General features: G+C 36.9%; 3 protein-coding genes across 5 annotated transcripts; 2 read left to right on the top strand and 1 right to left on the bottom strand.

The window, feature by feature from the left end:
* Positions 1-13,332: 13,332 nt before the first annotated feature.
* Positions 13,333-27,147, top strand: duoxa1.S (dual oxidase maturation factor 1 S homeolog). Of its 3 annotated transcripts, XM_018255524.2 has the most exons (8): positions 13,348-13,418; positions 14,551-14,800; positions 18,667-18,832; positions 19,933-19,990; positions 22,663-22,797; positions 23,442-23,655; positions 24,611-24,819; positions 26,597-27,147. In XM_018255524.2, exons 3-8 carry the CDS (start codon positions 18,692-18,694, stop codon positions 26,758-26,760), a joined length of 921 nt encoding a protein of 306 aa, XP_018111013.1. In that variant the 5' UTR covers positions 13,348-13,418; positions 14,551-14,800; positions 18,667-18,691; the 3' UTR covers positions 26,761-27,147. The 3 variants fall into 3 exon arrangements, with proteins under 3 accessions (XP_041444266.1, XP_018111013.1, XP_041444267.1); XM_041588332.1 differs by lacking the exon at positions 14,551-14,800 and having other exon boundaries at positions 13,333-13,418; XM_041588333.1 differs by lacking the exon at positions 22,663-22,797.
* Positions 27,148-41,553: 14,406 nt separating this feature from the next.
* Positions 41,554-57,791, bottom strand: LOC108712327 (dual oxidase maturation factor 1). Its single transcript, XM_018254563.2, has 7 exons — positions 57,685-57,791; positions 54,534-54,703; positions 51,824-51,881; positions 51,422-51,556; positions 49,281-49,494; positions 43,229-43,443; positions 41,554-42,216 (listed from the first exon to the last, which is right to left on the bottom strand). Exons 2-7 carry the CDS (start codon positions 54,678-54,680, stop codon positions 42,062-42,064), a joined length of 924 nt encoding a protein of 307 aa, XP_018110052.1. The 5' UTR covers positions 54,681-54,703; positions 57,685-57,791; the 3' UTR covers positions 41,554-42,061.
* Positions 57,792-57,935: 144 nt separating this feature from the next.
* On the top strand, positions 57,936-120,357 carry duox2.S (dual oxidase 2 S homeolog). The gene is made up of 34 exons (XM_041588334.1): positions 57,936-58,031; positions 68,635-68,700; positions 69,334-69,417; positions 71,760-71,924; positions 72,714-72,901; positions 74,319-74,520; positions 82,377-82,543; positions 91,194-91,254; positions 91,919-92,015; positions 92,624-92,714; positions 93,329-93,431; positions 95,106-95,272; positions 96,242-96,405; positions 96,744-96,859; positions 98,743-98,880; positions 99,272-99,388; positions 100,301-100,503; positions 102,494-102,679; positions 103,307-103,523; positions 103,843-103,936; positions 104,251-104,423; positions 105,580-105,622; positions 107,999-108,082; positions 108,372-108,556; positions 109,157-109,387; positions 112,768-112,867; positions 113,413-113,462; positions 114,909-115,036; positions 115,847-116,000; positions 116,407-116,636; positions 117,366-117,524; positions 117,864-118,019; positions 118,630-118,758; positions 120,176-120,357. Exons 2-34 carry the CDS (start codon positions 68,652-68,654, stop codon positions 120,296-120,298), a joined length of 4,554 nt encoding a protein of 1,517 aa, XP_041444268.1. The 5' UTR covers positions 57,936-58,031; positions 68,635-68,651; the 3' UTR covers positions 120,299-120,357.
* The last annotated feature ends 1,539 nt before the right edge of the window (positions 120,358-121,896 follow it).

Genomic DNA, 121,896 nt, shown 5'->3' on the forward strand with positions numbered 1-121,896 from the left:
CGACATTTACTATTATAGCAAGGCTTGATGTGGGCACACATGCATTGGCAGCAAATAGCTGCTCACAGGAAAAGTCACGTGTGAAATGCCTGTTCATTTAATAGGAAGTTTAGCTCCATGCTCTCTATACATTAGTGTAATACTCTGACTTTGGAGCTGAAGAAAATGTAAATTGGAAGGCTGTCCGGTACCCAGGTGAGCCAGCCTTGTCAGTGGCCAAATTACTCCTGTGAACACAACTGAAGCTTTGTAAGAAAAGTACATCAATTAAACATGCTTCAAATGTCCTTTGATGTATAATCATATTTATATAATTTAATTAAAATGCTGCTAATTCTTCACTAAGCTTATTAGTCTGCTCCACTTATGCACAGAATTAGCTCCTCACATATTACAGATATGAAACCTGTTATCCAGAATGCTCTGGACCCAGGGGCACTGCTTCAATGAGGCGAGTTGAGAAACCTGCCTCACGCGGCAGTGCCCCACTAGTTACCAGGGGTGCCAAAAATGCCGTTCCTGGTAACTGTAAGAGCCAAATTTCCGTATTCTTCGTGGACCCCCCCTCGACCCCATCCGGAGCAAAACGTTTTTTTTATGATTTTTCTGTTACTAGAAAAACTATTTTGCTACTAAAGCAAGTTGCTGTGTTTTTACCCACAATGAAATATTCTTTCCCAAAATTCCAGCATGTTTTATTCAAACTTTTGGCCAAGATACTGAAGGTTCAAAGACTTGTTGCTTGAAATTGAGGTAATATGAGCCAGCAGTGCTGAAAACATGAATGCAGAATATACAAATATGCCCTTCAATTGCATGTGATTCATCTGGCACAATATAGGTACAACACAAACCAATCCCTGCACTTACTACTTGCTGTACTATGTACCACAAGTAGACTCAAATGGTGCTAGTATAGATTAACTCAAGTAGGCACAAAGTGCAAGACTAACTTGCATCTTGCTTCTGTTTGAGCACCCCGCATGTCCTTGATGCACAAGCTAGTGGTGTTTCAAAAGATGTCCACTTATCGCCTCAGTATACACCATTGACAAACATAGGTATGACTGTGAACAGAGTGGAGTACAACTCTTTGTCCCCCATTCTAGGAAAGCAAAGTTGGACAAAGCGCAAATAAAAAGTTCTTTGAATTCATATTTTGATTTCCTGCTCAGGATATAGAAAGTAAAGTGGCTAGTTTAGTTCCATCAGAGAGAATTTCCACTTTGGCCTGAAACCATTGTCCGCTAGTCTTTTAAGTACTAGTTTGCAGTATGACTCTATTATTCTATTGAGAATGATTTTTGTTGTTTTTTCTTTTACTTTTGTGTATAAAGCAGTAATTTCCTTCTCTTCCTTTCTGGTCACTTTGGTCACTTTTGTCCCATCTCAGAAGCAGCTCCACCTCAGTCTCCTGCAACATTGCTCTATACATAATGCAGGACTTACACTGACTGTTATAAACTGCTAATGTAGTTTTTTTTCTCCAATAACCTCTCTTACAATATTATTTTTATCATACATAATTTTTGTTAACATTAGCATGTCTTACTGTTTAGGATAGTTAAATATGTTCCAAATGATAATCTGGCTCCACCTGGTGGAATATTAGGCTGTTAAATCCTCGCTGCTAAGTAATAAAAATTGTGCATCATTAATATGGGCTGAAGTTAACAGTGGTTTGCTAGTGGCATAAATAACAGATCTGCAGCAAGCACAGATAAAGTGGAATCAGGGGTGGAGTGGCCTGGCAAAGGGGCAGAGAAAGTCCTATTGAGCCAAACCCCTTAAAGGGAAATCTCTATTATAAAAATCTAAAAAAAAAAAATCTAGTGGATTTGTAATAATTCATATCATATTCATACAAATTGTTTAGAAGTGCCATTCCTCTATAACAATTTTCCATACTGCAAACAGTAGTCACTGTGAATGTTTTAGTTACAGGATGGGAAAAAATGTTAGGTTGAGGAACTTACAAATAAAACTTGATATGTATGGGCAACTGTATCAGAAAAAAACTATTTTGGGATAAAGGTAATAAGTGCAAATGCCAGTAGACCTTATTGGTATGTAATTTAAAGTGCATGTGCAGGGGCACAATGACACTTCTCAGCAGGCTCGCTGGGTATGCTACTCTCCTCTAGGGGTAGGGTTGCCTCCTTGCTGGTAATTCACTAGTCTAGCTGGTAATCAGTGGTATTACACATTTACAGGTAATGTAAAAGAGGTAAGAGGTAAACAAGTTAGGGACCACCATACGGGATTTACCTTGACGTGGTATGGTGGCTGATCATAACTTTGTAACTAAAAACCTCTGTTTTTGTAAATACATGCACTTGCATATATAGTGAATTACTTATGAGAAGGAATGTGCATTGAATAATTGGCCAAATTGTTAGCACTTCCATTGTATTTAAACACATTTTAACTTAGCCTTGGAGTACACCCACAACCCCCCTTTTTGTATTCATTAACAATAAATGCCAATGATGAAAATAGGCCTCTCCTCGGGATAGAAGACTAATATTTTATCATCATATACCCAAGGGATTTAATTCCATCCCTTGCAGCGGCCTCTTTAATAATTCCCAACATACCCTAATTACCTATTTATTATTCATAAAGGTCAATTATAGATCTCTGTTATCCAAACTGGAAATGGTATAGATAGTTCCAAGGCCATGTGAAGGCATGCATACTGCTGTGTATTGTTTGCTATTTATTATATCTGTGAAATGCTCGGTGCAGGTTTGTTCAGGCACAGCAGGCAAAAAAACTAAATTATACCTAATTAGTCAATTGCCTGCAGCAATGGAAAATTGTTGGGTTAGGAAAAAGAGAGTCATTTTAAATTTATAAGGTTAAAGCACAACAGTAAAATATTAAACATAAAATGTATTAAAAAGCTAAAACAAAAAACATTTAATTTTATAAAAACAAATGTGTTATATGGTATCAGGATCAACCAATATAGTTAACGCTCTACTGGGGAGATGTAAGAAAGAGAATTCTGGTGTGCCTTCTACAAAAGTGTTTCTTTCTTTCTCTTAATACATTTAATTATTGACACAGGAGCACGCATGATCCACCACCAGTATCCAGGTGGCCTGCCTAGGAGTGTGTGGACTAAATTTGTATTTGTCAGTAAATTAGTCGTTGCAGAATATCATAGAAGGTGGGTTATTGTTGGGTCAACTACAGGATCGTATTGGGAGCATCAGTAAAAGTGAGTATTTGCAGTGCCAGAGGCAAAAGGATATAATAAATTAGACTTGTAAGGCATTGGATATTTAAGATGACACAACCAAAGGGCAGAGACAAAACCAAACAGCAGGGATAGAAATAATATCAGAATATTTTTCCTTGTTAACAGAGGCAGTCCAGGTGCAAAAAGCTGATGAAAATATTTTTTGAAGAAAACAGTTTCCAAGGCAGCTTTGAGACATAGATGCAACATTAACAAGTCTATATAGGCTTATAGAGGGATTTGTCTGAAGGCCTACGGGCAAGAGTTTTTGACTGTGCTAGGAAGGGCCTGAAAAACGCAGTATTAATAGAGATAGCAAAGGGATCAGTAGGTGAGAGTTTTAAAAAATGCAGGAAGTGAGGTCAGGTTACTTTAAAATATGAGGTTGAATAAGCGGAAGAGGAATAAGTCTAAAATGAGGAACATTGTCCTACTTGCCCTCCCTTTCGGTTAACAAGGAGGAGGGTGGTTGAAACTTTGGTTATGTTGTCACAGTTTGCGGTGGATGCTTGCCAGGGGTGGGAGGCTAGGCCCCAGTGTTTTGGAACATGGTTGTCAAAAGGTGATTGGTAATCTCCTAGGACAAGGGTCCCAGGAGCGTGGTATACTCAGTTGGCCTGCTCTCACTTGCCCACCTGACTGTGGCAGGCATGACAGGTAGCCAGTGTTGGTTTGTTAATTGGCAAGTAGGGTTGAGTGAATTTTTCCTGTTTCGCTATGGAAATGATGTCCATAGACTTCAATGGAGCATTTTTGCTGTTGCTTTAATGGAAGTGACCTAACACTGCTAGTTCAGGTGGTTTTCAAAATGTTTTAATGCACTTTTTCAGGTCAAGAACTGTCTGTATTTTCTGTGCCAGGATGTTACTGCTTGTGTCACTGCCCCTGCTGATGAGAACACAGACAGAAGATGGCCCCTCTGATCTCCACTGCACAACTCTTCGAATTCATAGCAGGTGAGCAGAAAGGAGACTTCTAAAATAAATTAATACTGAGAGCAGGGAGCTTGGAGCAGGGGCAGTGAAGCGAGCAGTGACGAGGGGTGGAGGGTTTAGATCTCATTTAAACTGGTCTAATAATCCTATAAATATATTCATATATAAAAAAACACACATATATCCCACTTTATTCATTTTCTGAGGTCATTCTAGTGTTGATTTGGGATTCTGACCCAAGGAAAAAAAACCTTCCAGTTTCCTGTCCATCAAGCAAGACAGTTACTAAATCACAGGCAATGTATTGTGCAGGGATACATTTATGAAAAATAACTACATTCAGGGATGAAGAAAGTTTAGCGAAGATGTTTTAAATTGAGCTGTTTCTCTTTAAAGTATACTGATATAGTCTAAACTTTTTTTAAATACTTCAAATAATTTACTGCCTAACTCTTCTATTACTTACGGTTGTTTCTGCATTATAACAACATATTCATCTGTGAATAATGCATGAAAAATATGTCAAGTAAAGCAAAACAATGAATAATGCGTCTCAAGGCAATTACATTTCTGGAGCATTTTCAGGCTCCCATGCAACTCACATATCAAGGCAACAATGAAGATGGCACTTTTAAAGCAATTGCAGTAAAATAGTTTTTTTTTTTACTTTTGAATTACTGGGCAGCACATTTCTGAAACACCTAAAAATGTTACTGGAGAATTTTAAATTATACAACAAAGAGAAAACAATACTTTAATTACAACTGGTTTTAAAAGGATGACTTTTAATATCGTGTTCCCTTGTTGTAGAGGCATATTGATGGGTAGTGATTGCAAGAGCATTATTCTATTTCCAGTATTTATCATTACAGATAACCTCTTTTCAAAACTTTTTTATTAGATAACAATACAGCATTTACTTTCATCATATCTGATTTTTATACATGTTTACTTTCAGAAAATGAATATTCTCCTATGCAGAGGAGATCGCTGTCATCACATTCAAGTATCCCGGGAGCCAAGAAAAAACTTCAATTTGAATCACTCGTCATAGTTACACAGCATGATTCAAAACATTTCGACATTAGATATTGTATGTCAATAGAGATTGAACAAATAAACTTAACCAAACGTTTCCGTGTTTATTATAATGTTGTTACATAACTCCTAGGTCAGTGTTTGTAGCTACCTTAAGTTCCATCATATAGGTTTCAACTCTACCCAACCTTTCCAATTAAAACATACTCTTAGTTATACAGATATATATTATAAAGTCCCTGTTAGACATTTTTATTGTAGTCTGGCATATGTAATCCAGGGGGTCCAGATTTTGGTATAAATATTATATTTGTCTACAGATATACTCAATAGTCTCTCGTTTATCATGATCCAGTTCATTTTAAGACGGAACATAACTATAGGTATTGTACATTTTTTCCAGGAGGCAGCAATAGTCTTTTTTCGCTGCTATAAAGATAAATTGTATCAGTTTGCGATGATATTTAAGTAATGCTGTATTAAGTAATGCTATCATAGTGTCTTTTCGAAGTTTGTTTCCCATAATTGAGTCAATTAACATAAATATTTCGGACCAGAATCTGAACGCCTGTCTACATTGCCACCAAATATGTATAATAGACCCTTCCATAGCACAATTTCTTGGGGACCATATACCACCCAGATATAACCATATATAAAGTTTCCTGCGCCAAGATATTTATTGAGGTCTTGGCCATATTTGTCCAAGTTTGTTGCCATGTACCGTATATACTCGTGTATAAGCCGACCCGCGTATAAGCCGAGGTACCTAATTTTACCTATGAAAACCAGAAAAACTTATTGACTCGCGTATAAGCCTAGACACAACTCAGAAAAGTCTCAGAAATATCAAACAGTCGGTTTAATGTTAAAAATCAAGCCATGATGTGGGGAAGAGCGAGAGTTGTAGTTGAGGAGGAGCCACAGGTTGCAGACATGAGGCATGGCCTCCCCATACAAATACATTGTTCCTACAGCTGTGTCTGTTCAAGTTGTCAACCACTACTAATTATTACATACAGCTTATGGTTCACATAGCAACTAAAGCAAGAGAATGCAGATATGTCATATGGCAACCATTTTGGATTCATTAGCACATTTCTATGGCAGGCACAACATTGTTATTCTTTGTTTATTTCTTCATTAAACTGCTGTATTCAGGCACAGCAAAGAAATAGCTCTTTCTGCTGTTCATCAGCTAGCAGCTCTGCTGCAGTCATGATTAATTAATGAGCTACACATACAGTAAATGAGAAGAGAAACATCTTCAACTAAGATTTCCTGACGAACATGAAATATTAGAGAACCAACAAGATACTGCTTTTCAAATTACCGGTATACAACATGGTGAGGGAAACGACGGCGACCCGACTGTTCTATTCTCCCTCCTCCCGCTGGTGCGCACTGCAGCCTGGGAAAGACTGGCACCTCCTCACTGCAGCCGCTACCTGAGCCTAGTGCGTATTCACTTCCTGCTCCTCCTCCCCTCCCACTTATTGTTATACCTCCCACAGACCGCGACGCCTCCTAGCGCTGTTCTCTCCTCGCTGCTCTTCCGGCTACTTCAAGCTGACCTGTGTATAAGCCGAGGTAGGATTTTCAAGCACATTTTCGGTGCTGAAAATCTCGGCTTATACGCGAGTATATACGGTAGTTTCATCTACTATATTGCCCAATTCTCTTTCCCATTGTTTGGTATAAGTCGGAGGGGAGGAAATAGAAGAATTCAAAATTTCTTTATATTGTATAGATATTATTCCTCCACTATAAGGAAATTTGATGCACATTTTCTCCCAGGCGGAAGAGGTTAGAATATAAGTACAACCTTTAATCACTTCAGTAAGAAAGAACTGAATATATCTGAAACTTTCCACTTTTGGGGGATTATTTTGTTCAACTATATTAGACCATTTCTTGTAGACCAAGGAATTGAGTTACATATATCATATTATGTGACTGCCACCAATAAAAATCTTTATTCTGTAGCCCTGGTTTAAAAGTAGGGTTACCAATCACAGGCATAGCTGGACAATGAGATGACTTTAAAGGCATTTTTGGTATGACTTGATCCCAAATGGCTAATGCCATTTTTAATACTGGAGTGGAAGTAGTGGGTCTCTCTTGTTTAGGAATCCATGGTAACACTGCAGGATTTAATGGCTTTAGTCGTGCTACTTCAATTTGAGTCCATAGTGGGAGGTTAGGTCTATAAAAGTGAATTATCTGCATAATTTGTGCGGCTTGGTAGTAGAAAAGTATGGTAGGGACACTCAGTCCACCCTTATTTCTGGGTAGCAGTAACGTTTTCTGAGATAGACGTGATTTTTTCTCACTCCAAATTAATTTCATAATTTTTTTTTGTATTTTATTTAAGTGAGATATTGCGATTTCTATTGGTTAAACTCGAAAATAATACAATATATTAGGTAATAGAACCATCTTTTACGCATTTATTTTACCAAACCACGATATATGCCATTACAGATAACCTCTAGATGAACTTCCTGGAGAGAAATAAAAATTGTCTCAAACTGTTGCCTATATGTGAGATGGCTCTGAACCCAGTAAATAAACTCCAATTCAATTCTTTCTGGAAGTGGTGCTCACAAATATTAAAAACAGAAACACTTGTTAAACATTGATTGGTAGTTTTTGAAAAACAGCACATTGTAGACATTTTACATTTCACATCACATACAGCCTCTCGGACTAAATAACCATGAAATAGCAGCTGTTTATAGTATATAAGTACAATATTATGACAGATACCATAGAGAGCACCCTCATGCTAGCAAAGAATTGAAGGATTATATTTGGGCACTGAGCAAGACTTAGGGGCAGATGTATGAAGGGTCGAATATCGAGGGTTAATTAACCCTCGATATTCGACTAGGAACTAAAATCGTTCGACTTCGAATGTCGAAGTCGAACGATTTAGCACAAATCCTGCGATCGAACGATCGAAGGATTATTCGTTCGATCGAAGGATTAAATCCTTCGAATCGAACGATTCGAAGGATTTTAATACAACAATCGAAGGAATATCCTTCGATCAAAAAATCTCAGGCAAGCCTATGGGGACCTTCCCCATAGGCTAACATTGACTTCGGTAGCTTTTAGCTGCCGAAGTTTTTCTTAAAGAGACAGTACTTCGACTATCGAATGGTCGAATAGTCGAACGATTCGAAGTCGAAGTAGTAGTCGAAGGTCGAAGTAGCCTATTCGATGGTCGAAGTAGCCCAAAAAACACTTCGAAATTCGAAGTTTTTTTAATTCGAATCCTTTACTCGAGCTTTGTAAATGTGCCCCTTAGCATCTTGTCTTGTAAATCAGTCCCTTTGTCTCTAATTCTTTGTAGAAATAATTGCATTTGCAAGAAAGTATGTACTGTATATAGTTGCAGGAAGAGTGGAGGATAACAAGCACTGTAGGACACAATGTGACAGTACTGTAAGATGATTACAGTTAAGATTAGTTGTTCTTGATTTAGATGTAAGCTAAAGTTTCTTAGGGTTGGGCAATAATAAAGAAATCCTACGCTTCTACTACTATTCCTTGCCACTTTAACAGACAGCCCTAGGTAGTAGACATTCTTTCAGTAGACATGGATGAGATTAATATGGAAAGGAAAGCGCCACAAAGGTGGCTTTCACCCAATTTCTATGACCATGTGAAAGTTGGCCCTACACATAATATATACTTATATTGTATCTTTCTGGTGAAGCCAGGCAACTGCTTTTTTAGATTAAACATTACCTTGCAAGCTGGTAGGACCATTTACAGATGATGATCTCCAATCATAATGATAGAGCTATCAAGGAACGTGTTGGTATTTGTGCCTCTGAAAATGCTCCAGTAGCTCCTCATCTTCTTTTCTGCTGATTCACTGCACATGCTCTGTGCTGCTGTCACTTACTGAGCTTAGGGACCCACTCACAATATACAGTACACATAGAATAGAAATGTCACAATATAAGGCTGATTATTAATTAATACAGATAATTACAATTGTTTTCATCCATTAGAGTCTATGGGCATAGTTTTATAAGCAAAATTTGGCAAAAGCTTTCGCTCATCACTACTCCTCACTCTGCCTATAAAGATTATTTCAGTGAGTGAACCACATGATACATTATGATGTTGTTATATTCCCACATATTTTAGGAACTCGTTCCACGATATTAAATTTTTCCCAGCATTTCTTTGTAATATGCTATCATAGTAACGGCAGTTGCTTCTTCTTGTCTGATTTCTTTTCCACCTTGTATGAAACAAAAAGACCATTTAGATATTTGTATGGTTATGTGTATCAGTATTTTCTTATTCATTTTCACTATATGTGGCATCTCTAACAGACATATAATACAAGAATAATGATCTCACAGGCAGCAAAGCACCTGAAAATACCTTTATAACTGAATGGTCTCATCACGGGGCACTAATAGCAATTTCTTAACATCTTGAGGCAAAATACACTTTCAACAATATGACTCCTCACTGTGCGCACCAAGACATTTCAGTGTGCACAACACGACAAACTTTCATACAACTTTCCTGTCTGAAGTGGTTATATTTAGGGATGTAGCGAACTGTTCGCCGGCGAACTAGTTCGCGCGAACTTCGACTGTTCGCGTCCGCCGAATGTTCGCGAACGTCGCGCGACGTTCGCCAATATGTGTTCGCGTTCGATTCGAACAAAAATCGTTTGACCATTCGACCATTCGATTCCTTCGACCGCTAAAATCGAAGGATTTTCGTTCGAATCGAACGATCAAAGCCATTCGATTGAATGAAATCATTCGATCGAATGGTTTCGATCGTTCGATTCGAACGAAAATCCTTCGATCGAACGATTAAAATCCTTCGATCGTTCGAATCGAACGATTTTGCGGATGTTCGAAGTTCGCGAACTGTTCGCGAACTGTTCGCATTTTTGCCGGTGTTCGCGAACGGCGTTCGCGAACACATAAACGGCAGTTCGCTACATCCCTAGTTATATTCCCACATATGTTAAGAACAGCTCCTACCACATGATAATATTGTATTCTTCCCAGCATTTCTTTGCGACTGCAGGCCTGTCCTGTCTGCTTTGTACCTGTCAGGAACTATCTGAAACCAAACTCTGAACTATATACTTACAAGTTCCTGCATTACCTCACTGAGCCACTGGAGACCTTTGGGATTGGATTCTACGCAAATGATTATAGACACTCCGGTTTCCTAATGTGTTTGCTCAACTCCTCCTTTTTCATCAGGTGTGTGTAGTTTGCCAATGAAGGGGCTTTATAACCTTGTTGCAAACCATGCCCAAGGGCTTGATCATTAAGTGCCACAGCCTGTTTCTACAGACCTGATATTACCTTGCCTGGTTCCCTATTCCTGCCTTTGTTCCTGATTCCTGCCTTGTTCCCATCCGGTTCCCTGTTCCTTCTTAGTGCCTGTGTTCTCCGCTCCAGTTCCCATTACCTGCTCTCTGTTGGATCTGGTAATTGCCCTCAGCTTGTTTACTGGACTACCCTCCGCCATCAGCCTGCCTCCAACCTCGGCCTGCCATACGGACTTATTGTCTTCAGCCTGCCCCCGACCTTGGCCTGTTTCTTGGACTTGCCTTTATTGTTGCCTGCCCTTAACCACTGGCCTGGTGTACGAACTTGTATTAATTTATCTTTTGTTCATTGTTATATTGCCATAATTTTCATTATTAAAATATTCATCTGCATAACATGTTTCCGGCCTATCAAAACCTCAAATACCCACCGTACATGTGTTATACAGCACCAAGGCTCCTACCTGCCAGCCACTCACCTGTGGTCATTCCTGACTGTACCCCTCTTCAAAGGAAAGTTCAAGACAATTGCTATAATTTATTATTCTTAGGGTATTACCCTTTACTGTTTACTGTCCATTGTTCTTTTTACTGAAACCATAAATTGCACTTCTCATATAAGGGACATCCCTACATTTTCTCCCAGCCCACAAATAAAGACGATTACCATTATTTTGGATCAACAGAGATATAACTCCATCACAAAGAAACATTTAGGTGTAAATGGCCCTTTAAACTTTTATCTGTGTGCTAGATTAAACGTCTCACAATGTTTTCTTTTGAAAGACTTCAAGTAGAAAATTATCTACGGCACACAGGCTGCTGCAAACTACAACCCCTTGCAAGTTTATTGCGGAAGTGAGCAACGTTTCGGGGTCACGCCGATTTATCAAGCCTACGGTAATTAGTGAGTTAAAGCATATATAGCCATACAATCACAATGATTGGTGCAGTAATAAAGTCATATATTTACAATACTTGGTGCATTTTAACATTGTTATTCATAATAAAGATACAATATACACAAAAAGTAAAAAATAGTAAAAAAGTTCCGAAAAAATTAAAGTCCTTTAGTGAAATGATACCAAACTAACCAAAGTCCATAAATTCACTTACAATAGAGGATAGGCAAAAAATGAGCGCACAAAATACAAAAAGTGTAAAAAGGTATAAAAATAGAATTATTTGCGGTCAGTAAATCTTACCCTACCAGATGATGGGAAAGGGCGTACAATACCTATCCCTGTCATAAATTGAGGAATATTATCTGCAAAGAAAAAAAGACATAACAAATTTACTTAAAAACATGTCAAGTTGTACTCCTCGTTTAAACCCTTAGGCTGCCTGGACTGTAGGAGCCAAATCCAATAACATTCTCGTTGGTGCAATAGCTTTTTAATATCATGCCCATGCCTGGTAACCACCCGCTCTAATATCTGCCAGCGCAGTTGCGCCACCTGGTGGCCATGGGCAAAAAAGTTTCTTACTAACAACATTTCTTTCCTCTCTTTTCTATCCTTTATCTCACCTTCCCTCATACCTTCAGCAGGTCTAGAACAAGTAGCAGGTTTATAATTTCTTATTATCGATTTATGTTCATTCGAACAAACTTTAATAGGTCTCGTGGTTTGGCCTACATAGGCCATCCCACATGGGCATTTTATGCAATATATCACTGTTTTAACTGACACCACTGAATTTCTCACCAGATTAGACAAAGAAGAAATACCTACTGAACCTTTCTTCCTGTGTTCATTAGATGTGAAGGATCTCTTCACATCTATACCGCATGATGAGGGGATTTCCAAGGGAATATTACCTACCCATATCGTTAACTTTTTATGTACATTGCTGGAGTGTGTGCTCACCAAGAATTACTTCCACTTTAAAAGTGAATTTTTCCCCTCTCCTGATATCTACTGTATTAAATTATATATTGAAAATTTAAGGCCAGGATAAATCTGATAAAATGATATACATCATGACCTCCTATTATTTTTGAGTTTCTCGGTTCTGACAAAAAACCTTGAAAATATAAATATTTATGGTTTTAGAAACATTTGAATATACTTGAGAATAATTTTTATAACCTCAAATAACTGTAACTTTAAAAAAAATACAATACAGAATAAATACAGAAAAGTCACAAGAAAAAACTCAGGAAGTGAAAGTTGGCAAGTTTCTATAGAAGTCAATGGTGAATTGTCTCTATGCAACTTTATTTATTTATTTCCCTGTTTATTAAAACATTCTAGATTTTAAGCATTATTGAACATGAAGGGAACAAAGTGATTTTCACTTCTGTATGAGTTTTTGTCTGTGATAAATGAAGTCATAATTATTCTGTTGGAGTTCTTTCTTAAACAAGCTAGTACTGAGTATGTACTAGAATATGTGTTTGGGGAAAAAGTCATGCATATGTTGTGTTTTCTCCCTCATCCAATGAAAATTGAGATATCGGCCTCATATGTAGGTATCTTGCCATAAATCCAAGGCTTAAATGATTTTTGCCATCTTATCTGTATGTATATTAGAGCCTTTTTATAATCGGCTTTGAAAAATGAAATGTTCTGAAAGCTTGCTGTGATTATCATCTTAGTTAGTAACTCCTTAACACCATTAATGTTATGTTTCATATCAAAAGGTTTACCCTGAAAGATAAAAGAAAGTTAGATATATTTCAGCCTACTTTTGCAGCAGTTCCTTTACGGAACACACATCCTTCCCATAACTATCACAATATACTAAACTCCTCCCCAAGCAGAAACAAGCCAAGTCACAGATTAAACTGGAATTAATAAGAAATTCTCTGGCTGAACAAACAGGAGAATGAAGAGTGATATGGAAGATTCAAAAATTAAACAGAATACAGGTATGTGAACAAAGACATGAGATTGATAAGGTGCAGGAAAGAAAGCAGCTACTGTTTAAAAGAATGAGAGTGGAAGATGGCAGAGAAAAGATATAATACATTTAAATTGTCTAAAAAAGCAGGAAGATCAAATGCATTGTCACCTCAATCTGTAAGATCTCAGATCTTTTCCCATGGTCTTCTCACATTTTCCAGTGACATATCATTCTGTAAATTACAAATCTTTGCCTACTGTCTAGTACTCCTCTGCAGAATATGATATCAGCTCTTCTACGAATGTCACCTGATGTTTGTAACCCACAGAGCTAGCGTTTCTCACACTGTTACTTTCCCCTGTATAAAATAGTGTAAAATGATCTTCTAACATCAACTCCTCCACATTTTTGCACATACTACTCAACTGAGTACTGTGTACTTTTCAAGCCCTCCTTTGATTTGATTTTCTAAATCCTTTTTGCAAACCTGTGCAAAGAACAGATCATTTTCATTACTTATCCCTATGTATTTAGTACTATCATATTCTGCAGTGCTGTATAGGGTATGTCAGTGATGTCATTCCCTGCCCTAGTGAGGATTGCAATATGATTTCCATACATCATGTATACATTCATGAACAGATGCACAATCATGCATATACACAGAATAATTCAGAATTATTCTGATATATCATGCATATATCAGAATAAAACCACTTATCATTGTTTTTTGCGTTTGGGGGAAACCAGAATGCTAGGAGGAAACTCAAACAAGAAGGATATATAGATAGTACCATGGTAAGACTCAAAGCCAAGTCCCCTGGGCTGAAATGGCTTGACGTTATCAACACGTACAATACCAATTTCAAACTCAAATGTATAATGTTACTTTTAATGATGAATCAGTTTTGTATTGAATCTCTTATTAACACTCTTAAGAAAGAATTCATTCATAAATCTCACCTGCTCATTATTTAGTTCTATTTTAATTATGCATTTATTACTGTTTAGTTGCAAAACCCCATTCGTTTTGTTAAACATTAAACCTTTCATTTATTATTTGCCAAAAAAGCTGTGAAAAGGAAGATGCCAAGTTACTCACGTTTTGCAAGTGGTGTTAATCTTAAAAAAATTGACTCTGTTTCTTGTCCCTGCAGCTTTCTGCATCGTGTGAAACCGAAGATATTTCTTCTAAATGTAAGGCCAGCCAGTTGGTTTTGTAAGAGAGAGGCAGGGCTGATGCATTACTCACTTCAGTACACAGCTCCAGACATGTAGACTGCACAAAAAGTTTCATTGTTTAGAGTTCACAAATTTTCAGTAACAAGAACAGGAAAAGGCTCATTCAGTATTACGGTCACAACTAGTCTGCAACTATACGGGGGCTTTGCCGAGAGACAAAACAAGGTAAGGGACATTCTTTAGAGTAATAATTTCAATTTTAAAGATCAGCCATGGTTTTTATTAACCGTATTAAATTCCAGATTTCTGTCTCCAGTTAAAGGTAATTGCCATGACATTGTTTTCATTTTCATTGTTTTAGACAGGTATAGATCCTTGTACAGAAACTGCCTCTATACAATTTATCAGTTCTATCAGTTCTGTGTTAATGCCATGTGCAAATGCTGCATGTATTCCACACGAGGCAAATTAATATTTAATGGGAAAAAAATTAAAAGCACACTCATAAGTAAAGTATTTATATAAGTATAAGTTGGTACCCTTTGATGCTAAAGCTAAATGTTTTAGCAAATAGAACATCTCTGGCTTATTACAAGTGAAAAATAAAGAAATGCCTAAGATCCACTGAAACTAAAGAGTACACGGACTGACCAATTTCTACTTTCCAACGTTGTATTCAAAGGCTTTTCTATAGTACAGGGGTGATTAAATATATTTGATGCAACAAACGAGTAGGGCTTTAGATTAGGGTTCTGAAAGGCAACATTCAGAAATTAATGACACCAGCAAAAAAAGGACAAATAAGATTTTTACTTATTTCTAAAATGGAAACAGGTCACACAAAAAAGAATTCGATATTAGATATTCCTGTGTGTAAGTTTCCATGGCTGCTCTGGACACTTTTATTGACCGATATTTTTATATTATATATTTTTCTACTGCTGAACTGGGTGGGGTGAAGGATAATTGTCTCTCTGAAACTCTCAGGTTGAACTCAGGCTACACTAGATACATCCTGGAGTCACAGGTGCATCAAACTCAAAAAAAGTGCACCAACATATTTATTCTCGTTTGCCTGAAAGTTTAAGGAACTGTGGTTTCTAATTTTATTTTTTTATGTTAGTCCATCAGCTTCTGTCATGTAATATTGCTAATGGAAGTTCTACTGTGGTGCATTCATCTAGAAAATGCTCCATCGATTTTATGCTTGTTGTCGTTCGTGACTTTATTTCCATCAAGCTTTAGATCTAAATTATATCCAATTTTCAAAATATTTTGTTTTAAAGGGGTTGTTTGACTTCAAAAACTTTTTTTAGTTGGTTTCAGATAGTTCACCAGAAATAAAGACTTTTTGCAATTACTTTCTATTTTCTATTTGTGATTGTTTTTCTAAAATTGAAGTGTTTCTTTTTTCACCGTCTAAAGCAGCTCTGGGAGGGGGGGGGTCGCCGACTCTTGTAGCAAATTGTAACAGTTCAGAATCTGCACCTGGATCACTGAACTTCCAGACTGAAACACCAGAGACAGGAACATTAAACTTCAGTTTTGGAAAACAATAACAAATGAATAAAAGGAAAGCACCTAAAAAAGTCTGTTCACCAGAAATAATCTGAAAACAACTCAACTGAAAAGTGTTTGGAAGGTTTACAACCCCTTTAAGCATGACACTTGTTTTGAAACCAGTATCATATTTGATGTTGTGAAATATTGGCTTATATTGATGGATTTCGCTTTGCCAAAAAATTTTCAAAATGGGAAAAATTATATGGTATTTTTGATGGGCAACAAATTGCGGAACACAGTTCCTTTCTCTGGTAATGTTAAAGAAACTGATCAAGTAAGAACAGCATATAATACATTTTACTGTGTGAAGTATGAATATAGACACTACCGGGTGAAATTTAATATAAGTAATAGGTTCTATCAGGGCTGGACTGGGAGTAAAAAGCAGCCCTTGCAATAAAAATCAAAGCAGTCACCAAATAAATTTGTGACATTGCTGGACAGGCCTCCTCCCCTTCAAGTTAAAAAATCACTGGAGGCCAGCCCCACCAAGTTAAAAAACCATTGGTGGCCAGGGTGTTGGGGTGGGTAGTGAGAACGTGTGTCCAGCTGACCAGGAAGCCAGAGTGCCTGAGAGTAGCAGGGAGAGACAGAAGAGGAGATCAACCTGGATTACAACTAGAGTATGTACCTAAGGGTAGAACTCCATGGGTGATTTTACCTGCGATACCTTCCGTTCCGAGGTGATGAGACAAATCGCAGCCATCACGTGGGATGTACCGAATCTAATGTAAGTAATACAAATTGTAATACAATTGCTGGTTGCATCCGACACAACACGACTGTCGGGTGCTAATGCTGCATGTTGCATCTCTATCTGACAGTCGTCATGTCACGTCGGATGCAATCAGCTTCTACATGCGACATTTGCATTACTTACATTAGATTCAACGCATCCTCATAGTCTCATTGCGTCGGAATGGAAGGTATCGCGGGTAAAATCACCTGTGGAGTTCTACCCTGAAGTTCATGGATCTCTTGTGAGTAGTTACAAGCAAGGATATAAAGCCTGCATGTATTTATTTACTGCACCATTATTGGTTTCTTTTGTCAAGGTAACCGCATTGAGACCATACGTGGGCATTTCCAGACACAAATTACTGTTTGGTATAAAAGTGTGTGAACTCTCAACTACATTCTTATGTGGACTTTTACTACATCATTGCTACAGAGACACTAGGGGGAGTTACTACCTGGCTGTGTACTCACTTCTTTTACCACCTGTCTATAGTTAGCAGCATACATCTGAGATGTGTAGTTGTACAGTGAAAAAAGCGCCACTTTTCTTTTTTTCTATCTAACTCTCCAAGGATTATATAAATGCACTTTGGCAGATTTTCACTGTTTTGCTAATTTTCTGTGAAGCAAAACGGGTCAAATTTGCCCACATTCGCCCACATTACTGCCCACATGTGAAGAGTCAGCATGTGATGTTTTATTAGACAATGTTATATTGTTAGTAACTAAATGGTACAGCTGCATATATGTAAAACTATTTAAAAGGAACGTTTATGATTTTGTTTTGTTTTTAAGCATTGGCCCAATTTGGACACAAGTTGAATATTTGTATATTTAGTCTTTTTCTGACTTTTCTGTAGCAGTGAATGGGTTCTTTGTATTTGCTTTACTTCTTTTCTGGATTTTAATTCTTGGATTGTATTATTGATTATTTAACTATGGCATTGCTCTATTTTGCTATTTTCTGAGTGGCTTGCAGCAATTCTTCTGGTTTTCAGGTTTAATGATCACACTTATATAAGAACATTTAGGTCAGGGTGTACTTATGTCTTTTTATTTTAAACACTGGGATTATGGCTGATCCATGCACGTTTCATCATGTTTGTATATGTGTCCACTATAACTGTAACCAATTTTATGATCAACATTTTGGCTTTATGGCTTATTAGTGAAAGCAAAGCCCAAAGCAAATTGTCTTATTCTCTATCCTAAAATAGGTAAATGTGTAATAGTTGCTAAACTTTAAACTTTTTTTTATAGAATGCATGAAAAAATCTTAAAATAAATACATGTACAATATACTACCACTTAGAATTGAGAATTTTTTTTTTCAAAATATTCTAACAATATTTACATTAAAAAATAATCTTCTAAACAAAGAATAGTTAATTACAGAAGCAATCTATTATGATTCATTTACCTACTTTTTCCATCTGCTGTTGTTCCAGTGCACAGCAATCATGAATGTTATCATATAAACAAAAAAGATCATGAAACATGTTGTTGTTGTTGGTTCTTGGTCAGATGTCACCTGTAGGTATTAAGTTTGTTTGAAAAGTAAAGAAGACATGTAGTAAATGGTCTACAGTTTAAAACATATCTAGTAACATATAGCAACCAATCAGAAGGTGGCATTTACTGGTCATCAGTTTAAAAACAATCTGATTGGTTGGTATAAGTTATTTAATGTGGGCTACAGTACCCCTTAATTCCCCTTCACAGCTTCTTTATTTTATTTAAATTGTGTTTTTAATATAACCATAACCAGTTAACCTGTTTTTCATGTTTAGGTGTTTTGAACTGAAGGAAGGCACCATGCAGGCCAACATCTTCCCATTCTATCCTCAGTCCAGGACACCCTTCAAGTTTGACACCAAAATCATTGAAATAATTATAATCTGCATTGTCACAGCCTGTACTTTTATCATAATATTTCCTGGAATCAGAGGAAAATCAGTAAGTCTGGGGTCAGTAAAAAAAACAAAATTAACAAACAAAAGGGTAAATCAATCAGTGATATAGCTGGAGTTAAACTTTGTTTTGATTTTCTAATTAGGGTCTCCACAACAGATTTTGCTTTGCAAACCCTAATTTGCATATTCAGATCTGAAAATGTTTGTTTTATTTTATCTGTGAAGCTAAAAACCATATATAGTTGTCTAGCACTTTAAAGTCAAATGACTTCAAGCAGTGTTTAGTCAAACTGAATCCTGCAAAAAACACTAGGATTTGGCCTATTTGTAATTCAAAGTAGTCTGATCAAAACTAGTTTCTGGTTGTCATTGGTAACTGGCAATTTAACACCACATATTAGTATTTCAGGCTCATAGGGTTGGTTTTATAATACTGCTGTATAAATAAAATCAAAGAACTGACGTTTTCCAGCCAGTCAGTTACTCAAGGCTGCTAGAAGCAAAAGCAAAATATGTCTTTAAATATACTTGCCAGTCTCTCAACAAATTCACAAAATACAATAAAAGTTTAGACCAATAAAACAAATTCACAAAATACAATAAAAGTTTAGACTAATTACTTTTTTTAACAGAACAACACAGAACATAACTGCAAATGCAGTTTATTTACACTAGTGAAGTGATGTCCATTATTCTGAATGGTACTTAGAATGGGAACAATGGAAGTTTGAAAGACTAAATGGTCTATTCGCTAGTGGCAATCTTTGCTCTCTAAATACTTCAGGTATAGTCTATCAAGTGGTTTAAGTTAAAAAGTTCCTTTTATTGATAAATCATTTAATATTTATACTGAGTCTATACTCTCAATTCACATTCTTTAAATACTAAAATATTTAAAAATTGGGGGGGATTCATCTTTGAACATGAATCAGTTACCTCATTTTCGTTTTTTCTTCTGCAACCATATTTTTTATTCTCATGTTTGACCATGATAGACAATAAAATAGATACAGTTACAATGAAAAAGGAGTACCTTGGATATTGCTTGAGGGTGCTTTTTTCATGCAAGTTCCTTGTAGTTCTTCCTATGGAAATTTCCAGTAACTAATGCAATGTCATCTGTTTTAATGTGATGTCTTACAGAGATCAATTTGGCTTTTGAGAACATTATCAAGTCTATTTATTGGCTCTGTAATTTTAGGTAAGTAGGGTTTGGATAAGTTAACTGCTGTAAATTAATGTTTGCTGAACACTACTGAGTGCAAGTCAGATATGGTGCTTTCTGTAATTCAGGACAAGTTCAAGATCCTCCATATTGATTCTCACTATCAAGCCAATAGCTTTAAAGAATAGCCCTATCTTAAAAAATTAAAAAAAAAATGGAAAAATGAAGGGAAGGACAAAGATGGCATGAGTCACTGTATTGACTAATTACAGAATAATATGTAATGCTAGCAAGCATACCCATCAATATGTCACCCATCAAGTTTGACAAGTCAAAGGTATTGGGTGGTTACTATTTTAATACAATTATAAGGATTTTGTACTGTGTGTGCACACGTGAGATTTCGAGGATTAAACATTTTTTGCACACTAGTTTTTCAGTGTGTAACACATGGTAGTGGCCTCCTTAAAATGGTCAGATAATTACAGGATTGTGACAATTCTTGTGGCACAAAGTTGGTTGATGACACTGTATGTAACACAGTGCACCCAGAGAGTATCCAGTGTTATTAAAATGATTAATAGACAAAACCAGGAGAAGATGTAAAACAAACACAGATTTCTTGTCTTAAATGTGAGTGAACACCCAGCCTTTGCAGAGGTTACAAAATTAAATATGACTTTAAAAACTTAATTTCAGGCTTTAAATCAGATATTTTGAGTCAAGTAAAGACCCAAATATTATGCAGTCTACAATTCTCATGGTGGGTCCCAACTGCAGTGAGAGAAAAAGGTACAGAAATAAAGTGCAGAGGAAAAAACACATGCCCAAAATAACTCAATTGTATTTAAACATCAAATATATGTCTGTGATATACTATGCAGAAATAGTGACGCAACCCTCCAGTATCTGTTAGATAGGTGATCCCATAAACTAAACTGTTACAACATGCTGCAAAGCTAATTAATTAACTGCTGCCTAAACGTAATACATTCTACAGTGTACATCAGAGCGAACTAGGATGACCTTCCCTGTAGGGTTATTATATGAGCTCACTTTTAAATTTTTAAAGTGAAAATGCTAATAAAATGCTTCTGCATTATCTGTGGTTCTCCTGTTTGACCAAACATGGATTCCAGATTAGCAAAGTATGTTCTTATATGTATTTCTGAGTTAAAATCTAGATTGCTTCTTTAGTCTGTGTAAGTTTCATTAGTGTACTGTACATCTTGCAAATTGTGTTTCATATTTAGTTTCCATATCACAATCTATATGTTTGAGTTCTTTTCGCAGAGAGAAATGTATCATGTTTTAGGAGAGTTTCCTCAACATTTAATTGCTGCTTGAGTCACCCAGTCAGGGCCAGAACTAGGGGAGGCAGAAGAGGCACCTGCCTAGGGCGCAAGAACAGGGGGGGTGCTTGGCAGGTACCTGTAAAAGAGTCTTTTGTATAACCAGCGCCGATTCAGAGAAAAACACTGTTTGAGGCGGCTCCTACAATGCTGCCCCCCCTCCCGGTTTACCCGTTGGGAGGGGAGGCAGGAACTCTAATGCGGAGAGCGCAATTACGCTCTCTTGCATTAGTAAAGCTGAATTTCTGGTTTAAAAACTGGAAATTCAGCTCTTAAAGGTACCAGGAGAGGCTTTTTGACACCCCTGGAAACCTCTCCATCGTGCCGCCTGAGGCGAGGTTGCGCGCCTCTGTGTATAACTCTAGTTCCTGTTTGCTGCCCTGTGGTGCTCACCCCTCCCCTCCTCTCTTTTAGTCTCCCTTCCCATCCTCCGCCTCTCACGTTCGGCTGCAAAGGCGCAAGTGCACACACGTGGCCGCGCACACGGCTTCGTCTGTGCGCGTGCGATTGGGTGGCTGGCCGGCTGGGTTGCCTAGGGTGCTTGGTCGGCTTGGCCCGGCCCTGTACCCAGTGTCCCATAATTCACAAGTTGTTTTTCTAACGCTTTCCGCCAGAATATTCGCAGCGACTAAGTTTAATAAACAGCGATGCGCTCAGAAGTCATTGCGGTCACTTGCGGTAACTACGTTAACGAACCAGCTTACGTTAGCGGTAATTTTAGCGACAAATTTCGTTATTGCGAATATTTATGCTATAAAATAGTCTTGTTTTATGGCAGTTATTATGGCAATTTTTACTGTGACATTTGTGACATTTATTGCCAGAAATGCATCTTAAAAACTCATAAACTTTATTGACTGATGATTATACCATCCAACAACATTACCAGAGTGATACCAAACATGTCTGCATCATATAAACCCTTCTGCTAATAGAATCATATGAACAAGAAATCATACCAGTCAATCTCTTTGCTACATAGAAATGCACAGTTTAATGTAGCCAATCACAATGAAACCAAAAAAGCGTAGAGGCTGACGAATCCTTGGACTGTGATGCCCGCTACCAATAATAAGCCTCTGAGCTGAAACTGCTGCTGTTGCAACAGAACCCAAAACATCCTGTGAGCAATAGTTAAAGATCTCTCTCCTGTCAGCAAAGAATGATGGGTAAAAAAAAAAAAGTGCTAAGGGATATTTCCTGCCCCTTGAGAATTTTCTGGCGAAAAAATACTTTTACGCCACTACATCGGTGTGCTTATACTGGTTTTATTCACTTATATTGTTAAGAAGTGACAGATATGATGTCTATCTGCTATTTATGATTTCATAAATCACTGATCCTGCTTTATGTTAGCTGTTAATTTCACTAGTGACTGGGAGATGGGAACCATCACTGCTACAACTGTATACAAGTCTTTCAGCCATTCCATGTTAAATGCCAGCATTGGACTCTGGATTGGCCTAAAAGGGGTAAACATCACTCTCATAGGTAAGATTTTAGTATAATGATTTCAGTAACTTTATTTACTAAAGTATAAATATATTTAAGAGCAATTAAATGCATTTTCATAAACTCACATTTCTTCTGTTCTGACTACAAAAAAAACAAGTTTTAATAAATAACCCCTTAAGTATCTCTAAGTTAGGCTTTTACAGAACAATTGTATAGCAGACAGGGCAAACAAAGGCATATAAAAAATACCATTGGCTTTTGGTGTAATATATATGACACGTTTATAAATATGTTTCTTGATAACCTACTGATCTATAAAAGAAATGTTCCCCTTTTCTTACAACTGCATTATAGTATACTCAAAATTGTATAATAATATAGCGCATTCAAATGAAATTAACATGTATGTTCGCATTTTACTAGCACAAAGTTTCACTACAGATTGCTTTAGCATTCCTAAGACTGGTTAAACTTGTTTCTAAGATGCTCTGCCATGTGTTGAAAACAGAAATACAAAAGTACTCCAGGAATGACATTGCTTTTCGATCCCCATAGCAACCTGTTTTATAAATGCAGTAAAGACCACTTTAAATGACTCAACATAGGTCCACATATTTGCTATGAGACATTAAAAACTCACCAGTTTGCCATACAAATGAAAAAGATCAATTTCTTTACAGGAAACCCTGAGTACCAACTTAATGAGACCATAAATTACAATGAGGAATTTGCCTGGGCTTCTGCAAACCAGTTTGACAATAATTATAAAGATGGCTTAGAAAGAGGACTACCATACCCAATTTTATATGTTGCTGAAAAATTCACCTTTAACAGCCCATGTGGACTTTTTTATCAGTACTGCATTTCAACATATTATTCATCAGGACTAATGTGGTACGTTTTGTCAAAGTAGAAGAGCAGACTGCCCAGAATTTTAGTAAAATAAGAATACAATGGAAATTAATGTGTTTTTTACTATATAGTATCTGTGTCTTGTTTTTGGAATTTGATCAATTGCCAGAAGGGATGCACAGAATCCAGGATCCGGTTCAGGATTCGGCCATTTTCAGCAGAATATAGGATGAATCCAAATGCATGGCTAAACCGAATCCAAATCCTTAAAATCTTTTGACTTTTTGTGATACAAACAAGTAAAGAATTTTTTAAGTGTGTGGTTCTCGATAACCCTTCCTAGTCTAATTTGCATATGCAAATTGGAATGAGATTCTGGATTTGGTGCATTCCTAGTTACCAGTATTTATTATTTAGGATTTATTTTAAAAAATACTGATATTATATTTTGCTTCATCCTTTGGAAAAAATCCTCCAAAAATTTGATGCATGTGAAAAAGCTGTTAAATATAGGATCTGTTATTCACAAACCCATTCTCCAGAAAGTTAATAATAAAATAATCCCAATTTTTAAAAATTATTTCCTTTTTATCTGTAATAATAAAACAGTACCTTGTACTTGATCCAAACTAAAATATAATTATTCCTTGTTAAAAGCAAAACAAGCCTATTGTGTTTATTTAATGTTTATAATGCAAAATGCAGATAACTCAAAAACTTGAAATAATTAAATATGAAAACCAATTGCAAATTGTCTCTACATTATACTAAGAGTTAACTCAAAGGCGAATAACCCCTTTATAGTATGAAGATCCAAACTACGGAAATATCCATTAACCGGTCCCATGCATTCTGGATAAAGGTCCCTTACCTGTATTACATATTCTTTGATTCTTTAATACTAGTCAATATATAAAGTCAAATTACCATTTAATTGAAAATAATAAAGAGGTAATTTTAGAGCTAATATATATTTAATTCTTGTTTTCTATCACAGGGTGGCATTCTGTTCATGGATTCTATACAATGTGCTCTTCTCCATGCCAGTTATTCTGTATGGTATCTGCATGCTGTTTGTAACTGCCGTCTGCATGTTAGTTTCCTTGATATCATTTACCAGTGTGAGACCGGTGTGTAAGATTCAGTTTGGAAATTCTATTCTGAAAACTCACTTTGGGGTTTCCTATTGGTTGAGTTTAATAACAGGTAAGTTTTAAACGCATGCGGAAACAAGCTTCATAAGCCAAATTCATAGAGAGAACCATTTTACTCAATTCCACTAACCTCCCCCAATGAAAAAAAACTTCGGATCTTTGGATCCTCTTCCTTCCCTTTGGCAATTCATGAAATTTTTGGCACATGCTCAGTTGGTACAAATACTGGACTGCTCCAACTGTGCATGAGCCAAATATGGCATTCCCTTACAAAAGAAGACCAAAGACCCGGAAGATGCCATCCATGAGCTCTGCTACTCTGCAAGTGAGCATTCTGTCCAAGGACCCTTTCTGGAATGATGCACTATACGGGTAGGAAGTAGGGAGGGGGGACTATCTAGGGTAGTAGATAGGGCTTTTCTTATTGGGAGGGGGGATTTAGTGGCCACACTCACACAAACACCCATCTCATTTGTAACTCAAAATGTATTTTATTATATTTACAATATATAGCACTGTCCTTTATCCAATTAGTATCACTTTCCTTATTCCTGTCAGGTAGATTCTTTTGGCAATAAATACTTATGTACTAGAATATAGGTATTTAGAAATGTCCAACCAGGTCTTGTATTGAAGTTCTACTCACAGCATTGCTATACATCTTCCTGGCAGTTTTTAGTTAAACAGCTATAAATCTGTACATTGCATTCTGACTCTTCTTAAAGGCATCAGCTACTGCCATCTGGTGCCTATCAGTAAACATGAAACAAGATATATGCAGGAAACATTGGGGCAGTGATACACTGCTACATTGTTAATTGAAAGAGAAGATGCCCTTAATACTAATTTATTGCTTCGGTAGACAGAGAGGTCTGATTCAATCAGTGCAGCTTTGTAATAACAAAAAGGAAAGGAAAGAACCCCTCTTCTAACCAATAATCCTATGGTACATTTATAAAAATAAAATTCATCAACTTGCTTAATACATATAATTGAAAGAGATTACACCTTAACTGTATGGTTACGTGATCTTAAAAATATAAATAGTGAATATATCAATTCATTAAAAATTAATAAGTAAGTTACAGAATTATAGTTTTTAATTAAAGTGCTAATTCATTAACTTTATTAAGAAGGGCAGACTAAATCAATTTAATTCTACCAATTCATTAATTACCAATTAATTCGTTTACAATTTATCCACTGCCTAAAGTGCATAGGTGTTAAAAATAAATTAATTGAGGTACTTAGTGCAAGTGTACTAGTCCAACATAGGACTTAGAAAAATATGTGAAGAATAAATATATGAACCAAATTAATTAACGATAAATCAATTACCCAGCAACTCAACCTGATATAGAAGTAGGAAAATTTATATAAAAGAAGGTGGAGTTGTCCCAAAACTTTCTAACTATTGCAATTACTATCCCTGGGACACCACAAAGCAAAGAAAGGCAGGAAAACCAGGACTGTGGTCTCGATTTTTAAATCTGGTCATATCTATTAAAGAACTATCTAGACCTCACAAAAGACAAATCCTGGCCCCCTTGAGAATCCCAGTGCGGGATACAATGGAAAGGGAAGAGTAAAGAGTGGGGTTTGAGTGCCGATTTCCACCACACAACCTCCCCCCTTGACCAATTCTGATAATAAGATAAAAAGGCTTGAAGGTAAGGTTTTAAAAAAAAAGTATTTTGTTAAAAAGCTTTTGAATTGCAGAGTTCACCTGCTACATTGTGTTAATTAATTTAATTCAATGTTATAATAATGTTCAGAATTGAATATATGAAAATGGCTATAAGACAGCACTCTTTCTGTTTTTGTTACAGGACTACTTTGCCTCATCATTAGCGTGGCACTTCTATTTTTATATAAAAAACAGCCAAAGGTTCTCCGGCTTATCTTTGGCTATGGTGAAGAAGAGGACCTCTCAAATAAATCAGAAAATGAAGAGGAACACAATTCAGCCTTAAGCTTAAATGAGATGCTATGAATTGTGTTACCAGTTTTGAGGCTCAATTGCACATTATTTTATGAAGGGCAGACATATGACAGATGGATTTCCTTTAGAAGATGATCTTTCATGTACTTTGCTTTTTTGACCCACTATTTTCAAGTTAAAGCATCCATCAGTTCCTTGAGATAAATAAACTACACTCAGAGTTATAAAGCAAAGCTTTTACTTTGCTCTGGAAAAGAACCCTTTTTGTGTGAAGTACAGAAGAATAGAGAAGCTTAAAGCTACTTGAACGAGATGATTTTTAAGTGATTTTGAAGCTGTAATAAATATAGTTACATGATATACATTATAAAAACAGCCATTATCCAGTTCTCTTTTTTAAATATTGCATGTCTTGTAATAAAGCACTTTAAGCAGCAAGTACTGCATTGTGGCTCTCTCATGGCTTTACTAAGCAATTCCCCTTTGTGAGGACAGGTGTTGATCATATGCCTGCTACATGGGAGCTACTGCCTGTATCCAAAGTAGGGATGTAGCGAACGGCGGAAAAAATGTTCGCGAACATATTCGCGAACTTGCGTCAAAAATGCGAACGGTTCGCGAATGTCGCGAACCCCATAGACTTCAATGGGAAGGCGAATTTTAAAAGCTAGAAAAGACATTTCTGGCCAGAAAAATAATTTTAAAGTTGTTTAAAGGGTGCAACGACCTGGACAGTGCCATGCCAGAGGGGGATCAAGGGCAAAAATGTATCTGAAAAATACATTGTTGACACAGCGCTGCGTTTTGTGCTGTAAAGGGCAGAAATCACACTACGTCACTCAGGTGATGTTTCTGGACACGGAATGTGAAAAAGCTCACACAGCTAGGTGGCACTTGGTTAAAGATTGGGCAAACAATGCCTGCAAGGTCAACGTATACACTACAGCAGTGGATACGGAATATATTATTGCTGCTTGGAAAACGTCACTCAGGTGGTGTTTCTGGAGACAGTATTATTATTGATATTTAGACAGAATGTGAAAAAGCTCACACAGCTAGGTGGCAGTTGTTTGAAGAACACACTGGGCAAACAATGCCTGCAAGGTCAACGTATACACTACAGCAGTGGATACGGAATATATTATTGCTGCTTGGAAAACGTCACTCAGGTGGTGTTTCTGGAGACGGTATTATTATTGATATTTAGACAGAATGTGAACAAGCTCACACAGCTAGGTGGCAGTTGTTTGAAGAACACACTGGGCAAACAATGCCTGCAAGTGCACTACTATTGGTGCACTACTATGAAGAACAGCAAACAGCACTGGACACGTTAAAGAACAGTAAGATAAGTAAAATAAAAAAATATATATATGTATATTAAAAAAAAAAAATTACTCTGGTTGGTGCTGAACTACTAGGAGCAGCACACCAGTCCCACTCCCCAACACAGCTAGACTAATAGCACTGGGCTCTTATAGGTAGCAAAGTAAAAAAACAAAAAAGAAAATAAAAGCAGTCCTTACAAGGACTATTGGGTTACAGGCAGCAGTCAGCAGATGAGAGATCAGCAGCAGGACAGCTGCCCACAGCAGCTACATACAGAGCACTGCAGTAGAAGGTAGATTACTAGCCAGCAAAGCTACCTAACCTAAAATGTCCCTCAAATCCCTGCAGAGTTCTGTCCCTACAATACAGAGCAGTATCAAGTAGATTACTAGCCAGCAAAGTTACTATCAACTGTCCCTCAAATCACTAAACAGCTCTCTCCCTACACTAGCTCTTCCAAGCACACACAGGCAGAATGAAAAAACGCTGCAGGGCTTCAGTTTATATATGGAAGGGGAGTGGTCCAGGGGGTGTGGGGGTGGTCCAGGAGGGAGAGCTTCCTGATTGGCTGCCATGTACCTGCTGGTCTGGGGTGAGAGGTCAAAAATAAGCGCCAGCTAAGGCGAACCCAAATTGGCGAACGTCGCGCGACGTTCGCGAACATTCGGCGGACGCGAACAGTCGATGTTCGCGCGAATTAGTTCGCGGGCGAACAGTCCGCGACATCCCTAATCCAAAGGAGAGGTATAGGGGGCAGGTAGCGTTACCAGGGGAAAGTAAAGAGGTCTCGGACTGTGATTGCGCATCCACCAGGAGTGGAGTGTGGAAGACCACATGGGTTCCCCAGGTCAGGGGTGTTATTGATGTGTAATTGCATTTTATTCTGCACTTTGCCAGTTATATAAAGTTTTATCAGTTTTACTGCAACTGTGTGTGTTCATTGTCCCTAGTAGGGCCACCCGTAGCTGTATTCCTGGATCCCACTAGGTGGAGGCACTGCCATTGAGAGAAATTCTCAATACCCTTTCATTTAGCAAAGGGGATTCAGGGCCTTTGATCTGATATTGGTGGCAAAATAAGGTTATATTTGCATTGCTCCATTTTATTTAACCTGGATCCTTCCTACAAGTGGTATACCAGATTGAAAGCAAACATCTCTGGCTATAGGTTACTACACCTGATGCAAATAGGAAATTTATATTCTACAAGAGGGCTCATTTGAAAATGCGGGCCATTTTATCAATGGAATATCAATCACTCTCAGGAATGACGCTTTGTGCTTCCTAAATTCAAAGAGTTGCACCTGTGTATGCAGTACTGTATACGGGAGTGGTGGCACAGCGGTGAAACGTTGGTCTCCCCTTGCATGTCCCAATCTGATGCGAGGAATGGAGCACAGCATCAGGAGGCGCAGCTAGCCCAGTCCTTATTACAGGTTTGGTACCTTTTATCCAGAATGCTCAGGACCTGAGGTTTTCTGAGTAAAGTATCTGTAATTTGGATTGCCATACCTTAAGTCTACTAAAAAATAATTTAAACATTAAATACAGTAGGATTGATTCCCACCAATTAGGATTAGTTATCTCAGTTGGGATCAAGTACAAGGTATTGTTTTGTTATTACAGAGGAAAAAGTGAATTTGTTTTAAAATTTTGAATCACTTGAATAAAATGGAGTATATGGGAGATAACACAGGCAGGGCTCGATTCAAAGAGTTTGTCACAGGTCTGCGTGATTTGACAAGAATCGCAGAGTCCTGCAGCCATTCTTCAGATTCAACATGCAATGTGCAAAGTGCAAAGTCAATGGCAGATTGCAGCCTTTTCTTTTTCTCTGCACACTGTGTGAGACAATGTAAGTTAAAGAAAAAAAGTGAAAGTTGGACCCACCACTAAATTTTAAATTTTACTTCTAAAACTTGCATTTTGTTGCATTAAAGGTTTGAGGTTAAGCCAGCTAAATGCAAAAGTATTTAAAGGAGAAGTTAAATGAATAGGGGGTGCCAAACACTAGGGCACCCCCCCCCCCAAGGACTGTAATCACTTGCCTAATAATTGGTGCCCCTGTTAGCAGAAAACTGCATTGGCCCCAAGTACGTGCTAGTAAGCGATCCTCTTCCACCATTCTTTTTTTGCATGGGTATGCACGTGCAGTAGAGTTAAAAGCTGGACTTTAACAAAAGGCCAGCTTTTCACTTTACTTTGGATGATCGGCTTCAGGATTATGAAGAAAGGAGAAGGGGGAAAGGAATCGCTTCCTCGCAAGTACCCTGAACCAGACTTCTAACAGGAACACCGGCCCAGGGTATCAGCGAAGTGATTAAAATTTGGCACCCCCCCCCATCAATCAGAATTGTACTTTTTTTCAAATTTGACGCTTGAAAAACAACAAATTAATCAGATTATTGTATGAAACCCAGAGCAGATCATATCTTCCAATTGTAAACAGGACATTTATCATTGACTTCTACATGACCTCGGAAGGTTTGAGATGGAATACTTTTTTATTCAGACTTTTAACAGCATCGGGGTTTAATAAAAAACAAAAAATTCAAGGTTTTTTTCGTCTCCGAAAAAATTGTGTTTTTAAAACTTGGATTTTAATAAACTTCCCCCTAAATGTATCAACAATAAAATGTTACAACATATATCTAACAGGAGAGGGCGCTAAATTACTGAAAACAAAAAGAAATTTTATTTCATATTTAAAAACAGGACAAAACAACATGAATAAACTGCTAAATCCATATAGAACATTATTGCTTTTATATCAGTCAGTGGCCATTTTATTAATATTTTCCTACTACAGGTATGGGACCTGTTATCCAGAATGCTCGGGACCTGGGGTGTTCCGGATAATGGATCTTTCCGTAATTTAGATCTTCATACCTTAACTCTACTAGAAAATCATGTAAACATGAAATAAACCCAATACGCTGGTTCTGCTTCCAATAAGGATTAATTATATATTAGTTTGGATCAAGTACAAGCTACTGTTTTATTATTATAGAGAAAAAGGGAATCCTTTTTAAAAATGTGGATTATTTGATTATAATGGAGTCTATGGGAGATGTTCATTCCGTAATTCGGAACTTTCTGGATAACGGGTTTCCGGATAACGGATCCCATACCTTTATTTACTTTTAAAATATTCTTAAAATATTCTTTTCAAAATGGTGCACTATTTGCTCAGATGCTTCTATTACACTTTTAAGCTATTGCTTTAACCCTTCCTGCAAAACACATTATATCAGTATGATTGATGTGAAACATAGATTGATAAGAAATTGGTTTGCAATGCACAGATTCTCGCAATTTGATTTGAGGTCTCCTCACTACCTTGCCCTATTATCCCATCAGCTAATGTGAGCACGTTTTATTATAACGTAGAGTAGGTCAGTATTAAAGAGGGGAAATTGCAGTGCCTTATCTCTGTAACTTAGCTCTGGTCCCTGCTACTATGTGGGGCATTGAAAACACTGAGGTTAAATATATGTTGCTTACTACAGCAAAGGAATTGCCTGGTGTTGGCAGTCTGTGACTGCTGCCTAAAAGCACACTGATGTTTGTGAGCTAGTATCTATGCTAAAGGAGTGTCATTCATACAACTTAGTGCTCCAGTATAGGTCATAATTTGCTCCAGGTGTTCTGTGTAAGCACTGGGTGTATGTGTGAACATGCACCTAAATAAATATCTGCTATATACATATTCCCGTCCTCGCTTGCTCAGGAAATAACAAGTCACAGCAAGAAGCCCAACCTTAATTAGTAAAACAGAAATTCTAGGGAAGCTGCAATTCTACCTCCTCCCAAATTTTCCTTTCATTAAGAAAGAAAGTAATTACCTTTGTTCAGGCAAGAACATTGGGCCCTGACATCACTGCAACTCATAACTAAACGGACCATCAGGCTGTTAAAAATGTCCAGCATTAAAATGTACAAATCCCTGACATGAAATAACCTTTATATGGAATTCTTGCATTTGTTATAATTAATTCTCCCTATGTTCTGCAATTCGAATGCAGCCAAATAGAGCAGTGTGCTAGAATTCTTTTAAGTGTCAGTCTACTCATATAAACTGGCATAATACTGGCTTTTCTTCCTTTCCCCCATACTATGGCTATAGAAGTATAAGGTAATCAGTAGGGATCATGACCCCAATAATGATAGTATATTACTTCCCATCAGCCCAACCAGCCCACCAGTGGCAACCAGGGCTTTTAAGACACCCTGCTCACCATATTCCTCTTTTTTGTTCTATTATTTTACATATTTCCATTATTTATTATAAATATTCATTTAATCATCTTAGATCTGGTATGTATTATGAAAAACTAGCCAGATAAATTTGATCTTTACAATAAAATGTAATAGAAAGAGCAAAGAGAATGTGCCATTACCCCTAAGGAAGAGAAAAACAGAAAAGCGTCTTGATAATGTGGAAACACAATGCTGTTTTTACTTCATTATACCCTTTTCTTTCAAGTAACTGTGATATAAATCTATATTCTGACTTTACATATATGTCTCTGCTTGCCATATGATGTATGATTCTTGTGTCCTGATGATACTTTATTAAAGAAAGTGTAAAATACAAAACCAGAATAAAACGTGGGCAGCAAAGCCACATGCTTATAACCTCCGACTGGTCATACATTATATGAGTTCACCTCACTGCTCCTGCAAAATAGCATATATTTAATGCCCCGAAGGTGTTATGCCTAATTCCTGATACTGTTTGATCGAACTAGGAATATAATTTCCTGCTCTTATGTTACCTCATCATTATAACTGGCTTTCAGTTTCCTAGAAACACCTGGCTGGCATATTACCATGCTTGTGACAGAGACAACAGAGATAGCAATGTAGTTACCTTTTCCTATAAAAGGCAACAACCCTAGCACAGACTCAGTACTTAGTGTATTATATAATCAGTGAGACAGGTGAATGCTGACTTAATATGTATCTGTGCCCCAGGCTGTAGTTGTATAAAAGTGCCTGGTACTTATTTATTAAGCCTCAAATTTTTCTGGTTGAGTTTTTAAGGGTAAAAATCTGATTTATTATGCTCCAAAGCTGCTAAAAATCTGAAAATACTCCAGCTAAAACCTGTCTAAATCATGTAAAAGTCAATGGCAGATGTCCCTTTTACAATTGGAAGATGTTTTTTGCCTTCATCATGTTTGAGAGTTTTAGGCTGCTGATTTATTTTGAAAACTAAAAAAATTCAAGGTTTTCAGGCAACAATTCAAAAGAATTGCACAATTCAATTTGTCACACGATTTTGTCTTTTTTTGACTTCTCCAGCACTTACAATTTCTGTTTTTTAGATTTTTTTGTAAATTAAGCCACATTGTGGTTGGGAGTTAGTGTGAACATAGTGGTTTTAGAACTTAGACTTTTGTTTTTTTACAGCTTAGTGAACATAGTGGGTAATACATCAGGGGATGTAACGATAGGAGAAATACATTAAAAGGCAATAAAATATGTACTAGTCAATGGTCATCTTTTGATGTATTTGGGATTTGACTGAACTGACACAGTCGAGTTTATAGCATAATACATTAGAGATGTATTATGTAGTTTTATTTTTTAATGTTTCTATAATTATGGCCTGTTCTAGGGATAGTCATAGAAATACAAGTTAAGGTGTATCACAGTGACATCAAGTGGCTAGAAAGCATGTTGCATGAACAGTAATTCTTATACCCTATCTTGTCCAGTAGTATTCATATCACTCCCATTGCTGCTGCTGTTCTAGCTTTCCCTAGTTCCCTACATTTTTGTCAAAAATATCCAGACACCCTTTCTAAAATTGTCTTCAGCTGAAACATTTACTGCCCAATAATTCATTAATCTATTAACAGCAAAACTTAAAGCCAAAGTGTACAACGTGTGTGACATTGACAGTTCTGTGCTTTCTACTTTGTGGCAACAGTTTAGGGGAGGCTCTCCCCTGTTTCAGCTGGATAATACTCCCTGTATAGGATGAATGTACTGAGGTATTAGTGGAAGAACTTGATAAGGGACCTTATCTGCAGGGGCGCTGCACCAGTGAGGCAACTTGAGAAACTCACTTTTCACTTAGATTGTAAACTCTATGGGGCAAGGATCTCCTTCATACTGTTTCACTTATCACATGGCACTTCATTTCTTAATCTCTGTATATTTCTACATATGTACTGTATTTTATCATAAGGGTTCTCCTCCCAGTGTATACTTTTTATATTGTAAGATTGCACAGTGATGATCCTTGTAGTACTTGATAAATAAAATTAGACACATAAGATGCATATAGCAATCAAATTAATTAAGAAGTTATGGGTACATTGATACTGATCCATAGATACTGTTGCGAAAACTACTAAATATTTATTATTAACTGTTCACTACTCTATATTTGTCACCAATACTTATGATCATTATATTTGTTTTTCTGTTTTCTCTGTTTAGTGCAGTCTGGCTCTTGACTAAACAGTGATAACTCTTCAATAGTAGTGAATGAAAATAGTTTTATAGCTTTGCAGTCCTATCCTGTCAGATGTAGAATCATCTCATACACAAAACAGTTTATCTGATCAAGTATCCCAGTGCTTTCCAGGGGAATAACTTATTCGTAAGCTTTGCGCTTTGTGAATTTTATTACATTTTCCCCTGTTTACTAACATTGGAGATAAATATCTGGAGAGATCGCTGGAGATGTTGCCCATAGCAACCAATCAGATCTTTGCTTTTGTTTTCTAACATAAGCTGGCCAGAGACGCAAAGATTTAATCGTACGAATTTTTGATTCGTATGATTTTCGGGCCATGTGTGGAGAGTTCCGACATTTTTCATGCCATGGCGATCGGTCATTCAGACAATCGGACAGGTTAGAATATTTCTGTCAGCTACCGATAATATCTCAGCATGTATTGCCCATCTGATGATATCAGTGAGAGCTTTTGTCGGACCTATCTTTCATATGATTGCTGTAAGGGGAAGAAAATCTCATCTGTTCTTATACTACTTTATTTGATCTGAATGGTTAGTGGCAGGTCGGGGGATGGCACCGAATGATCATTCATTCGATGTGAAGGTAAATCTTTATAGACTGCAGCAGGTGGTTAGTAATTTTGGGCAGCAATTTGTCATGCCCTCTTTTGCCTCCAAACAAAACGACAGTTTCAAAATAAATCGCTGTATACCTCAAAAACATGTCTGAGGGGGGGAAAAAACTGAAAAATAATATTGTGTAGTATTCTTAATTAGTTTGCCACCAAACAAGTGTTTAAAGCCACTTAACTTAGTGCACCCCAAAAATTGCCTTTTATTGTGGTGAATAGTGAGAAATAACACATCAAACGTTGTGCTTATTGTGGATGATGAGAGAGAGTGGGGTATAATTAATACTCACACTATATTCCGCGGTGGTTCTGGTGGTCTATTATACTCACAGACAACAGGTGATTAATGGCATATATCAAGTATGGACATTCCGTCATTAGTCCCAACACTTCCTTTCTCCTTCGTGGGCAAAAGAAAGTGACATGTGTAGAAGCATTTGCTATCTTTTAATAAACAAGTAAAATTGCACTCACAAACGTATAGTATGAATCCACTTTAAAATCCGCATTCAAATCAACAAGGGCAGCTTCGCATCGGTTGTGTGGCTCTCTTGCGCCTCTCCAGCATCTCTTTGGGGCAGATTCTTTGGGGCAGATTTATCGAGGGGTCAAATTGAAAATTTGTATTTTTAAATTCGAATTTCGAGTTTATTTTAGCGTAATTCAACTAGGGAATAGTCCAAATTCGATTTGAATTTTTTTTAAAAAAAAAAAACAATTTCGAATTTGAAATTTATCATGTACTGTCCCTTTAAGAATTCAAATTTGACTATTCGCCATCTAAAACCTGTTGAATTGTGTTTTAGGCTATGGGGGACCTCCTACAATCAACTTGCAGTCGTTGGTGGACTTTTGAAAAAAAAAAAACATTTTTTAATGAAAAAATTCTAATAGAATTTGCAGCTCGATCTTATTTTTTTTTTCCTTAATTTTTAAAAAATTCTATTTTTAATACATTTCAGTAGGCAATTTTTTTCGAATTTCGAGTTTATGGGAATTGATGGGAGTTTTTAGAAACTCCCATAAACTCGAAATTTGACTCTTGATAAATCTTCCCCTTAGAGTCCACTGCGCATGTCTCTGCTCCCCAGCAGCTCACTTCCGCTATGAAGTTTCCTCAATCTGCTGCGTGTCAATGGTACCCCCAGTGGAGCCGGCTCCCTCTTCTCTCCAGCATCTAACCTCCACCAGTGCCAGCTCAAACCCACACACACAAGCACCTCAGCACCAGCAAGGCTACAGCAACAGCAAGGGTTGTTGTGCCTTGCTGGGGCTGAGGTGCTTGTGTGTGTGGGTTTGAAATGTGGTTCAATGTTGATAAATGTAAGGTTATGCAATTTGGCAAAAAAAATATAAATGCAAGTTATACACTAAATGGCAGTTTGTTGGGAGTTTTGTTGAGTGTCATTATGTGGCCACTAAAGCAAAAATGTTCTGCCTTGCAAAAAAAAGGGCATAAGCTGAAAAACATAATTTTGGCTCTTTATAAATCCCTGGTAAGGCCTCACCTGGAGTATGCAGGGGAGTTTTGGGCTCCAGTCCGAAGGATATAAATGAACTGGAGAGAGTGCAGAGACGTGCAACTAAACTGGTTAGAAGGATGGAAGACTTAAATTATGTGTAAAGACTGTCAAGGTTGGGGTTGTTTTCTCTGGAAAAAAGATGCTTGAGAGGGGACATGATTACATGTTACAAGTACATTAGAGGACATTATAGACAAATAGCAGGGGACCTTTTTACCCATAAAGAGGATCACCGTACCAGAGGCCACCCCTTCAGACTAGAGGAAATGGGTATACATAGTTTATGTGAGTGTATGGACTCGACCCAGTGTGAGCGTGTGTATGTATCAGTGCTGGGTTTCATTTGGAGGGGTTGAAATTGGACTTTGGTCTTTTTTAACCTGTAAATATGTATTTATCTGAACAGCAGAGCTCTGTTGACACAGGTGTTATGTTTTGGTAGCCAAGGATGAGTAGAGTATAACAGTGCTTTATTAGCAGTTTCATGCAGCCATTACACAACAGACAGAAATATTATTACTGTAGCTGATGCCTGATGTTATATGAGAAACAAATACAATTTCTGTCCATTTACTGTAAAAGTATATCAAGGTTATAGCAAATCTACAGTCTATATGAGCATCTGCAAAAGGACCCACAATATCAATAGCAAGTTTTTCCCATGCTGAATCAGGAAATGGTACTGGCTGAAGTGGTGGTGTATGTGTGAAAGCTGTTTTGTCTCAATTCTGACAAATAACACAAGAATGAATCACAGTTACCACATCGGCATCCATTTTAACTTTGTGTACAAATTTATTTGCACAACCCAGTGCAGTGTTCATTTGTGGTGACATTTTAGACACTGGCTGTGTGGCAGGCACTGGTGCTGTAGTAATGAGACCATCAACTAATTGTAGTTTTAATGCAGCAAAGAGATCCCTTCCAAGTATAGCAGTACCCTTATTCACAATGTAAAAGTCACCATTTGCAGTATTTGATTCAAATTGTACAGTCACTGGCAAGCAACCAAGCACAGGGATTGGATCCTTTAAGTAACTGACCAGTCTCAGTATTTCAAGAAAATATCCTTTTGCTAGTATAGAAACAGCTGAACCTGTATCAAGCATCAGGTTAATGGAGTGTCCCTTGTCAGCAGAAGCAGTATTGACACTGACAGTGCATATAAACATATAAACTAGCTGCACAGTTTTGCAGTGTAGGTGACTGTGCATTATCAGGCCACAGTGTTGAATTCACAGTCTGTACATTCCCAGCAGTTCCCTGACTGAGGTGTTTTAGCCTCTGCCACTGCCACTGCCACTGCTGTTTCAACGGATTTTTTTAATCAAGGTTGAATTCTCCTTTAATCGGGACTGGGGTTATACACTTTCTCAAGTCAGGGGGTTAGAAGAATTGGATTCACAGAGCTCTAATGACATGGAATTCACAAATACTGTAATAGGAAAATTCCTAGCATGATGCTTGAAGGTTTCATTAGCCTCCCTACCATTCCTAAAGTAACAGTTCGGTGTAAAAATAATAACTAGGTAAATAGATAGACTGTGCAAAATAAAAAATGTTTGCTACCGCTTGTCACTCTCCCCTCCGTCGCTCACCCCTCCCTCCCCTCTATCACTCTCCCCTTTGTTGTGGTATGCGCCGGGGGGGCGGCTGGCCTGGCCCTGCCCTGCCCTCAAGTCTCTGATTGGTTACTGCCTGGTAACCATGTGGAAACCAAGGGAGCTGCAAAGCAGGAAGTAGTGTTCTGGCTCCTGGTGTCGGTGGTCATGTTGAGGCACACACACGTTCTATCATTCTGCACCTCTGGTGGGGTAAAAAATTCAGGGTAATCGTGCCCTTTAATGGTAGAGTTCACCCAGCAGGAATGAGAACATACATATTACAGTATGTGGAATGGTTGCCTCATAGAGCTACTTTAGAAGATTCTGCACATCGAGTCCTACTATAGTTTGGCTACTGAGTGCAGAGGTGTTGGGAACTTCTGAGAACCTTTTTTTTTTTTATTAAATCAAGTTGATCTAATGATTACATTGAAATAATTATCAGAATGTTAATTTATCTCATCACTGTATTAGTATACCTGATAATATAATATAAATTAATTTGCACTTAACAACTTAGACATATATTTTTATTACAGAGACAAGTTTTAGTTACAAATCTTTCATCGAATGCATGGATATCTTGGTTAAACCACACCTATTAAGTAATAGGCCTGCTGTTGCAACAGCACATAGGAAACATAAAGGAGAAGGAAACATATCCCACTTGGGGTTGCCAAATGTTAGGCACCCCTATGTGAATGTATTTACTTACCTGAAACCCCGTGCTGGTGCTCCTATCAGCAGAAAACTGCACCAGCCCAGGGTTATTCCAGTGAGCACCAAAGAACAATCCTCTTCCTACTTCTTCTTTCTTCAAATTTGCCAGGGCAGAAGTATGCACAGTAGAACAAAATAAGCCGGGGCTGGTGCAGTTTTCAGCTGATAGGAGCACTGACCCTGGGTTTCATGTAAGTAAATACATTCACTTAGGTGTGCCTAACTTGTGGCACCCCCAAGTGGGATACAACTTTCCTTCTCCTTTAAAAGATCTAAAGATACTGCTCATAGTGAATTCCTAGGAGTAACACATACCCTACACCCAAGTCTGGACTGGGATTCACAGTAGGTCCTGGCATTCCAAGTACACCAAGTACACAGAGGCCCAAGCAGCCCCCCACCAACCCAATAAATAGTGACTGTCTATGGCAACTTACAGCAGCCCCTCTGGCATTTGCCAGAACCCACAGATTGCCAGTCCGGCCCTGCCTACACCACTGTTTAGAGCACACTTCATTGGAAACTTCATGCATATGGGACTTGTGATGGAACAGTAAGGGGGTTATTTATCAAATTTCACATTTGTGTAATTTTAGGAGTTTTTTTTGAAACACATATAATCTCCCAAATTTTAAAAAAAATCATTATTTATTACAAAAATCTGAATATACAGTACAAAGTACAAATGGATAAAAGAGTGGAATGTATACTAAAACCTTGAAATCATTGTTGACCCTATATTTCTTCTGCATTTACAAGCAAAAAAAAAACTTTGAAAAATTCTATTGAAAGAATGTAACAAAATTCACAAAGAGCAAAACAATTAGCACAAATAAAAAAAAGTCTCATTTCATAATGTAATACTCTTCCTTAAACTGTAAATTATACAGAAAAAGTGCCCCGTATTTACCAATTTTTACCAAAAGCTTATCAGTACAATTAACTCCAAATTATTTACTGTAATTAGCAAACTGATTTTTATCAGTGATTTTACTCTAATCAATCAAATAATAATTTAATTAAATATACAAAATTAATTCCAAGATAATAATGAATTAATTTTACCCAAATAATTAATTGATTAAAAATATATAAACATATATAAAAATATATACTTTACAATATAAATGACACACTGACGGTAGTCAGACCCCTGTTTAACCTACAATAGAAAATATATAGATTGTAAGTGGATCGATCTTACTGATTACTCTTACTTAAACTATTATTGCATTGCGACCTTTAATTGCACCAATTCACCAATTTGCTATTACATTCACAGCGCACAGGCCCAAACTACAAAATTTGCAAACCTTCTTCCACTGTCGCAAGTGGTCACTAAACAGTTTCTGGGTTTGCAAAAGCTATATTAAATCCTGGCAAGAAAAATTGTTTGCATTACAGTCCCCATAAAGCCTCAAAGTAACTCCTTTTTTTACAATTTGCTACAGATGGCTCCCACTGACTTCTACATGACCTCAACAGCTTTTAGAAGAAAATTTAGAGTTTTAAAATCTTTCTTCACTTTAATAAATTGCCCCCTTTTTCATGTCCTTAGCAAATTTTTAAATATTTCGTTATTTTGAGGTTTTGGAAATTTTATTACAGGGAACTATCATGAATTTCATTTTTTGTTATATTTACCACTCACTCACTAAAGGGCACCTATCACAGAATTGGTGCCCCCCAGATAGTACAGGCTAACAGAACACTCAAACTGGGGGAAACAATAGTATTTTTATAATTAGATGTCATGGAGGAAACATATGTTCTGTCATTGGTGCCTTTTATGAGTTTTTGTAATTATAATCAATTATACATTCTTTATATTCATTACCATCTTTCAGGATATTAAGAGCACTGTTTCTAGCGTGGAAGCATTAGGAGGGTGCAAGCTAAAATGATATATTTATTCTGTAGAATGTTTTACCATACACAAGTAAACAGCTCTAAAAGCTCTCTCTGTTTGTTTAGGATAGCAGCTGCCATATTAGTTTTGTGCAACATAACTTCCTGTCTCTTGCTACTCACTCAGCTCTGGGCTCAGATTACAGCAGGGAGAGGAGGAGGTAGGAGGAGGGAGGATGGGGAAAGGGAAAGAGGAGCAAACTGAGCATGATCAAACCCATGCCCTGGAGGTTAAACTGAGAGAAGAAAGCCTGATACAGAAGCCCATGTGTACACGTGCATTTACATAGACCTTTCTGATAAAGCTTACTTAGATTTAACCTTTCCTTCTCCTTCAATCATTGCCACACAATGATACCAGGAGTTGGCTAGTCAGTGCAAAGTATGCAAAGATGTGAAGATACCTGACATCAGAATGGCCTGAATTTAATCCACAACAGAATACATGTACATCAGAGAACAAAATTTAGGGTATCTAGCAATAATATATATGTAATCATATAACTAACTAACTAACTGAAATGTCTTTCATTCCCTATTTCCCTTAGGCCTGAAGTATTATTATCTTATTAAATGAAAAACCAGGTGTGTGGTTGGCCAATGTAAAGGCTTACTTTGGTCAAATCTGGGTATACGAGAATATGAATGTCTAAAACATTTTTTAAAGTTTATTTTATTTTAAGTTAACATTAATTCACATGTAAACAATATGAACCGATTCCTATAAAATACATATACATTTACATTAAAGTTATGTGGTTCTTAACTCATTGTAACTCAGAGGTGTCCAGTCTGCAGCTCACCTGCAGTAACCCAACCTGTAGATGTGAAATGTTGGCAATGCTGCTTTGATTATGAATAATATTGCTGTCCATTCATTAGATCATAGCAGTTCAACCAAAAATATTTATCAGATGGTCACACAAGTTCCTATGTGATCTCTCATATCTGGGTAAAGATCTTTTGAAGCATTACTTATGCTGTGCAAATAAGTTCTGTGAAACATTCCTCTTCATCCTCCTCAGTCAAGTAAAATGCAATATTTAGTGCTGTCAATTTTGTGTTTAGAAATGCTATTGTTTTATGCCAAGCTCATTTTGTCTGAACAATCAGTTAAAAAGCTGACATAAATACCTAGAAAAGTCCACAGTTCATTCAGGAACTCATACATCTGGGTGACGACAATATTCATTAACATAAAGTTCTTGGTAGTATTCTTCTTCATCATCCTCAATAGTGTTAAAAAAAGCCTTCAGTTTTTCAGGGACACACCGATCCAGCACAATAAATGTTATCCCAATGAAAAAGCAGAGAAGACCTAAAAAAAAAAAAAAAAATACAGCGCAGTTGTAAATCTTAATTTTTTGTTATGGTCTAGTTTCCTAAAATGGGTCAAAAATATTCTTTATTGAAACCTATTAATGCTAGCTAGCAAAGAACTAATAGCTATACATAATCATGCAGAACATGCTGTTTTTATTCCATTATTACATATAAAGGAAAATATAGAAAGTGTTAAGCTGGACTGGTCATTTTCCAGTTATCACCGGTCCACAGCCTCTACTGAAAGTTAAGTTCAATTCAGTAACCTGTGACTGTTTTCATTGCCTTTGCTCAGCTCCACTGAATATGTACAATCTACATAGCTTGATTATTCTTTTGGATTCCGCTCTAAAAGTGGCAGGCACTGAGGTACCATGTGTAATATATGTACATTATTCTGTATTCGTAAGTACATTCATTCACACATACATGTCACATAATGTTTAGAACTGTAAATCTGTTTATAATTGCCATAAGGAAAGCTTAAAAGACAGATAAAATAAATAGGAAACACACTTTCCTTATCTCTTATTTGTTATTCTTGTGTGCACAGGACATTCTCTTTCTGTAAACATTATAAGCATTCATGCAAATAACAGGGGTACATTTAATACTCTAGAAAATTATTTAACTGGTGAAACTGACTCTCTATAGAGGTAAGCAGCATAATATTCTGCACACCTCTGTAACAAGGTTAATGTTTTGAAAATGAAAGCATTTGCCTTCATATAGGACTACATATGGGGAAGTAAATGCATACCAAATATAAATTAGCTGCATTTATTGTTTAATCAATGAGTGTGTTATGTTTTGGTTGCAGAGGATGAGTAGAGTATAACAGTGCTTTCTTAGCAGAGTCATGCAGGCCTTACACAACAGTAACTTTCACTTTTAAGCTGACAGGAAGTATGCACAGTAAATCATGTAGACAGTGACACCTGCAGGCCATTTCCATTTGTATAAACACCACAGAGTGTTTATGCTAAAATCACTCTGCCCCAACTCACCTGTTGCAAGAGTCAGCCAAAAAGAAGCACCAAATTCTGTTTGCAGAACATCAGTTCCAAATTGAATATTACAAAATGAGACATTTTTAACAGTGGAGAAGGAAATTAGTGAGAAGATAATAAAAGCTGATGTCACAAATGTCATATAAGCTCCATATATGAAAGACGGCATGGAAAAGAGGATATTGCTGATTACCCAAGAGCAAAATGCCACCCTGAAATATAAAAAAAAGAGATTAATTAATTAAAATGTCAATACATAAAGATTGTTGTGCAGTCAAAAACATGTAAGAGATTAGATTTTATTATTTTTGTAGCTTAGTCTGTGACCCCACCCCAAAAAAATAAAAGTTTTTTTTAATGTATTTAAATATATAATATTCTGATATCTAGCCCTGGCATGAATTCATAAACTGTAAAACATTTTATATAAAGTTATTCTATAGCCATGAGGTCAGCCATTCAAGTTCCAATAGGCCAACATTTAAATAGCAGATAACAGATAAATCACTTGGAATGCAAATGGTTTTTATGAAGATAAATAGGGGTCAGATATAATATATGGGTTCTAAAACACAAACAGAATGAAAACGTGTTACTGCTAAGATATATTTTTTGTAAATGGTGGACAAAACAAACTTCCTGTGTTAATAAAACCTTTTCACTTTGTGCTGTTACTAGTCCTTTAGCTGTTAATTAGACCCTCTATTATTTATCATCCACTCTGCAGTGCAATAAATATAATATAATTGTATTCTGGCTAAGGAGAACTTAAACCCCAGTCATATGGATGTTTAATCATAAAAAGATCTTTCTAGTGAAAATAATGACACATAGGGGCACATTTACTTAGCTCGAGTGAAGGATTAGAATAAAAAATACTTTGAATTTCGAAGTATTTTTTTGGCTACTTCGACCATCGAATTGGCTACTTCGACCTTCGACTACGACTTCGACTTCAAGTCGAACGATTCGAACTAAAAATCGCTCGACCATTCGTTTGTCGAAGTACTGTCTCTTTAAAAACAACTTCGACCACCTACTTCACCACCTAAAACCTACCGAGCATCAATGTTAGCCTATGGGGAAGGTCCCCATAGGCTTTCTAGCCAATTTAGGATCGAAGGAAAATCGTTCGATCGATGGATTAAAATCCTTCGAATCATCATAGTAAATGTGCCCCATAGTGACACAAGTATGAAAGTAAGAGTAGAATAAAAGAAGGATCTACTACCTTTTAAATTACAATACTTTTTGGGCCGCTCAAAACTATAAAACACTTATCTCCCCAGTTTACAGAGTTGAACAGCATTTTCTATAAGGGCCCCTAATCATGCCTTATTATTATTACTTGCCCATCCTATTTCTAGACTGAAGTGTCCCTTATGGCAAAATTAAAGTGGTAATCACTTGTCCTACCTACAGAATATGTATATGTTAAGTAATCTTTGTACCAGCCATAATTTATATGCACATATAATGAAGATACAAGAATAAGTCCTACATGTTTAACCAGATCCCAGTTACCTATGTAATAAAAAAAAAATCCCTCCTGACTTTAATTACAAAAGACAATATTTGAGAAATGATCATAATCCTTCATTGTAACTGTCTAAACTGCAGCGAACCTTCTTAATGTGTTGCAATTAGTGATGGGCGAATTTATTCGGCAGGCGAATAAATTCACGAAACTGCCACGAAAATGTCGCCGGCATTCAAAAAAACAGATGCCGGCTGGTGGCGTTTCGCTAATTTTTCGTCGTTTCTTTCGGCTAAACGGGACAAATTCACCCATCACTAGTTGCAATCTTGAATATGCTCATATGATATAATGTACTGGTGAAATGCAGACGTGTGCCTTCATCTTGTTCTTACAACAGCAACGTCTACTTTTATCTTCATGTTCATTTATCTTATCTAATCTTGACTAAAGCATTATTTTGCTTTCCAATGAGGAAATATTAGCTAAACCTTTATCCTAAGAAAGTATGACTTATTTAGTGAGCATTAAAGGACTGTATCTACACAATCTCTGAGTGAGATACAGTATAGATGTCAAAGACAACTGTAAACTGAGGAATATAGAAACAAGCTACTTGTTTTTGAAACCAATCTTTGGACATATTTTGTACAGCTGTAATAGCAGACTAATAGCACCCTGCATGTTTTAATGTGAAACTGGTGGTTTATCAAATCTGTGAGGGAGAAATGCCATAATAATGGTATAATAATATAAATAAAGGATTTTGATGGTGTATAGATAATTAATTTATTATCTGTGCTATCCTCTAAATGAATTCATAGAAGGCATGAACATGAGTTATTCATGTGTGTATAATAATACAACATTGAGGGAAAACTTTACCCACAAACAATGTACTGTAGGACTCTATAAAAATATATTGCATAAAAATCCTATGTAAAACCCTGCTTCATGTAAATAAACCATGTTTATAATAATATAATTCTTTAGTAATATGTGTCATTGGGTAATCGAAATAGAAAATTGTCTTTTTAAGAAATAAGGGCTGCTTCCTCAGATCCTATGATTCACGGTGCACACAAACAAACCAAACATGTTAGTTCACATAAGCCAGTAAACAGATACAGTTCTGTATTTTTTCCACACTGCTTCCTGTTACAGTTAGAGCTGCAGTATTTCTGGTCAGGTGAATTGGAATCGAGAATATCATAAAATGTTGACTCAAAGTAAATGATTTTGAATGGCAATATTTACTTAAATATATATACCGTATATACTCGAGTATAAGCCGACCCGAGTATAAGCCGAGGTACCTAATTTTACCTACGAAAACTGGGAAAACTTATTAACTCTAGTATAAGCCTAGACACAACTACAGCCCTGTCTCCAAGCAGCGCACATTTTGACAAAGCGACCCCCCCATCGATCAACCGGACTTCTTTGCAAAGTTGATGGTGACAGAGAATTGCCAAACGGATTACTGTGTGCATTGTCCCACTGTCCCACTACCATGTGCAGAGGGTGCTGTTTGATATTGCCATCACTGTTATTCTTCCATTTAACCAACAGATGGCGCTGTGTGATATTGCAGTCACTGTTATTCTTTCATATAACCAACAGAGGGTGCTGTGTGATATTGCAGTCACTGTTATTCTTTCATATAACCAACAGAGGGCGCACTGTTATTCTTTCATATAACTAACAGAGGGTGCTGTGTGATATTGCAGTCACTGTTATTCTTTAATATAACCAACAGAGGGCGCACTGTTATTCTTTCATACAACCAACAGATGGCGCTGTGTGATTTTGCAGTCACTGTTATTTTTTCATATAACCAACAGAGGGCGCACTGTTATTCTTTCATATAACCAACAGAGGGTGCTGTGTGATATTGCAGTCACTGTTATTCTTTCATATAACCAACAGATGGCGCTGTGTGATATTGCAGTCACTGTTATTCTTTCATATAACCAACAGAGGGCGCACTGTTATTCTTTCATATAGCCAACAGAGGGCACCGCTGACCCGAATATAAGCCGAGGTAGACTTTTTCAGCACATTTTGGATGCTGAAAAACTCGGCTTATACTCGGGTATATACGGTACTCCAGTTTGATGCCACTTAGCATGAAATAAACTAAGGGGCCAATTCATTAACTTCGAGTGAAGGAATAGAAGTGTTTTTTTGGCTACTTCGACCATCGAATGGGCTACTTCGACCTTCGACTACGACTTCGACTTTGAATCGAAGGATTCGAACTAAAAATCTTTCGACTATTCGACCATTCAATAGTCGAAGTACTGTCTCTTTAAGAAAAAACTTCGACCCCCTAGTTCGCCACCTAAAAGCTACCAAACCCAATGTTAGCCTATGGGGAAGGTCGCCATAGGCTTGGCTAAGTTTTTTTAAGGATAATCCTTCGATCATTGGATTAAAATCCTTCGAATCATTCGATTAGAAGGATTTAATTGTTTTGATTTTAATTGATTATTCCTTTGATCGTTCAATCGAAGTATTTGCGCAAAATCCTTCGACTTCGATATTCGAAGTCGAAGGATTTTCATTCCCAGTCGAATATCGAGGGTTAATTAACCCTCGATATTCGACCCTTGATGAATTTGCTATGTATAAAAATAGGGGTGTGGAAGCACTCTAAAGGCTAAGTAATAGTATATTTAAGTATAAAGGAAGTGCTAGTTTTAATGCACATTCCCTGGGCCCCTGTCTCAAAAGTAAGTTTACAAAACAGGGGTTTTTAGTTACAAAGTTATGATCATAAAGTTGAAAAGCCACCATACCACGTCAAGGTAAACCCCACATGGCGGTCCCTAACTTGTTTGCCTTTCGGACATAGTATAAAAAGTCTTACTGCATAGTAGCATTCAGTGTAATCAGTGTCTGTTGAACCTTGGTTTCAGTGAAAAGGATCTATCCTCCCCCGCCAGTATGCGGCTTTTAAGGGAGAGGCATTGTCCAACCAACGCCCATTTTTAAAAGTATAGGGCCCCATTAGTTTAAGGGGGGGTATGGGGTGCTATTAAAAACCACATGAAGCTCAGCCACAGCTTCTGGCAACAATACAATGTATAAAAATAGGGGTGTGGAAGCACTCTAAAGGCTAAGTAATAGTATATTTAAGTATAAAGGAAGTGCTAGTTTTAATGCACATTCCCTGGGCCCCTGTCTCATAAGTAAGTTTACAAAACAGGGGTTTTTAGTTACAAAGTTATGATCATAAAGTTGAAAAGCCACCATACCACGTCAAGGTAAACCCCACATGGCGGTCCCTAACTTGTTTGCCTTTCGGCCATAGTATAAAAAGTCTTGGTTGGTTGGACAATTCCTCTCCCTTAAAAGCCGCATACTGGCGGGGGAGGATAGATCCTTTTCACTGAAACCAAGGTTCAACAGACACTGATTACACTGAATGCTACTATGCAGTAAGACTTTTTATACTATGGCCGAAAGGCAAACAAGTTAGGGACTGCCATGTGGGGTTTACCTTGACGTGGTATGGTGGCTTTTCAACTTTATGATCGTGACTTTGTAGCTAGAAACCCCTGTTTTGTAAACTTACTTTTGAGACAGGGGCCCAGGGAATGTGCATTAAAACTAGCACTTCCTTTATACTTAAATATACTATTACTTAGCCTTTAGAGTGCTTCCACACCCCTATTTTGTACCTTGATGAATTTGCCCCTAACTGTTGCTTAAGTATTCATTTTGAGTGTATATAGATATATTATTTTTTCTCGGCTAGCAATATACAGTATATCTGGCAAATATGTTGGTCTCGCAATAAATGTAATCCTATGTGATTAGAAAATTAGCCACACAATGGGCAGCTAGATCTATCAACCACCCCCTCCCCCCCCAGCAGCCCATTAGCAGAACAATGGGAAGGTAACAGATAACAGCTCCCTAACACACGATAACAGCTCCCTGGTAGATCTAAGAACAGCACTAAATAGTAAAAACCAGGTCCCACTGCAACACATTTAGTTACATTCAGTAGGAGAATCAACAGCCTGCCAGAAAACAGTTCCATCCTAAAGTGCTGGCTCTTTCTGAACGCACATGACCAGGCATAATGACCTGAGATGGCTGCCTACACATCAATATTACAACTAAAAAAAATACACTTGCTGGTTCAGGAATTACATTTTATATTTTAGAGTGAATTATTTGCAGTGTAAACAGTGTAATTTAGATTAAATTTAATACATCATAAAAATCATGACAGAATCCCTTAAAGCACAATATTGTTGAAAAACACAAAATCATGTTAAGTATGTGAAACAGTACTCCTAGATTCAATTCATGATGAGCAAGCAGTATGATACATCTTATTAAACCATGATATTATCAAGAGTAACAATCTTTATTAATTTGTTTGTTGAGGTTAGAATTGTTTGGGGCCAATTTATCACAGTAAAATCCAATGCTTGCTAATGGATTGGATCTTTCTTCATCTAAACTTTACCATTCTTCAAGACAGGGCTACATTTTCCTTCATTATTTCCTTCATTATTTCTCTTGAACTTGAATTCGACATTTAACTTTACTTACCACATGCAAGCTGATGCATAATGACCAGATATTCTGTACTGGGCGAACATCCCACATGGGTTATACTGAGTAAATTTTTCAGCCACATACAAAATGGGGTTTGGGAGCCCTTTTTTAAGTCCATCATTATAATATTCAATGTAATCTGACCCAAAACGCCAAACAAACTCCTCATTGTAGTTTATTGTTTCATTAATTTGATGAATAGGATTTCCTGTTTAACAGACAGAACACGTGTTTAAGAAACCACAATATCTATTTTAAATAAATGTATGCCTGATGCATAATAATAATAATATATTATTATTAATATATTAATTAATAATAATAATATATTATTATAAATATTTATTATAAAATATAAGCATTATATAAGTCACCAAAGAGTTCAATGGCCATATAAAAGCTATAGGTTAAAAACTAATTGCTTTCATACAGGTCATGGAACTCCAAGATGACATCTAATATCCTCATATTTCCAACAGGGGGTGCATAATATATTATAATACACAAATATCAGTGAGTTGGTGCATAATATAGTGAATAATGCACCCCTTATTGTAAAATATAAGCATAATATGTCACCAAAGAGTTCCATGACCATATAAAGCATGAGATTAAAGGCAAAGTATTTTTATACAGGACATGGAACTCCATGGTGACATCTAATATCCACATATTTTACAACCAGGGGGTACATTTCTAAGCAAGGATTATAACTGATGACATCAGTGAGATCCATTGATAAGTGATTATGGCCTGCTAAGGCAGCCGAGTATGCATTTAAAGAAATAGAAATGGATGAAACAAATAAATGAAGGGGTAAATTACCAATAAATAAATGTGTATATAAACAGAGCCATGCATTAAAAGAAGGCTTTGAATAATACTTTGTGCAATATTTAATTGAAATTATGCTGAATTTATGCCAGTAAAACATTTTGTATAGATATTATTTTTGGTAATAAATAAAATATAATTTATACACATATATTGCATTTAATTTTGAAATATGTTAGAAGCCTTTCAAATAAATGACAAAATGGAAGCTGAAGTTCAGCAACTGCATCAAATCCCTGTAATCTTCTAGTTCAGTATGATATATAAATAAAATGTTTCTCTTTGAGGGCTATTTATTAAAACTAACTTTTTTTCCCATTAATTAAGGGGGTTATTTACTACAATCTGAAAATTTCTCATTATTTTAGTAAAACCACTTCGACCAAAATCCCATTCACATTTGTACCGTATTTATCAATAAATTAACTCAAAAAAAGACTTGATAAAATCATGAAAAAAATCCAAATTGTATGATTTTTTCAGATTTGACCACCGAATACTCAGATTATCACCCGATTATTGTACAAAACCCAGCGCAGATCATATCTTCTAATTGTAAATGAGACATCTGCCATTGACGTCTACATGACCTCGGATGGTTTGAGATGGAGTACTTTTATATTCAGACTTTTAGCAGCCTCTGGGTTTAACAAATCTCGAAAAAAAAATGTTTTTTTTCCTATGAAAAATTATGTTTTCATTTTAAAACTCCAAACAGAAAAAATTGGACTTAAGTAAATAACCCCCTCTAAATTAAAATTCGACCTAACTCCCAACCACTGTCTGTCTTCTAAATTAAAATTCGACCTAACTCCCAACCACTGTCTGGCTTACTTTACTAAAAATTCAGATCTATAATCATACGTTTGGGAGAGGTCTCAACAAAATTGTGAGACAATTCTAAATTGTCGCCCGGAAAACTAAAATTTATCAGATTATTGAACAAAACCACAATGTTTTTGAATTACTGAACGAAAATCAGCATCAAACAGCCCGAGACTCTCAACAATCATGAAGGCAAAATACATTTGAACAAAGGGACCATCTGCCATTGACTTTTACACACTTCAACAGGTTTTAGCTGGAGTATTTTCAGATTCTAATTTCTAGCAACTTTGGAACATCAACAAATCTAGAAAAATTAGAGGTTTTTCTTCCCCTCTAAAAATTCTAAATTTTCCCCTTAAAAACTCGACCAGTAAAAAAGGTTTAATAAATAGGCCCCTATATTTTCATAATTTTGCATCTCCAGTGTTAGAAATTTCTCAGATATTTATTAGTAGAAATATAACTTGCCTTACCTTTCAGAGTAATATTAATGCCATTAAGCCCGACGTGTAGTCCAATATCAGCATTTACAACAGAATTACTGAAGGATTTATATGTAGTTGTTGCACTCACCGATCCCACCTCCCAATCTGAGGTAAAGTTAACAGCTGGAAATAGCAAATGATATTAATCAAGTGATGTTACTTGTATATTACTTGTATATTATACAAGTGCTCTCAATTATATTTTTACCACTTGACTGTAACTACAACTGTAGACTTTTCTTTAAACTATAGGATATTTAACTTGCTAGAACATTAGAACTTTAAACCCACATCCAAACAGCTATATTATTCTTTTTGGAATACAAAGTAAATCTATAGTGTTTTGTGACACAGATATCACACAATAGAAATATGAAAATATACACTTACCAACAATTACAGCTCCAATAAATAAGCTTGTTATGATTCTGCACGCCCACGATATTCTCTGTGAAGGTAAAAATACCATCTTAATTTGAAATATAAATTACTTAGAGATAAATATTTAATTTTAAACAATTCAGTGGCATTTTTAAATAATAAAAAAAAAAATAAGAGCTGAAATGTAGCCATTAGGATATAATACTTGTAACATACAGTACTTTTAATTCTAGAGTTATACTTTGCTGAAAAAAAAGATAAACTTTTGTGGGATAGTTTAGCACTTTCTTTGCAAATGAAACATGGAACCTAAATTCTTTTTTTCATTAAAACATTTGCCTCACAAGGAAACTTCGGGCGACTTTTGAAAACGAATCGATCTGAGTGCCATCCTGCCAGTGACTTTGATTCTAGCCAGCAGGGAGGCAGTTCGGGGAGGTTAGTTGCCCGAAGAAGAAGCGATTTGTTGCTGGGCAACTCATCTCCCCCCAGTAGCTTTGTGTGCCCCTGCCCTTACATGTCACTGCACTCCTCAAATGTCCCCTTCCCACCTCAGGCTCTATAATTGTGTAGGGCACTGCGCATGGGCATTTGGTTCCCCATTCTGGTGCATACACAAGATTTTGGGGTGATAAAAGTCTAATTTAAGTAAAAAGCCTAATTTAAGTATTTTAAAAGAAGGGTAAACCTGTACACTAAGGGGCACATTTACTAATGGTCGAATATCGAGTGTTAATTAACCCTCGATATTCGAATCTCAAAGTTAAATCCTTCGAATATAGAAGTCGAAGGATTTAGCGTTGTTCGAATCATTAAATCCTTCGTATTGAACGATTCAAAGGATTTTAATCCATCAATCTAACGATTTTCCTTTGATCAAAAAAAGCTAGGAAAGCCTATGGGGGCCATCCCCATAGGCTAACATTGATGCTTGGTAGGTTTTAGGTGGCGAAGTAGGTGGTCGAAGTTTTTTTTAAAGAGACAGTACATCGACTATCAAATGGTCGAATAGTTGAACGATTTTTAGTTTGAATCGTTCGATTCGAAGTTGAAGGTCGAAGTAGCCAATTCGATGGTCGAAGTAGCCAAAAAAACATTCAAAATTCGAAGTTTTTTTCCATCTAATCCTTCACTCGAGCTAAGTAAATGTGCCCCTTAGTAAAATGATGTGATAGCTGAATATGTTGGTTACAAGTGGCTCACTTTTAACTAGACTCACTCTCATAGCATCTACCTAAATTAAAAATGTCAAGAAAAAAACATTTAGACTGCATATATCCAATGATCTTAATTATCTGTGTCTCTTAATGTAATTAAAGTATTAGTGTTCTGGTTAATAAATTATATAATAAAACATTTTCATAAATCATGGGATATATTTATATATTCCTTGTGCGTGTACTTCTTACGCCTAACAATAATATTCCTTATTTAGAATGAGAACATACATAAAGTGCTTATTATATCTTGCCTTATAGGCACTAGTTAAATAATTATTAATTCCTAGGAATGCTTATAAGTGTTTTACATCTAGCAATATTCAGACATGAAAATACATGTGAAGTGAAATGAAAGCACAAGGAATCCCTGAAACACTGAGGGTTGCCAATATACCCTAGGTAATCAAATCATTAACAGGGGAATGTAATTGAAGTAGCAAAGAGCAAAACAATTTGCACCAATAAGACTCCACATCTTGCAATGCAATATTGTTCCTTAAACTGTTATTGCATTGCGAATTTTAATTGCGCACTCTTAAGAAGTGCTTGAAGGTGTCATAATCTTTTGGAGCAAACATAATGACTTTTTAAGAAGTTGTGTTACATTGACTGTGCATTGGGGCAAACTATAAAATTCGGAAGTGGTCACTAAACAGTTCTTGCAAAAGCTATATTAAAATTTGCGCAAAAGCAAAATTTGTTCGTGGAAAGGCATAACTTTTTGCATTGCGAATAGTTTTTCCGTTAGCAACTTTTATTAAATTCCCCCGTGAGTTTTTTTCCGTGGGCTGGTGCTCCTTTAAGGAAGAAAATAGCTCAACCGGGATAGAGGCTTTACTCATACTATGCATGCGTGAGTCTAAGTCTGCACTAGGCTAAAAGTGAGTAAAAGGTGAGATGTGTGCAAATGGCTGTGTGGCACTGCCCTACTTTTTTCTTCATGTCCCTAAAAGGAGAAAAAAGATTTGAGGGATGTCTAACGTGAGGATTGTGTTTAACTATACTCTGGCATATATCTTAAAGAACACTATAATTCGACCTTTGTTGCCTATGGACTGCTTGGTCTAACATATTGTGATATATTGATATTGTAGGTTATGAGTAAAGAAATTGATCAATAAAAAATGAGGGGAAATACTAAAATGAGAATCCAACCAAAAGAGGGGAAGGCAGTAAGAATAAAACTATATCAGTGTAGAAAAAGGATTAATGCATTAATATATGCAAAGTTTGATTAAGATCTGCTTGCTCATAAAATCTAGTCCAATGCATACAGCAGACTAGTACTGCAACCTGCAGATTAGTTACTATGGGTTAGTAGAAAAAACTACAGTCTGTTCCCTTATGCTCCTTTTTAGGTAATTTGTCATAGAAAATGTACACATAATTTTCTATTTTGAGAAAATAGTTTCTTATTTTAATGTTACAGCTGTGAAAGCTGTTCCTCTCTTGATGATACAGAATACAGCTTATACATTTAATAGCCATATATTACTTACCCCTCTACCTCTAATTCCAGGAAAAATGACGATAAAGGACAGGGCAAAAACCAGAAAGACAATGATGATAATGATGCACTGGACATTAAAGACCCATTGTCTTCTTTCATGAGAATAAAAGGGATACTGGCCATCATAAAAAGTCATTTTTTACAGTGCAGACTTTCAGCCTGAAGAAAAAAAAAGATAATTGCAGTAAGCAATATATTAGCATCTCTATTACACGGTTTCTAATTTATACTTTGCACATAGACATGTATATTTATATTCCCATGCAGAGCAGGTTTGCCTAGCTTTTCAGTTTCCCATTCCAAATCCTCTATTCTTGGCATCCCCAATATAAACACTTTAAAACTTTAATTTGCATACACTGTGATAAATAGTCAGCATTCCTGTAGCACCAAGTTACAGAGCACAGTATAATAATATTATAATAAACAGTGGGCTTGTTGAACAAAACTAGGGTCTCAAAATGAAACAGCAGATTTAGAGGGCCATAGTCAAACGATTTTTACTTCGAGTCGAAGTAAATTCGAAGTCGTAGTATCCTATTCGATGGTCGAAGTATTCAAAACACTACTTCGAATTTCAAATTTTTTACCTTCCAAAATTCCCTCTAATTCCCTTCGACCCTTGATAAATCTGCCCCTATGTGTTAATTTATAAAATTAACTTCACATTTTCCTGAAGTGGAACAAATCTTAAGAGCAATATGAAATCTCTATCATTTTAGTCTATTCATTGAGAAATGAGGCAGATAACATGAAAGAGTAATAATTTCTATATTTTGTTGATTGCATAGTAAAGTTAAATTCTCTTAAAATAAAAACTAGCAAAACATATTGGCCAAGTTAATTGTGCCCACAAAGCCTTATTTAACATAAAACGTCTGGTTAGTCAGAGCTTTCAAACTGTTTCTGTTCAGAACAATCAAGTGTTATTTTAGACTCCAATGCTTGCTTTCACTTTTGAATGCATCATTACTCAGACATGAGTGTACTCTTGGCTTTCCAACAAACAAAGCTCTATAAAATTGTTACTGTTTTTACTACATGTTGAGCTAGGGATGAAGGTAGCAGACTTATTGACTATATAAAGGGTCTAATGCTTTACTACCTGATATCAGTATATTTATTACAGGTATGGGACTTGGTATCCAGAATTCTTGGAACTTGGGGGTTTCTGTATAAGTGGTCTTTTTGTAATTTTGGTCTCCATACTTTGTCTACTAAAAAAATATTTAAAAATTTAATTTGATCTTGCTTGTCACAAGAAGAGTTCATAAAATCTGTAGGGGAGCAACACCTAGGTTAATATACCAAAGCTCTGGTATACATTACAAATTTTCACTCAGGCTGGAAACATATTACACCCTCTAAAATAATAAATTAAAAATGCATGCCTGCCTGTCTGTTTGTTTTTTCACCATGGCTAAATATCTTTGTTTCATTACTCCTGAATTAGTTTCACATTAGTTTCAATAAATCAAATTGATTTTGGTTTGACTTAATAACACAAACAGACATTACTATAATGAATTCACAATACAGTGATACACTATTAGCATAATTACAATGATTAAAAAATCCCACACCATTCTGAAACTTCCTTATGATGCAATCAAACATACTTCATATACAAATGTAAACCATTAAACTAACAACAGGATATTCCCTCTTTCGGTGTCTTATTTTAGAATAATATGCAATTCAATTAAATGCAGAAGCTCATTCACTTCTTTCTCAGTTTATTGCTGTATTATTAGTGTGCACTGGTGTTTCATATTGGTACTCTATACGATCCCTGCTTCCACTGTGAGAACAAGGAAATTCTTCTGACATTTTCCCTTGATTCAGAGCCAACTCAGTCGGAGTTACAATGCCTTTTGTTAAGGATTAGTTATATTTCCACATTGTCTAGATAAGCCTTTCTTACCATAAAAGGGGATATTAAGACAAGTCATAATGGGGATTGTCACTAAATACAAGAAATCAGAAATTTTGGGCAAATGCATCTGCTTCTTGTTATTCTTTTATGCTTTGATTAGGAATTGGGTGGTACGTATTCTCACTGTGTTAATGAATTGGTCTGGTTTGTAAATGCGCCCAATTTATAATAAATGATGTTTTCTATGATACCTATTTGTATCCTTATATAAAGAGATTACTTTTGTAATACCACCTTGTTTTGTTGATTTATATATTTAGTGTGCAAACCCATCATAGGAAAATTGTGCCTTCTCCCCATATTTGATGATATGCCCATAAACCAAAGTGGAGTTTATGATATTGTATTTTTTATTTTAGGTTACATATGTCATTTTGAATAATCTGTGTCATAGCAGATATTTAAGATGAACCTGTTACCCAGAGAATGATTGGCCAGGTGTTACTGTGTGCAAAGCACACTTTCCCTAATCTTGTAACAACATGCTGTAAAATTAGGCAAAGTTTCACTCTTTCTGTCAGCAAATGGCTCTATAAGAAAAATTGCCACTTAAATGCTACCTGTTCTTAGTTGAAGGTGAAGCTAACACACCCGGCTACAGGACAAGGAAAACTGGAATTAATGTTCTGTGTAGTCTAATTAATGCTACTTCAGTCTCTCATCTTTAACCTCCTATAAATGCAGTAATTTTCAATCCCAGGCATTATTAAAAGCTGTCAAAATTTGTAAAATTCATCAAATGGCTGCTCTAAAATTTAGAGGTAGGACAATTATGATTTACAGTAAATAGCAACATTGGTAATGAATTAAAAAAAAATACACTTACATTTATTTTGTATAAAAATAATGCACATGTGTTAACAAAATAAGGCATAAATGCAATAAAAATGAATATATATATATATATATATATATATATATATATATATTTACAGCATTTTACTTTATTCTGTTATACTTGTATCACCCATACTTTTTCATATATATATATATATATATATATATATATATATATATATATATATATATATATATATATATATATATATATATATATATATATATACACACATATATATATACATATATATATATATATATGTATATATATATATGTATATATATATATATATATATATATATATATATATATATATACATCTAATAAGTGTGAAAACAGGCATAAAAACCCAGGCAGACCTACCTCAATGATACAGAACTTGCAGCAGCGTTTACAGGTATCTGCTTGTGCCAGTAATCTCTCATAGGCTGAGTTGAACACTAGTGAGGGTAATGGCCCATCCAGGCCTTTTATGGCAAAATTTTGAACTGCCCAACCATTGAATGACATCACTGCATCCTAATTTTATAGTTTAGTTATAGTCAAATGATGTTGTAACAGTAGGAAGTGCAGGCTGCTCTTCCAGCCCAGCCCAATAAATGAGTTATCAAGGATTTACTTCCTTCAGAAAGTCACATACACACAATATGCTAGCCAGATCATACTTGCAGTAGAGAACTCATAACAGAGAATTCACCTGCTGTTAACAGGTAAGGTCCTACAAACCTAACAAAGCTAAGTATTTCTTATCTGCTGGATTCTTTTTTCTGTATATGCAGAACACATATTTCACACAGAATGAAATTCCATTTGATTATATTTGATGTTTATTTAGGTGTATATAAGTATTAGTAATTAGATGCATATCATAACAAACAACCCTTAATTCTGCTACAAGACTGTACTTGATATATCATCATAATGTACTGAAATATAGTGCTCTTTGTAAATGTGTTCTAAAAATGGCCATGTGAGGCATTAGGATGCTGAAACATCAGTAGTATGATGCTATGGCACAACCACACACTCTCCTAGGCAGCTCTTATATATGTTTTAGAAATAAAAAAACAAGAATCTACAGGTTTGTTTTATGATTGTTTTGCATTTGAAAGTCAGAATGTGATCAAAATCTTATTAGACTCAGTATTATACGGAAACACCTCCTTTCTCTATCAACACTGGGATTTTCCAGTTGTTGCTATTAATGTAAAAAAAATAAGACTAAATAAAAATTCCACAATGCATTTTACTGTTATACTGTTCAAAAATGTTTTTAACATCCGAATCTCTTTAATGTAGTGAATAATTGTTTTTCATTCTTGGAATATGGGATGATGCTTATGTTGAAATGCTTATTTCTAGCTAATCAATCAAAAAATAACGAAGAGAAAGAACTGACCCATATAACTGCACCATCACATTCACAGCATCCAAATTTCTAATGTGTAATGAGAAAAAATATTAATAAAACTTAACTTTTATTAAGAAAATTGTTAAAATATTAATGTCCAGTGTCCACACTTAAAAAATCGGCTAAGCACGGAGTACTGATTGACCAGGGCAAAAATGAGGTGGTGCTTTTGGTCAATATGAATTAATTGTGTGGTAGATGCATACTACCCCCCGCATACAGCGTGTAGCAGATATGAAGTGTCCCAATATTGGACACAAACCACAACCATTGGAGGACCCCACTTCGCATGCCAACCCCTTCCACCAGTTTTCCCTTTGAGACCTTTCTCTTAGGATAGCGATCCGGGCATGCTTGGTCAGTTTAGAGGATTAAATACCCCGTGCCAACCCCTTCACCCACTTAGAGATCCCTCCCATTAAGTGGTGTCCTCGGTACCATCAACCAATGCCCGTTGCAGAGTTGCACCTTATGAGTTAAAATGACACGGCTGAGAAGTGTGCCCAAAGCGTTGTAAATTATTGCTATTGAAGCTGTTGATCGGATCACGCGACGCCACCAACCCCTTCACCCACATCTGATTCCCACCTGGTCTATTAGATTAAGCCCTTTAAAGGTCCTTGTTACTAAACTAAAAAAAAACTAAAAAGTGCGCCTGACGCGCGTTTCGCCTGCTAAATTGCGGGCTTTGTTTCTAGCTAAACCTTTGATTCAAGTACAGTATATGAAGTGTCTAGATATATGTTTTCTTAATTCTGCATCAAGTTAACTCAGAAGAGATCATAATGCTGTTCAATACATCTCTCTATAATTATAGCATATTTACAAGTCACTTAAGAGTTTATAATACAAAAGTTGAAAGGTGAATTGAACACTCAATATAAATGAATAAATGTAGGAAAGTGATATTGTGTTTTCTTCTACAAACTTAAAACTCACAAATCCTTCACCAGACTTTTGGAACATGTCCCACATTACATTTGCTCACTATTATCAGTATGTAATGAAACAGCTAGATATGGAAGTTGAATGGCAGAGGTCCAGAAGGGTTGTATACTTTATATTCATATAACAGACTATTTCATTTAAAATTTATAAATTATAATAACAATATGCTCACTGTGAAAAATTTAAAATCATACATTGAGCTAAAAAGTACTAAAAATATGTGCAAATATTTTAATTTACAAGTTTTAGAATGATATAGGGTAGAAGTGTATTAATATCCAGCGCTAAATTATGAAGGTGGTTCAGAGAATATAAATACATGAAGGGGCATATTTGTGACATTTTGAAAACATTTCTTGATTTTTTTTTCACGTTTGTGTATTATTATTTCTCACATCAGTTCATCCCTAGACATGAAGGCATGAGATATTGTCATAAAAAAACATGACAAAATTAAGGAATAGCATAATATAACATTGATCTAAACTAAGATAGTCTTCTCGATCTTTGTTAAATCAGTCCCAAAGAACCACTAGACTATCTGCAAAACAGAATGTATAATGGGACATTAATAATAGAATGGGACATTAATAATAGAACAGCATGCCAGTGAAATGATATAGGCAAGTTCTGAACTTATATACAACCTGTATGCAATTAAATATGGTCAAATTGTTTACACTTCAGCTAAGAGACTGCTTAAAGTCTCAAGTAGATATTTCGGTATTCTTCATAGGGAAAGAGAGAGATTTCTTGTTCTAACATATGAATAAAAAAAAAAACATTCCAAGTACAGTAGATTCTGATAAAGGAACACAGAAATATATCTGTCACAGAGGTTGATCTGTCCTGGATGAGATACAAAATTTTCCTGGTGCATTCCAATATTGTCCTGAGTGCACTGGCGTCAAAGCAGAAAATGCCTAGTTACCTCTGATCTAGCAGAATTATCTAACAGAATTAATATAACTGTTAGTTTCTTCAAATCAGAGCAGTAGATGCATAGACAGCAATAATTAGCACATGTTCCATGAGTCACTCTAAATAAATATTGCTAAATATTGACAGAAGTGCTAGAAATCCACTGTTACACCTTAGCAGAATTTCAGATAAAGATACACCTGTAGCTGACACACTTACCTTTACTGCTACTTACTAAATATTTCTGTTTTAAGGGTGCCTTAATAGAACTGTTCCAGCAGAATTCTGCACTGAAATCTGTTTTTCAAAAGTGCAAACTGATTTTTTTTTTATATTTAATTTTAAAATCTGACATGGGGCTAGAAATATTGTCAATTTGGAAGGTGCTCCCAATCATATGACTGATAATTTTCAGTCACTCTTTACTGCAATTTGGAGTTATATCAACCCCCCCCCCCCAGCAGCCTAAAAATAGAACAATGGGAAGGTAGATAATAGCTCCCTGACACAAGTTCACAGCTACCTGGTAGATCTAAGAATAACACTCAATAATAAAAATCCCATTGTGACTCCTCCAGTTACATTGAGTAGGAGAAACAATAGCCTGCCTGAAAGCAGTTCCATCATAAAGTGCTGGCTCTTTTTGAAAGCACATGACAAGGAAAAATGACATAAGATGGCTGCCTACACACCAATATTACAAGTAATAAAAATATATACTTATATATATACCTAGCTATAGCCTTAATGCATGTATGATATATGGAGGGTTCAGACATATGTGAAATATTTCATCAACGAACTTTAAAAATGTATCCGATATCTTATATAGAAATGCCCTTAATATCCTCATACTCTTTGTTTCTTGCACTGTCCTACTCCTTAGCACAAAGATCAGCATTCTGATAGATGCCAATAGTAAGTAATGAACTCCTAACATCTTTAATTTTACGGTACAGATCAGAAATAGTGTGTGACATTGAGAATTGACATTCTGCTTGCATGGAATACTGAATTACCTCATAGTGAGTTTCCTATCATGCATCACTGTCATGCTCTATAACTGAAATTATTCCAAAATGGGAGTGCCCCAAGGCTAAGGAAAAGATCAGTGAGGCTCCTTACTTGATACTCATAATTTCCATTCATTACATTAACACCAATGTAGAACAAATTGTTGTAGCAATAAGTATTTGTTAAATGAATCAGAGGAAAGGAGCACTTTAACATTAATTAATATATTGCCTGTGCATAAGAGGTAGTAAAAGTACTAGCATTTACTAATGAGGATTTCCCTTGCCTTGTTATTTTTAGCATAGTATCTTGCACAACCAATGCATTCCTTAAAGATCCATATGTTTTTTCTGGTTCATATACACATATCCTATATATCTAACCCAAACAAACAAAAGCCAATGATTCAATTTCCATTACAGAAAAACATGAAAACTAATTTAATGGCATCAAGTGTTTTCTTTTGCTTGTTTCATGGAAGTGGCTATGATTATATTATTATATTTTACATTATATTTTAGCTCTTATTAATAATATTTTATTTGAACCTTAATCAAGGTTACTTAGAAAAAAACACGATAAAATTAAAAAGAAAAGACACACTAGTGTTTTAGTGATGTTTACAACTACTGTATATATTTAAAAACATCTTATTAACCCTTTAAGTGCCACAGAACGTAGAATCTACGTTCTGTGGAAAAGTAACTTGAAATGCCACAGAACGTAGATTCTACGTTCTGCAGCACTTCCGGGTTGTGGAGCGGAGGAGCGGCTGTTAGAGCCGCTCGCTCCGTTCCGCTTCGATCCCCTGCCCCTAGGCAACGAGCAGAGCAGGGGATCGAGTGGCCCCTGGGGCGCGATCGCCCAGGGGCCCAAAAGCAGCAGCAGGCACGTGTTACTTACGTGTCCTGCTGCTGCAGCCTGCACTGCGCCGTTGATCTCCGCCCCCACAGCACAGGAACACGAGGATCGTCGCAGATGTCTTCCTGGGACCCCTCCACATCGTGTGCAACAGTCTTCAGCGACTTTTTCAGGTTAGTGCAACAATTACACACACAAACACACCAACACACACTTATTACAGTAATACACACTTAGATTCACACTTACACACACTTACACATACATTTTTGGGGATTGGGGGGGTCACTTACACTCACTGCACTTACACACATGTGCACACGCACACACACGCACATAACATGTAATTTACCATTTGTACACACGCACACGCACATACATGGCATTGTGGCTTTTTTTTTTTTTTTCTTATCGCATCGTCTCTTTTTTTGGCTGAAAAAAATGTTTTATTGCCATTACGAATAGCGTATTCGCTAACCGTACTGTGCAATATCTTTTGTATGTTATTTCGGTGATTATATTGCAATTTTGGGTATTTTGGTGCATTTTTAGCCATTTTATTGAATTTTTAGCCATTTTATTGCATTTTCAGCTCTGCATATGTTGTGTTCACTTGTTTCTAGCCGTATAACCTGTTTGGCCCAGCTAAAATATTCAAACTGTGATTCTGACGGCCGATAACACTATTCTGGAAAAAAAACATTGATTTTTGTGGTTTTATTGGATTTTTTTTCATTTCACTCTTTACTGCCTTATTTTGTTTTGCCTTGTAAATTTTATCTACTATATATCCATTTGGGGGTCTCTGTGCGCCACATAGTTTGGTATATCTATGCATATTGGGCATCAAAGTGTTCCGTAGACCCCTGGCGTTCATATTTAGGATGTTTTATGCTGATACGTTACGAAATGTGGGGCATATAATGGGGTAAAATTCAAGCTTTGTGACGATTTTCAGAAATTTGATAAAAACCGTTATGTTCAGCATTGCTTTGCAGTTTGGCAGTTTGTAGTAGAAACACTTATTTACCTATATTGGATTCGTCAGAATGTGTACTTTCTGAAAATATATGGTTTTCTGGGGTCTCTGTACTGTTAGGGGGGTCTAATGTTGCATAATACACACACCAGGTGCTTATATTGCAGCAGCCAGCGCGTCAGCCGTGAAAATGTATATACACTATTGTCATTTGGGGGTCTCTGTGCGCCACATAGTTTGGTATATCTATGCATATTGGGCATCAAAGTGTTCAGTAGACCCCTGGCGTTCATATTTAGGATGTTTTATGCTGATACGTTACGAAACGTGGAGCATATAATGGGGTAAAATTCAAGCTTTGTGATGATTTTCAGAAATTTGATAAAAACCGTTATGTTCAGCATTGCTTTGCAGTTTGACAGTTTGTAGTAGAAACACTTATTTACCCATATTGGATTCGTCAGAATGTGTACTTTCTGAAAATATCTGGTTTTCTGGGGTCTCTGTACTGTTAGGGGGGTCTAATGTCGCATAATACACACACCAGGTGCTTATATTGCAGCAGCCAGCGCGTCAGCCGTGAAAATGTATATACAGTATTGTCATTTGGGGGTCTCTGTGCGCCACATAGTTTGGTATATCTATGCATATTGGGCATCAAAGTGTTCAGTAGACCCCTGGCGTTCATATTTAGGATGTTTTATGCTGATAAGTTACGAAATGTGGGGCATATAATGGGGTAAAATTCAAGCTTTGTGACGATTTTCAGAAATTTGATAAAAAACGTTATGTTCAGCATTGCTTTGCAGTTTGGCAGTTTGTAGTAGAAACACTTATTTACCCATATTGGATTCGTCAGAATGTGTACTTTCTGAAAATATATGGTTTTCTGGGGTCTCTGTACTGTTAGGTGGTCTAATGTCGCATAATACACACACCGGGTGGTTATGTTGCAGCAGCCAGCGCGTCAGCCGTGAAAATGTCTATACATATTGTCATTTGGGGGTCTCTGTGCGCCACATAGTTTGGTATATCTATGCACATTGGGCATCAAACTATTTAGTAGACCCCTATGTTTATATTTAGGATGCTTTATGCTGGTAATGATACATGGACAATACGTTGCTGGAAAGTTGAAGCTTTGAGGCAATTTTCAGATATTTCACCAAAACCGCCAAATTTGGCAAAGCCTTGCGACTCAGTAGTTTGGAGCAGAAAGGCATGGGTACCCATTTTAGATTCTGTAGAATGTGTACTTTCCAAAAATGTATGGGTTTGGGGGGTAAACATATATTTCTGTGTTTTTACCCCACAAAAATGCAGACAATGTGCTGATTTTTCATTAGCTGACGTTACCCACAGGACAATTTGTATGTGCTAACTTCATTTTGGGGCCTCTAAATGCCATATACTTTGGTAAACCTATGCACAGTGGGCACCAAACTGTTTGGAGGACCCCTGGCAATCACAATTTGGGTGCTTTTTTGTGATACGTAATGATACATGGGTGATATGATGCTGGATAGTTGAAGCATTGAGGCAATTTTCAGATATTTCACCAAAACCGACAACTTTGGGAAAGCCTTGCGACTCAGTAGTTTGGAGCAATAAGGCATGGGTACCCATTTTAGATTCTTTAGAATGTGTACTTTCCAAAAATGTATGGGTTTGGGGGGTAAACATATATTTCTGTGTTTTTACCCCACAAAAAGTGCAGTTAATGTGTTGATCTTTCATTAGCTGAAGTTACCCACAGGACTATTTGTATGCACTAACTTCATTTTGAGGCCTCTAAATGCCAGATACTTTGGTAAACCTATGAACAATGGCCACCAAACTGTTCGGAGGAACCCTGGCAATCATATTTAGGGTGCTTTTTCTTGGTGCATAACGATACATGGGTGATATGGTGCTGAGGAGTTGAAGCTTTGAGGCAATTTTCAGATATTTCACCAAAACCGACAATTGTGGGAAAGCCTTGCGACTCAGTAGTTTGGAGCAGAAAGGCATGGGTACCCATTTTAGATTCGGTAGAATGTGTACTTTCCAAAACTATATGGGTTTTGGGGGGCAAACATATATTTCTGTGTTTTTACCCCGCAAAAATGCAGTCAATGTGTTGATTTTTCATTAGCTGAAGTTACCCACAGAACTGTTTGTATGCGCTAACTTCATTTTGGGGCCTCTAAATGCCAGATACTTTGGTAAACTTATGAACAATGGCCACCAAAATGTTCAGAGGAACCCTGGCAATCATATTTAGGGTGCTTTTTCTTAGTACGTAATGATACATGGGTGATATGGTGCTGGGAAGTTGAAGCTTTGAGGCAATTTTCAGATATTTCACCAAAACCGACAACTTTGGGAAAGCCTTGCGACTCAGTAGTTTGGAGCAGAAAGGCATGGGGACCCATTTTAGATTCGGTAGAATGTGTACTTTCCAAAAATATATGGGTTTTGGGGGTAAACATATATTTCTGTGTTTTTACCCCACAAAAATGCAGTCAATGTGTTGATTTTTCATTAGCTGAAGTTACCCACGGGACTGTTTGTATGCGCTAACTTCATTTTGGGGCCTCTAAATGCCAGATACTTTGGTAAACCTATGAACAATGGCCACCAAACTGTTTGGAGGAACCCTGGCAATCATATTTAGGGTGCTTTTTCTTGGTGCGTAACGATACATGGGTGATATGGTGCTGAGAAGTTGAAGCTTTGAGGCAATTTTCAGATATTTCACCAAAACCGACAATTGTGGGAAAGCCTTGCGACTCAGTAGTTTTGAGCAGAAAGGCATGGGTACCCATTTTAGATTCGGTAGAATGTGTACTTTCCAAAATATATGGGCTTTGGGGGTAAACATATATTTCTGTGTTTTTACCCCACAAAAATGCAGTCAATGTGTTGATTTTTCATTAGCTGAAGTTACCCACGGGACTGTTTGTATGCGCTAACTTCATTTTGGGGCCTCTAAATGCCAGATACTTTGGTAGACCTATGAACAATGGCCACCAAACTGTTTGGAGGAACCCTGGCAATCATATTTAGGGTGCTTTTTCTTGGTGCGTAACGATACATGGGTGATATGGTGCTGAGAAGTTGAAGTTTTGAGGCAATTTTCAGATATTTCACCAAAACCGACAATTGTGGGAAAGCCTTGCGACTCAGTAGTTTGGAGCAGAAAGGCATGGGTACCCATTTTAGATTCGGTAGAATGTGTACTTTCCAAAAATATATGGGTTTTGGGGGTAAACATATATTTCTGTGTTTTTACCCCACAAAAATGCAGTCAATGTGTTGATTTTTCATTAGCTGAAGTTACCCACGGGACTGTTTGTATGCGCTAACTTCATTTTGGGGCCTCTAAATGCCAGATACTTTGGTAAACCTATGAACAATGGCCACCAAACTGTTTGGAGGAACCCTGGCAATCATATTTAGGGTGCTTTTTCTTGGTGTGTAACGATACATGGGTGATATGGTGCTGAGAAGTTGAAGGTTTGAGGCAATTTTCACATATTTCACCAAAACTGACAATTGTGGGAAAGCCTTGCGACTCAGTAGTTTGGAGCAGAAAGGCATGGGTACCCATTTTAGATTCAGTAGAATGTGTACTTTCCAAAAATATATGGGTTTTGGGGGTAAACATATATTTCTGTGTTTTTACCCCACAAAAATGCAGTCAATGTGTTTGATTTTTCATTAGCTGAAGTTACCCACGGGACTGTTTGTATGCGCTAACTTCATTTTGGGGCCTCTAAATGCCAGATACTTTGGTAAACCTATGAACAATGGCCACCAAAATGTTCAGAGGAACCCTGGCAATCATATTTAGGGTGCTTTTTCTTAGTACATAATGATACATGGGTGATATGGTGCTGGGAAGTTGAAGGTTTGAGGCAATTTTCACATATTTCACCAAAACCGACAATTTTGGGAAAGCCTTGCGACTCAGTAGTTTGGAGCAGAAAGGCATGGGTACCCATTTTAGATTCTGTAGAATGTGTACTTTCCAAAAATATATGGGTTTGGGGGGTAAACATATATTTCTGTGTTTTTACCCCACAAAAAATGCAGTCAATGTGTTGATTTCTCAGTAGCTGAAGTAAAGTCCTGATCAATTTGGATGTGCTAACTTCATATTGGTGTCTCTAAATGCCAGATACTTTGGTAAACCTATGCATAATGGGTATCAAACTGTTCAGTGGACCCCTGGCAATCATATTTCAGGTGCTTTTTCTTGGTACCTAATATAGTTTGGGATATGCGGAGCAGCAAAATAAAACCTTTGCAATGATTTTTCAGAATTTAGAATTTTTTTTTGAAAAACCGCTATGTTCAGACAAGCTTTTATGTTTGGTAGTTGGGATTAGAGAGACATAGTTACCCATTTTGTAATCGGCAGAATGTGTACTTTTCAAAAATGTATGGTTTTCTGGGGTAAACCTACGGTTTCAGGAGTTTTTGCCTTGGAATCTAAAGCATGCCGTTTTCTGCCTTAGTGCTTTCAAAATTCGGCAATATACTGCCGGGAGTTTTTGAGGTACAGAAGTCCTAAATCTCCCTAAAACTATACATATCTGGTATTGGCACGTTCGAGAGACATAAGGCTTTCCAAATCAGTTGGATTTTCATCCGTAAAATGAAATATTTTTCTGGTATAAATTGATATACGATGAAAAATGGTAATTTTTCATTTTTTTTTGGTATTTAGCACTATAAATTTTTTTGCACAGGTGGAAATACATGAAAACTCAGGCAGATTTAGAAAGCTCAGTTTCTACCGAAAAAAACAATGTATAGTTTTCCTAGGTAAACTATAGGTTTCCCCTCAGAAAATGCCCCTAAAGTGAGAGAGCACAAAATGTTTCAAAAACGGCTGGCATTTCGCGTAACCAAAATGTGAAATTCTGCTGGCACTTAAAGGGTTAAATTCAAAGCAAAACATCTTCAAACTACAACTGTATCGACAGAACTGCAGTTGAAATTGAGCCATTCTATCTATTGGCAAGCCTTTTATGATACCTGAATAGTAATGAAAGGTAATTACAATTTAATTGCAGCTAATCTCTGATAAAACCTCAAACTGATGTGTACATAAGTTACAACATGCATACCTGTAGTTTGTAACACGTGATTTTTTTGGACACTTTTGATTTTTTGCTGTAATCTGTTTTAGACATCGGCTACAATAACATGATTTGGAAACGAAGCATTTTATGGGCCTTGGGATGGATTTTAGTAGGTATGTATGTTTTAAAAATGTAATTACAAATGAGTAAATTGGCATTTACAATGGACTATAATGCAGAGTTAACTGTAGGTTTATATGGCTATGTTTATTTCCAGGGAAATGTTTATATAAATTTGCTTTCAATATTGTTTTATATTTTATGTGGTAACAAACTAAATCATGCCATGTAGTAGGCATATCCTATTTGCTGTTTGCTAATTTAAGGCCTAGGTGAGACCTAGACTGATCTCAATAATAGTATATGTGCACACGAGCACATGATTTAGAGGGAACATCACCTTAAATTAAAAACCCTATTGATAAATTACTCATATGGAATAATGGAAGAGTTGTAATGCCTTCATGTTAATAACTATATTGCACCTGTACAGTACATGCTTACACATAGTGATGTACAGGTTATGCTGTTATCCATTAGAAATAGATTTGTTTAACTTTGATCTTTAGCCCTCTAGTTTATACTAAACTGTAATACCCAGAGCCCAATGTGAGCTAAGAATTGCAGTTCAATAAGAACTAAAGGTTCTAGTCTACAGTGGTTGTGGGAAGGAGCCATGATCTACTGTGATGCACACTGGAAATGTATTATGTTATATATTAACATATGAACATGTGTCATTATAGATGCATATGCAAATATTACTTGGGAGGTACAGCGTTATGATGGATGGTACAATAATCTGGCATATCGTAGTACCGGTTCACCAGGTGGGTAATGATGCAAAAATTGTCTTTATTAACAAATATGATTGCCATTGTATATTCCTTTCTTTGGCGTGCATAAGAAAGCAGTTTACTTGACTTTGAAGCTAATATCTAACAGAAAATTTGACAGAATCTATAGGGGTGGAATCACAAGAGGTCATTGGTCTTGGTTCAAGGTATATTTCAAGTAGTCTAACACCACATGCCAAAAATAAAAAAAAGCTCCAAAACCATACGGTAATGCTGCTTCCACTTCAAACAGTCTAATATCACCAGTACAATACAGTACAGCCATGAATACAATACATCAAACTATGATTGTGTATCTACTATAAGGCCTTTGTCTGTTTATCTTTGTTGAGCTCACTTAACTATATTATTTTGGAGCTTTTATTTACATTCTGTATACAGTTTTAATTTCTAGGAAATATGGAGCAGGCCCTCACATTAATACTTGCTGCACAGATGCCTGGGTGCAGTATATGACAATAGGAATCATAAGAACCTTGATACCTAAGCAGTGCTTAGGCACACATAAGGTGATTTATTGAAACACCTTTATTTGCTTCAGTAAATCACCTTGTGTTTATCTAAGCCCTGCAAGTGTGGTATCAAGTTTCCTATAGTTTGATTTCTGATGTTACTGTCAAATGCTGTACGCATAGAGATGTCTTGTCACTTGAAAGGATTGTAAGGGATGTCACCTGCTTGGGGCAGACAGTTGCTGAGCTGTTTTAATGTTTAGAGTACAAAAACGTGTATGGTTTAATATAATGGACTGAACCTCTATTATTTGCCTCTGGTGTATTATTAGTTACTAATATTTTTAAAAAAACATTGGTGCCAGGGCTCCCCTTACAGGTTAAAAAAAATTGGTGCCCAGGAATATTTAAAAAAAAAAACATAGGCACCAGGGCCCCCCCTTACAAGTTAAAAAAAAATGTAGCCACAGAGAATATTTTTAAAAAACTTTGGCACCAGGGCCCCCCTTACAAGTTAAAAAAAATTGATGCCCCAGAGAATATTTTTAAAAAAAACATTGGCGTCTGGGCCCCCCTTACAAGTAAAAAAAATTTGGGGCCCCAGAGAATATGGGGGCCCAGTTATTTGAAAAGTGCAGCACAGCCGGGCCCCCTTCAGACCCAGTACAGGAGTACCCCATGTGTCCCCTTGATGGCGGGTCACCTCTCCAGTCCATATTGAACACTGTTGCTAGGCTTATACACTGCACCAAGTGCTCCTCCTATGCCATGCCACCAGGGCAGCCATCAGGGGGGGACAGGGGGGAGAGTTGTATGGGGCCCCGAGGGTAAGGGGGGCCCAGGCCCTGGCCACACCACACTTACTTGATTAGCCGGGCCCCCCTGCTTTCCGAGAGCTGCTGACTTCGGGAAGGCATGGATGTTTAAGGGGCCCTGACCACAAATTTTCGTATAATGTGGGGGGGGGGCCTGGCCACCAATTTTTTTTTCTCATGTTGGGTCCTAGCCACCAATATATTTTTATGAGGGGCCCTGACCACCAATATCTTTTTATTTTTTGTTAACATGTGGGAACCCTAGCCACCAATAATTTTCTTGTTTTTTTTTACTGTGTGGTGGGGAGGGCGGGGCTTGCGGTGGGCGCAGCCAAGGGGGCCCAGGAAATGTTGTCATATGGGGCCCTGTGATTTCTCATGGCGGTCCTGCATGCCACTCTGCCAATCCCTGCACTGGCTTCAACTACCTTTCAGAATAAAATTCAAATTAATGACCTTACATTCAAAGCACTTCATAACTACATACCAATAACCAGTATTGGTTTTGATGTATGTAACTCCATATGGTCTTTGTATGTAATTCATGTAATTTATTTGTATAAACACATTTACTTTAAATCACTGCGAAATATGTTGGCACTATATAAATACATGTTAATAATAATAATAACATTTGCTAAAGGAACATGTTGCTGCATTTCTTAGTAGAATAGATTCCAGTTCCTGGGAGATACTGGGTGATTTCTTAATGTTTCAAAAACTGACTACAATGCCTCAGTCTTACATAAATTGGTTGGATTTACAAGAGATGATGAATTTCATCCTCACGTTCCTTAAAGAATAATTACCTGATTACACCATGTAAATAAAAGTGTTATAATATTTTTTTGACTATTTTTCCAGGAGGCAATGTTTGTGAGAATTGTTACTACAATAGCCAAACTAATTTTGGAATGTTGAACTGTAGTTTTGCAACATGTGATATTAAGGATACCAACCCTTGCTTTCTCATCAGTGAATTGTAGAAAGTCAAAATGTGTTGCTTGCTATTAATTTATAGGAAACATAACTTTTTGTAAATTATCAGGTTCTAAACTGTTACGACATATCCCTGCATTTTATACTGATGGAGTATATCAAGTACCAGAGGAACCAGAGTATCCAAACCCACGTAGTATCAGTAATGCAGTGACAACAGGAGAATCGGGTCTTCCATCCTCTAGGAACTTAACAGTTTTGGCCATATCCTTTGGTAAGATGATATATATTGTACTAGATACAGAGGCAAGTAAGTTGACAAGACAAAGTACAAATATAAAAAAATCAAGTTACTATAACAACAATACACTAGTCTACATTTAGCAGTATTAGTAATTGTTTGAACATAGGCACAAAGTAGTTAGAGTTTATCCATCCCATGCTATACTCAGCTCCTACATCGGTAGAAATAAGTAGGCACATCTGTGGTGATCAAGCTGCCCAAAGCTATATGAATACGAAGCAATGATGGGCAGTTTTTTTAATAAGCTAATTTCTCCATTATAGGAAGATATCTAATGTTCCTTTAGTGCAAAAGAGAAGGACAGTTATGACCCTTAAGTTCCTTTTGTTTTACATCTAACCAACTGACATTGTACTATAGTAATGATGGGACCAAAGGAACCCTCTTGCTTTTGTCTTCAGGGGAGATATAAGACACCCCTTAACAAAATGGTGTTCTTTCTTAATTAAGGATGTTAAAAGGTTCCTAAACCATCCTTGTAACATTGTACAAGGATGGCAAAGTAAAATCCATATTTCTAAAATATCATTCATGTTCCTGTAGAACCCATATTGAAACATTGTGTGCATATGGGCAATTAGTAGCTTCATTACATTAAAAAAACACCATTTTGAACAGTAAAGCCATTTTGGCACACTGAAAAACTTATTTTAATGTAGGACTCTGCTAGAGGAGTATTTAACGAATACATTTTGTAAACACATTATTCCCATGTGAGAATCCCTTAAAGGGCATCATGTTGTTGACATTTGTTTTCAGGCTACCACGTGCTTTCAGAAATTGTGTTTACAGGGAAGCCTGCTTGCCCAGTTGAATTTATAAACATTCAGATTCCTGGTGGTGATAAAGTTTTTGATGCCACAAATACAAACAAAGTGGTAATACCCTTCCAAAGAAGTAAATGGTATCCAGACACAGGAAGAAGCCCCAATAATCCACGGGAACACGTAAGCACCAAGTTGTTTCATTTAGCCTACTACATAAAACTGGTTTCTTTTTTGTTCCATATATAATATTGTGTCCTATTAGAGAAAGAGAAAATAAAGTCATTACTTATGTAACCCTTTCGACATCCCTTTGTCGGTGTTACACTCCACGTGTGGCACTTACCTGATGACACAGGACAAACCTGAGCCACTCTAAGCCGGTAAACAAATCCATTAGCATCTAGGATCTTGTAAATAACTTCCTCTTTTGTTCTGGGTTTTATAGGACCTACTACAGCAGTCTTTTTCAGGTTCAGGCCCAAACTCTTGCACCACTCCAGAACACTCTGAGGACTCTCAGCAGATGACGCCATATTGTCTCACTTTCTCTTTGACCAGGTCCCAGCCGTAATTTCAGAAGTGCCTCCAAAATGTAACCCTTTCGACACCCCTTTGTCTGTGTTACACTTCACGTGTGGCGCTTACCTGATGACACAGGACAAACCTGAGCCACTCCGCGATGGTATTGGTAGAGACTGGGTACCTGGTACTTACTAGTGCAGTGCCTCCACCTAGTGGGATCCAGGAATGCACCTACGGGTGGCTCCACTAGGAATACAGTAATAACACATACACAGTGTTAGTTAAACTGAATAATGGTTTATATAAAATAACTGGCCAACTAGTACATGCAGCACTCGGTGGCAAAAGGGCCTCACTAACTAACTTGCTAGTGCCAAGCTGTCTACTTAACTAAGAAAAGGCAAAGTCCTTTAACTAACAGTCTCTTTATTCTTCAGTGCCTCTTTTGGGTGCTGTCCCTTTAACCAGGATACTCACAAATCCTCTTTGGAAACTTTAGAGCTCTCTTCAGGCGAATCCAGCTCATTCAGGCATACAATGCGTTTTCCAGCCCCTTTGGTTGCTCAGTTAGGAATCTCCTGCTGTTTGTTCCTCCAGTCTGGATTCCTTTCACACTCTCTGTCTCTTCAGGCAAAGTATGCGGCTTCCCTGTGCCAGCCCGATCCAAATGAATACTTTTGGTGCAGCCTCTCAGCTCTCTGGGCCCACCAGCAGCTCTCTTGCTTCCTTCTCTGCCCACCATGCGGCTCTCTATGCCAGGCTCTCTTCTTTTGCTAGTCTCTGTGACTTCCTTTTTCTGCCAGCCACTCACTAGCTGCTGTGTCACTTCCTGTTGCACTAAGATCACTGAATAGCTGGTTGCTAGGTAACAGCTTCCAGCACACAGACACGGATCTGGGAGTCTGCCTTTACAGGGATAAGTGCAATGATTTTGCATGGATTCCCTACACTTAATTCTAAGAACATGTCATACACATTTACTAGGTCTATTCAAACTAGGGCAGTTGAACTAATGGCTTTGTATACAAATTATATTTTTCAGTTTAGAAAATCCGCATTTTATATTTCTTTCCAGGTTAACTCTGTTACAACGTGGATTGATGGCAGTTCCATATATGGTTCTTCTCACTCTTGGTGTGATGCCTTAAGAGGCTTCTCTAGGGGAAAACTGTCATCTGGGCCTGATGAAAGTTTTCCGATATATGCAAAGAGTGATTTACTGATGTGGAAAGTGCCAAATCCTTCTACTGGTGAAACGGGCAATAATGGGCTATATGGTGAGTTTTGGGATTCATGTTTATGTGTGATTGTATATACATCCATGGGTATTTATTTGTTTTGATCAATATACAAATATAATTATCATCCTATCTTGCAATTGTATCTTTATCTTACCAAATTTTTAGTAAGCAGACATACCAATACAAATCAAGTCAATGGAACTGAAAGCAACAAATAAACACTGAAGTAAATGTTTAAAATGTAAATCCAGGAATCATTTAAGATAGCAGTCTTATATTCCATTTTCTTCAAGAAATAACAACCCCATAATTTTTAATGTACATTCCTTGATGAATATAGAAATGGAAACAAATGTCCAAAATAAAATCTTTCTCTTTATGAGTAACTGGTGGACAACATTTTCTTTTACAATATACTATAACACTCTTTGGGTGAAGGTCAAAGTATTAATAAGAATATATCATACTAATCTCTAAGAAAAGCAATCTATCCAGATGTTTTTTTTTTAATTTACTCTGAGTGTTTTGACTCTTGATGACATAGCTCAATTATAAGAAGAACAATAGCACAATGATAGCATGTTGAATAATGTGATAATTGTATGTGGCACTTTTTAATTAAAGTGCTCAAATGTTTGTACATACTATCAGGGTCCTGCTTCTTATAAGCAATAACAAATAAAGTAAAGATGTTTAAGATTTTTCAGATGTGAGACAACTCAATGCTTCATTGTACTTTTAGGAGCAAATATAAGCTATGTCTCCAAGAGTCAAACCATTCTTAGTGAAAATACTTGTGGGCAATGGAAATACAGCTTATACCTGATACTACTTTGTTTTTTTCTGCTGTCAAGCACTTGCTATGTAGAGATGTCGCGAACTGTTCGCCGGCGAACTTGTTCGCGCGAACATCGGGTGTTCGCGCTCGCCGGAAGTTCGCGAACGTCGCGCGACGTTCGCCATTTTGGGTTTGCCATTGTTGGCGCTTTTTTTTGCCCTCTCACCCCAGACCAGCAGGTACATGGCAGCCAATCAGGAAGCTCTCCCCTGGACCACTCCCCTTCCCTATAAAAACCCGAAGCCCTGCAGCGTTTTTTCACTCTGCCTGTGTGTGCTGAAGAGATAGTGTAGGGAGAGAGCTGCTGCCTGTTAGTGATTTCAGGGACAGTTGAAAGTTTGCTGGCTAGTAATCGTTTTGATACTGCTCTGTTATTGGAGGGACAGAAGTCTGCAGGGGTTTGAGGGACATTTAAGCTTAGGTAGCTTTGCTGGCTAGTAATCTACCTTCTACTGCAGTGCTCTGTATGTAGCTGCAGTGGGCAGCTGTCCTGCTTCTGATCTCATCTGCTGACTGCTGCAATAACAGTAGTCCTTGTAAGGACTGCTTTTATTTATTTTTTTGTTGTTTTACTACTACTACTACTACTACTACTATAAGAGCCCAGTGCTATTAGTCTAGCAGTGTTGGGGAGTGGGGACTGGTGTGCTAATCTGCTGCTCCTAGTAGTTCAGCAGCACCAACTTTAATTTTTTTTTTTTAATATTCATTTTTTTTTTATTTTACTTTTTTTATTTTACTACCGCTGTAGTAGTGTATAAGTTGACCTTTAGGCATTATTTGCCCTGTAGGCATTATTTGCACACTGTTTTCTTCAACCCGCCATCGAGCTGTGTGACCTTGTTCACATTCTGTCTAAATATCCATAATATTACCGTCTCCAGAAAAAACACCGGAGTCACTTTTTTCAAGCAGCCATAATATATTTTACGTAATCCGTATCCACCGCTGTAGTAGTGTATACGTTGGCCTTGTAGGCATTATTTGCACACTGTTTTCTTCAACCCGCCATCGAGCTGTGTGACCTTGTTCACATTCTGTCTAAATATCCATAATATTACCGTCTCCAGAAAAAACACCGGAGTCACTTTTTTCAAGCAGCATTCATATATTTTACGTAATCCGTATCCACCGCTGTAGTAGTGTATACGTTGGCCTTGTAGGCATTATTTGCACACTGTTTTCTTCAACCCGCCATCGAGCTGTGTGACCTTGTTCACATTCTGTCTAAATATCCATAATATTACCGTCTCCAGAAAAAACACCGGAGTCACTTTTTTCAAGCAGCATTCATATATTTTACGTAATCCGTATCCACCGCTGTAGTAGTGTATACGTTGGCCTTGTAGGCATTATTTGCACACTGTTTTCTTCAACCCGCCATCGAGCTGTGTGACCTTGTTCACATTCTGTCTAAATATCCATAATATTACCGTCTCCAGAAAAAACACCGGAGTCACTTTTTTCAAGCAGCATTCATATATTTTACGTAATCCGTATCCACCGCTGTAGTAGTGTATACGTTGGCCTTGTAGGCATTATTTGCACACTGTTTTCTTCAACCCGCCATCGAGCTGTGTGAGCTTGTTCACATTTTGTCTAAATATTGATAATATTATCGTCTCTAGAAAAACCACTTGAGTTACTTTTTTTCAAGCAGCATTCATATATTTTACGTAATCCGTATCCACCGCTGTAGTAGTGTATACGTTGACCTTGTAGGCATTATTTGCACAGTGTTTTCTTCAACCCGCCATCTAGCTGTGTGTATTATCGTTTCCAGAAAAACCAACTGAGTTTTTGTTGTTGTTGTTGTTTTTTTAAAAATAATGCCAGGCAAAGGCAGGCCGCCACGCAGAGGCCGTGCTAGGGGCCGTGCTGCTATGCAATCCTGTGGCCCTAGCAAATTGCCCAGTTTTAAAAAGCCAATGACCCTGAACTCCCAAAATGCTGAAGAGGTAGTTGACTGGCTTACACAGCACACCCCATCCTCTACCGTTTCTAACTTTACCACAACATCCTCCTCATCCTCCACTGCTATGGCCACCCCACGTAACACTTCCTCCACCACCGGTGCCCCTTCTTCACTGGGGTCAGAGGAGTTATTTTCCAATGAGTTTCTTGAACTGAGTAATGCGCAACCATTATTGCCAGAAGAAGATGAAGGAGATGAGGACCTTACACCAGATTTAATTCTGGCAGAGAACACGATAGAGATGGACATAATGAGTGATGAGGAGGAGGTCCCCGCTGCTGCTTCCTTCTGTGATGTGTCAGAAGAAATTGATGCATCTGAGGAGAATGATGATGAGGAGATTGATGTTTTGTGGGTGCCTAGTAGAAGAGAGCAAGAGGAGGGTAGTTCAGATGGAGAGACGGAGAGTCAGAGAGGCAGTAGGAGAATAAGACTTAGAAGAAGCAGGGAGGACAGCCCGCAGGGATCAGTAGGGCAACAACATGTATCGGCACCTGTGTTCAGCCGGCCAACGCACCCGCCATTGCCGCCAATACCGCCAACTCCGCCAACTTCTACTGTTACCGCCAGATCGCACACTTCCAAAAAGTCAGCAGTGTGGGATTTTTTTAATGTGTGTGCCTCTGACAAAAGCATTGTAATTTGCAATGAGTGCAGTCAGAAACTGAGCCTTGGTAAGCCCAACAGCCACATAGGTACAACTTCTATGCGAAGGCACATGAGCGGCAAGCACAAAGCACTTTGGGAGCAACACCTCAAAGGCAACAGGCAAACTAAAAGCCACACTCCTTCTGGTCCAGCATCTTACTGCTCTACCTCTGCTCTCCTTGACCCGTCTGAACCACCCTCCACTCCGCCTTCCACCTTGACCACCTGTTCCCATTCCCAGTCATCTGCCACCAGCCAAGTTTCTGTGAAGGCCATGTTTGAGCGTAAGAAGCCAATGTCTGACTGTCACCCCCTTGCCCGGCGTCTGACAGCTGGCTTGTCTGCACTCTTAGCCCGCCAGCTTTTACCATACCAGCTGGTGGACTCTGAGGCCTTCCGCAAATTTGTAGCAATTGGGACACCGCAGTGGAAGGTACCCAGCCGCAATTTTTTTTCTAAAAAGGGAATACCACACCTGTACCAACATGTGCAGAGCCAAGTTACCGCATCTCTGTCACTTAGTGTTGGGCCAAAGGTCCATATGACTACTGACGCATGGTCCTCCAAGCATGGTCAGGGCAGGTATGTCACCTACACTGCCCACTGGGTGAACTTGGTAATGGCTGGGAAGCAGGGAATGGGTAGCTCAACAACAACAGTGGAGTTGGTGTCACCGCCACGGATTGCACGCGGTTCTGCCACCACCTCTACTCCTCCATCGCTCTCTACCTCGTCTTCTTCTTCTTCTTACTCTGCTGCTGGGTCCTCCTTCTCCTCCTCCACACCTGTGCACCCCCAGCTCCCCCTAGGCTATTCGACGTGCCAGGTACGCCGTTGTCACGCTGTCTTGGGGATGACGTGCCTGGAAAGCAAAAACCATACCGGATCTGTACTCCTGTCATCTCTGCAGTCACAGGCCGATCGGTGGCTGACCCCACACCAACTGCAGATCGGAAAAGTGGTGTGTGACAATGGAAGCAATCTGTTGGCAGCGTTGAGACTAGGCAATTTAACACATGTGCCCTGCATGGCACATGTGTTAAATTTAATAGTCCAACGTTTTGTCTCCAAGTACCCAGGATTCCAGGACGTTCTCACCCAGTCCAGAAAGGTGTCGGCCCATTTCAGGCGTTCCTACACAGCCATGGCACGCCTTGCTGACATTCAGCAGCGCTACAACATGCCAGTCAGGCATTTGATTTCTGACAGCCAGACTCGCTGGAATTCAACGCTCCTTATGTTGGAACGTCTGCTGCAACAACAAAGGGCCGTCAACGAGTACCTTTTTGAACTGGGTGGTAGGACTGGATCTGCACAGCTGGGGATTTTTTTCCCCCGTTACTGGGTGCTTATGCGCGATGCCTGCAGGCTCATGCGACCTTTTGAAGAGGTGACAAATATGGTCAGTCGCACCGAAGGCACCATCAGCGACCTAATACCCTTCGCTTTATTCCTGGAGCGTGCCGTGCGACGAGTGACAGATGAGGCTGTTAGACCAGCGTGACGAGGAGCTGGAAGCGCACGATTTCTGGTCGGAATCACCAGAACGAACCCAGGCACCTGCTGCAACGCAGGGAGAGGTGCCAGAAGTGGAGTCAGAGGAGGAAGGTGGCTTTGTGGAGGAGGAGGAGGAGGACCAACAGGAGCAGGCTTCCCAGGGGGCTAGTGGTGACCTTTTGGGGACCCCTGGTCTTGTACGTGGCTGGGGGGAGGAGACCGTGGATGATGCAGTCCTTGATAATGAGGAAGCGGAGATGGATAGCTCTGCATCCAACCTTGTGAGAATGGGGTCTTTCATGCTGTCATGCCTGTTGAAGGACCCCCGTATCAAGAGGCTTAAGGAGAAGGACCTGTACTGGGTCGCAACGCTACTAGACCCTCGGTACAAGCATAAAGTGTCAGAAATGTTACCAACATACCACAAGTCCGAAAAGATGCGGCATTTACAAACCAGCCTGCAAAACATGTTGTACAATGCTTTTAAGGGTGATGTCACTTCAGGAACTCATCAACATTCCAGGGGCAGAGGTGCCAGTAATCCTGCCACGAGCACACCTGCAAGGACAAAGCCCTTTGGCCAGTCTGTAACGTCAGACATGCAAATGTTTTTCTGTCCAAGGCAGCGCCACAACCCTTCTGGATCCACCCTCAAAGAACGCCTCGACCGGCAGGTAGCGGACTACCTGGCATTAACTGCAGATATCGACACTCTGAGGAGCGATGAACCCCTGGACTACTGGGTGCGCAGGCTTGATCTGTGGCCAGAGCTGTCACAATTTGCCATGAACCTCTTGTCTTGCCCAGCCTCAAGTGTGCTCTCAGAAAGGACCTTCAGTGCAGCAGGAGGGATTGTAACTGAGAAGAGAACTCGCCTAGGTCACAAAAGTGTCGATTACCTGACCTTTATTAAAATGAATGAGGGGTGGATCTCGGAGGGTTACTGCACGCCGGAAGACTTGTTCTGACTTCTATGCAGCTGTCCTTCTCTTCAAGCCTCATGACTCCACACACAGCTGTCCTTTAGCGTCCTCCTCCTCCCTCCGCCACCGTTACAAACTAGGGTGCAAACCCTACTGGTTTAATTTTTTCTGGCCTCTGTGCTTCAGTGGCTGCAACCAAAAAAACTGGGCAAACAATGTCTACAAGGTCAACGTATGGCAAAAAATGACTATTTTCAGCATTTATATGGCATATTTTTTCTGGCAACTGTGCTTCAGTGGCTGCAACCAAAAAAATGCATATTTTCTGCATTTATATGGCATAATTTTTCTGGCCTCTGTGCTTCAGTGGCTGCGTCCAAAAAAATGCATATTTTCTGCATTTATATGGCATAATTTTTCTGGCCTCTGTGCTTCAGTGGCTGCAACCAAAAAAATGCATATTTTCTGCATTTATATGGCATAATTTTTCTGGCCTCTGTGCTTCAGTGGCTGCAACCAAAAAAATTATATTTTCAGCATTTATATGGCATAATTTTTCTGTCAACTGTGCTTCAGTGGCTGCAACCAAAAAAATTTATATTTTCAGCATTTATATGGCATAATTTTTCTGGCCTCTGTGCTTCAGTGGCTGCAACCAAAAAAAATTTATATTTTCAGCATTTATATGGCATAATTTTTCTGGCAACTGTGCTTCAGTGGCTGCGACCAAAAAAATGACTATTTTCAGCATTTATATGGCATATTTTTTCTGGCCTCTGTGCTTCAGTGGCTGCGGCCAAAAAAACTGGGCAAACAATGCCTACAAGGTCAACGACGTTGACCTTGTAGGCATTGTTTGCCCAGTTTTTTTTGGCCGCAGCCACTGAAGCACAGAGGCCAGAAAAAATATGCCATATAAATGCTGAAAATAGTCATTTTTTGCCATACGTTGACTCAACGTATATGGCAAAAAATGACTATTTTCAGCATTTATATGGCATATTTTTTCTGGCAACTGTGCTTCAGTGGCTGCGACCAAAAAAATGCATATTTTCTTGCATTTATATGGCATAATTTTTCTGGCCTCTGTGCTTCAGTGGCTGCAACCAAAAAAATTTATATTTCAGCATTTATATGGCATAATTTTTCTGTCAACTGTGCTTCAGTGGCTGCGACCAAAAAAATGCATATTTTCTGCATTTATATGGCATAATTTTTCTGGCCTCTGTGCTTCAGTGGCTGCAACCAAAAAAATTTATATTTTCAGCATTTATATGGCATAATTTTTTCTGGCAACTGTGCTTCAGTGGCTGCGTCCAAAAAAACTGGGCAAACAATGTCTACAAGGTCAACGTATGGCGAAAAATGACTATTTTCAGCATTTATATGGCATATTTTTTCTGGCAACTGTGCTTCAGTGGCTGCGTCCAAAAAAACTGGGCAAACAATGCCTACAAGGTCAACGTATGGCAGTTGTTTAAAGAGAACAGTAGATTACTAGCCAGCAAAGCTACCTAAGCTAAAATGTCCCTCAAATCCCTGCAGACTTCTGTCCCTCCAATACAGAGCAGTATCAAGCAGATTACTAGCCAGCAAGCTTACTATCATCTGTCCCTGAAATCACTAACAGCTCTCCCCCTACACTATCTCTTCCAAGCACACACAGGCAGATTTTTCAGATACATTTTTGCCCTTGATCCCCCTCTGGCATGCCACTGTCCAGGTCGTTGCACCCTTTAAACAACTTTAAAATCATTTTTCTGGCCAGAAATGTCTTTTCTAGATGTTAAAGTTCGCCTTCCCATTGAAGTCTATGGGGTTCGCGAACCGTTCGCGAACCGCTCGCATTTTTGCGCAAGTTCGCGAATATGTTCGCGAACTTTTTTTCCGACGTTCGCTACATCCCTATTGCTATGTCACTTGAGAATATTTGTTGAGCATGGTTATGCAATCCATATACATTTTCAGAATCCTTTATTGTCATCTGTAAAATTAGCTTTCTTTTTTTTAGCCTTTGGCAATGATATGGCCAACGAAAGTCCATTTCTTCAAGCTCTTGGAATACTTTGGTTCAGATACCACAATTACAAGGCACAAGAGTTTGCTCAAAAAAATCCAGGGTGGTCAGATGAAGTATTGTTTCAGCATGCCAGGAAATGGGTGATCGCAGTTTACCAGGTAACAGACTGATATTTTGCGAAAAGAAAGTGCTAGAATGCAGGCAATAATTGTAGCAAGTAAAGTGGCCAAATTATTACCTGCTATGTCAAAATATTGTTTACCACACTTGGAACTAAATAATCATATTCTTAGTATTACAGATGGTGTATTGTCTGAGGAAATAACTCTTTTTTGTCACTGTTGGTATAAAAGTTTTCTCTACTAACACATTAGGTCAGGTTAAACATGTATACATGTGTAGGGATGTGAAAATCTTAGACACCCTTACACTTTATTGACAGGCACATCTCTAGCTATTTGGAGACCTAAATGGGTCCTAAAACACAGTTGGGAGGGGTACTGTGTTCCTGTGCTTATGTAATCCCTGCAATTCACACAGTGACCTGAGTGGTGCTGTGCCAGAGTATAAAAGGGTTAGGAGCCATGCGGTCTGGAGTCCATTTGCTGCTAAATCCTCCCTCTGTCTGCAGCAGAGGTTGGGAGCGGTGGAACTCATCTTAGTACTTAGTAAGTGTTAGTTATACTCTGTTATAGATCACTCTAGGAGTGACAGAAAGGTTAAATAGTTGAGCAGCTCAAGGCTCCACCGAGGAGATTAGTGGGATTAAGATCCCCGGGTATTACTAACCCAGAGAGGGACTTAAGTGTTGAGATTAGGGATAATAGGTTCCCCCCCCTAAGAGCACCAAGAGTTTCTATCGACTAATTGATCCATACCTGCTGTTAATTTACTCTTTGCTGTGAGTATATGTCTCCTTTGTGCTGCTGTGTTAATCTAGGTTATATATTCCATTGTGAATGTTGCTATACTGTTCAATAAATCTAGTTCCTTGTTTAAGCAAAACAAAACCACTGGCGCCCATCATTGTGTTACTGCACCAAGTTACAGTTGCACTACACCCTACCTCCACCTCGTGCGAGGGCTTGCCCCTGGGAAAGAGAGCTCATAGGTGGTAAGAGCCCATCAAGGAAAGTAGCTAAACCGCTAAAAGATAAAAGCAGTTTACTATAGTGCTACATTTTGGCGCCCAACGTGGGGCTCTGAAGGGGTTAACTGTAATTCCGCACCGCAGCCTAGTGTGACAGGCGCTGCGAGTGCGGACCCAAGAGGCAAAAGGAGGATTTTGTGGTTTTTACCTTCGCTGATAAGTTGTTGGAACTGGGCCTACTCTTCCAAGAGGGAACATTGTAGGTCATCATGCCGCTACTTCGTCCCCAAGAGGTGTACGCGTGGGCGGAAGCAGAGCAAGTTAACCCCCGCTGTGCCTTTGCAGTGGATCGAGTTCCCACCGGCTGCAGCGTAAAGCTCATGCATCCTACCCTCATTTACCATGTGAGGTTAAAGGGCATCCGACTCGTGATGGAAATGGAGTCGAGAGTCCTGGGGTACCGGGCGAGACTGTACTGTGGCCCCCGGGAGCTAGGGGACGATGAAGGACCGTATACTGTTTACCCGGTGGGAACTTATCCCCTTGGCTGCCCTGTTGTATATGCTGGGTCTGCAACCTCCCTGCCACTTGCGCTGGAGGTAAAGACGGAACCTCTCGATTCCGCCACAGTGGTTAGTGGACTGGATTCCCCGGGAAAAGTAGAGGCCCTTAGCTCAAGTGCAGGGACGATGCTGCCTACTCTTGTCATTGCTGGGACAAAATACCCGAAGCTGAAGGTTTTTTCGGGAACTCTCCCTGTCCCTGAAGGAGAGCAGGGTTTTGAAGAGTGGCAGGAGGCTGCAGTGCAGATGATAGAAGAATGTCCATGCCCTGAGGGGGATAAACGGATCCGGTTAACCGAAAATCTGCGCCCTCCTGCCAGTCAGGTGGTTAAGTTATTTTGCAAGGCTCACTTAAAAGCTTCTGTTAGAGATTGTCTGAAAGCACTCGAGGAAGTATATGGGGCTTGTGACAATCCGCATAATTTGCTCCATATGTTCAGAAGCTTGTATCAAGAGGAGGGAGAGCTTGTGTCCACCTTTGTGCGTAGGTTACAAAGCAAGCTATGGACATTAGTTCACAAGGAAGTTATCCCTGTTGCTGAGGTTGATGAGATGCGACGCACCCAACTTCTACAGGGACTGCAGGCAAGCCATCCCATAGCCATGGAGCTGCGTATTATGTATCGGCAGGGTACCCCGCCCGAAATGGGTGCCATCATGGGTGTAGTAAAAGAAAGGGAAGCTGAACTTGAGAGAGTGTCCGCTCACAGTAAGAAGGTGACAACTGGGAGTCTTCCCTCTGCTCAGAAGGATCTAAAGGGGGCCCTTAGGAAGACCCCAGATTCGTCCCTCCGGCCTAGGATGGCTTCACTAGCCAAGACTTTTAGTGCTACTGCCCAGCTAGACTGCTTTCGATGTGGACATCAGGGCCATAGAGTGTACCAGTGTTACCCGTCAGTTGGCTCGGGTGAATTCCACAGTAAAGGGGGTCAGTTACCTTCGAAGCGAAAGGGCACGCAGAAGGGTTGGAAACCTTTGAACCTCCCTGGGGTGGGACGACGGTGTACTTTCAGCCTGCTTGTGAATGGTGTCCCGACCACCGCACTATTTGATACGGGTTCCCAATTGACCATTATACATCGTCCGTTTTACCTTCAACACCTCAGTCACCTTCCCTTGCAAACAGTGGGTCCTGTACCGGTGTTTGGTGTGGGGACGGGCCCTACATACATGGATGGCTGTGTGGAAGTACAACTGCACATCCCCGGACTTGTAGGAGACAACGATCCCCCCATCACTGTGGTTGCTTATGTGAGTCCCCCACCAGGAGGTAAGGAAGCGGCTCCAGTCATTGTTGGCTCCAATGTGAAAGCTGTTGAGGAGGCGTTTCTACGATTCCTTCAACCCCGGGAGGGAACCCCATTAACCGTGTTGCCCGTATCTCCAGAGTTGCAAGCAATTTGCCAAACTTTCGCTCCCGAGTCACCTGGGGGTTGTATAGGAAACCCTTGGTATCCGGTGGAAATTCCACCAGGGGGAGTACGGAACCTACGAGTGTATGTGGAAATTGTGTCTACTACCCCTGGCAGTTACTTTTTGTTGGAGACTGACCCGCACGAAGCTGTCCGAAATGGTTGGGAGATAGTTCCTGAGAGGAAAGATTACCGGCGTAAATGTCCTCGTACCGATGTGGTCACAGTTAAAAACATTACCTCTTATACTGTTACCATCCCTGCCTGGTATACGGTTGGACATTGCTACCCGGTGGAGAGTGTTAATCCCTGCTCAGTTCCTGAGGGGAAAGAGGACATTAAACTTAATTTCAAGTTGGAGGAGGCTGATGATCCGATGGAACACCGTCATATGCTTGAGCAGAAGTTATTGCTGTACCGGGATGTTTTCTCCGTAGATGAGATGGATGTGGGTTGCGCTAAACGTGCTGAACATAGTATCAGATTGAGTGATGATACCCCTTTCCGAGAGAGGTCCAGGCGCATCCCTCCTCGTGATCTGGAAGATGTTCGGAAGTATTTGGACAAGATGAAGGATCAACGAATAATCGTTGAATCACGCAGTCCATATGCCTCACCAATTGTGATCGTACGAAAGAAAAATGGTAGTGTTCGCCTATGTGTGGATTACCGAACATTAAATAGACGCACTGTCCCAGATCAGTATACGCTACCCCGTATTGATGAAGCACTGGATGCATTACATGGTAGTGCATGGTTCTCTGTGATGGACTTACGCTCGGGGTATTATCAAATTCCCATGAGTAGGGATGACCAAGAGAAGACTGCTTTTATCTGTCCTTTGGGGTTCTATGAGTTCACCCGCATGCCTCAAGGTATAAGTGGGGCCCCTGCCACCTTTCAGCGTCTCATGGAGAAGGTGTTGGGTGATCTGACTCCCAGGCATTGCATAGTCTACTTGGATGATATAATTGTGTTTGGCTCTACTTTGGAAGAACACGATACCAGGTTGTTTAATGTTTTGGATCGCTTGCGGCAGGAGGGTTTGAAGCTTTCTGTTGATAAATGCAAGTTCGCTCGTAAGGCGGTGAAGTTTGTGGGACATATTGTGTCTGCAGAAGGCATTGCTACTGACCCCGAGAAAGTGGCAGCTGTCCGAGATTGGCCGAGGCCAACCAATTTGACTGAACTTAGATCCTTCTTGGGATTCTGTGGATATTATCGGAGATTTGTAGAGGGATATTCCAGACTTGCTCATCCCTTGAATGGCTTGCTGGCAGGGAGTGCTTCCAAGCAGACCCATTCTGTCCAGCCCCCCCTTAAAGATCGGTGGTCCACCGATTGTGAGGAAGCTTTCTTAACTCTAAAGAAAAGACTCACGGAGGCTCCTGTCCTAGCTTATGCTGATCCTCAGAAACCGTATGTTTTGCATGTTGATGCCAGTTATGAAGGACTGGGCGGCATTCTTCATCAAGAATACCCGGAGGGTCTGAAGCCTGTTGCCTATGTTAGCCGAAGTCTTAATCCAGCCGAAAAGAATTACCCAGTGCACAAATTGGAGTTTTTGGCGTTGAAATGGGTAATTACCGACAAACTGCATGATTATCTCTATGGGGTTAAGTTTGAGGTAAGGACAGACAATAACCCATTGACTTATATCTTAACCACTGCTAAGTTGGATGCTGCTGGACATCGGTGGTTGGCCGCTTTATCCAATTATCAGTTCTCTCTGAAGTACAAGCCTGGTCCTAAAAATGTAGGTGCTGATGCCTTATCCAGACGTCCTGGTCTACCTCCTTGTCTGGAAGAGGATGAATGGGAGGAATTACCTAGTTTGTCAGTAGCTGCTCACTGTGCTACTGCAGCTATGAAGAATGGTCAAGTGGCTTTTTCTGAATTGCGGTTGGTGGATTCCTTGGGAGGAAAAGAAGATTGCATTCCTTCTATGTACGCATATCCTACGACGTTAGGAGTATCCCAGAGTCTTCAACTAAGTAATGGTGATATGATTCGGGGACAAAAGAGAGACCCAGTGGTTCGGTATGTCCGAGAGGCTGTCGCCAGAAAGGATCCCGAGCTTATGAGAAAGACTATACCTAAAGATAGTCGGATATTCTTGAAAGAATGGGACAAGCTGAAGTTTATTGATGGGAGTCTCTATCGGATTCAGTTGTTTCATGATCACCCGGAGAGGAGGCAGTTGGTGTTACCTCAAGTTTATCGGCGAATGGTATTGAGGAGCTTACATGATCAACATGGTCATCTAGGGGTGGAAAAGACTTTTGGACTGATTCGTGATCGGTTCTTCTGGCCCCGAATGAGAGAGATGGTGGTCGAGTACTGCAGGCGTTGTGTCCCTTGTTTGCAAAGAAAGTCTTTACCCACTCGGGCTGCTCCTATGGAACACTTAAAGAGCACTGGGCCGTTGGATTTAGTCTGTATGGATTTCCTGTGTATTGACAAAGACTCTAGTGGGATTGGAACATATTAGTTGTGACTGATCATTATACTAGATATGCCCAAGCCTATCCCACAAAAGATCAGAAGGCCGCTACTGTGGCTAAGGTGTTATGGGAGAAGTTCTTTGTCCATTATGGTTTACCCAATCGACTTCACTCTGATCAGGGAAGAGATTTTGAGAGTCGGTTGATAAAGGAACTACTAGATCTGTTAAATGTGGCTAAGAGTCGCACGACTCCTTATCATCCTGAAGGAGATGCTCTTCCTGAGAGGTTCAATCGAACCCTGTTGGACATGTTGGGTACTCTTTCGGTCACAGAAAAACCCTCTTGGAGTCGTCATGTAAGTGCCCTGGTTCATGCCTATAATTGTACCCGGCATGAGTCCACTGGGTTTTCGCCCTATTTCCTTATGTTCGGAAGGGAAGCACGACTGCCCATAGATGTACAGCTGGGGGTTTCTACTGATGGAATTGGATGTAAGGAGCACTATCAATATGTGAATCGCCTTCGGAATAGCTTGAAGGAAGCTTATTGCCTGGCTGAGGAAAATGCTGCAAAGGTCAATGCTGGGAATAAACGTCGGTTTGATGCTAAAGTACGGTACCGTGAATTGAAGCCTGGAGATAAAGTGCTTTTACGTAACTTAGGTCCCAGTGCAAAGCATAAGCTGGCAGATCGATGGAGGAAGGAGTTATTTGAGGTAGTAGCCAAGCTACCCAGTGTTCCGGTGTATCGGATTCAGGGTACGGATGGAAGAGTCAAAGCTTGGCACCGAAACCATTTGCTGCCTGTTCCTCAGGTTCCTCAGATGAATACTAATTCCGAAGTGGTGGAGGACGATGGTTTGGTTCCAAATGATGGTGTAAGAGAAGAAGAAGTTCCATCTACTACTGAAAGTGGAGAAATGCTTGCACTTGGTGAAGGAAGTGATGATATACTTCACGGAGGTGAGTTAGATATTGATGCCCCTCCCTTCCAGCCGCATTCTCCAGGATATCCAGCCCCTGACCCAGTGGGGTGCAGGGGGTCTAACCCTGAACCATTGAGAAGAGGTGATCGGGTTAGGAGGCCTCCTTCCCTATTTACTTATGACACTGTGGGTAGGCCCACTTATGGGGTACCTGGATATTTTGGTCCTTCCTCAGCTGTGATGAGTCTGATTGATGCTCATGCCAGATTGGTACATATGATGCCTGTATGTTGTTAGAGATGGAACTATAAAAGGATTTTTCTTCAATTTACTCCAGTTGGAGTTAGACCTATGGACTGTCTTAGTAATACCTGCCCATTGGGTAGGTTCATTCCATTTTTTTTTTTTCTTCCTCCTAAGTGCATTTGAAAGAGGACTGTGGGTTCGACTATTTGATGGACTAGAATACTGATTGTGTTTGAACTGCAGTATTTCTAACTTGTTTTTTTTTGAAAAGGTCTTGCATGATGTGCCTTAACTGCTATATTGATTCTTTGAAGGTGCCTTGCCGGGACGGAAGGAATTCACCAGGGGGAGAATGTAGGGATGTGAAAATCTTAGACACCCTTACACTTTATTGACAGGCACATCTCTAGCTATTTGGAGACCTAAATGGGTCCTAAAACACAGTTGGGAGGGGTACTGTGTTCCTGTGCTTATGTAATCCCTGCAATTCACACAGTGACCTGAGTGGTGCTGTGCCAGAGTATAAAAGGGTTAGGAGCCATGCGGTCTGGAGTCCATTTGCTGCTAAATCCTCCCTCTGTCTGCAGCAGAGGTTGGGAGCGGTGGAACTCATCTTAGTACTTAGTAAGTGTTAGTTATACTCTGTTATAGATCACTCTAGGAGTGACAGAAAGGTTAAATAGTTGAGCAGCTCAAGGCTCCACCGAGGAGATTAGTGGGATTAAGATCCCCGGGTATTACTAACCCAGAGAGGGACTTAAGTGTTGAGATTAGGGATAATAGGTTCCCCCCCCTAAGAGCACCAAGAGTTTCTATCGACTAATTGATCCATACCTGCTGTTAATTTACTCTTTGCTGTGAGTATATGTCTCCTTTGTGCTGCTGTGTTAATCTAGGTTATATATTCCATTGTGAATGTTGCTATACTGTTCAATAAATCTAGTTCCTTGTTTAAGCAAAACAAAACCACTGGCGCCCATCATTGTGTTACTGCACCAAGTTACAGTTGCACTACACCCTACCTCCACCTCGTGCGAGGGCTTGCCCCTGGGAAAGAGAGCTCATAGGTGGTAAGAGCCCATCAAGGAAAGTAGCTAAACCGCTAAAAGATAAAAGCAGTTTACTATAGTGCTACACATGTCAGTAGGCCTTTTTTTAGAAGAGATCATGCTGGGTGCAAGGATATTGGCTAACGTTTTACATTTCCCTGTTACAAATCTACAGCCAGTATTCAGAATGTTATCCAGAGAAGCAACCATCTTAAAATCAGTCTTTATAATATCTTTTATCAAGGGAAATTGAGTACTGTAGGTTTGGATGCATAAAGGTGCCTCAGATCCAGATTCCACAGTCTCCCAGTAAGAGACATTAGACAGGGAGCCAATCTGATTTTCACCATAAGTGTTATACTTATTTTAAAAAATCACTCGTTGGATACAGAAGCTCTAAGTTGAATGTCCTCCAAAGAGGACACATAGGGGCCTATTTATTAAACCTCAACTTTTTCTTGTAGAGTTTTTAGGGGGAAAATCTGATTTTTTTAGAGGATGAAAAACTAAATTTTTAAATGTATTATGCTCCAATGCTGCTGAATTTGAAAATACTCCAGCTTAAACCTGTCAAAATCATGTAAACGTCAATGGTAAATGTCCCTTTTACAACTGGAGATGTTTTTTGCCTTCATGATTTTGTTTTTTCCATGCGTACAAGTTTCATTCAAATTTAAGCCAAATAGTGTTTGGGAGTTAGGCTGATTTTTTATTTTTAAAATAATGAGAAGAATTTGAGTTTCAATAAATACCCCCTACCTGTGACCCTGTCCAAAACAATCTTATGGCCCACCATTTTTGGGCCCCTGGTATAAGACTTGCTCTTGGCGATGCCTCTTTGCCTAAAAGGTAATCCAGCAGAAATAATGCTGTGTACCATGTAGCCATATTTTAACAAAGACACAACATTCAATCACAACTGTGCACCATCTGCAGACTTGAATAAATCAACAAAATATTAGTCTGAATATAATTTACTAGCTGTGTTTGGACTGAGTATATGACTATAACAAAGAATGGACACTGTAAAACAATCTGTATTCCTTTCTAATGAAAGTATTTTTTTACCTTTCTAGAATATTGTTTTTTATGAATGGCTGCCTGTATTTCTGTCAAGGAATGTGAATGCATATACAGGTAAATGCTAATATTTGTATTCCATTTGAGCTCTTGCTTTATATGCAATAAAATGCTACCTGCTGATTGGTTGCTATGGGTGACTAGAACTATAGCAAATTTAACTGCATAATCCTATAAAGAGAAATACAATAAATCTATAAATGTAATCTATATCTGTTTATGTATACCCCTATATTTAATACACATTAACATTCAGACACCATTCTGTGGTGTCAGTGGCAGCACATATAATCAATGAAGATAGTAGAGTATGTATCCTGGGAATAAGTCATTTTCCAAAATTCCAAATTTCCATTTTTTCATAAAGCACAGTTGAGTTAGGTACAGATCTGATCCCAGCTACAGAAAGTTTTTGACCCTGTTTGGGTTTATCAGCATAAGTTCTATCATTTCAAAAATTAGCAATTTTCATGGAATACTTCAAAATATAACGTTTACCCACTAGGATTAATTTATAGCCAGGGTAGGCGCCAATTAGATTTCAGCTACATGCTGAATTGACCCTCATTTTGGCTCAAAAGTAATCTTGAAGTTAAAAAAGCAGTAAAATTGCAAAGAAATATATAACCAAAATTAGAAATAAGAAATATTGTGGTATTTGGTGTTGTATTAAAAAAGTTCATTTTGTGGCATTAAAAAATGATTTTGAAATTTAATTCAGGTTACCAACAACATGTGAATCCAAGTATATCTCCAGTATTTATGGTTTTATTATCACAAATGATATATACCATGATGCCTTCAGGTGTCTACATGAGGTAATTGTATGAATTATTTTCCAAATGTTCTACATTAAATGGAAAATAAACCCCCTTTTTGGATTTTTATTCAGATGGGTTTATGTAAAATCTTTTTTATACACAGACAAATCTGATTCCACAGATTGAAAGGAAAACATTCACCCTTAGGTTGCAGTTTCATACATCCTCTCCCTAAACATGTTCTATTGTAAAGTGACAGATTGTAAAGTGACAGATTCTTGACTTAAAGTCCTTCTGCTTTTCAGAAAATATGCACCTCCCATTATGGAAGCAGAGGGAAATGTGAGCCGAGGGGGTGGTCGCCAGAAGCAAAGCCAGACTATGATGGTTTTCTTTAAGTCCGTGGAGTCAGGCATATCATTGTAAATAAAAATGGAGTTCAAATATTGTTTATGCACACTTTTTACATAAACTCAACTGAATGAGCTCATGTCAAAAAGAGGAATATTTTATCACTTTAACACTTTATTTGAACACTATAGCTTATCAAAAAGACATCAGTCATTATGACGAGTTACCTACTTGAGACCAGCATAATAAATTTGATCACCTCTTAAAATGTCATTTTCATTTGTTCGATGAATTAAACTTTTTTTTGTATGCAGAAATAAAGATTGTGTTTTTCGAAATGTGTCTGGACCTAATGGAAGTGTGTGGCCAGCTTTACGACTGTGCAATAACTACTGGAACAGAGAGGTTGGTATTTCAGATAATGAAGAGAGAGATCATTTCAAATTTAATCAGGGATTCCATCAATGATTTAGTATGAGGCTCCACTATCTGGCAATATTAAAAATTACCTTGTTAAATTAGGAAGTCCAGTGTCTGGAAACAGTAAAAGCAACTATACTTTACAAAAAAGTTCAAGAAACGTATAATTGCAGTTGAGCTATAATAAACTCTAGTTTATGCCAATACAGTATTTTCGTAGTATTTCTGGATTTGTCATTCAGTAAGATTGTCCTTTCTGAAAGATTATTTGGCTTATATTAGGCTGCCATTTAACATCTCTTGTAACATTTTTTTTGATTAACTTAAAAAAATAACAATATGGGTAGTGTACAAATTAATACATACACATTATCTGGGAGCATCTGTAACTGCTTTCTCACCCAAAATGGAAAGTGCAGCTCCAATTGTACCTTCCCCTTCCACATGCAGGTCATGCAAAACCTGCTCAAGGGCAAGATTTTTCTCTCTCACTTCTTGTCAATTTCCTACTAAGAGGATCTTCAATAGGAGATAAATAAGCCACACTGTTTAATGGGTCTAAATTATATATGATTTAAATGCATTTTATATTGTTTTAGAACCCTACCTTGAAGAATTCATTCAATATAGATGAGCTCTTGATGGGTATGGCTTCTCAGATAGCTGAAAAAGAAGACAATATCTTAGTAAATGATTTAACAGGTAAGGCATGTCATTGAAATACCCCATTGTTTGAAAAGCAGGCTTGTCTGTCATGCCAAGAATTGGCATGAATCTGTCAGCAAGCTCACCAGTGTGGCATTTCATTCTTGTGCATATCCAAGGGTTGTGGGAGAATCGTTCTGTACATCAATAATACTGTAGGAGACTATAATGTACCACTTATGACCTCTGCTAATGAACTGATTCATTTATGAATTCTCTAACCTTGGGGTGCAGTTGTATTATAATTGTACAATGTGTCCTGTTAACCAAATACAGTGGTGTGAAAAACTATTTGCCCCCTTCCTGATTTCTTATTCTTTTGCATGTTTGTCACACTTAAATGTTTCTGCTCATCAAAAACCGTTAACTATTAGTCAAAGATAACATAATTGAACACAAAATGCAGTTTTTAAATGAAGGTTTACGTTATTAAGGGAGAAAAAAAACTCCAAATCTATATGGGCCTGTGTGAAAAAGTGATTGCCCCCCTTGTTAAAAAATAACTTAACTGTGGTTTATCACACCTGAGTTCAATTTCAAAGTTTATAAAGCCATTTCTAAAGCTTTGGGACTCCAGCGAACCACAGTGAGAGCCATTATCCACAAATGGCAAAAACATGGAACAGTGGTGAACCTTCCCAGGAGTGGCCGGCCGACCAAAATTACCCCAAGAGCGCAGAGACAACTCATCTGAGAGGCCAAAAAAGACCCCAGGACAACATCTAAAGAACTGCAGGCCTCACTTGCCTCAATTAAGGTCAGTGTTCACGACTCCACCATAAGAAAGAGACTGGGCAAAAACGGCCTGCATGGCAGATTTTCAAGGCGCAAACCACTTTTAAGCAAAAAGAACATTAAGGCTCGTCTCAATTTTGCTAAAAAACATCTCAATGATTGCCAAGACTTTTGGGAAAATACCTTGTGGACCGACGAGACAAAAGTTGAACTTTTTGGAAGGTGCGCGTCCCATTACATCTGGCATAAAAGTAACACAGCATTTCAGAAAAAGAACATCATACCAACAGTAAAATATGGTGGTGGTAGTGTGATGGTCTGGGGTTGTTTTGCTGCTTCAGGACCTGGAAGACTTGCTGTGATAGATGGAACCATGACCTGAATCTTATTGAGATGTTGTGGCATGACCTTAAAAAGGCGGTTCATGCTAGAAAACCCTCAAATAAAGCTGAATTACAACAATTCTGCAAAGATGAGTGGGCCAAAATTCCTCCAGAGCGCTGTAAAAGACTCGTTGCAAGTTATCGCAAACGCTTGATTGCAGTTATTGCTGCTAAGGGTGGCCCAACCAGTTATTAGGTTCAGGGGGCAATTACTTTTTCACACAGGTTTGGATTTCTTTTCTCCCTAAATAATAAAAACCCTCATTTAAAAACTGCATTTTGTGTTTACTTGTGTTATCTTTGACTAATAGTTAAATGTGTTTGATGATCAGAAACATTTTGTGTGACAAACATGCAAAATAATAAGAAATCAGGAAGGGGGCAAATAGTTTTTCACACCACTGTACTATTATTAACAAATGAATGGCCTAATTATTCATGAAGTGTTTACACACTGACAATAGCACTGGTCAACATCATTGAAACTAAAACTTCTAAACTTGCATGCTAAAAAAAACTGTTGTTACAAGAACTTTTTTTTTTTTGATTACAGATTTCTATTATGGGCAAATAAAATACTCCCGCACAGATTTATTTGCTGCTAGTATCCAGCGTGCAAGAGACTTAGGCTTACCTAGTTATAATAAAGTTTGTGAATACTACCAATGTCCTCTTCTGCATGATTGGAAGGATATGAAAGATAAAGACCTTGAAAAAAAGGTTAGTACTATTGTAGGGGTTATTTAGTAAACTCCAAATGCCAAAAACCTGAAAAATGCGTTTTTTTTTTAGTATAAAATATGAATTTTTAGTGGGGAAAAAACACAAATGCGTTTTTTTACACCCCGTGGATCGAAAAAGTCAGAATCCAAGAATCCGGTATCTCAGACCTGTCAAGGTTGCATATAAGTCAATGGGAGAAGTCCAAAAGATTTTTCGATCTGCGCTGGGTTTCATGCAATAAACCAAAGATTTTGGGGTTTTCGGGGAAAACGTTTTTGGTTGGAAAATCTGAAAAATCCGTACTATTTTTTGGGGGTTTTTTCCCGCAAAAAAAATTTCAGGAAAGTTTATTAATAAATAAGGCAAAAAAAAAAAACTGTGCGGATTTGGTGTGGGTTTTTTCAGAAAATATTGAGATAAATTCATACTTTAATAAATAACCCCTTTGAATTCAATCATGAAAACAAGGTAAGCAAACTATATTTGCAATGCATCAGATAAGAATGAGACAATATTTTATAGAAATAAATTTCCAAAAGAATTATTATGATTATTATTTTAATTACTCCTATAAAATGTTACCAGAAGCTCTATGCAACTTTGTATAGGGTCCCCCAAGCAGCTTTATTAACTACCTAGGTAGGGCTAGTGCCCTATTCTTTCTCCTGTTACTCAAGAGAGTAGAGAAGTACAACAAATTCTTCCAAGCAAGCTTGGAATGAAAAAACTTATTGAGCATTTGAACAATGATGGATACTGCTTTGTTATAGCCTACGACCCATCAGTGATTAATTGGTTGTTGAATAATTCATTGCATTCATGTATTTTTTACCATTTGAATATCTCATAAGAATGGATCCATGTAAACTGCAATAAGGCAAATTGTAATACTATTTGGTGAATTTAAATGTTTGACAATAACTTCAAAAACAATGCTCTCTTCTTATGTCCAAATGTTTTATCAAGCTTGCATCACTGTATGGAAATGATCTTGGAAAGCTGGAGTTTATTCCAGGACTCTTGTCAGAGATGGATGGGAATCTAAGCAACTTTTCATCCAACATCATTCTGGAACAATTTTATCGTTTAAGGGATGGGGACCGATTTTGGTTTGAGAATGTTAAAAATGGGTAGGTCTTTGTTCAGCCCCCAAAATCAACCATCATTCTGGAAAGAGAGATCATTCAAAAATGAAGTTAATATATTCAGCATATCAATCAGTTAAACAAGATAAGTTAATATGAAGTAAAGAAACCACTTTTGTAGTAATCAATACTTTGATCAATTTATACACTTCATACAACCACTTTTTGCCCTGTGTATTCCTGAGAAGTCTTTTGGAATTCAGGGGTACATTTTCATTTCCCATGATTTTTATAAAATGACTTACATTTCTATAATAAAGATAAGCACATAATAACTTCCCATAAATATTGGATTTTTTTTATTCATGTTGAGTTTTGTGCAGTTTATTTTCAGAAGAAGACATAAACAGCATTAGAAAAATAAAGCTCCAGGATGTGCTCCTTGCTGTCACAAATGCTAGTGATTCTGTTCAACCTAATGTCTTTATGTGGAAAGAAGGTGAGGATTTTGTGTTTGTTGTTTACAAAAGCTATCAAGTATGACCTTAAGGGCAACTACACACAGGACGATTTGTCGACCACACTTAGGGGCTGATTCACTAAGCTCGAGTGAAGGATTCGAATGAAAAATACTTCGAATTTCGAAGTATTTTTTGGGTACTTCGACCATCGAATTGGTTAAATTCGTTCGAATTCGAACAAAATCGAACGAATCGAACGAAAAATCGTTCGACTATTCGACCATTCGATAGTCGAAGTACTTCCCCTTTAAAAAAAACTTCGACCCCCTACTTCGGCAGCTAAAAGCTACCGAAGTCAATGTTAGCCTATGGGGAAGGTCCCCATAGGCTTGCCTGTGATTTTTTGATCGAAGGATTTTCCTTTCGATCGTTGGATTAAAATCCTTCGAATCGTTCGATTCGAAGGATTTAATCGTTCGATCGAACGGAAAATCCTTCGATCGATCGATCGCAGGATTAGCGCTAAATCCTTCGACTTCGATATTCGAAGTCGAAGGATTTCAATCCGAGGGTCGAATTTCGAAGTATTTTTAACTTCGAAATTCGACCCTTAGTGAATCGGCCCCTTAAACTTGTCTAGTGCAAATGACAAAATGTTCCTTGCTTCCTTCCCACCAGCTAAAATGCAAATTGCCGGAGGTGAAGCATATGCAGCACAAGTTGCTACTTTGAAAGTAGCTGCTCCACATATATTTCCCCACCACCTTTTTGTATGTTAGCTGGTGAGACAAAAAAAAATCATGCAGAGGGCTATTTTATTTCTATCGTTGTATAAAATGGTATGGCATATTATTGATATACTCACTGGGTTAGAATGCACAAGAGACAGAAATATAGTGCTTGGTTATGACACTAGTATAACTATGCTTAGTGATGTAATGTGTATGGCATAACCAAGTGAAATTTCTGCATTATAAAAACTAATTTACCCCTTGTTGCAAAATATGAGGATTTTTAAAAGGTACCTCAGAGATCCATGACCTGTATAACACTTTTGTACGGTCATGGAACTCCTAAAAGACATCTAATATCTTTACATGTTTCTGCTTTACTCACTACTATGGAATTGTAAGTACAGACTAAAATGCTTAAAGGACCATTGGTATTTTCTGGCAAAATCACCCATAAGGGTTGTAGAATGTAGAAGAGAAAAATTCAAGGAAAGAGAGGAGAGAAAAAAACAGGCAGAATCTCACAAATAGGTGAATATGGAAGTGAACTTCATGGGGGTTATTTACTAAACAAAAAATCCGTGATTTTTTTTTAAAATCAGACTTTATTAAACCCCAAGGATGGAAAAGTCTGAAAATCCGGCATCTTAGACCTGTCGAGGTTGCATATAAGTCAATGGGAGAAGTCCCAAGGATTTTTTAATGTGCGCTGGGTTTCGTGCAATACCCCGAAGTTTTCGGATGAAAATTTCCGAAAAAATTGTGAAAATCGTGAAAAATAGGACGAAAAAATCAGAAAAAAATATCAAATTTTTGGGAAAATGTAATAATAAAAAAGCGTACAAGACCTGAGTGGATTTGATCAGAGTTTGTAGCAGAAAATATTGAGATCAATTCGGACTTTGATAAATAACCACCCATATGTACCTAAATGATTTATACAGTGATTTTTCATAATTCTCAATAAAAATTGCTGGCTTCAAATTTTATTTACTTTATACACTTGTATTTTCATGATAACAATGTTTAATTAGGTTTTATCACAGCTGTATACATAGCAAGGAATTGTAAGATTTTATGTTATGCAATTAATATTATATCATCTTCATAGGTAAATGTCAGAAAAAGAGGATAGGTTTTTACCTTCTGTTTGTTTTATGTAAGTAAAATGTTATTTTTTTTCTTGCCAGGCGATCCATGTCGTCAACCCAAACAATTAAATTCCTCCATTTTAGAACCTTGTGTGCCTCTTACTGTTACAGACTACTTTGAGGGTTGTGCTGCTGGGTTTGGAATTACCATTGTGGCTTTGTGCTGTTTGCCTCTAGGTATGGAAATGTTTCATTACTTTTTTGGATCCATTTTTCCATCATAAATAATATTAGAATCCTGCCCTAAAGAGAATCATTTGCTTTTATGTTCTATATCTTTGCCTTTATGTTATCAAACTAAAAGTTGTTTACCTACTAATTTCTAATTAGCATAGACACACAAAATATCCTTGCATTCTTCAAAGCATTAATTGTTATGCATATATACATGATTAATTAAATAATAATTATGCAGAACAAAGAATTGCCGGCTTTGCAAACATCATCTAAAAATTCTATTTTTGCACCTTAAAAGTCCCCCTAGCAAAACTTGTACTTGACAAGGTAATCTAAGTAACATTATGTTAACATCTATTCTGCAATATTTTTATCTCCGCCATTTCTCTAGTGAGTTTCCTTATTGCTTGGCTGGTTGCAAAGTCACAGAAAAGAACATTCAGAGCATTCCAAAAAAAAATTTCTAATGCTAATAAAAAATCAACGACTGGTTCTGAAGGTTTTCCAGGTAATGTTATTAAAGTTAAATTTCTCTTGTGTATGAATGATGTGTGGCCTGTACAGTAAAGCAGAGTAGCACTGCAAACAGTTATTTACTGTATATATTTATTCTATAGATCATTGAACATAATCCATTACTGCAAATACAGTGCCATTTGCACACATACTTCATAACCAAACAAAATCAGGAAAAAATCTCTCTCATATTTTGTCAAAATAATGTGAAAATATATGAAATGTATTATTTAGGATTAACCTGTATTTAATTTTACATTAACTGGATTGTTTCCAATGGTAAATAGCTTGTTTTACTAAATAACACTGCTTCACATATTTATGCATGAGTTGGAATTGCCACAGCATTGTATGTTTGCACAAAGGTAATCTCCTTTAAATTGATATAATAAAGAAATACACTGTTGCCCATTCGATATATTTTAATACTACTTTCTATGAAGTATGTCAAGCATATCAACATGGCAGGTTCTCCTCATATAAGCAAATTTGAACATTTGCAAAACATTTGCAAAATAATGTAATCGTGTTATACTAAGGTGCTGTAATAATAAAATAAACAGTTTTTGTTTTATATATTGTATGTAGACATTGCAATTCTGGATTTAATTAGTTTTGAAAATGTGATTTTCTCACAGAACAATATACAGTAGACTTTTTTGGGAGTGGTACAAAAAGGCCATGGGAATTATTGCATAAGGAAGCAGGAGAAATAATGTAAAGCTTACTTTCCTTGTTCTGTCATAATGCATAATGAAAAAGAATTTCAATAATGTGAATTCAGATTTCTAACAGCGAAAGGCAGTTGAACATGGTTTATGGTACAATGTATCGTCAGTAACAATGTAGACTGTTTTAAAATTATTTCCACCAGAAAATTAAATCTTTTATTCTTTATTTACAGCTTCTGAATGGTGTGGATATAAAGAACCTAGTCAGGATGTTATAGTTCAGATACATCAAAATCAGATACTCAAAGTTTTAGATTACAGCAAAAAAAAGCCCAGAGTTGTCAACTTGTATAAGCACCCAAATGTCAAAGTTGTCTTGTCAAACAGTGATGGCAACAAAACCGCACTAATCAAGATCCCTAAAGAGTATGACTTAGTAAGTAATAATTTATAGAAAGTTTAATTTCCTATTTAATTGTAGGAGAGTTTATAAGCCCAAACGCCAGATCCAATTCAGTAAAAAAAATATGTATTTTTTTATTCAATTCCTGATTTCCCCATAGACTTCATAGAGTTTTCACATGATGAAATGCAAGAGGAGTTTCTCACTGAATTAAACATAGTCCTATATATGTAATACCTCTTAGATACTAGGTTCTTTTAGATTAGGAGTTCCCAGGTTCCTGTGAATAATATTCACATGTAAAAAGAGTTGGGAAGCAACTAGGTGACACAGAAATACTAACCATGAATTATGTGCTGTTTAGACTCCACAAAATAAATCCTCCACAAAAAAAATTACTCACTGGAATACTGGAATTAAAATTGTTACAGTGTTCCCCAACCAATGACTCATGAGCAGGTTACTGTGTAACCTTTAGAATACACCGGCCAGTTTCATTTCAATAAGCACATTTTATCTCTGGTTATGTCATGAAAATTTCATAAAAGTTTACTGGACAATCTAGAACTGGATCAGGTGATGGTGATAAGTGTTTCTCATTGAATTGCATTGGACCCACTGTATCTGTACAAAATTGTATTGAGATAAAAGTACAAATAGTACACTTGCTTAATTCTTCTTTGTAAAAGTTAGTAGGAACATTAAACTGCTGTTTAATCAAATATTATAATAGTAATCACTGTGTAAATGTCTTTCTGTGTGGCTAGGTGGGAGATGTTTAAGCAAGACTAGCAAATCTAAAATTGCTGCAATATTTAGCTTATCAATAGACATGCTCCTTTTGAATATTATTTACATTTGGACACAGGGGACAGACCAGTTGGGTGTGAATGCATTTCTAAGATAACTTATTGGAAAACTGTTGACTTGGGCTGTGTTTCTTCATGTAACAGTTACATAATTCCTGCAATACAGTTATCAAGGGAAAACCCACATTTTTTTGCTATCAGATTTTCTTTTTATCCATTGGGATATTTGATTTGAGCTTGCCATATTTTTGTTCTTGGCTTCAGTTGGCGAGTACATAATGAAATATTTTGTTTGTTTGCACCCTATCTCACTTATGTCACCACTAGATTAATAATATTTTAACAATTATTATAAACTCTATCCTAGCAAAATACAAAATTTTTTATTGTATAAGACAATAAGAATAAAAATCAGCTCTAAAACTGTATGCACCACTGGTTTTTACTTTATTATCACTTAGGAGACTAGTCTAGCTTATTTTCCATTTACTAACAGCCTTTTTCAGATTTAATTTGAAAAAAATAATTTTTTTTATAGATTTTTTGCTCAGATAAAATCAGCTTGCTTTATATTTTTTATCTAGAAAAGGAAGAACATTTCTAAGTGGATCATTAAGAAATCACAGATGAATTCTGCCAAATAACTCATACAGACACTACTGGATAATAAATTCTTGTTATCCAAAAGCAAGTGAAATAATGCATATGTATATGCATATGTATATGTATACGCAAACAACATTGATTAGTTTGATAATACAGGTATGGGACCTGTTATGCCTTAAGTCTACTAGAAATTCATTTAAATATTAAATAAACCCAATAGGCTGGTTTTGCTTCCAATAAGGATTAATTATATCCTAGTTGTACAAGCTACTGTTTTATTATTACAGAGAAAAGGGAAATAATTTTTAAATATTTGGATTATTTGGATAAAATGGAGTCTTTGGAAGACAGGCATTCCGTAATTCGAAGCTTTCTGGATATCGGGTTTCCGGATAAGGGATCCTATACCTGTACAGATATCCAGAGTTGGTGAATTATTGCTTGAAAACAGAGCCAAAGAGTTTGCCCCTAAGTTTTACATTTTGAAGCATGTTTAATTGCATGCTTTAGATAGAATAGATAATATGTTTTAGTCCTTTATGAATTAGGGTATTTACATGTGGTAATATATTATTAATATATTCTTATTTTTTCTTTCATAATTTTAGGTACTCCAGTTTAGCAACCAAAGAGAGAGAGATGTCTTTATTGAACAACTGAAAGACTCTTTGGCAGGTAGCAGAATATCCCCTACTTTCTCCCATTTGACAGAAACAGCCTTGCTTAAAGAATCTTTTACTAAAAAGCAGAGGCAACAGATGCTGGAGACCTTTATTCGACATTCTCTTTCCCATGTAAGAAACATTATATTGAAATTGCAACAGTTGTGTCTTATGTATATTACAGAAGTACTACCTTACTTGGCAGTGCTATCATTATTTGTTTATTGTTGCAGTGGTTGTTTGTTAGTCACATGTGTGTCTACTCAAGACAACTGAACAAGTGAATGTCATGCAGGTCATTGAAGCAGTCTGTATATTTGTTATATGTGACCCTAAAACCCTTGCAAAACCCACACAGACAAGGGCAGAACATATAACCTCAATCCAGATAGTGCCCTGATTATTATCAAACCAGAATTCCAGATATGCTTGGTGACCGGACTAATCATTACACCACTAAGCTTCTATATTTATAAATAATGATGAAGATGTTATAGATACCATATTAAAAACTACTGCACATATCATTGGTGTATATTGCAATAATTATTCTATACAGTACAGAGATTAATTTAATACAGACTAGAATTTTACATTTTTTACCAGACTGAATCAAGCCATTTTCCTGGTTGGGCTTTTCAGAGACCTAGGTCTAATTTTCTGCTAGCCTTACTTCTGGAAACAATGAAAGCTTAGGTATAAAATATACAATGAACTATCAGATTCCACAGTTCTCACTGATCTGCAATTATTATTTAGGTAATTGACATCAATAAGGAACATGCAGGAGTCATGCAAAGTCAAAACTTCAAAGATGTACTCCAGTGTGAGCTTTCGAGAGAGGAATTTGCTGATTCTTTAGGCTTAAATCCCAATGCCCAGTTTGTTGATTCAATGTTTTCCATGGCTGACAAAGATCAAAACGGATACTTGTCTTTTGAGGAGTTCTGTTTCATACTATGTTCATTAATAAAAGGTAAGGATATAATTGAGTATTACTGAATACCAAATAGTTACTGTACCTTTTACATTAAGATTTGTACTGTTTAAATACAATAACATGGGTGGATATAAATGTGGATTTTGTTTCATAAAATGAATTCCTGAATTTGCCAACAGCAAAAACCCCAATTGCACATACATATTTGGCTTATATTTTTTTTAAAAAGTGTGCTTTCCTTTAAATTCACATGTCTTTAGTGGTATCTAATTCCCCAAAATAACTTGCCCTAAGATCTTGTTTTTCACATTGTATTGGTAACTTAATTTGAAAATGCTTCTTTTATAATTTTTAGGTAGTGCAGAAGATAAGCTTAAATTCATATTTTCGATGCATGATGTAAATGGAAATGGAATACTGCCAAAGGAAGAGTTCTCCAGAATGCTTAGGTATGTCCATACTGCAAAACTTCAAATCTGAGAACAAACTCCAAACAATCCTGAATGTTGTTTTATATTGCCATCTTAATAAGTACTCAGTAACGTTTGCATATCGTGTGATGAAAAATGGAGAAAGTGATAAGTGGACCATTCATGGCTTTTCCTTGTATGATATTTTTGGAGCTCTTATTTATCTTGTATAGAGTATCAAAGTATCAATTGCCCAGTACTTTGTCAGTACAGACTAAGCAGTCTAATTGCTGGACAAAAGAAATTACATTACATGGTATTTTTATTACCAATATATCAATGTGGAATTGCAGGTCTTTCAGCAATGTATCCAACTTCCTTTCAAATGAAAAAATGGAAAATGTAATTCAGAGCATGTTTAATGAGGCTGGCATTCCAAATAAACAAGAACTTGCCTGGGAAGATTTCTATAGTTTGTTCAAGGATCACAAGAATATTCTGAACCAAACAAAATTATATTTTGATGGTAAGGACTTTAAGCTTTACATTATTAGTTTTCTTTAATATAATATTTTAAAGTTCCAACATATTTTGCAGCAGTATATAATAAGGGATGGATACAATCAGAACTACAGGCAGAGTGAGAACAATTACAAATGATAGCATAAGAATAAATTGAGACAGGAGGCACAACACAATGACATGCCTGTAACAGCTTTCAGTCTAGTGGTCACTCTGCCTTTTTATTATTTAATTTTAAAAATACAAAAAAGAAACTCTTACCTCTCCTTTAAACGTGTAATTCTAAATTGCAATGGAAAATGTGTTATGCAATTTGCATACATCCACTTTTTCATATGCCTTCCTGAATCAAATATTTTCTTGCTTTGTAATGGCAGTACAGGGTTGCAGGGATTCATATTTTTAATAAATTAAGTGATTGAATCACTAAAATTCAATATTATAGCTATTTCCTGTATCTGTTTTAGCATTAATATTACACATTCATAGTGTAGATACACTACAATAACATGACATTTAAGTTGTTTCCTAATTACCTAATACCAATAATTAATTTATATAATTAATGAGAAATACATATTTTGTTCATATTAAGGTTTTTTTAAATTTGGTTTTGTCTATAGCTATAGCTTTTATGCATAAAAAAAAAGTTTTGTTTAGATTAGAATGCATGGAAAGTATCTTGCCGATATTTATGCTAAATTGCCCAGAACTATCAAGCAATAAGGGAGCATCCACTCCTATGCACCAAAACCAACATGCACCACATATAATATACATTCCATCAAAGTAAGAATTAAAAATAATACAAATGTAGCTGTTTATCACTGTGTCGGTAAGCTTAGTTACACTAGACTGAACAGTTTGTCCCTGACCTATGCTTTCAAATTTCAAAATTATCTCAGTTCTTCTGCTCTGTAGCTGATGTTTGACCTGGAAAAGATAATAGATTGTAGAAAGATTGCATACAAACTTAATGTATTTATATAGGACAAATAACATGTTAGGAAATCAGAAGCTCTGAAAGAATGGGTTCTACATACTTCTACACATAGCTCTTATAGTGGCATCACTTGTAATATCAGAAAACTCTTCTCAACCATACTCTTCTAATATCAGACAATATCTATAATATCATCAATGTTTTATTTCATGCACAGGAATGAACAAGAAACCTATTGAGAATACAGTCTCTATCAGCAGGTACAACACCATTCCTAAATTAATTTTTATTAGGAAAATGTATAAAGCACTGCTGTGTTTTTCCATAGTTTTACTCCATATTTTGCTGCACTAAAACAAACAACAATCAAGAGATTAATAATATTCTGTTACATAGGCCAATGGTGCCCAAAACAAAATAAATCCACAAAGGAATCAAAAAAGGATTATAACACAAAAAAATTCATCCTGATTAAAGCACATTCCTAGACAATATTTAAAAATATTCAGAGAAGGCTATACATATAAGTCTTAAGACCAGCTGAGATCAATGTGTCACACAAGGTTGGCATATATAATTATTTGTTTGACTAAGAAAACTGTATTAATTTATGGATCCACTTACTCTCATTTTGTCTTTATAATACACGTATTTCAATTCCTTTTCACTAATAGACATTAAGGGGCATATTTATCAAGGGTCGAATTGAAAATTCAAATTCTAATTTTTGAGTTTAACTTTCAAATTCAACTAGGGAATTATTCAGATTCAAGATTTATCATACTCTGGCCAAATTGTTGGTTAAGTCAACGGGAGACATTCTGGGATAAATTTGGAGTTGTATGCAGCCTTCCTGACATTCGGGTTTTTTCCGGAGGTAAAAACTTGAATGGAGTTTTTTAAAATTCAAATCGAATTAGTTTTGAAATTAATTAGAGTTTTCGGGTCGATCATATTCACCCAAGTTGAAATTTTTTTTGTTATTTTAACAAATTTCCATTGGTCGAATTTCGAGTTCATGGGAGTTGATGGGAGTTTAAAAAAACTCACATGAATTCAAAATTCAACCTTTGATAAATGTGCCACTAAGACATTTGTTCATTAGAAATATGCTTGGGGTTAGAGTTACCATTTTCATAGAGTAGACAGAATTGTATTATGAGCTATGAATCTACCTTTCAGTAAACTGCTTGTTAAAATAATATTCCACAAATAAAGATTATTAAACTTGTCCTTATGGTTATTCACAATTCTTTTAATTTTATCAGCTTATTTGTCAAAGGAGGTGATAAAAATGGTTCTTGATTTCTGGACTGAAATTCTGAAAATGTAATCAGCTTGTTTGTTGAAGGTGGCAATAACAAGCTATTCCTGATTATTACTATTACCTGGAATACTAACTTTTGCATTTATATTTTGTCACCTACTTTTTCAGAAAAACACCAACACACACTGTACCGATTACATAATCATGGAAGTAGAAATAAAAAAGAACAGACCAGATAAAAGCTAAATATTTAGAATGTCTAAAAACATTCCCAAATTTTGTGTTGTATACATAGAAAAACTGTTACTTAGATAGATTGGAAGCTTGGAACAGTATAAAAAGCTAAAACTTCCAAAATATAAGGGATTACTGATTCAGAAAACAGAATCCCAGTTATGCAGCTTTTCAGTGAGCTGGGCTGGTACATGTGGAACATCAGCTCTATACTTTGTAACATGGGCTGTGGCAAAATATGACAGGAGTGTGCTTTCAGTTATCATATAATGAAAGGGAGTATGTTAGATTTTAGGGCAACAACAGATATAATGGGGCAGATTTACTAAAGTGGCCGTCGCTAGAGAAAATTCGCCAGAAATACCATCCGCAGGTACATCGCCAATTTACTAACAGGTGTAGAGGATAAGTTGCTAGCAAAAGAGTATATTGCTAGCAAAGTTTTTTGCCCTTTGCCAGGTGAATTTTCACTGATCGTACTCTGCAAACTCACTAAAGTGCAAATTTTCTATTACATTACATTACCCCTTTCACCAGAGTTTCCTTTGCCAGCTTTGACCTGGCAAACTGATAAGATAAAGCTAAATACTCCTCAATCTTATGTCATTAACATGACATATAAAAATTAAAAAAAATTAAAAATTTAAAAAATATGCTGGCGTTTTTTCATATTTAAAAGTGGGATTGCCTTTAAAATTTGTAACTGTTAAAAATCTTTTGTTTTAACATTTCTTTTAAGCATTTGAGGGGCATGCCACATTTTTTTTTAGGGTGGGCTCATGTCTAGCACATTAGAGGATCTCTTTTGTCTTTATTATGCTTCCTTGAACATTTTTAATAAGAAGTGGCCACTTTAAGCATTTGCACCACCATCACTAATAAAAACATATATATGACCTATATGTACCAGCCCTATTCAAATTAATCTAAGCATAAGTGTACTTACGAAGTTTTGCTAGGCAGAAAAGAACATTAGCAAAAGTTCACTATGAAATGCTCGCACTGACTTTACACTAGCAAAACTTCGCCAGCGTTTCAGCTGCTGAGACGAAACTTTGCATTTTTGTGAATTAGCATTGTGGTAGCACCTCAAGTTATCAAATAATTCAGTAATTTTATATTTGTTCCTATTTAGGAATACACCCCAAAACAATTATGGAAATAATATCTTTACCATGGACTCAGTAGAACAAACTCTTCGAAAGAGGGCTGGAAAAATGTAAGCATCGCTAAACCTGATTTCATTTATTTATTCATATTTATTATTTTGACATTTTCATCATAAAACAGCTTGATGTTAAAGGCATGCTAAAAATTGTAATTGTGATTGGCAAATAGGAATCCATATTCCAGACCCAACTTACAGTCTACGCATCTTTTGTACAGTGCATTAAAATATTTATACAAAGCTTTATTCAATCAATCTAATGCTGCATTTTGTCAGTTTATTGTTTTTTTTTTATTAAAGAATGTTACACATTACAAATACATTTATGTCATCCAATTAGGAATACCTGTCAGACACAACAGTCAAATATATATACTGTAGCAAGAAGAGAAAAATATGAAACAAGCAAGATCCGCCAAAAAATTCAACAGTTCAAGCGCCTAGTTGAAAATTACAGACGTCATATTGTGTGTTTAGTTATATTCTATGGTATATCCGCTGGTCTTTTTGTTGAAAGAGCTTATTGTAAGTATAAAGTAACATATTTATATAACTATATGCAATTTAATTTTTTTTCAGTTTAATATGCAATTTGCCACTCTGTTCAACATCTTTTGTTAGACCTAACCATGTAAAGAGGATGTCACACTAAATTCAAGTAACTTTATTACCTTTTGTGTTACTTAAAGGCAAGCATTCCTATTATTAAAAACTCACTATACAGTAGCAATTTTTTCACAAATAATCTTTATTAATTAATAATTATTTATTAATTAATTTAACTGCTAATTCCTTATCTGGCCCTGACAGATTTAACCTGTTCTAACTAAGTTATTCCAGCATGACTCAGGAATTTCAGATTACTATTGACAAATAGCACAGCTGAAATAAATGGAAAGAAGTGTTTTGTTGAAGTTGAAGAAATTCACTAATAATTGGTTTATATCTCAAAAACCTTCCTTAAATAAAAATAAAATGAATATGCAGATAATCTCTGTTGTCCTGCCATGACAGTTCGTTCAGGGTGATGAAAGTTGCAGTTTATTATCTGCAGTTTGGATACCTTTTTCATATCATTGTCTAGATGGACCCTATATGAACATACCATTTTAATTATATTTGCAGATTATGGCTTTGCTTCTCCAGCATCTGGTATTGCTGATTCCACATATATTGGACTCATAATTTCAAGAGGTTCAGCTGCTAGCATCTCATTCATGTTTTCTTACATGCTTCTCACTATGTGTCGAAACCTTATAACCTTTCTCCGGGAGACCTTCTTAAACCGATACATACCATTTGATGCTGCAGTGGACTTTCACCGTTTGATAGCAGTAACTGCTCTTGTTCTGGCAAGTAAGTTCTTTAAACCACTGCTTTTATTTTGTGTTTCTGTGTAAATTTTAATTAGGATGTAGAATAGAATCTCATTGCTAAATATGCCTGATTTTATTTATATATATATATATATATATATATATATATATATATATATATATATATATAGATATATAGATATATAGATATATATATATAACAAACAAGGGAAAGTTGTGCTCACCACTATTTTTAAAACCATTAGGCGGGGGTGCAATGAGGGTGTGACCACAAAATACATATAGTCAACTACAAGAGGTCCTCTGCACTCAACCCATTATCAATATATTTAAGACAGAGACATTTTGTGCATACTGCTACTAAAAAATGCCTTACCCTTTAAACAACACAGGGATTGTTTGTCCATATATTGCAATATATTTAAGCTGGCCAACTACGTCAAAGTCATCCCATATCTGGCCAGTCCTACGCTTAATTTTCATCTGATTCATTAAGAATTCAATTGCTTAATTATACATTTTACAAAGGGACTAAGTTTTACCTGCAACTTACTAGCTGCTTTCAAAGTAAAACTCCCAAACTTGGCTGCCCTTTTATTAGACACCAGTGGGATCACCTGACTATAGCTGGGAGGGGTGGGAGCTACAACATGGAGCTGGTCACTGCTCCTGTATAACTATAACAAACAAGGGAAAGTTGTGCTCACCACTATTTTTTAAAACCATTAGGCGGGGGTGCAATGAGGGTGTGACCACAAAATACATATAGTCAACTACAAGAGGTCCTCTGCACTCAACCCATTATCAATATATTTAAGACAGAGAAATTTTGTGCATACTGCTACTAAAAAATGCCTTACCCTTTAAACAACACAGGGATTGTTTGTCCATATATTGCAATATATTTAAGCTGGCCAACTACGTCAAAGTCATCCCATATCTGGCCAGTCCTACGCTTAATTTTCATCTGATTCATTAAGAATTCAATTGCTTAATTATACATTTTACAAAGGGACTAAGTTTTACCTGCAACTTACTAGCAGCTTTCAAAGTAAAACTCCCAAACTTGGCTGCCCTTTTATTAGACACCAGTGGGATCACCTGACTATAGCTGGGAGGGGTGGGAGCTACAACATGGAGCTGGTCACTGCTCCTGTATAACTATAACAAACAAGGGAAAGTTGTGCTCACCACTATTTTTTAAAACCATTAACAAAACCTTGTTTGTTATAGTTATACAGGAGCAGTGACCAGCTCCATGTTGTAGCTCCCACCCCTCCCAGCTATAGTCAGGTGATCCCACTGGTGTCTAATAAAAGGGCAGCCAAGTTTGGGAGTTTTACTTTGAAAGCAGCTAGTAAGTTGCAGGTAAAACTTAGTCCCTTTGTAAAATGTATAATTAAGCAATTGAATTCTTAATGAATCAGATGAAAATTAAGCGTAGGACTGGCCAGATATGGGATGACTTTGACGTAGTTGGCCAGCTTAAATATATTGCAATATATGGACAAACAATCCCTGTGTTGTTTAAAGGGTAAGGCATTTTTTAGTAGCAGTATGCACAAAATGTCTCTGTCTTAAATATATTGATAATGGGTTGAGTGCAGAGGACCTCTTGTAGTTGACTATATATATATATATATATATATATATATATATATATATATATATATATATATATATATATATATATATATATATATATAATTTTTTTTTTTTATAGAAAAAGAAAATTAGAAAGGGTAAAATTCTGTATATATGTGTATATATATATATATATATATATATATATATATATATAGAATTTTACCCTTTTTAATTATTTTCTTTATTGCTCTTACTCTTATTTCATATCCCATCAAGTTTTTTTTTTTTTTCTTTTAAAATTTGTCTCTCTCAGTATCTTCTTATGTGCATGTATTTCTCTTTCTCTCTCTCTGCCACTTGCACTTTTTCTTTACTTGTGTTCAAAGTGTAAAAATGGGCACCCTGTCTTTTGCAATTTGCATAGTTTCTCACATATTGCCTCTAAGATCCATACCAGTACAATCATAGTATGGAGTGCAAAGAACTTTGCATTTTTATGAATACAGTAGTAACTGTGTTTGGCAGTGCTGTATTCAGAGGGTGTGAGTATTGAACAGTAAGTGGCTTTCTTCTTGAATGCCCCCTAGCTTGCCCGATATTCAGGTGGTCAGCCTAGAGGTCACAAGGTGCACAAAAACCTGTAGTTACCACTTGCCTATACAAGGCACCCAAGATTGACTTACTCTGTACCTTGTACTGGAATTGTAATCCAATGCAAGGTGCAGCCTTTACCCTGGACACATAGGCACTAAAAGGGAGTGATTTTTTTTTCTTATGGGGGAATGTAATAAAAGTCGGTAACAAAACATTTCGCAATGCAAAATGTTATGCCTTTGTGAGAACAAATTTTCCTTATGAATTAAATATAGCTTTTGCAATACTGGAAACTGTTTAGTGACCACTTTCGACAGTGGAAGAAGGTTTGCGAATATTATAGTTTGCGCCAGTGAGCAGTGAATGTAATAAAACTTCTAACTGAAAAAGTTGTTATGTTTGCTCCAAAAGATTATGACACCTTCAAGCACGTCTTAAAAGCGGGCAATGTGCAATTAAAATTTGCAAAGTAATTGGAAGAGTATTATATTGCGAAATGAGACTTTTTATTCTTAATTGTGCAAATGATTCTGCTCTTTGAAACTATTATTACATTCCGCCATTAGTGCTCCCGTACTTGTGTTCATGAAAACAGAAAAAGCCATTTCTGTGTGCAATTCTTGAATTTGCTAATTACTGTATGTACCTATCTGTGTGCATATATGTTCTTCTCTACAATTGTTTGCGTCTATGCCTTTGTGTGTCTTTTTCTCTAACATAAAGAGCAAAGGTGCAGGATAGCTCCACTAATAATGCACAGCATGCCAGTAAAGGAGGTCATCCATGATATTACAATTTAGGTCTGTAAAAAGGACTTTTTTTTAGAAAAATAAATACATTCTGTCTTAAGAGTCAAAGGAACAATTACCAAATACAAATTTTGTAGATTTCCATAAATATCTTCTGTAGTTTCCTACGGCAGCAATTAAAAATGTTATAAAATAGAACAATGCACGTCCCTTATCCTTCATGAAAGATAAAGGTTTAACTCTTCTAACTTACAGATTAGCCAAAAAAAAAACTTCAAGACAACACAGAAAACAAATTATGATTACTTTTCATAGATTTTAGCTTCAGTGAAATGGATTCATTACAAGGTTGAAGTTAGAGAAAACAAACATCTATGTCGACTAAAAAGTTCTAGGAATGAAATGCAGTACCTTTAACTTTTATATTGACTTCTTAAAGTAATCATTTTGTCATCTGTTTTATTTTTAGTTCTCCATTCACTGGGCCATTTAGTAAATGTCTACATCTTCACCATTATCCCTCTTAGTGTCCTCAGCTGCTTATTTCCTACTGTATTTGTTGATGATGGGTATGTATAAATATTTATGAATGTAGTACCAACAAGACTTTAATGTAATTTAATGTAATTGGCAAATAGAAGCAATGAAAGAAAAAAAATAAACAAGGCTACAGGAAGGTGTAGATTTAACAAAAAAACTTGGAAGAGAATGTGAAATTGGAGAAAATTGAAAACTATTTTTTTATGCTCAAATATATTGGACAGCTAATGGCTTTTTACTGGATATTAAGCATATCACACATATAATTTATTTATTCAGCATAAAATGGCAAAATTATTAGCCAGTACATGTCAACTGTCTAAAATGAGCCTACAAATGCTTCTGATGGCTTTCATTAACTTGATTTGGAAATACACCTGTGCATGTAACATTCAATTTAGTAGGAGTTAATGGAAGTGGTCATAGGCTCTTTTTATACTGGCTGGAATATGCTGGTGACATTAATTTAACTTTTCTTGTTCTTGCATGCTATGACAAAAACTGCTGATAAACAATATATTAATACTCCACAAAAAAATGATATAAAATTATATTTTGTTTTCCTTTTCATTAGCTCTGACCATCCACAAAAATACTACTGGTGGTTTTTTGAGACTGTACCAGGCAAGTATGAATCATATTGGTAAAGTCCTAATAACTGTATGATAAAGATAATCAGGATGTCTTGGCTAATAAGAGAGCATTCACCAATATATTTTGTGAATATAAGAATTATAGTACTATAATAAGCCTGTGGACTTGCTGTACATTCCACAAAATTATATCTAGTTCCTTGTTCAATGTGATATTTGCCACAGCATATCAACATTCATGTACAAGGCGCCATATAAACAAATTGTTATTTATTTTAAGATGGCATGACATAAACATCTATGTATCCAAAGTATTTGAATTGCATATTCTACTGATGACTAATTTAGATACAATTAGAAAAAAGAAAATGTACAAAATAAAATCATAATAGAAATGTATTGTGTACATTCAGGAAATATATCATTATAGTATGAAAGGAGAAACAAAACCAGTGGTGAAATTTCAAAACATGAACAGGATATGCAGTTACATTTATAAATTACAAAGTTGAACTAAAATATTATTGGAAAAATATGATTAAAACCATAATTAGATTAAAACTTCATAAATTTAAGAATAAAAATGAACATTCCATTTAGAAATATTGTATTGTATATCTTCCTCTCCAGAAGAAGCCGCACTACTCAGGACTTATTGTAAAATAGTATATTTATTGAACACACTAACGTTTCGGCTGCAACATCAGCCTTTATCAAAACTTTGACAAAGGCTGATGTTGCAGCCGAAACATTAGTGTGTTCAATAAAAATACTATTTTACAATAAGTCCTGAGTAGTGCGGCTTCTTCTGGAGAGGATCGTATGAAGTTTCATGTGGCATGCACCCAGGCAATCAGAGGAGATTTATCGTGAGTGCTGGGAATTTGGGGAAGAAGTATTGTATATCTTTATATAACCCTTTCACTTCAAAGGAGAATGGGCCAAAAGCTAGACTTGCATTAAAAGTCTCAATTAAAGATCTATTTTCTTATGAAATCATCCCCTTAATCACTGGACACCAGAACCTGAGTTATAGAAGTTAACCAAGCATCCCTGAAGTCAGAAACTAAAGCAAGACCCATATGACAGGGGTAGTACCATGTAGTACCGATAGCAATAAGAACCAAGGGAGGAAAGCTTGTGGAAAAAATGTTATTCCATTAACCATTAGTTTATTACCACTAACATATCACAGGATATTACAGAAGCCAGGAAAAGGGAAAGACAACTATGAACATGTCATATAACTATGTTCTCCCGAGTGCAACTTTGACCTGAATTCTCTTCAATACCAAGGGAGGACAGTTTGTTTAAAAAATTCAATTAACACCATTAAAAGAGGCGCAGTAACATGCTTTGAGATAAATATCAATGTTACAAAAAAATTGTAAACTTCATTTTACAAGGGACATTTTTAAGTGACAGAAAATAAATTGCCACTATAACAAAAGTAGTTAACATCTGTTGGTATTTTCAGGTATGACTGGAGTTCTGCTGTTGGCAGTCATGGCTCTCATGTATGTGTTTTCCTGTTGCCATTTTCGACGAGTCAGTTTCCGATTCTTTTGGATAACACATCACCTCTATGTTGTCTTCTATATTTTGGTAAACAATGTTTACAACCTACGTTTATATGTTATTTGTCATGTTGTTTTAAAACTTGTTTCAATTAATCCTCACCTTAGGATAATCCTAGCAAAACAAATGGCAGTTTAGGGTTTTAGACCCTCTTCCTAAATAACCCTGACTTCTTAGGATAACTGGCACCGGTAGGAAGGTTTCATTTAAAATAACCCTGTTGCAATAATATTTATTAGCGAGACATATTATTATTATTACATCATTTACTATAGTTTGCAGAAAATACCAAAAAGAATTAGATAGCATGTGTAATTCACATTGCCATATGTAATTCATACTGGGAATAAAATGGTCAAAATTTCCTCTGGTGATTTGTATAGCACATATGTACAATATGGCACAATATGGTCAGCAGGTTATTTTTAATTTGATGTTTCCAGCACCATTTGTGTGTATACATTAATATCTAACATTATTTGGACTATACATTTAGCTGTGACAATTGTAAGATTTCTTTAAAAATTGCATGTAAATAGTAAACAACCTTTCTCAAAACTCTAATTCGTTTCTGCAACATATGCTAGCATATGATACACTGTTTATGTTTTTGTTATTGATGGGAATAGCTATTTTAGCTTGTATATGGATCATGAAATATCTGGTCATCATGTAGATTAGTTTTTGATTAACCCTGGCCCTAGGAAATCATTCAGTGGAAAATTGTCCTCATGCCTTACAGTGTTGTATAAAGCAGTGGTCTGCTATATAAGTTTATTTTTGTATAATAACCTCAAAATTAAAGTGCTACTACTTGCTTATTCTATCATTTTATAGACAATAATCCATGGCAGTTTTGCTTTGATACAACAACCACGCTTTCACATATTCTTCATCGTCCCTGCACTAATATATTCAGCAGACAAACTGATAAGTTTGAGCAGGAAAAAGATTCAGATTGATGTTCTGGACATACAACGACTTCCTTCCGGTATGTCTTAAATGTGTTGATTTGTATGTATATATATATATATATATATATATATATATATATAGAGGTTGGAAGGATCAGCACACTCCACAATGGAGTGTGCTGATCCTTCCAACCTCTATATATGATACATTGATCGTGCACCTCGTGATCACAAGCTAAGGAGTGCGGACACCACACACAATTTGATTTATATATATATATATATATATATATATATATATATATATATATATATATATATATATATATATATATATATATATATATATACCCATGTGAGGGTTACCATAGATAAAGATATCATTAGGTATCTAATTTTGCCAAAATTGCATGAAATTATATATTGTATTTACAGTTCAATGTATATTTGTCTTTATATTTTTTTTGGTTGTTTTTTCCGCAGATGTTATTCATCTTGAGTTTCAACGGCCAAATGATTTTGATTACAAGTCTGGCCAGTGGGTAAGAATTGCCTGCTTGGATCTTGGCACAGATGAGTACCACCCTTTCACATTGACCTCTTCCCCTCATGAAGATACATTAAGTTTACATATTAGAGCAGTGGGTCCATGGACAACTAAATTGAGGGAGCTTTACTCATCTAACAAAGTGGAAAAGATTCCATACCCAAAGGTAATGATAAATAATTTGTATGTATGTATAAATGGTTATGGCAGGAGGTGGCAACTGACACGGCATTATGTTGTAAAATGAGTTAACAAATTTATTTAAAGTCATAACACATTAGGTTATCTATATGAATAAATCTATATATTAACATATTAGTCATATTTTCAATATGATAATTTGTATATAGTTGAATTTTCTGAAAGTTAATGTGTTGAAAAACCATAATGTAATATGAAATATAGGCAAAAATATTATTTGTCATTAATGTGGATTATGATTTTTATGGTGGCACATCATGCTTTACTTTTGGGGACAAGAGCACGTCTACATGGGGTTAGTTGTCGCAAATTATTTGAGGGACAATGAGATATCATGGTACTTATAGTTGTGGTATGGTGTCTCTTTTCACTTAGAGAGGCAGGTTCAGCAATCCTTTCCCTGAGCGCTCTTTATAGATCTTATGTTCCTATGTGTTTCAAGCTGGCTGACATTTTTGTCAGTCTCTCTTTATTTTGCTTTAGTTATACATTTGGTTCAACATTATATGACATATACACCACCTATTCAGAGTTGTAGTTCTCTAATACTGTATGTGGAGACTGCTATTTGCAACATAATAACCAACATATTTATAATATATGTAACCAGTTACTATATCATCCAGTTATCAGTTTAGAAATAAACTATTTCTTCTGTGCTAATACTGATGTTACAAACAATCTTGGTTTCCAGCTTTACCTTGATGGACCATTTGGAGAGGGACATCAAGAGTGGAACAAATTTGAAGTATCTGTGTTAGTAGGTGGAGGTATTGGTGTTACTCCTTTTGCTTCAATTCTAAAAGATCTGGTCTTTAAGTCATCTGTCAATTCAAGGATTCATTGCAAAAAGGTAGGCTTATTTTATTTTAACAAGCAACTTTTCCAGAGAAGGCACTTTTATAATAATCTTAATGGGTTAATGTAATAATAATTCATATATTTTATGCATTTATTGTAATCCATGGCAACCAATTATCTTGTAGAATTTAGTGGTCTGCAATTAGAAAACAAATTATCTAATCTTGAAATGAAGTCCTTGAATGACATTCAGAAACACAGAATCTACAATGCCGGCACTTTTTTGGCCAACAATGTATATTCTATGTAGCTGGAAATTATATAACATATACAAGTTTTCCTGTATTAAAAAGACAATAAATAGATATTCTTAATATTTTTCCCCATTTAGGTTTATTTCATATGGGTTACACGCACTCAGCATCAATTTGAGTGGTTAACAGATATCATCAGGGAAGTTGAAAACAATGACAAACAAGACCTTCTATCTGTCCACATATACATAACACAACTGGCAGAAAAGTTTGACTTCCGCACGACAATGCTGGTAAATCTAAATCTTTTATGACAATAGAACAGACTCAAGAAGATTATATATTTGAAAAAAATATATTAAAAAATATTAAAAAATTTAGTGAATGAATTAATTCTTTTAATTGTATACACTGAATCCATAACTTTTTAATTCAGCTGAATACTGAATACGTGATCACAGATCTGGCCAAATACTGAATAGAAACTCAACCCAACATAAATTTACATTTTAGGAAAATACAAAAATTGAATCATCTGTGAACAAATAATAATTATACTTAGTTGGTTTTGCGTGTCCTACAACCATTAGACAGCTCCACAAAAAAAGTGTTTTACAATGCAACACCACAAGGTAGCTGCTTCAGTAATTCATGTGAATGGAGTTTCTTAACACTACAATTGCCCAAGCTGTATGAATATAATGCCTTTGTATTTACTGTACCTTGTATTACAACACACAGATATACAGTTTTAGAATATTAAAACAGTATACCCTGCACTGGATGTCATAACAGTTAGTATATTCATAGCATTTAACAGACTTTCATATTTTTATGGTAATAGAATATACAAATGGTAAAATAAATTTGAATAACATTGCTTTCACCTTTCCTTTGTTTAAGTACATTTGTGAACAACACTTCCAAAAAGTAAAAAATCAGAGTTTAATGACTGGTCTGCGTTCAGTTACTCATTTCGGAAGACCGCCATTTGCAGGTTTCTTCAGCTCTCTCCAGGACGCTCATCCTAAGGTTAGAAGTCTTTAATATTTTATTTCCTGATAGTAATAGCTCTTTCAAGTTCAATGTGTTAAAAAGTAATAAGGAAATATGTATAAAGTTTGAGTTCTAGCTTTTATTATGTTATACAATGAATCCAAGAAATATCAGATTATGTGATATTGAAATAAAGGGCAAAAAGTTTTAACCCATTCCAGTAACCACTAACAACCAATCAGATATTATCAAAAAATAACAATTAAAAGCTACCTGGTGATTGGCTACAATGGGTTACTATGTTACAATGGTGCAGACTTTCCAACAAGAATCTTATTAGGTTTATAAAACTTAATTGGTAGCCGAGCTGAAACTATACAAGTAATGTAGCAATAGCGATAGTAACCTCTCCTTTATTCATTTCCCACTCCATTTGTCAGTTTTTATGCTGTATAAAACCCTGTAGCTTTCTGTTAATTTATAAAAGTTGTTTTAAAAACCTTTATATAATGTAATACAGTCCTTAAAGGGAAACTATCATGAAAATGAAATTTTAATGTAAGCATCAGCACACTGAAATAAAAAACTTTCTAAAAACAATTAAAAATTCTGTACAGTTTCTGAAATAACCAAGTTTATCTTCATTATTCCTCATCTGTTTTTCCTCATTCTGTCTTCATTCAGGAGTTGGGTGTCAGATGAATGATCCAATATATCTTATAGGGGGGCTCAGGCCTGGATTTGTGGAAAGGCCACCAAGGTCCAGGCCTAGGGAGGCAGGATTTTAGGGGGTGGCATGAATCCCAACCCACATTGGATCGGAAGCTCTGGGGCTGATCATGATCGTTTTTTAAATTTCCCATACGCCAATACCCAGTGCTCTCGACCTGATGATGAAAATGTACATGTGCACAATTGAAGGGGAGGGGACAGGGATGACAAACGGCAGCAGGCCTAGGGTGCCTGGTATTTAAATCTGACCCTGGGGGGGGGCTCCTTTTACCTAGAAGATGTATTAGAGCTCACTCTATTAAAATCACCGGGATGTATGCAAAAGGTAATTATTTTCTTAGATTTTGTTTGTACTGGAATCAGTTATTTGAGTGAACTCTAATAACAGGAAAGGGAGCCCTCCCCTATAAGATATATTGGATCTAACTGTCAATGAATATCTGACACCCAACTGCTGCATGAAGAGAGAAAGAAGAGAAACCGATGCTGAGAGAGGAATAGTGAATATAAATGTTATCATTTCAGAAACAATGTAGAATTTTTTATTGATTGTATTTAGAAAGTTTCTTACTTCAATGTGAGGAAGCTTATATTAAATTTTCATTTTTGCGATAGTTCCCCTTTAATTGTACTGCATGTTAGAAATGATTTGAAATTGATATTTCTAGAATTTAAAACCAAATTCTTCTGAAAAATAACAATACATTGCATACATTCAAAGGTTAAGAAAATTGGAGTGTTTAGCTGTGGTCCTCCCGGAATGACAAAAAATGTGGAGAACGCATGTCGGAAGCTAAATAAAAGAGACGAGTCCTATTTTATCCATCATTACGAGAACTTTTAAACACCTTTCTTCATGGTTATTTCAAGAAAATGTATCAATTTTTTTTTTTTTTTTTTTTTAGAAAGATTGAATCTTTATGAGTTGGACAGAAATGCACTGTTTAGAAAGTTTTGTTTGTTCGTAAAAATATTTCAAAATGTTACAAACGTCAAATTATTTGTTTGTACAATATTTAGACTTAAATGTTAAGAACCAGTTAATAAATGTTTGTATATGAAAATGCATACAAATATGCCTAATTATACTGAAACATTGAAATGTTATGTAATGGTTTCTGTTTGAATTATATTTAAAAATAATCAAAAATGATTTCCTTTTTATCTGTAATAATAAGCCAGTTCCTTGAACTTGATCCAAACTAAGATATAATTAATGCGTATTGGAGGCAAAACAAGCCGTCTAGGTTTATTTAATGTTTACATGATCTTTTAGTAGACTTAAGGTATGAAGATCCAAATTACAGAAAGATCCATTATCTGAAAAAACCCCAGGTCCTGAACATTCTGGATAACAGGTCCTATACACCTATATACACTGTATATTATAATACATGCTACAGTATAAGGCTTCACTCTCATAAGAAACAAAATGGTGGTAGATTCAGTTTGATGAGTTACATTAATTTCATACCATGTTTTATAAACTGAAAACTCTTGAAATATTTAGGGAAATCTGGAACTGGACTGGGAGATATGTTTTTTTCATTGACTTGAATCAGGACCATTGTGTGGGTGACAGAAAATCATGATCGTGCTTTGGCTTGCATTAGAGAATAAAGGGCTTTGATACTAAGTCCGCATTATACTAGATGGTATTGTTATGCAATGAGTCAAATACAGGATGCCTCCAAACTGCATTGTTTATTTCTCTAGGTCCAGAATGCAAAACTGATATTTTATATAGTCATACCAGTTATTAAAATTAAAAAGTGAATTTACCTTTATTTTTTTAATTGTTTGTATTTGGCTACTGAAAATTATATGACATGAATGTGCACTTCTCACACAAGCGTCACCAGCCATTTCCTTTGACTTTCATTAATGTTTTCTGCACTCGGTTTGCAGGTTCTATAAAGCTTAACCTTACATATTTGCCAGGTCTGCTAGCCACACCCTTCATTGTCATCTTACTTAATCCTCCTATCATGGTACAATTTACAACAAGGCAGCAGTGTGGTTAAATGTTCAAGGGGAGGGTGTTTCCTGCACACTAGCAGGTTAATGTCAATTTATAGGGACTCTTTAATAAACCTTGATTGAAAGTTACCTTCTTGGTGTCAATTTATTCTACACATAGTTTGCAAGCTGCTGCTGCCATTTAATAAACATTTAAATGTAAGGTTTGTAGTATATAAATGTATTAAAGCTTGCCCACAAGAGCTTGTGTGTGGCCAGATTTGAATACGTTTCAATCCACACTTAAAATATTTCTTGTCTAAACCAATCAATGTATCACTTTATTATTTATCAATTTCCAGAAACGAATAGCCATGCATTTTCCCCTCCTTTTTGTATGTTACCATCATGTTGATTATGCTTTTAAACATTCTTCCTTAAAAAAACAGGGTAAGATATGGTCAATTTCCCTCCATTTATATG

The sequence above is a fragment of the Xenopus laevis genome, chromosome 3S (assembly GCF_017654675.1).
Source record: "Xenopus laevis strain J_2021 chromosome 3S, Xenopus_laevis_v10.1, whole genome shotgun sequence".
Taxonomy (NCBI): domain Eukaryota; kingdom Metazoa; phylum Chordata; class Amphibia; order Anura; family Pipidae; genus Xenopus; species Xenopus laevis.

What these genes read in the sequence shown, in the direction of transcription:
- duoxa1.S (XM_041588332.1), top strand. Translation starts at nt 18,692, where the DNA reads ATGCAGGCCAACATCTTCCCATTCTATCCTCAGTCCAGGACACCCTTC. An exon ending in TATTGGCTCTGTAATTTTAG is followed by an intron (nt 19,991 to 22,662) that starts GTAAGTAGGGTT and finishes GCTTTATGTTAG; the next exon opens with CTGTTAATTTCACTAGTGAC. An exon ending in TTGGTTGAGTTTAATAACAG is followed by an intron (nt 24,820 to 26,596) that starts GTAAGTTTTAAA and finishes TTTTTGTTACAG; the next exon opens with GACTACTTTGCCTCATCATT.
- LOC108712327 (XM_018254563.2), bottom strand. Translation starts at nt 54,680, where the DNA reads ATGACTTTTTATGATGGCCAGTATCCCTTTTATTCTCATGAAAGAAGA. An exon ending in TATTGGAGCTGTAATTGTTG is followed by an intron (nt 51,557 to 51,823) that starts GTAAGTGTATAT and finishes TGCTATTTCCAG; the next exon opens with CTGTTAACTTTACCTCAGAT. An exon ending in CATTAATATTACTCTGAAAG is followed by an intron (nt 49,495 to 51,421) that starts GTAAGGCAAGTT and finishes TCTGTTAAACAG; the next exon opens with GAAATCCTATTCATCAAATT.
- duox2.S (XM_041588334.1), top strand. Translation starts at nt 68,652, where the DNA reads ATGATTTGGAAACGAAGCATTTTATGGGCCTTGGGATGGATTTTAGTA. An exon ending in CTTAGTAAATGATTTAACAG is followed by an intron (nt 93,432 to 95,105) that starts GTAAGGCATGTC and finishes TTTTGATTACAG; the next exon opens with ATTTCTATTATGGGCAAATA. An exon ending in ACTGTATTTGTTGATGATGG is followed by an intron (nt 112,868 to 113,412) that starts GTATGTATAAAT and finishes CCTTTTCATTAG; the next exon opens with CTCTGACCATCCACAAAAAT.